The following is a 140,099-nucleotide window of genomic DNA, read 5'->3' as shown; positions in this document are numbered from 1 at the left end:
TTTTATTGTTGGTTGATGCAATCTGTGAACAAAATCGAAACCGATCCGTGAGATTTTTGGTTTGGACACGGATTTTATTTTCAAAATACTGTGACTCGCGGATTAGGATTGAATTCATAGGAATCCGATCCAATCCGGACCGTGGACAGCCCTAGTGTTTAGGGGTTCGTCTAGATTTTTTTTTGAAAGGCAATTTTTTATTATTAATTTTTGACTTTGTTACAAAGACTAACAAGAACAAGAAGAACGGCATCATATTTCTAAACTAAGTGACAACAATTTTCTTGCCCAGTCTGAAACCCAAACCCTTGATTGGCAAAAAACCAACCAAGAAAACCCAATGGGGTTCGTCTTGATTAATTCCTGATTCATCGTGCACTTAAACTATTTGAGCCATCAAGCTTGGTCGAAATGGTGATTGAACTAGAACCACTTTCCAATGATTTTTTTAATTTTTTTTTGAGAACAGTAAAAAGAATTTTATTAATCTTTGAAAACAAATTACAAAGATTAAAATGATCCAAGATACGAAGCATGAAAGCAGAGTAGGAGCGAACCTACAAAAGAAGGAACCCCCATACTCCGCCAATCAAACACCGCTAGGAACCTGAAGGGAAAATAACCCCCCTTGGATGGTGAGAAGCCAACCAAGGCCTAAAAGCCCTATTAGACATGGAGTGCCCACATGTATTTGGTTACACAATACGACTTCCTGCGACCGCTCTAAAAACAGAATTACGGGTGCGATGTCGAATGTCATAAAAAACTTAATTAAAGCCATCCCTAACACCAATTGTTTTTATCAGAGATGGTGGAAAAACGGTCCGACAAGCTAAGCTAGGAAGTTATGGGTTTGAGTCGTGGGAGTGTTATCGTGAGGGAGGAATTGTTGGGCCCAGAGTGCCTCTATGGATTTGGTTACACAATGTCACACTCTGCGACTGCTCTAAAAACTGTTTTGCGGGTGCAAGATCGAATGCCATAAAAGACTTAATTGAAGCTCACTCTAATGCTAATTGAGTTTTGGAGAGATGGTGAAAAAACGATCCCACAAACCCAAAAAAGATGATGCTGGATAGATGGTTCTAGTTTCCTCAAGTCCTGCCACTGTGTGAATGGGGTCTACTGCTGTCTGCTGATAATGCTCTGCTTAGGTTCACTGCTTTTGGATTAGGCTGCCTTTTGGGCCTTTTACCAGTAAGATTTTTCGTTGGATGCCTTTCTTTTCTTTTCTTGGTCTCATATTATGCTTCAACCTCACCTTCAAGTCTAGACAGCGAGGTACAAGCTGTATCATCAACTTGGCAAAAAGTTGCTTAATCAACGAGAGTGTTCTGTGCTAAAACTTTGAGTCACGTTTTACACATTAAACGAAGTTGATGATACGATAGGCCGGGCCGTGACACTACACTTGGACAAACATGAATCACGACAGTCCAAAAATCTTACAGGGAGTAGATTCGGTTGAAAAGATTTTACGGTAATGATTCCGAAGCTCAAATACATATTGTAAAACCCAATAATTGTAAACATCAAGTCTCCAACGTCGCAACAAAAATACTTACCCAAATGCATTCACGTATTGATAGATCCAAACAAAGTAGAGATCGAGACAATTGATGAATTGATAGGACAATTATATATCTGAAGAGAACATGCCTGGACTAGCCCTAGCCCTAGCCCTAGCCCTTGCTCCTTGAGATTGACCTTCTTAAACCAAAATGCTGAGCCCTTTGGGTATCTTTTGAGGTCTTCGCGGTAATTAACATAGCCCAATCCATACCTTATGGTATAAGTTTAACCAGATCCCCATTCAAAGTTATCTACAAACGCTCATGCAAAGAACCCTTTTGCCTTCACACTAGCTTTGCCAATTACATTCCAAGTAGGTATAATTAGATGCTGAAGAATCATTGTCACTAAATCAGTCGAAACAAAATATCGGGCATTCTCGTATTTTTAGCTGCAAAATTAGAGCCAATTAAGGTTGCATAGTCAAACTTGTCAGCGAAATTATTAACTAGCCTTTAACAACTTTGGTATCGTACGTTTAGAATTTCAGATCCAACACAAAAGTTTAGACTATCAGGTGAAGAGTCCTCACCATTACATTAAGCGATAATTCATTCCATATTCGACTGATGTGAGACTTATTTAATTAAAACTGATAGTGTAAACAAACTTGATGGCATTTTGAACAGCCCCAAGGTGGCGACAGTATAAATAAATTCTCAAATAGTCTTTGACTCTTTTAGTAGTCACGTTATTGGCATCACCCATGTCTGACAGCATAAATAAAGTTTCAGAAATCAATTACTAATGGAGTATATATCACATAAACAAATGAATAAACGGTGGAAAAAATATGACAATGTTGGCTTGATTACCATTCTCTGTAATGTAAATTAGAGGATCGTTGTACTTCTCCCTTGCGTGGATTAGAAGATCCTGAAGTCCTTTTGGGAAGATGTAAAAGGTACTTACCCCTGTCTGTAAATTCATTTGTTTACAGTTAATTTTGTGCGTGTCCATTCATGGATTGTATAGGAAAATGAGTGAAGCACATATATCTGGACAAATTTTCAGGGATAGATATATTAGGAGCTATCTACGTACATGGATTCCATAGGATACTTGTGGGTTTCGATATCTTGTGTAATCTATGCATATTGCACTGTTCTTAACACATCTGTAATGACTACAACATTACTCATATATGTATTTAGTATTTACGATGCGTTCATGTTGGCTTTTGCATCACTATTCGTACGGTTTATTGTCATTTTTTTTATTCGAAAAGCTTATATGCACAGATGGAGTTGGAACAAATTATAGAAAAAAAATTTGCGGGGCTTACCTCAGGTCTCACAAAGATGATATGAAATGTTCATTTTTATTAAAACATTTTTGATGGATTCCTGTAAAAAATCATCTCTCTCAGATATTGGTAAAGGCTTTTTTTAAATTCGTAGCCCGAAATAGACGAATTTTTGAATGCCTTACCAATATCTGTTAGAGATGATTTTTAACAGGACTCCATAAAAAAATGCTTCAAGAAAAATTAGCAGTTTGGATCATCTTTGTGGGATGGGGAGAGTATTTGGTTGATAATCTTACCGGATTTCCAATGAGTTTCACGTTGCACTCGCCCGCAATAATGAAAAAACATTATAAAAGACAAAAGTTGTAAAAATAAAAAAGAATGAAGTCCTGAAAATTTGAAAGAATAAAGTGCTCAATGGAAACGATTTTTTCATAGAGCTGGAATAGTGAAAGTGTCCAACTTTTTAGAACAGAGGGAGTAGAGTATATTTTTGTGCGGCGAACTTACTTGTAAGAATGGTGAGCATATCATTTCCATAGCTAATGTTGATTGTGTTAGCAACAGGAACATTGATTGCATAAAATCCGGTGTAGTAATTTAATCTAATGAAATCGCAAGAACCCTTCACCAACATAACTTGCTTAGGAGTGAATTCTGACAACCTTTTTCCCACGATCAAGCGCATGGTTTTTTGGTAGTCACCGTAGATTAATGGGTTCATAAACCTGCCCAAAAAACTTCCACATAAGTAATGTTCATATAACAATGCTCAATTATTTCAATTTTTTGCTTGCTAGTATCATTTTTTTTATAATACTTTTTTCTCGTTCTCTCTTCTATATTCTTTCGAGTCAAAACAGCGATAGAATGTGAAAAACCCTTTGCTTTCATACATTTGCCTGTCCCGGCCTTTTTCATTTTTGTTTTGGCGACGATGTTAATTTTCTGAACTTTCAAATAAACTAAGGTACGTTGGGTCTCTTGTATTGTCTCAATGGACTAAACGGACTAAAACTATAAAAACATTTCGAAACATTTTATTCTCCTCACATTCGTCAACTATATATAAGTCCATTTAAAGAAAACGATTACTCGTCTAAAGTTCTTAAGCTATGACCAATGTAATTTTTAGAGGAAACCCATGCACCCTATGTTTTTAGTGTGCAAGCCCTAGAGAGTCTTAAGTCCAGGTAACAATTCGAGTTTCCAACAAAATGATAAAGGGAAAATAAAATCCCTGGCATCGCACCTCATCAGAATCTTGTGTTTGTAATCGTTTAACGAGCATTAATGGTCGTCTGAAAATAAAAAAAGGGGCAAGTCTAGAGTCACTGCACCAAAGGCCACCGCACGTCATGTGATACGCATTCCGATCCCCGCAAAAATGATCTGAGCCGCCCAATAATTTTTAAAAAAAACTAGTCGGCCTGTGAAAAATTAGCTCAATCCGATGTATAGGTGTTCGATCCAATCTTTCTATTTTTGAAAATTTGAAAAATTCAATCTTTCCATTTTATTCAGATTTTTGAAACATAAGAATATTGGATCAAGTACCTACACATATCGGATTGAGCTATTTTCTCATAGGCCCACTAATTTATTTTCTTACAATTATTATTATTTTTTTTTACATTTGTCAGTTTTAAATCAAACTTTTGTTAATTATTGGTTCTTCTTGATGAGAAGATTTGGCAAAATAAAAATTTATAACTTTTTACCATTTTTTTTTTGAAAATATCCATAATTTTGCACTTTTAGCTTAGTTAAAAAGTGTTAAATTCTGGATATTTCTAAAATTTTTTTTGGATAAAAGTTATAATTTCTTAGTTTTCCGATTCGTTTCATCGAGGCAAACTAAAAATCAACAAAAATTTGACACAAAACTAGCAAATGCAAATTCTTTTTTTGAATAAGGAGGACAAAAAAACCCAAATTTTTTTTTTTTGGGAAACTATGCCTAATTCTTGATAATCTTTTTTCTCCAGATAGAAGATATTATTGCCCTTTGTTTTGTGCTTAAAACGTGTGTTTAGTAGGGCTGCACAAAAAATTCGGTGAACCGTGAAACCGATTCGGACCAAACCGATCCGTGTTTTTTGGATCTTGTCCATGGATTAATGGTTCGGACACGGATTCGAAAATTAAAAAACCGTTAGATATGTATTAGGATTGAATTTTTATTTGAAAACCGCGGATTATCCGAGCCGGACTGTGAGATATTTAAAAAATTAAAAAATATAATATATATGTACGGAGCGGTTCCAGGGATCTTTAAAAAAACCTCTAAACAACCCCCCCCCCCCCGTTTCCGGATTGAATTTTGATGATCCGACCCGCTTAATGTAATCAGAACGTGATTTTAAGGGTACCTGCTAGAAATTAGCAAAACAAATGACTGGGAAGGGCTTCATCCAAACAGTTTTTTATTGAACTTTATTGAATGATTCAATAAAAAACTGCTCAAATCAAGCCCTTCCCGGTTATTTAATTTTTTTGCCAATTTTTCGCGGACACTCTTAAAATCATGTTCTGAACACATTGAGCGGCTCGAATCATCAAAATTTGATCGGGAACTATAAGATTAAGATTTGGGGTTTTTTTTAAGAGGTTTTTTTAAGAGTTCCCGGAACCGCCCCGATGTAGGTAACATATAAGTAAATAATTATAGTTGTACACCTATTTTTATAAATATATATGGAACTTTTTATTTTATTTTATTGAAGTGCTTTGCTTTGCTGTCTTTTGTTTTATTGAACTTGTTTGTTGGAACTGTTTGGGTATTCAAATACTTTGCTAGTTTGCTCGAACCTGGAATCATGTACTTTGGCGACTTTGCCGGAACCTGGAATGGTGTCTTAGTTGACTGGAACTGTTTTTTTTATTTTATTGAACTATTTTTTATTGTTAATTGATGCAATCCGTGGACAAAATCGGGACCGAATTACCGTGACTCACGGTTTGGATTGCAACCGAACCGTAAGACTTTTGGTCTAGACAGGAATTTTATTTTCAAAAAACTGTAACTCGTAGGATTCATAGGAATCCAATCTAATCCGAACCGTGCGCAGCCCTAGTGTTTAGGGGTTTGTCCAGATTTGTTTGAAACGCAATTTTTTTTATTAATCTTTGACATTGTTACAAAGACTAATAGAAACAAGAAGAACAACATCATATTTCTAAACTAAGTAAAAACAATCTTTTGCCCAGTCTGAAACTCAAACCCTTGATTGGCAAAAAAACCAACCAAGAAAACCCAATGGGGTTCGTCTTGATTAATTCCTGATTTATTTATTCCTGATTCATCGTGCACTTAAACTATTTGAGCCATCAAGCTTGGTCGAAATGGTGATTGAACTAGAACCACTTTCCAATGATTTTTTTAATTTTTTTTAGAATAACAAAAAGAATTTTATTAATCTTTGAAAACAAATTACAAAGATTAAAATGATCCAAAATACGAAACATGAAAGCAGAATAGGAGTGAACCTACAAAAGAAGGCACCCCCTGCTTCGCCAATCAAACATCGCTAGGAACCAGAAGAGAAAATAACCCCCCTTGGAAGGTGAGAAGCCAACCAAGGCTTAAAAACCCTTTAAGGCATGGAGTGCCTCCATAGATTTGGTTACACAATGTCACTTCCTGCGATCGCTCTAAAAATAAACTTGCGCTTGTGATGTCGAATGTCATAAAAGACTTAATTGAAGCCTTCCCTAACACCAATTGATTTTATCAGAGATGTTGAAAAAACAGTCCGACAAGTGATATCAGAGCCATGAAGTCATGGGTTTGAGTTGTGGGATCGTCAATTGTTTGGCCCAGAATGTCTCCATGGATTTTGTTACACAATGTCACTCTCTGCGACCGCTCTAAAAACTGTCTTGCGGGTTTAATGTCGAATGCCATAAAAGACTTAATTGAAGCTCTCTCTAACATCAATTGAGTTTAAGAGAGATGATGAAAATGCGGTCCGACAAACCCAAAAAAGATGATGCTGGATAGATGGTTCTAGTTTCCTCAAGTCTTGCCACCGTGTGAATGGGGTCTACTGCTGATAATGCTCTGCTTAATTAGGTTCACTGCTTTTGGATTAGGCTGCCTTTTTGGCCTTTTACCAGCAAGATTTTTCGTTGGATCTTTTCTTTTCTTGGTCTCATATTATGCTTCAACATCACCTTCAAGTCTAGACAGCTAGGTACAAGCTGTATCATCAACTTAGCAAAAAGCTACTTAATCAACGAGAGTGTTCTGTGCTAAAACTTTGAGTCACGTTTTACATATTAAACGAAGTTGATGATACGATAGGCCGGGCCGTGACACGACGCTGGGGACAAACATGAATCACGACAGAAAAAAAATCTTACAGGGAGTAGATTCGATTGAAAAGATTTTACGGTAATGATTCCGAAGCTCAAATACATATTGTAAAACCCAATAATTGTAAGCATCAAGTCTCCAACGTCGCAAGAAAAATACATACCCAAATGCATTCACGTACTGATAGATCCAAACAAAGAACATGCATGGACTAGACCTAGCCCTGCCCTACCCTAGCCCTTGCTACTTGAGATTGAACTTCTTAAACCAAAATGCTGAGCGCTTTGGGTATCTTTTGAGGCCATCGCGGTAATCAACATAGCCCAGTCCATACCTTATGGTATAACCAGATCCCCATTCAAAGTTGTCTATAAATGCCCATGCGAAGAACCCTTTCGCCTTCACTCCAGCTCTGCCAATTACATTCCAAAGTAGGTATAATTAGGTGCAGAAGAATCATTGTCGCTAAATCAGTTGAAAAAAAATATCGGGCATTCTCGTATTTTTAGCGGCAAAATTAGAGCCAATTAAGGTTGCATAGTCAAACTTGTCAGCGAAATTATTAACTAGCCTTTAAAAACTTTGGTATCGTACGTTTAGAATTTCAGATCCAACACAAAAGTTTAGACTATCAGGTGGAGAGTCCTCAACATTACATTAAGCGATAATTCATTTCATATTCGACTGATGTGAGACTTATTTAATTAAAACTGATAGTGTAAACTAACTTGATGGCATTTTGAACAGCCCCAAGGTGGCGACGGTAGAAATAAATTCTCAGATAGTCCTTGACTCCTTCTTTAGTTGTCACGTTATTGGCATCACCCATGCCTGAAAACATAATTCAAGTTCCAGAAATCAATTACTAATGGAGTGTATATCACATAAACAAATGAATAAACGATGGAAAAAATATGACAATGTTGGCTTGATTACCATTCTCTGTAATGTAAATTAGTGGATCGTTGTACTTCTCCTTTGTATAGATTAGAAGATCCTGAAGTCCTTTTGGGAAGATATAAAAGGTACTTACCCCTGTCTGCAAATTCATTTGTTTACAGTTAATTTTGTGTGTGACCATTCATGGATTGTGTAGGAAAATGAGTTAAACACATGTATCCGGACAAATTTTTAGGGACAGATATGTTAGGAGCCATCTACATGATTCCACAGTATGCTTGTGGGTTTCTATATCTTGTGGAATCTTTGTGTACTGCAAAGGTTCTGAACACATCTGTAACTGCAGCATTACTTATATATGTATATACGATGCCTTCATGTTGGCTTATGTACGTATCACTATTCCTACGGTCTATTGTCATTTTTTTATTCGAAAAGTCCATATGCACAAATTGAGTAGGAACAGATTCTACACAATTTTTTTGCGGGGTCCACCTCGGGTCCCTAAAAAATAATTTGAACTGCTCATTTTTATTAAAACATTTTTCATGGATTCCTGTAAAAAATTATCTCTTGCAGATACCGGTAAGGGCTTCTTTAAAATTTGTTGGCCAAAATAGACAAATTTTGGAAATGCCCTTACAGATATCCGATAGAGATGATTTTTTAACAAAAATTCATAAAAAAATGCTTCAAGAAAAATGACCAGTTCAGATCATCTTTGCAAGATTGAGGGAGTATTTGGTTGATAATCTTACCGGATTTCCAATAAGTTTTCCGTTGCGCTCGCCTGTAATAATGAAAAAACATTAAAAGAAAGAAAAGTTGAAAGAGTGAAAAAGAGTTAAGTCCTGATTTCTTTTGAAATTTTGAATGGTGGATTTCAAAGCCAAAAGATATGGATGGAAAAAAGAAGAAGAAAGGAAGTGAATCTAAATTGAATCTCTTTTCTAATTTCGCTTGACACGGTATGCATCATACTAGACTTTATCTCATGTCACTCACCTTAGTTATCCAATCTTAATTGATCAATTTTTGTCTTGATGTTATGAATGATTTCTCAAATGCTAATTTTTTTAAACAAATCTTATGAACATATGACGATTCGGAAAGATGCATTCTGTATCAAAACCAAAAAAGAGTGTGTTGGATCTTCATTTGTTCGGTTTTGAAGTGGAAATGGATGCGTTGCAGGCCATACCTCTATTGCACTCTCACCAGTTTGATCACCATCCTCTTAGCTCTATTATTCACCTTTTGGAGATGTGCGGGCCGGGTCCGTGAGGTTTGCCATGTTAGGCGTGAAGCTAACCAATGCGCAGATGGGCTAGCAAAGAAATCTTTTGATTTATGTAATCAAGTTTACGTTTCTTTAGTCGAACCTCCCATGTTTGTTTTGCAACAATATTTAGCTGATTCTGTAGAGGTTACATACCCCAAAACGGTTTATGTTTGAGTTTTTAGAATTTCGTCTGTTTCAAAAAAAAGAAAAGAAAAAGAAGTACTTCCATGCCTTTATATAATCCAACCAAACCGACTTTCACTTGTATTTAATACTTGTATTTTTGTGGGGCGAACTTACTTGTAAGAATAGCGAGCATATCATTTCCGTAGCTAACATTGACTGTATTAGCAACAGGAACATTAATTGCATAAAATCCGGTGTAGTAATTTAATCCGATGAAATCGCAGGAACCCTTCACCAGTGTAACTTGCTCAGGAGTAAATTCTGGTAACCTTTTTCCGACAATCGAACGCATAGTTTCTGGGTATTCACCGTAGGTTAATGGGGTCATAAACCTGCCCAAAAAAACACCCACATAAGTAATGTTCATATACACAATGCTCAATTATTTCAATTTTTTTTTTGCTTATTACATCATTTAATGTTCATATAAGTAAAGTTCTCCCTTCCACATTCTTTCGAGTCAAAACAGCGATAGAATGTGAAAAACCTTTGCCCTGCTTGCTTTCATATACTAATCGCCTGTCTTTTTTCATTTTTGTTTTGGCGACAACGCTAATTTCTTGAAATTTCGAACAAACTAAGACTGGGTCGTATTGTCTCAACGGACTAAACGGGCTAAAACTCAAGAAATATTTAGAGACATGTTATTCTCCTTGCATTCATCAACTAAAAGTCTATTTAAAGGAAACAATTACTTGTCTACAGTTCTTAAGAATGGGGGGCGATCACTGTCTGTCTCAACAATGGTCCAGATTTGAAATTTTTTTTTTACAAGGAAGAGTTAAACTCTTCTCTCCCCCGGATTTTTTTTTAAACCCCCCCCCCCCCCCCCCCCCCCCCCCCCCCGAAGTTTTTAGTGTGCCCTAGAGTCTTAACTCCAGGTAACAGCTCTATCCGTTTTGGAATTTGAGGGGAATTTTTTTTAGAACAATGAGCGGAGAGAGACAAATTTTGAGACCTAAGTTTTTAGTGTGCCCTAGAGTTATTAGAGACTTGCCCAGAGATTTTGAGACCCCAAACGAACAAGGCCGATTCCAACAAAATGATAAAGAGAAAATAAAATCCATGGCATCGCACCTCATCAGAATCTTGTGGTTGTAATCGTTTCACAAAAGTAACACTTAAATTTTTGAAAGTATTTACCCACCATCCATATGTGAAATCGAGGGCCCGCTGAGCTGCTTTGTCATTAAGTTTTGAATTGGAGTATGGAAGAACCCATTGACATATAAGTGTAATCCCAATCTGGCCCTTTTGAGATACCTGTGCAGTGTCTCACATATCATATGAGATAGTACCTTGTACACCAAATTTTTATACAAGGATATAAAATCATGGCAGTGCTTTTTTTATGGAAAAGTCTTTCTTTTTCCATTGGTAAATATGAGTATAGGTGATTCCAAATTTTAATACACCATTTTTTTTATTACTGCGGCCTCACCTGAAATTTCTCTTTGTAAACTTTAGCTGCAGCTCCGTGAGAGAGAAGCATGTGGTGGCCCACTATATAAGGTTCAGTGGCCGAATCTCCGGCGGGGCAATCATTGTTCATCCAGGCCGAGCAACGACCCGGTGCGAGGGACCCAAGGTCATAGCCTAGATAAACGAATGTCCATGGCTCATTCAACGTGATCCAATGCTTTACCCTATCCCCAAATTCTTTGTAGCAAAGCTCTGCAAAATCCGCAAAATCGGCCCTGCCAACAAAATCAATCACTAGGATTGTCGTTTAAGTACTTTATATAAGAAAATTTACATTAATCGATTTATCACCAATTTAATTACCCTAAATTTATAATTCTTAAATTGTAAAATGAAATACATGCAAACTACTAGTATTTAGAAAAAGAAGGATATTTGAATATTTTTTATCTCTAGTGATTATTTTCAACAATATTGCATGACCGCGAATGGGTGCTAGCTATTGGAAATAAATGTCTTCTCAAATTAAGGATTAATATCATCATGGTGAAAGTGAAAGTGAAAGTGAAAGTGAAAGTGAAAGTGAAGAGGTGGTTTGTCCGTAGCTTACACAATGCGAGGGCTCAAGAAGCCACCATACTCATCTTCAAGGGCTTGGGGAAGATCCCAATGAAACAATGTGATGAAGGGTTTCAAACCTGTGTATTTAATTACATAGACAGAATTAAAAAAGTTGGTGAGATCAAGAGGCTTTCTGATCATATTAGTTGAGTAAAAAACGAAAGAGAGATAGGGAGGTTGAACGCATAGAATAGAACCATTTGATATGAGTTCATTGATGAGATTGTTGTAGAAGGCAACCCCTTCCTTGTTCACTCTTCCGCTTAACTTCCCACCTGAGCAGTATCAAATTAAAAATAAATTAACTAGCTAGTATAAAATTCGATGGGCTAAAGAGGGACTTCGGTAAACATTATTCAAGGGTGCTCAGGGTAATTATCTTCTCTTCTGAAGGAATTTATTTATTTATTCTCATATCCAGTACTAAAGATTTTAATAAGAGCATCCATAATGGTAACAACCAAAATTAATAACCAAAATGTGTTACGTCAGCATTTGATTATCCATTTAGTCCATAATCAAACTTAACAATCTCTACTTTCACATTGATTATTTTTGCATTCCTAACCAAAAAAATTCCACAATACACAATGCACATTTGTCTAATCGTAAACAAGTTCTAATTACGCACCCGACCACACCAAATTATTCGTTTCGATGAAACGATTCCAATGTGAGGTGTTTTTGAGTTATTGAGTTTGGTTGTTGAGTTTGAATATTGAATTTGCTTATCCAAATATATTTGCTTATTACAATGGGATGCTCTAAGAAACGTCTCTAGATAATTATCTGCTTTGAGTCTCTCTTTCCGGAGGTTTTTGTAACCATTTTTGGGTTCCCTATGTTTGGCAGTGGTGATTTAGCGATCTCGACAGATCCGCCATAGGTGGAAATCAGTTTGCTTTTGAATTTTGAGGATTTTAAACCGTGCATGTGGAACTCGGACAACGCGTGAGCTGTTGATCGGAACCCATAGTAGAGTAGAGCTTTCGGGGTCTATCCTTATGCGGGATCATGTTTGTCCGTAGGAAAAGGCATGCAAGTAATATAACTATCTTTGCGAGATTATGTTAGGGAACATGCATGGTATGTATGCAAGACCATTCGTTGTTTGGTCTCGATCTTGTTTCTTGGGGGTTTTATGGCTTGATTGTACGTGCCCTTGTATCAATGAAAATTATGGCAAGAAAGAAGAAATGTGTGGTCGGAGTGGGCTGTGCTACTTGCACCGACAAAACCCCTACCGATGAGATATCAACGAGCACGCGGGGCCCAATTCTGAAATTTGAATGAAAAAATGAAAGATTAGATCGAACACTTACACATATCAGATTGAGCTAATTTTTCTTGGGCCCACTCGATTTTTTCAAAATTATTGAACGGGTCGGATCATCTGTGCAGGACCCAGAGTGGGTCCCGCGTGCCCGTTAGTACCCGATCGGTAAGGGTTTGGTCGGTCCAAGTACCTTTTTCGATAAAAAAAAATAGGGGGGCGGGGGTTGAAACCCACCCCTGTGCTAAAAGGTTGAAAATTTCTTACGAGGTAGAATTCTTGCCCATGAGATTGAGAATCTGAAAGCATCCATTCCCATAAACTTCATTAGCTGTACATCTTCCTGTTTCATTAGTTTCACACATTTCGATCAGTACCGTAAACTGGCTAAAAAGGAGTGCAAAAAATATAGTGATGCTAAAATTCATATTCAATTATTACCTAAAATTCAATCCCTTACCTTATAACGGTGATAAAAATCGACGGCTACGTCTCCGTTGCTTCGATTGGCAATTTTATCTGATCACACAATCACATAGTTCATTAGCTTTCGGTTAGAGAAAATGCAAAGCTTCCTAAGTTCAATCCTAACACATGAGAGAGAAAATTAACCTGGATACTTGTGGGTGAAAATGTCATATATACTTGGACCTTTGCCACCTTCTTTCCAAGCACCTTCAAACTAAAACACACATATTGCACACTAAATCAACATAAAAGTCATATATCCACTTAGAAATTACAAATACTCCACAAGATATCGGGTTAAAAAAAAACCTGGTAGGCAGACGAGCCAGTTCCAAACACAAAATCAGCTGGAAAGCTAGTACGGTTATAAGAAGAGGAGACCTCAGTCGCTACTGAGTCATGAGCCCATGAGTACTTGATCATCAGGACTAAGAGTACTCCCCAGAAATGATAGCCTTGAAGTGCCATGCCCAATGTTTGTTTCGAAAATTATGTTTGTCACACCCTTTCAAAAATTATATATATAGACGCGCGAGCCTCGCCACATATCTTAATGCAAGAGTGAAAATTAAGGCCTTGAAAAATATTGAAGACTCTTACAGCAAATATCCACCTACCCTCTTTTGTGGACTCACTAGCTTAGCCTGATCATCAAGACCTAAGGCCGTGTTTTGATGACAGACATCTTAAGGGGAAATGAGCGCGTGATTTTTGAACTCTAATTAAGATTCTTCTGTTCGGGTAGAACTCGAATAGGAATATTATTGAGGAGGAATGAGAATGTGATGTCATACTTAATTACGTACATGATTCCGAAATTTGGGAGGGACAGCAATAGGACTGTGATGCCATACTTTCAGAATTCTCACCTGCAAACATCCCTTTCTATTTCGTCAACTAATTTAAAAATTTCTTAACATAGGGTATTAGACTTTATTTCAGATCGTTGATCTAAGCTACTCAAGTTTAGTTAATATAAAATATAGAGACTACTCCACTTATTGCCAATTGATTTTAGGTTGGAACCCTCCAAGAAATCTAACATATATGGAATTAGAGCTAGGTCTTGGTGGCCTCACCTCACGTGGTCGAGTCTCTGGCACCCGAGCAAATCTCCTGGTCTCCTCAATTTATAACTCCACGTGCATCCGAGCTGCACGTGAAGAGAAGTATTAGACTTTATTCCACATCATTGATCTAAGCCACTCAAGCTTGGTTAATAAAATCTAGAGGCTACCCCACCTATTGCCAATTGATTTTAGATTGGAATCCTAAAAAAAATATAACATTGGCAAAGAAATCAAACAAAGGTGGAAATATTTTCGTGGTTAGCGATTCAAGATGGGGTCCCAACGAGATCAGTGCTTTTCAACCGGAATATCATTCAAGAGGGCCAACTTGTTTCCTGCCCTTTGTGTTCCTTGCATCTCGAAACTCCGGATCATCTTTTCTTGCACTGTATATTCTCTTGGAATATTTGGTCTCATATTTTGGATTGGTGGCATGTTTCGTGGGTTTGTCCTAATTCGTTGGCAGAATTGGCTACATGGTGGTTTGACAACGGGTTTAGGAATTTGGAGAAAAATATATGGGAAGCTTCTTTCTATGCCACTTTGTGGTCTTTGTGGCTAGGTCGGAATGATCTCGTCTTCAACAATGCAACATCGAGTGTGGAGGTGGTAGGAGAATTGGTGAAAGCTAGAGTTGCTATGTGGATGAAAACCAAGTTTGGTATCAAGGTTTATTCGGTGGAGGAGTTTAAGTTGTTTCTTGACGGTATTCGTAAGCTCAAATTGTAGTTTTGATTGAGGTGTAGTGGCTGTCCAACTTTCTGTTGGATGGGCTACTCACTTTCTTCTTTTGTCTTGTTTCCCCTCGATGTACCCTTTCGAGTTATTTTAAAAAGTTTCGTTTGCCGAGAAAAGAAAAAAAAAAGAAATCAAACAAAGATTCCACGGATTTGTTTTTCCCTTCAAATCTTGAACGAAAAAGATGCATATCCTACTAGCCTTAATTAATGATAGTCTGAACCTTATCTGGGTGCAAAATTAGGAAACTACAGTATTATTCAATAATATTATTGGCGTAATGATAGATGCCATTTATATTTTTATTACCACGGCGTACGCATTTCTTTCACTCTATTAAATAATTTAACACATGGTCAGAAAGATGTGCCCAAAATGTGAAGAAAACTGATCGAGGGAATAACAAGTAGGAGTATAAAATTATGAATTAGACAATATTTCAACATCTCCGTTCATGTGGTAGTAGAAATAATGGTTAATTAGCCAAAGGACAATGCGTTGTAGGTACAACTTACGAGTCTGGTCTACGAAATCAAGTAGTATTTTGTATTGGAAAGACGAATTTATTTCTCTAATTAAAGTAAACATGTTGATTTGTAAAGGAGTATCAAGAAGTTGTAGACCAGAATATGCTCTCTCATTTTTTCTTTTCTTTTTTCTTGGACAGTTGAAAATTATCATGTCCATGTGGTTTGGGTTACTATAAGTTAGCAGGCCATCTGATCAGAATTTGGGACTTCATTTTATGGGGGCTTTATGAGTTTGGGGGCTTTTGTTGGACTAGGCAGCCTGTAGGTTTCTAGCAAATTGGGGGATACTGCTGACCTTCATCCGAATCATCCAAATGTGTTTTGGACGGTCAGAATTTAAAAAAACTCTTCTGGAAAAAGTTAGACTCTTTTCTGAAATAATTTTCTTGAAATTTGGACCATTAATTATCGAGATGGACGGCCTGAATGAGGGACAACACCTATGCTGACCTTTGAGGTCAGTAGGATCCCTGGATTTAGGTTTCTAGCTCGTTCATTGAATCTTTCGGTTTTATTCCTCGCTCCCACTTCATTAATCCTAGCTTTACGCTCGGTCTCTTGAACTTTATTACTAGTTTCGGATATTTCAGAAGTCGCTTTCGTGCTTACGCTTTTGCTCATGCACTTGCATTATGAGACTTGGGTTTCTAGTGAATATGGTTCAAAACACAACCTTAAGGAATTGTTTCAACCCATTTTGTTCCTTGGGATTGGGAGTCTTGGGACAATAATGCCAATAGGTGTTTATCAGGATCCAAACAAGGGAAGAGTTAAAAAATAAGTCCGACTCGTACAATAGAAGAATATGAGCTTTTTGGATTAATCCGCAAATATTTTCAAAAAAATAAATAAAGATTAATCTGAAAATTTAATAGATGCCTCTGTTTCTATTATACCCAGAAGCCAATTATATGCATTATCCTTCCCTTGTAGAAGCTTGTTGAACCAAATAGCAGAGCATTTGAGGTGTCTTCTCGACCTATTGTTGTAGTCCACATAAGTGATCCTGTTTATACCCAAATTTGGCATCAAACTGAGGGCTAGCACTGATGAGCCATTTAATTGGGATTAAATTAAATTAAATTTAGATCAATAAATGTGGGCTTTTGGATATAAATTAATAGGCCACATTAATCTAGTTTTGTCAATATTAGGCCCAATTAATTTGAATCCAAATGGAGCATGGGACTTGGCTAGCTTTTTGAGCTTTGTTAATGGGAGTTTTAGTTGGGCAATCTAGAAGGATACCATACCATGGGATCGAAGGGGAATCCGGGAGGAGAAACTTTTATGTATACGGGGGATAGGAGGGGTGGTGGGGTTCTCCTTCAGTCTATTTTTAATTTTCGGCCATTTTCGAAATATATTTTGATGATCGGGTCAGTTCACTTTGTAGATCTCGGCGAGAACATTAATAATACCAAAAATTGTGTTTATCAAATTTTAGTAAATACATAATCGGCACACATGAAAATTGCAAAAAAAATAAAAATTGGGCTGCAATTCAGTGTGTTTTTTAATCTAATTTTTGTTTTCTTCAATACTCATATTCTCATGTGCCGATCGTGTATTTATTGAAATCCGATGAACACAATTTTTGAATGATTAATTTTTTCGTCGAGATCTACAAAATGAGCGAAGCCAATCATCAAAGTGTGCTCGGAAAATGACCGAAAAATTGAAAACGGACCGGAGGGAATATCACCACCCCTCCTATCCTCGGTATACATAAAAGTTTCTCATCAGGGAGTACATGAATGAAACCGATTTTCAAATGCATTTCACTTAGGTCAAATGGCCCATTATCTTCTAAGACTCACGAAGAGATCGAGGAAGCGGGTGATGGAGTTACCAATTCGTGGCTCCATGACTTGTGATAAACTTCCAGTACTGCCCATAACCGTCAGCCATGTGACACATGTGTCGAAATTGAATAAACAAATAGGAAAGAAATGAGTACGAACTTACCCAAAAAAAAGAAAAAAAAAAAGAAAAAGAAAAGTGCACGTAATTAAGATCATTAAAGATGGACCAACTGTAACTTATTAATTTCATATAGATCCGAACAAAGTGGAGGCAACTGAGTTGATAGGACAATTAACAGAGGCACATGGACTAGAACTAATTAAACCTTGCTACTTGAGATTGAACTTCTTAAACCAAAATGCTGAGCGCTTTGGGTATCTTTTGAGGCCATCGTGGTAATCAACATAACCCAACCCATACCTTATGGTATAACCAGATCCCCATTCAAAGTTGTCTATAAATGCCCATGCGAAGAACCCTTTCACCTTTACATCAGCCCTGCCAATTTACATTCCAAGTAGATATAGTAATTCAATACAGAAGAATCATTGTCACTAAAGCAGTTGTGACAAATTAAATATCATGTGCATTCTCGTATTTTTAGCTGCAAAACTAGAACCAAGGTTGTCAGTGAAATTATTAACTAGCCTTGACAACTTTGGTATCGTTCAGAATTTCAGATCCAACACAAAAGTTTAGACACGGAATACGGTGGAGAGTCCTGATCAACATTACACATTAAGCGATAATTCCTTCCATACTCGATTGATGTGAGACTTATGTAATTAAAACTGATAGTGTAAACTAACTTGATGGCATTTTGAACGGCCCCAAGGTGGCGACGGTAGAAATAAATTCTCAGATAGTCCTTGACTCCTTCTTTAGTTGTCACGTTATTGGCATCACCCATGCCTGAAAACATAATTCAAGTTCCAGAAATCAACCAAGGGTAAATTAAGGGTAATGGGATTTGTGTGAAGATTTATAGTATATATGACAGAAACAAATGAATAACGGTGGAAAAAATATGACAATGTTGGCTTGAATATTACCATTCTCAGTAATGTAAATGATCGGATTGTTGTACTTCTCCTTGTGTAGATTAAAAGATCTTGAAGTCCTTTTGGGAAGATATAATTCGTACTTACCCCTGTCTGCAAATTCATTTGTTTACATTTAATTTTGTGTGTAATCATTCATGGATTGTAGTAGCAAAATGAGTGACACACATATATCTGGAAAAAATTTCAGGGACAGATATGTTTGGAGCCATCAACATGGATTTCACAGGATGCTTGTGGGTTTCTGTATCTTGTGGAATCGATGCGTATTGCACGGTTCTGAACACATCTGTATTTGCAGCATTACTTATTTGTATCACTATTTGTACGGTTTATTATCATTTTTTATTTGAAAAGTCCATATGCACAGATAAAGTAGGAGCAGATTCTACACAGGTCTTTTGAGGGGCTCACCTCGGGTTCTGCAAAGATGATCCGAACCGCTTATTTTTTTTTTCAAAACATTTTTCTACGAATTCCTTTAAAAAATCATCTCTCTCACGTAACGGCAAGGGCTTTTTCAAAATTCGTAGGCCGAAACAGACGAATTTCGGAAATGCGCTTACCAATATCCAATAGCGACGATTTTTAACAGGAATCCATAAAATAAAATAAAATAAATTTGAGAAAAATGAGTGATTCGGATCATCTTTGCGGGACGGAGGGAGTATTTGGTTGATAATCTTACCGGGTTTCCAATAAGTTTTCCGTTGCGCTCGCCTGTAATAATGAAAAAACATTATAAAAAAAAAGGACAAAAGTTGTGAACATTGAACAACTGAAAATCAAAAAGAATGAAGTCCTGATTTCTTTTGAAATTTTGAATGAAGGATTTCAAAACTAAAAGGTATGTATGCAAAAAAAAGAATGAAATTGATTTTAGATTGAAATTCTCCAAGAAATCTAACTCTTTTTTTTTGCAAGTGGAGTAGAGTGCAGTTAGTGTCTCCTTTATACTTTCATGCACATGGACAAAGTTCGATTCACATAAGCACACATCCTTCTCCCCAAGTCCCCTTAGGATAGAAAAGATTAGGTTTAACGAATGACAAAACAAAAAAACAAAATAAAAAGGTTATAATTTTTTGATCAATTTTTGTCTTGAAGTTACAAATGATTTCACAAATGCTAATTTTTTTGTTTTTTTGTTTTTTTTTACAAATCTTATGAATATATGGCGATTCAAAGAGATGCATTCTGTATCCACCCAGCGTGTGTTGTAGCACTTCCTTGCCCGTATATAATCCAACCAAACCGACTTTCACTTGTTTAATAGTACTCCTTCCGTCCCAAAATATTTGTCCGGTCTGCAAAACGGGGTGTTAAAAATAATACAATTTTTGCAAGAAAAAATCAAAAGTTTTTTAACAACTTACTAGATATCAATGAGTATTTTTAATTTGTGAAAAAGTTTGAATTTTTTCTTGAAAAAATTGCATTATTTTTATCACTCCGTTTTGCGGACCGGACAATCATTTTGGGACGGAGAGAGTATGTTTTTGTGGGGCGAACTTGTAAGAATAGCAAGAATATCATACTCGTAGCTAACATTGACTGTATTAGCAACAGGAACATCAATTGCATAAAATCCGGTGTAGTAATTTAATCCGATGAAGTCGCAGGAACCCTTCACCAACGTAACTTGCTCAGGAGTGAATTCTGGTAACCTTTTTCCAACGATTGAGCGCATGGTTTCTGGGTATTCACCGTAGGTTAACGGGTTAATAAACCTGCCCAAAAAACACCCACATAAGTAATGCTCAATGATTTCAATCTTTTGCATTTTTTTTTGCAAATCTTTTGCGCACCAATTTAAAGATCATAATTATTTCGTTAGTTCGAGAAAAAAAAAATAGCACTTGATTTTTGGAAGTATTTACCCACCATCCATACGTGAAATCGAGGGCTCGTTGAGCTGCTTCTTCATTAAGTTTTGAATTGGAATATGGTAGAACCCATTGAGATGCAAGTGAAATCCCAATCTGGCCCTTTTGAGATGCCTGTACAAATGATAAACATTATATCCAGTGATTATCCCTTAATCTATACCCATCAGATTTAAAATTTCTGGAGAAATCAGTTAGAGTCGTATATAAGTACTTTTAGTGGTAATAACTGATCAAAATTATTTTTTTGTTGTAATAAGAAAATAATGTGCAATATATGTCTCCCATTTTCTCTAACGGCACTCCCTTTCTCTCACAAAATAAATCACCTAATAGAGACACAAAGAAGAGTGTCGTTAGAGAAAAAGGAAGTGACAAAAAATCTCTCCCCTTTTTTTTCCATTGGTAAATATGAGTACAGGTGTTTCCAAATTTTAATATTTTTATTACTGCAGCCTCACCAGATATTTCTCTTTGTAAACTTTAGCTACAGCTCCGTGACAGAGAAGCATGTGGTGGCCCACTATGTAGGGTTCAGTGGCCGAATCTCCGGCGGGGCAATCATTGTTCCTCCAGGCCGAGCACCGGCCCGGTGCGAGGGACCCAAGGTCATAGCCTAGAAAAGCGAATGTCCATGGCTCATTTAACGTGATCCAATACTTTACTCTATCCCCAAACTCTTTGTAGCAAAGCTCTGCAAAATCCACAAAGTCGGCCCTGCAAACAAAATCAATCACAAGGATTGTCATTTAACTACTTTATATTAGAAAATTCACATTAATCGAATTATCACCTGTTTACCCTGAATTTATAATTCATAAATTGTAAAATGAAATACGTCCTAATTACTAGTATTATTTAGAAAAAGAAGGATATGTGAATATTTTTGAGCTCCATCAGTCTATATTGCCAGTTAAAATTAAGTTTTTTTGAGTTTATATTGTTCAAATTAAGTCAACATCTTAAGTACAATGGAGCTGGGTGTTGAAATTAGAGAATGATTGTGCTGGGTATTCGACTTTGGAAATGGATCCTCTCTAGTCCCACGGACAGGAGGAAACAATGGGACCGTTCATTTACTGCAATCGATCTACGGTTGAGATGTATTTTTACACTATTAGAAAATCAGAACCATTAAATCTATCAATGGACGGTTCCGATCTAGACTTTTTCGGCCAACCCAAACCATTGAACTGGAGAGGAGCCGGAACCTTCGACCTTAGATTGAAAGTGGTCCAAATCACGTACTGAGATTAACAAATTTAGTAGTAGTACAAACTTGTGAAAACATTAGTAGAAGGTATTCGATCATACTAGTATAAGACTACCCAAGTCAAAGGCAGAGCTGCTGGAGGGTATCCTTTTCGATCTGTCAAAAGTTACATATGAAAAGGGGGGAGATTGAAAATGATTATCTATTTGATATATACCAGCGATGGCTGTCGATACCTAAACTAGGACATTGTTCGGTTCCTAGCGTCTTGGTCGCAAACAGGGGTGGAGGGAGTTAAAGCCCGGGCCACGTGCTCCTTTGGAATTTTTTCACCAATTATTTTTTGCGTTAAAAAGTAATTATTTCTCAAAATATTTAGATAAAAGTGCAAAAATTTTACTTTTTCGATTTCTCTCGTCGATACGAATCAATATCCCAAAAAAATTTGGCGCAAAACTAACAAATGCGAAAAAAAATTCCAATAAGAAAAAAAATTTCAGATTTAGGTTAAGTCTAAAAGAACGGAGCCTAAGGATTATAATTTGGTGAAAGTGAAGAGGTGGGTTGTACGCAGCTTACACAATGCGAGGGCTCAAGAAGCCACCATACTCATCTTCAAGGGCTTGGGGAAGATCCCAATGAAACAATGTGATAAAGGGTTTCAAACCTGTGTATTTAATTACATAGACAGAGAATTAAAAAAGTTGGTGAGATCAAGAGGCTTTCTGATCATATTAGTTGAGTAAAAAACGAAAGAGAGATGGGGAGGTTGAACGCATAGAATAGAACCATTTGATATGAGTTCATTGATGAGATTGTTGTAGAAGGCAACCCCTTCCTTGTTCACTCCTCCACTTAACTGCCCACCTGAGCATCAAATTAAAAATAAATTAACTACTCCGCATAAAATAAATTTCGATGGGCTAAAGAGGGACTTCGGTAAACATTCAAGGGTGCTCAGGGTAATTATCTTGTTCTCTGCTGAAGGAATTTTTTTTCCATATCCACTACTGAAGATTTTAATAAGGGCGTCTCTAGATTATCTGTTTTGTTGGCTATGGTGATTAAGCAAATCCTCGACGGATCCACCATAGGCGCGCGGAGATCAGTTTGCTTTTGCATTTTGAGGATTTTAAACCGTGCATGGGCCCGGAACTCGAACCATTCGTGAGCTGTTGATCGGAACCAATGGTAGAGCTTTCGGGGTCCATCCTTTTTAATTAAATGTATTAAAACAACAAAATATATATTATTATTGATAAACTCGGCAAATTAAGGGTGCATCAAGGTAGGAAGAAGAAGGGGAGAAGGAGAAGAGTGAAACAATGCTCTAGATGTACGGGAATAATTTCTCTCCTATTTTTTATTCATTGATCTTCTTAGGAAGTATGAGTAATTAATTAATTCAATCATGCACCGTAACAATTCATCTGTTAGAAAATGTCTTACGAGGTAGAATTCTTGCCCACGAGATTGAGAATCTGAAAGCATCCATTCCCATAAACTTCATTAGTTGTACATCATCCTGTTTCACCATCAGTTTCACACATTTCAGTACCATAAAGTAAACTAGCTAAAAAGGAGTGCAAAAAATATAGTGATGAGCTGCATGCTAAAATTCATATTTAAATTTTTTTTTTTTGGTAATGCAGGGTATCCCTGTCCAAACTTGCATGCATCTCGATTTAATTTCTACAACCCCTCACATAGGTGTTTATCACGCTTACGCGGTCATATTTAATTATTACTTAAAATTCAATCACTTACCTTATGACGGTGATAAAAATCGACAGCTACGTCTCCGTTGCTTTGATTGGCAATTTTTTCTGATCACACAATCACATAGTTCATTAGCATTCGGTTTGAGAAAATGCCAGGCTTCCTAAGTTCAATTCTAACACATGAGAGAGAAAATTAACCTGGATACTTGTGGGTGAAAATGTCATATATATTTAGACCTTTGCCACCTTCTTTCCAGGCACCTTCAAACTAAAACACACATATTGCACACTTAAATCCACATAAAGGTTATCCACTTGGAAATTACTAAAATACTCCACAAGATATCAAAATTAAGATTTAAAAAAAAAAAAAACAACCTGGTAAGCAGATGAGGCAGTTCCAAACAGAAAATCAGCTGGAAAGCTAGTACGGTTATAAGAAGAGGAAACCTTAGGTGCTACTGAGTCATGAGCCCATGAGTTTATCATCAGGAGTACTAAGAGTCCCCAAAAAAGATAGCCTCGGAGTGCCATGCCCAATGTTTGTTTCCAAAATTATGTTTGTCTCACCCCTTTATAATAGGAATGGTAACCCAAGAGCGCTAGTGCCTAGTTGTAAAATTTTTTGATATAAACAATTATAGACAAATCTCGCCGCATATCATTTAAAAATATTTGAGACTCTTACAGCATCCACCTACCCTCTTTTGTGGACTCGCTTGGCCTGATCATTAAGAGCTAAGGCGGTGTTTTGATGGCAGACATCTTAAGGGGAACAAAAATGTGATTTCTGAACTCTAAAATTCGTTGGCAAATCTCAAGTAGGATTTTTGGGACTGTTTATCCCTGAGTTTTGATGTGTTGATGGTAGTTTGTAGATAGGATTTGGTTGTATAGATCCTGTTTTGTAGGGGTGTTTACCCTATTGTTTTTGGAATTGGTTGGTTATAAAATGATCAATTTACAGATGAAAAAGAAGAAATATTATTCATTGTCTTTCATTTTTAGTTAGTACTTTATATCTTTTGAGATTGCAGATTATAGGTAAAAATATACAGGGTAAGAATATACAATTTGGGCAAATTACTGCCTTGTGTTTTTCTCGTTTTACAATAGTTGGATGATTAGTTTGACTTTGTCCAAGATATTTGTAATGAACTCCATTGTATAAGTGCCGATGGGCTATGATTACATAATCTAATATATCCATTTTGTCAAACCCAAAAAAAGAAGATAGATGCTTACTCCCTCCGTCCGGATTTAATAGTCATTTTTTAGAGTTTATATTATTTTTCAATTGATTATATCTTCCAATTTATAATATTTTACGTACGTGATTTTGAAAACATTATACTATAGATCCAATCGAGATCTATCAACCAAGATCCATATTCGATATAAAATTCATTACGGATTCATAGATATAACCCATTTTTTAGCCGGTTAAAATAGAACTAGGGACAATTAAATCCGGACGAAGGGAGTATTTTTTTATTACCATGACGTACGCATTTCTTTCAGTCTATTAAATAATTTCACACGTGGTCAGAAAAATGTGCCGAAAATGTGAAGAAAACTGAGGGAATAACAAGTTGTATAAAAATATGAATTAGACAAGATTTCAACATCTCCGTTCATATGGTGGAAAAAAAAAAAGGTTAATTAACCAAAGGAAAATGAGATGTAGGTACAACTTTTTTTTTCTCGGCAAACGAAACTTTTTTTTTGCTCGTAAGATGTAGGTACAACTTACGAGTCTGGTTTACGAAATCAAGTATTTTGTATTGGATAAACGAAATTATTTCTCCGATTAAAGTAAAACATTTTGATTTTTAAAGGAGTATCAAGAAGTTGTGGAACAGAATATGCTCTCTCATTTTTCTTTTCTTTTTTTTTTTGGACAGTTGAAAAATGACCATGTCCATGTGGTTTGGGGTACTAAATTGACAGGCCATCTGATCAGAGAATTTGGGACTTCATTTTATGGGCAGAAATGATATTGGTACCGACCTCCCGGTACCGAAATCGTACCGCCGGTCGCCGGTGGGCCGTCTCCGGCCACCGGACGGCCGATCCGAGCCGTCCAAAAATTTTAAAAAAAAAAAACGAGGGGGCCAGCGCGGGAATCAACGGCATCCGAGGTGTGTAAGGTGCTTGATCGGAGCACCCTTTTTTCGTGTATATATATACATATATACACGAAAAAAGGGTGCTCCGATCAAGCACCTTACACACCTCGGATGCCGTTGATTCCCGCGCTGGCCCCCTCGTTTTTTTTTTTTAAAATTTTTGGACGGCTCGGATCGGCCGTCCGGTGGCCGGAGACGGCCCACCGGCGACCGGCGGTACGATTTCGGTACCGGGGAGGTCGGTACATGTAGCACTACTCATGCTTTTATGGGGGCGTATGAGCTTGGGGGCTTTTGTTGGACTAGGCATGAGCCTGTAGGTTTCTAGCTAGTTCACAGAATCTTTCGGTTTTATTCTTCGCTCCCATTTCAATCCTAACTCTACGTCTGGTCTCTTGAACTTTAGTACTAGTACTTTCAGAAGTCGCTTCCGTGCTCCCACTCTTTTGCTCATGCACGTGCATTATGAGACTTGGTTTCTAGTGAACATGGTCCAAAACACAACGTTAAGGAATTGTTTCAACCCATTTTGTTCCTTGGGATTGGAAGTCTTGGGACAATAATGTCAATAGGTGTTTATCAAGATCCAAACAAGGGAAGAGTTAAAAAAAAATAAGTGCAAGTCATCCGATTGAAGAATATGTGCTTTTTGGATTAATCTGCAAAATAGATGCCTCTCTTCCTATTATACCCAGAAGCCAATTATATGCATTATTCCCTTGTAGAAGCTTGTTGAACCAAATAGCATAGTGTTTGGGGTGGCTTCTCGACCCATTGTTGTAATCCACATAAGTGATTTACCCAAATTTGGCACCAATTAAACTAGGGCTAGCTAGCATTGACGGGCCATTTAATTGGATTTAATTAATTAAATTTAGGTCACTACATGTGGGCGTTTGGATGTAAATTAATGTGCCACGTTAATCTTGTTTTGTCATGATTAGGCCCAATTAATTTTAATCCCAATGGAGCATGTCATCGTGGGAAATTCAATTGGATTATCTCATCGCTGTAAATCTCATAAATGAAGGAGCCCTAGCGGAGGACTCGAAGATCCTTACGGCCCACACGGGTTCTACCCTTGTTCATATCTACCGTGAGGCGAATCAAAGTGCGGATCACCTCGCGAGATTGGGAGATGAACAAGAAGAGGACCTGGTTGAAGATTCTAGTCATTATGTTGCATGCGAAGTTTAATCAAGAGGAGAGATTATTCAATGCTCCAGAAACAATGCTTTTCCCTCTCACAAAAATGTATATATGGGGCCCATACACTTGGAAGTGGTGCCCCGGTCCCCACACTTTTGTGAGATCCCTAAGTAGCATTGCTCCTGAAACGCAAAATAATTTTACATTATCTTCTAAGTATATATGAGACAAATTGCTTGTTTGCTGAACTAGAGTATGTTATCAGAGAAAATCCATGTAATTCAATTTCATGCATGCCATGCATTTAGTGAAGAAACAACACCCATTGATTTCATTTAAGATAAGATGGAACAAATGCCACTTAATTATTAATTTGAAGGATCCAAATAAAGTGGAGATAACTGAATTGACAGGACTCCTATGGTTTTTCTGCTCATCTGGCAGGACTATCATGTTTAGAACATGGACTAGTACTCGTCCTTGAGATTGAACTTCCTAAACCAAAGTGCTGAGTCCTTTGGGCATCGTTTGAGGTTATCGTGGTAATCAACGTAGCCAAGCCCAAACCTCAGGGTGTAACCAGATCCCCATTCAAAGTTGTCTAGAAATGCCCATGCGAAGAACCCTTTCACTTTCACACCAGCCCTGTCAATAACATTCCATAATTGGTATAACTAGCAACAAAAAATCACTGTAACTCTAAATCAGAAACAACAAATATTTGCAAACTAACTTGATGGCATTTTGAACGGCCCCAAGATGGCGACGATAGAAATCTATTCTCAAATAATCCTTGACTCCTTCTTTAGCTGTGACGTTATTCGCATCACCCATGCCTGAAAACATAATTAAAGTTCCACAAATCAACTAAGGGTAGAATAAGAAGAAATGCAAATTGTGTGACAAATATTAATAGTATATAGTATCACATAAACAAATGAATACAAAAGGGAAAAAAATTATGGAAAAAGACTGCGACACTTTTGGCCTACCATTCTCTGTAATGTAAATAACCGGATTGTTGTACTTCTCCTTTGTGTAGATTAGAAGTTCCTGAAGTCCTTTTGGGAATATATAAAAGATGCTTACAGCTGTCTGCAAATTCATTTGGATAAAGTTAAAATTGTGTATAATTGTTTTTTTTTTTTTTAACGAGGAAGAAAGATTTAAGAATTACAAGCGATTGAAGGGAAAAGAGCAAAATGCATCACAACGAGAAGGCAACATCCAAACGAGATTGGCACCATATCCCTCGACAATCACATGCATATAATCATTGATATACGCACATGTTTACGCAACAATATGTTTGAGGCCTTCATTTTGGCTTATTTTGTATCACTATTGGTATTTTTTTTTTTCCCTTGACAATTCTTACCGGAGTTCCAATGAGTTTTCCGTGGCGCTCAACTGAAAAATTGAAAAAAGATGACAAAATAAAAAGGTTAGTAACTATCGAAAAGGATAAAGCCCGTATTTGGTTTGAATGAAGGATTCAAAAAAAAAGAAAAAAGATATGGATGCAAACAAAGAAGATAAAAGAACTGAAGCGAAATTGGAATTTTCTTTTTCTATTTTCCTTGATGATTTTTTTTCCTCCACATTTTACAATGAACACATCTCACATTTGGCTGTGTATAGCATCGCATGTTGTAATAGATCTGGAGTCATTCGATGCCTGCGGACTCATATACATTGAACAGTTGAAGCACATTATGTCTAGAGTTGAGTTTTAAAGTTGCATTCTCTAGCACTACTAGCTCTAGAATCCCAGTAACCCAACATTTTTTTTATCTCGTAACCCAACATTTATTATATTCTCCCCATTTTCTTTTCCAAACAAGAGTACTGATATGTAATTACCCAATGGAGGCTTTGTTTTTGTTTTTGAGGGGCGTGAACTTACCTGTAAGATTAGCGAGCGAATCACTTGAGTAGCTATCATTGACACTATTAGCAGAAGGATCATTAGATGCAAAATTTCCAGAATAGTAATTCAATCCAATGAAATCGAAGGACCCTTTCACCAGCTTAACTTGCTCAGGAGTGAATTTTGGTAATCTTTTTCCGACGATCGAACGCATGGTTTCTGGGTAGTCGCCGTAGGTTAATGGGTGAATAAACCTATATCCAGTAAAACACCCACACATAAGTCAGATTAAGGGATTGGGGTATGCCTATTAATGACAGTTATTAAGAGTTTAATTAATTTTCTTGTACAGCTCTTCGAGGTATCGTTACCAAGCTTTATAAATTTTCGAGTTGACATGGAATCACTCACCATCCATACATGAAATCGAGGGCCCGCTGAGCTGCTGCAATGTTAGGTTTGGAATTTGAATAGGGGACATACCATTGACTTACGAGTGTTATCCCTATCTGCCCCTTTTGAGATGCCTGCACAATTTTCTCACCAAATCACAGACATGTTTGCAAGTGGTGCTGCTACTGCTATCTAATTCCGCATATACGTACTTATCAGGTCGATCAGACATTGATAACTATATATGTTTCGAAATGCATTTTTTACTAAAAAGAACAGTCGAAGAACCAACTGTACATGATTTTGTTGATGATACTGTAAGTTACATTATGACTAATCAAATAGTTATATATTGATGTCGTCTAATCCACCTGAATTTTTACATGGACAGCGTATTTGACGAGACAAAAAAAAAAATGAACCATTCAGATCAACTAATGGGACCCAGGGTAGGTCCCGAAACGCGTGCACATCACAAAATATACTAGCTCTGATGCGTAGGGTCTCAGAGTCACAAAATTGGACTTAAAATTCAGCCAAAATAGTGAATATTCCAGATTATATCATAATCTACGTAGAAGTAATTTTTACACTTAATTAAATCCAAAATATTACTAGATATTTATTACAGTTGGGTATACCTGATATTTCTCCTTGTATACTTTGACTGCAGCCCCATGACAGAGAAGCATGTGGTGGGCCACTATATAAGGTTCAGTGGCCGAATCTCCAGCGGGGCAATCGTTGTTCCTCCAAGCGGAGCAACGGCCAGGTGCAAGGGCCCCAATGTCATAGCCTTGACTTGCATATGTCCATGGCTCATTTATCGTGATCCAATGCTTTACCCTATCTCCAAACTCTTTGTAACAAAGCTCTGTAAAATTCGCAAAATCCTCCCTGCCAGCCAAGAATATTATACTAGCTAGTATCTATCATCCTTTTAGCTAGTCAGCGAATTGAGGTAGCAGCTAATTTGGCAAATCGATCATATTGTTTTTATCAATTAGTAATCTACAGCTAGACACAATCTTATACACTCATTATATTATCGATAAACTAATCCATGATCGGGACCAAGCTACTTAAACTACTATTAGATATAGATGTCTTCTCACGTACAGGATATTGTTTGCATAATTAAATTGTAAAATTGTGAGAGGCGGTTTGTAGCTTACACAATGCGAGGGCTCAAGAAGCCACCATACTCATCTTCTAAGGCTTGGGGAAGATCCCAATGAAACATAGTGACAAAGGGTTTCAAACCTGCATGTGAATATTTACAGAGTAAATTAAACGTGGGTGAGAGTGGCTTTATTTTACTTAATAATTCTGATTGTCAAATAACCAAGATCGAGAGAGATAGGGGATTGAGCTAGCATAGAACCATTTGATATGAGCTCATCGATCAGATGGTTGTAGAAAGCAACTCCTTCCTTGTTCACTCCTCCGCTTAACTTCCCATCTGATCCAGCATTAATTAACAAAACGTAAATATATGCCACAAATTACTAAATTGTAACCTTAGTATAAGAACATAGAATATGTGTCCATTACCTGATCTCAATGAACTATTTGGTCCAACGATTAAAACGAAAAGCTACAATACATTCCCCTTTTTGGGTATGATATATATATGCACCTTGTAATATTCATGACCACAATGTGGCATAACAGTCACCACAAATAGGTGAAACAATTTGAACCAAAAAAAGGCACAACACTTCACCATAAAGAGACGCAACATTTCATCACACAGATGCGAAACATTTAAGGGTCTAAGTGTATTAGATATTTCGGAGAAGGAGTTTTTTGTCTATATATATGAGTGAAGCTACCCAAGTACAGAAGATAATTCAGTGTTAATTCTTGGAACATGTAGAGAGTGAAGCAATGCTGCAAAACGTATGACTGAATGATCTCTCTCCCCAAGTATAGTCATGGATCATCTTGGGTTAAAATTCGACAGTTAAAAAGCGATTTTGCACAAAAATCACATCTTACTTGGTAGAAGTCTCGTCCATGATATTGAGAATCTGAAACCATCCATTCCCATAAACTTCATTAGTTGCACATCTTCCTGTTTTCATATATTTCACATGTTTCAGTATTCTAAACCAATAATGTGTGCAAAAAATATAGTGCCAACCAGGCTAAAAATGGACGTATAGTTGTATTTTGACCTAAAAAGCAGGAGGCAGAATATAATTCATGCAAAGCTATTAAGTTTTACCTGAAATTCGATTCCTTACCTTGTTACGGTGATAAAAATCATCAGCTACGTCTCCGTTGCTTCGATTTGCAAATTTCTCTGATCATACAATCACATAGTTTATTAGCTTTCGGCCTCAAAAAAATGCCACACTTCCTAAGTTTAATTCTAACACATGAGAGAGGGAGAGAGAGAGAACTTGGATATTTGTGGGTGAAAATGTCATATATGCTTGGGCCTTTACCACCTTCTTTCCAAGCACCTTCAAACTGAAAAACACGTATTGCACACAAAATCAACTTTAAAGTTATCCATTTGAAAAATACAATAAAACTGAAAAATAAAACCTGGTAGGCAGATGAGGCAGTTCCAAATACAAAACCAGGTGGAAAGCTGGAGCGATTAAACGAAGAGGCATCATAATCAGTTGCTTCTGAGTCCTGACTCATTGAGTGGATCATGATCAGGACTAAGAGTCCCCCCCAAAAATAGCCTTGATGTGCCATGCCTAAGTTTGGTTATGTTTAACACACGCCCTTTAATAGGGATATGGTACCCAAGATCACCAACTAGCTAGCTAGTTGTTTAAATTTCATATAAAATGACTGTTAGCATTTATTCGCTAATGCTAAAGCCACCGACGGTGGCCATACTGACCATGAATCGACGGGCATGCAGAGTCAATTCCGGATCCTGCACGGATGATTAGAGCCATTCAATAATTTAAATAAAAAAAAAACAAGTGAGCCAGTGTAAAATCAGTTCAATCCGATATGTATAGGTGCTCGATCTAATCTTTCATTTTTTTATTCAAACTTCAGGGTTTTTTTTAAAATTATTGAATGGCACAAATCATCCGTGCAGGATCCGTAGTGGACCCCGCGTGCCCGTCGATTCATGGTCGGTATGGCCACTGTCGGTGGGTATTAGCACATATGGAGTTAGTCCACACGTACACCGTTTTGTCCTTATCACTTTTATTTGTTCGATTGAGCTTTTGAGAGAGATTTTTTAGATAATAAGACATAGAGAAGATAGATTAAAAAATAAGAGCAATAGCTTCAGAGAAAGCTTATTGATCGTGCTAAGAGAAAGAGGATGGTTTTGGAAACCTAAACCGGACAAAATATGTGTCCTTGTTATGGTAACTGGTTCGGCATAAATTGATCAAGGTAAGCATAAGCTCGTTCGGACACTCTAATTAGCAAGGAAAAAACCCTCTACTAAACGAAATATTAATCTTTCTATTGGGCTCATTTGAAAAACTTAAGTTTAAGTTGTTAGAGTGAGTAATAACTTTAATATTTATATTACTATCAACAAGGTTCAACTTTCACTATCAAACCCATATATTTGGAATTTTTAAGCTTTATATCAGAATTTATTGAGGTTCAACATTCACTATCCCCCATAAATTTGGGAATTTTATTTGTTGAGGCCCAGTCACCTTTGACTTTAGCTTCAATACACTATGGTTAAGCACGAGAACCGTGATAATTTAATATCGCTTAAAATAAGAGAAATAGTACGTTATTCTCTAATATTACAGCTCGTTCAAAAATATTTCCGGCATCATTGCTTGTTCGAGTACATAAATATATATATATATAGTTGAGGCCCAAATTTGTCATTGACTTTAGCTTCAATAAACTACGTTCAAACACAAGAAACGGAATATTTTAATATTTTGAAACAAGATATAGTACGTTATTACAGCTTGTTCAAACACAAGAAGCGATATATATATATATATATATATATATATATATATATATATATATATATATATATATTTTTTTTTTTTTGAAATGACTAAAAGAAACTTATGGGGCGATTTACCCAGTAGATCAGATATTGGTATCCATTTGAAAAGAGAATATTTATAACAAGAGAAACCGGCCGATTAAAAAAAAAATAGACAATCAAACTAATCTCTGACAATTCATTTTTCTGCAAATAATATACAGTAATTCAACCAAATTTTTACCGATTATTTCGTTTTACATTCCATGCATGAGAGACCACGTGAGGATCGATTCGTCTGGGGTCTTAGAGATCATCAACATCATTCAATAAAATAGTAACTCACAAGTTGAAAGACTTTGATATTATAAGCGTTAATTAATAGGGTGGACCGAATGCCACTTATTAATAAAATAAGGTAATTAAAGAAAGACAACATTAATGCCACTTATTAATTTTGAGAACGTGCACTAGCTAGCCCTAGCTCCATGCTACTTGAGATTGAACTTCTTAAACCAAAGTGCTGAGCGTTTTGGGTATCTTTTGAGGCCATCGTGGAAATCAACATAGCCAAGCCCAAATCTTATGGTGTAACCAGATCCCCATTCAAAGTTGTCCAAAAATGCCCATGCGAAGAACCCTTTCACCTTCACACCAGCCCTGCCAATTATATTTCAAATTTATCAATCATGTTGGTAAAAATTCCGTGTAAATATCTTAAATTTGCAGAAACTTTAGATCCAACTCCAAAGCGTAAGTTATTACTGTGGACTCAGGGGGGCTGCTGCCCCTTCAAGGGACAGCAGCGTGCTGTCCTGGCCCAGGGGGCCCCGCTCCGGTCTTAGTCCGACGATCGGAAACGTTCACTTCGTAGAGCTCGTCGAGTTGAACAAGTATGCAAAAAATCAGTTTGATCGGATATCTTTAAGTGCCTGATCAGAACACATATAACTTGCCAATAATGGGTTCTAGTAGATTTGATCCAGTGTTTCGGATCCATTCTTTTCAAGACAAAAAGGTTCCGATCAGGCACTTAAAGATATCCGATCAAACTGATTTTTTTGAACACTTGTTCAACTCGACGAGCTCTACGAAGTGAACGTTTCTGATCGTCAAACCAAGCCCGGAGCGGGACTCCCTGGGTCGGGACAGCACGCTGCTGTCCCTTGAAGGGACAGCAGCCCCCTGAGTCCGGTGTCAAATGCCAATTTTTACAGCAGAATGTGGCAATGCATTTGGAATGAACCCGTATTTGATATCATTTAAATATTTTTTTTAATCCAACACAAAAAAAAAAAAAAAACTTAGATTATTCAATTCGGTAGAGAAGTTCCAATACTATGCTAAGTGGTAATTATCTTTTCCATACTAGACTGATGAGACAGACTTATAGAATTAAAGCCGATAGTGCAAACTAACTTGATGGCATTTTGGACGGCCCCAAGATGGCGACGGTAGAAATATATTCTCAAATAATCCTGGACTCCTTCTTTAGTAGTGACGTTATTCGCATCACCCATGCCTGAAAACATTTAGTCCCAGAAATCAACTTAGTGTAAATTAAGAAAAACTGCAAATTGTGTGATGATCACCATTTTTCAGCTTACCATTCTCTGTGATGTAAATAACCGGATTGCTGTACTTTTCCTTTGTGTAGATTAGAAGTTCCTGAAGTCCTTTTGGGAAGATATAAAAGATGCTTACCGCTGTCTGCAAATTCATTTAGCTTAATTTAAAATTGTGTGTATTCATGCATATATATATATACACGGACATAGTTTCCCCAACAATATGTATGAGAGGCCTTCAATTTGGCCTCGTGTCAATTTGTACTTTTTCCCGGTACTTTTTTTTTACTTTCTTGATAACTCTTACCGGGTTTCCGATGGGTTTCCCATTGCGCTCCGCTGTAAAGTTAAAAAAAAAAAAGAACTGATGAGAAGAAAAATGAAATAAGATCCAAAAAATTGAATTTCTTTTCTGATTTCCCTTTGATAACATTTTTCCAATGCTCTACCATATATAGACTATTTATTTTTAGGTGGGGCGTGAACTTACTTGTAAGATTAGTGAGAGAATCAGATGAGTAGCTAACATTGACACTATTAGCAGAAGGAACATCAGATGCATAATTTCCGGTATAGTAATTCAGTCCGATGAAATCGCAGGAACCCTTCACCAACTTAGCTTGTTCAGGAGTGAATTCCGGTAACCTTTTTCCAACGATTGAACGCATGGTTTCTGGGTATTCACCGTAGGTTAATGGGTTCATAAACCTATTAATTAAAAATACACCCAGATAAGTAATATTCATATATAATACATCTTCCGTTCCATAATGATAATAATCAATATATCGTGTCATTTTTTAAATTAAAAATAAATTATTTTCGTGCTTAGATGTTTAAAAAAATTTGCACTAATTTAAAGATCTCAATTGGTTCTTTAAATCAGTACAAAAATATACATCAGAAATTATACACGAAAGTGCATTGTTTTTTTGCCTCCAAATGACAGAACTTTTAATAATGAATTTATGATATGGAGGGAGTACATTTAGTAAATCTCCAATTCACTACGATTTTTCATGAATGGAAATAATAAAAAGCCCCGTAAAAGGTCATTAATTGTTTTCATGCGAGTTTCCAGTAGTTTCTTGCGAAATGGTTTCTTGAAATTGAAATCCTCAAAACTTTTGGTGTCTCCTGAAATGAGAAATTAAGGGAAAATAAAATCCATGGCACCTGTAATCATTTCTCGAGCATTAATGGCTTTAATTTTGAACTAGGGGTGTTCAAGAAAACCGTCCAAACCGTAAAACCACTCAGAAACCGTCCTATTTGGTCTAGTTCTGCGGTTCTACGATCAGGTTATGGTTCCAAAAAAATAAAAACCGTTAATTTTGGTTTAGTTACTTGTTCTCAATTAATGAACCGTGGTTAGAACCGGACCGGACCGTTTAAAACTAACATAAAAATAGATATACATATGTGTGTGTAATTAAATATGTATTTGAATTTTGATAGGCGCGTGGAATTCATGAATTTAAGCGCCTAAGTAGGGAAATTAGCGCGTTAGACGTGCATTTAATTCTCATTTTTCCATTTAATGCATGCACGAGGTTGGATTTTGTGTTTGTGCCTAATTTGCAGGAAATTGAGATGTTTTGGCGCTAATGAGAAGTACCCGGTAGGCCGTGATAGAGCTTGTGAGCGTGAAAGGCTGTGGAGACTAAGTGTTGGAGTGAAATTGACGAGGAAATCACCGTAGTCATTCGCGAGCGCTACAAGAAAGTGGTATAGCGCTCAGAAGTGGATAGCAAAGTCCACAAAGTGATCAGAGAGTTGGCTAGCGCTACACCCTTTTTGGTGTAGCGCTACCTAAAGGTTAAAAGAGAACATTGGCCAAAGCTAGGTCAACGCAGTCAACGCCTCAAACAAGTTCGCGAGCGCTATACCATTTTTTGTATAGCGCTACCGAGGGGCTTAAAAAGGGCCTAAAACGTTGACGTTTAGGGTTAAGCCGGTTCCAATTCCGATTAATTTTAGGATTTTTATTGTTTTTAACGGGGATTAATATAAATACCTCGTTTTAAGTTAGTTTTAGGGTAGATTTTTCTCATTCCAGACTTTTACGTAGCAGCTTTTTCACTAACGTTGTTTTGTTTTCTCTCAGTTCTTAAGTTTTCTGCACTATTTCTTTCAATCGCTTGGATTCTGGTAACGTTTGTCGAATTTCTTCGTTAATTAAAGTTGTTCGTTATTATCTATTCTACGTGGATCTTTCTTTTATTTGTTTTTTCCGTCTCTTCTGCAATAGATGATCATGTTTCGATCTAGGGTTTTATTTTCTGTTATTTCAAGCATGCGTGAGTAGTTCCCCAGGGTGCAGCCACGGGACGAAGGCGTCCTGTGACTAGTTTAATCAATGTTTTACCTCGGGTACGAATTAATTCGTTTTTCCAACAGTTTTGGGATATGAAAGAAAATCCCTTTCTAATAAACAAAACCCAGGCATCATCAGATTTTAAATGCGCATGAGAGCTGGTGACAAGTGGTGGGCATTTATTAGGAACCCCTTTTTTTCTTATTCTGAGATCAGTGAATTGAATAATTGTGTCCCGAGTAAATATTGGTTAGGTTAGTTGCAGACGCTGGGTTCCCACAGCTGTACTCTCCTTTAAATTTATAGTTAATTAAATCAATTCAGTGATTTAGGTAGTAAATCAATCAATCAAACAAAGGGTGGCTACCTAAGAGCCAGATTAAACTAAAGTTCATCACAATTGAGTCAACACCGTCCGTCCGTCTCTGTGGTTCGACTCCGGTACTTCCGGAATTATTGTGCTACATTGGTCGAGAGTCCTACGCTTGGGACGCGTTTTTAGTCTTTATTTATTAATACACCCGACAGCTAAAGCATGAATTTGGTAGGTTAATCTTTTCCTTGTTAAACTTAATTTATTTAGAGATGAAATTTCATTTATTAGGAAAGCTTTTATTTTTTTCCTTTATTTCCTATTCTAGCAGATTATCTTCCTATTTCTTTAATTTTATGAATAAGTGTTTGGATGCTTATTAGATAGAATCGGAACCGAACCAAAACTGGAGCGGTCTTGCAATTTGGTTCTGGTTAGGTTCTATGCATATATTGGTTAGGTTCTGGTCCTCAATTTTCTAAAACTATTTGAAATTGTCCAATTACTGATTTTTTAGAGAACCGGATCAATCCGGACCGTGTACACCCCTATTTTGAACTACCACTTGATATTTGGAAGCATTTACTCACCATCCATACATGAAGTCGAGGGCCCGCTGGGCTGCTTTGACATTATGTACTGAATTGGAATATGGAACAAACCAATGAGATACAAGTGTTATCCCAATCTGGCCATTTTGAGATGCCTGCACTATGTCTCACATATTAGATGGCATATCTCAAAATTTGAAGGAAAAAATAAATATGAAATTTGAGGGAAAAAAAATTGGAAACAATTCATGAGATTTACGCCATATTTTTGCGAGGATATAAAATTATGACATTGCCTAGCTCTACATTTTTCGTATGGAAATTTGTTTTCCTTTCGTGAATACGATAGGTATTGGTGATTTAAAATTTAATATTTTTATTCTAGTTGGCTCACCCAATATTTCTCCTTGTAGACTTTGACCGCAGCTCCATGACAAAGAAGCATGTGGTGCCCCACAATATAGGGTTCGGTAGCCGAATTCCCCGCGGGGCATCCATTGTTCATCCAGGCCGAGCACCGGCCTGGTGCAAGGGCCCCGTCGTTATAACCATTATCTATGAAGGTCCATGGCTCATTCATTGTGATCCAATGCTTTACCCTATCTCCAAATTCTTTGAAGCAAAGCTCCGCGAAATCTGCAAAATCATCTCTGCCACACAAAAAAAATAATACTACTAAGAATAGATCGATGTATCGTCTTCTGAATGAGTTTGTGGGCAAAACTGATGAGATATTTACTCACACAATGCGGGGACTTAAAAAGCCACCATACTCGTCTTCAAGGGCTTGGGGGAGATCCCAATGGAAAATTGTGACAAATGGTTTCAAACCTGTAGAGAAATACTAGTAATAATTAGTAGGAGAGAGAGAGAGAGAGAGAGTGTGTGTGCGCGCGCGCATATGGGCTTGATTTGGTTTGCTTTCTGATTAAAAACCAAGAGATCATATGGGGGATATTGATGAGCGTAGAATTAAATATGCGCTTGATTTGGTTTACTTTCTGATTAAAAACCAAGAGATCATAAGGGGGCTATTGATGAGCGTAGAATTAATTACCATTTGCTATGAGTTCATCGATGAGATTGTTGTAGAAGGCAACCCCTTCCTTGTTCACTCCTCCACTTAACTTCCCATCTGAGCATCAAAACATAAATTATGAAGCTTAAAATAGTACAAAAATGAGATTGTTGTGGAAGGCATATGATTGTCGAGGCCAACATAGTTGGAATGCAATTTCTCTCGTTCTGATGCTTTGTGCGCTTGTCCTTTTAATCGTTCACCTTTTTTTGATTAATAAAATGGGAGCTTTGGTGCTAAAAAAAAAATTCCAAACGCATCGTACAGATTAATTCAAACCGCGTGCAGTACGCATGTCGATGTATGGGTAAATAAATGATTAAAAAAGAATATCCTAGCTAACAAGAGCAGTGTACTGTGTAACTCTGTTTCATAATGCAACTCTTCTTGTTCTTAATTAGCATGTCCAATGATCTTGTCGATCCAGTACTGTATGGAATATTAATTAGCAAAATTTCTTTGCATGCACATTGTTTCTTTCGGAAAAGTTTCATAAACTAGTCAATACTCCCTCCATCCCGAAATAAATATCCGGTCTGCAAAATGAAAATTTAAAAATAATACATTTTCTACAAGAAAAAATTCAAACTTTTTTTCATAATTTAAAAGAACTCGTGGATATTTAGTAAATTGTTGGAAAAAAATTTAATTTTCTTAAAAAAAAATTGTGTTATTTTTCAGTTCTCATTTTAAGAAGCAGATATTTATTTTGAGACGGATGAGTACTAAATATATATGGAAGACCAAAAGATGTCAAACTCAGGAACCACTTCAAACTTTGTGTTAATAAAGAGAAGTTCAACTAAATTTAACACATCTGCACCTCCACCAAAATTTTACTTTGACCCCCTCAACTTTCAATTTGCAATAATCAAACCATTATACTTTAAGCCAACTTGCAAAATCACCCTTTAGTCCAAATGCAATACCTAAGACTAACAACATCTAGAGTCAATTCACGCGGGTCTTTCTTCCGGCTTTAATTGGCCTCATCATTAGCACCATTAATATGCTATCGACAGTGCACTTTCAAAAAGTCCTACTTAAATCTTCAATTCATGTGCCCTCAGATAAATGTTCTATGTGCTGCCGTGTTTGGTTAGCCTAGCTAACTTTAGGAAGATGGGGTCCAAAGTGAGATCTGGTAAACAAAAAAGGGTGCTAAGGGTAATTATTTGTTTCTGCTGGAGGGATTTTGTCATAATCGGTGAAGCCACACAAATATGGAAAACTATTAGGGCGACTATTCGCAATTTTTTATTTTCTCCATTAGCCCATTAAAATATTTCAAATAATTACAACATGAGCCCCAATGCAAAATGTCCAAGTTGCCCTTCTAACTTTTTAGACGAAAACAAATTTGGTAACTCACTGTCGAAAATATATATATACCAAGACGTGGGTCCCACACTATCATGAGAGAATGGAGTTGAGTTTGAGCTAATTTAACTACAGTAAAAGTTACTCCTTACTACTCCCTTCGTTTCTAAATAAGAGTTTCTTTTTGAAATTTCAATTTTATTAGGGAACATATAATTATTATATTTACTTTTTACCATTACCTCTATATTCTACATATTTTGCACCATTTTCAAATAAGAGGGGCACTTTTGAAATTTTATTAAATTTCCACTTCTATTTTTTGAAAGAGACAATCATTTTGGAACATCCTAAAATGAAATAAGGGACTCTCAATTTGAAACGGAGGGAGTACGTAATTAGAAAGAAACACGTCTTACGAGGTAGAACTCTTGTCCAGGAAATTGAGAATCTGAAACCATTCATTCCCATAAACTTCATTAGTTGCACATCTTCCTGTTTTCATTAATTTCACACATTTCAAAACTGTAAACCAAATAAAGGAGTTGCATTAATCTATTGACGACCATACAACAAGAAATAGATTCACTTAAAATCCAATACCGTACGTACCTTGTAACGGTGATAAAAATCAAGTGCCACATCTCCGTTGCTCCGATTCGAAAACTTATCTGATCATACCATAAGATATAGTAGTAATTAATCAATTATTCCCTTTGGCCTTTCAATCGACTCGAGCAAATGACGCTTCCTACTTCGATTCCTACATGAGAGAGAGAACCTGGATATTTGTGGGTGAAAATGTCGTATATACTTGGGCCTTTACCACCTTCTTTCCAAGCACCTTCAAACTAATAAATATATATCCCGAAAAAGCTAAATAGTATATATATCAACACAAAATCAACTTGTAAGAGATACTATATAAACAAATAATTATTTAGAAAAAATGAAACCTGGTAGGAAGATGAGGCAGTTCCAACCACGAAATCGGATGGAAAGCTAGTACGATTAAAGGAAGAGGGGAAATTAGTTGCTATTGAGTCATGACCCAATGAGTTGATCATCATCAGGACTAAGAGTCCCCAAAAAACATAGCCTTGAAGTGCCATGCCGAATTTTGGTATCGAATCGAATATGTCATACCCACTTTAAATAGGAACACATGCATGCAAGTGGTTCATTTTTGTCAGAAAATAATCCCCCCCTTTTTTTTTCTTTTCATTTTCAATAATAATATAAAATTAACAGCATGCATTTATTATTCACGAGATGGGATTGGAGACTTTGGTCCCATGCTATAATTCAAGACCCAATATTTATCACAATATTATAAAAATAAAAATCATGCCCCAATTATTTTGCATGCATGTCGGTTAGCAGTAGTGTGTTTTTCACAGGCTTATGGTAAGAAAGCGTTACTTCAACTCTGTCAATAATTATTCTACCCCTCACGTAGGGCTGCAAACGATCCGAGCCGCTCGCGAGCGGCTCGGAGCTCGGCTCGATAACGGCTCGGCTCGGCTCGGTTCAAGACAAAAACGAGCCGAGCTCGAGCTCGAGTCCTGAGCTCGTTTCATAAACGAGCCGAGCTCGAGCTAGTCGAAACTCGGCTCGAATTGGCTCGCGAGCTCGATTATATAATATATTTATATATATATTTATATATATATATTTTTACATATTTATATTTATTTATATATATATTTATATATATTTGTTTCATAAACGAGCCGAACGAGCCGAGCTCGAGCTCCGAAAATACCTATCGAGCCGAGCTCGAGCTCGAGTTCTGCAGCTCGTCACGAGCTCGAGCCGAGCTCGAGCTCATTGTTTTTGAGGCGAGCCGAGCCCGAACATGCCGAAACTCGGCTCGGCTCGGCTCGATTGCACCCCTACCCTCACGTTTCGGTAAAAGACTGCTTGGCCCGGTCTTTGGAATGGTATTCCTTTTGCAGCTAGCACTGTAATTTCCATTCCAAAAAGTCTAGGCTCACTGCATGTGTCCACTGCACATGTCCCACAAAAAACTATTTTAAAAATTTTGGGTATTTTTGTTTATTTTTGTGAGATCCGGAGTAAGCCCCACATGCGGACATGATATGCGGTGGCTATAGCACTGTTGTTTCCATTAATAGGGGCCACAAAAGCTCATCAACGTGGCAAGAGCCGGCCTCCGGTTTCTGGATTTTTTAAACTCAATGTGGATGGTGCATGAAACCGACAAGGCATTGCCACTTCAGGGGCCGGGGTTTTATCAGAGACTCAAAAGGTCCACTGGATAGAAATTTGGGCCCTTGGCCAGTCTTTCCTTCGCATGGGAGGACAGACATGCAGTTTGGGATCACAAATCTCGTAGTGGAAATGGACGCCAAATGTGCTATTGATCATTTGGTTAATTCGATCAGTAGACTACAGTAAACACCACCCTTTGAACGCTTTTATAATTAGTGATTGCAGGACATAAAGATGACCCGATGCAATGAGCGTGCGGGAGATTTGCCATGTGTGGAGTGAAGGGAAGCAAATAGGGCAGCGGACCTTCTAGCTAAATTAAGAAGCTAATTTCGATTTGATCTGTAATTTACATGCTACGTACTAATACTTTAGTTCACGGCTTCACGTACGCACCTTTGTTTATGTTGTTTGAGCTTCATGATGACTCTGTATACCTAATTGGATTAGTTTTACACTATCTTCTGATAACCCAAAAAAAAAAGGTGTTTTTTAACCGGGCAGCTCAATTCCTTTAACTAGTGTGATTTTGTAAAAGTTCGTTTAGGTTCGACTTTTAACATGAAATCCATATGGCTATTTCATGGTCCCTATTTCATCAGTGGAGGCTAGGCTAGAAGCTATGTCTACTTTGGGAAGAAACAAAAAAAATTCAATGCCGGGTGGGTACCATATGGTGTTTCCTCACCACATCCGAGCCGTCTATTGCGTTTTTTGATAGCTCGAATTTGGAGTAAGAAAGTGTTGGAATGAGAGGAATCCGAGCCATCCAAAAGTATATTGGACGGCTCGGATGTGCTGATAGCGGGTACCACATGGGATATACCCACCCGACACCAAAAAATTTCTACTCCCTCCGTCCCTTTTTAAGTGTCCTGCTTCGTAATTCCAATTTATTAAAAAGACATCATCATTATACTTTTCACATCAACTTTTTCCTCTACTTTCTCTACTTACCCGTCATCATTACACTTTTACTCACTTACTTTTCAAAAAGAAATCTACTTTTAGGGGTAAAATAGACAATGCATCAACTTTTATTCACTATTTTACAAAATGGACACTTATTAGGGGACAGCTCAAAATAGAATACTGAACTCTAAAAAAGGGACGGAGTGAGTAATATTTTGGTGGAAGGCCATAGGAACGTCTAATGTGCTAGTATAGTGTATCACATGTCGCCTAGTTAGCTACTCAATAATAGATCGAATACAAGTTGAGACAAAAGATTATCTGCATTTTGAACTGATCTCCTGCCACTTTTGCTGGTGGGTGAGATCTCTTCAAGATTCACAACCTTTTTTTTATTTCTAAAAACCTGATCCACAACATTATCCAGTCAAATAAATCAACCAAGTTTAAAGATGATCTGATAGTTTTCCCGTCAATGGTGGGACCTTATTAATTATCTGCCAAAACCATCTCACTTAAGTGAATCGTTGTACCAGCTGGTTTTGGAAGGAATGTTCTAATTAACTAAGCCCTAAAAGAAAATTTTGACTATTACGGAGTACTATAAACCAAGGGTCATTATAAACTAAACGTCTCAGTGACTTAAGTTTGACTCAAACATAAGTCAAGGATATCAGAAATGGAACGGCAACAAATTCTGCCGAGAATGGCATGCGGTGTTGTTACCAAAATTTTTGTTTTTTTCCAATCGACGGAGAATCGAAGGAAAATTGTATTCGAGGTTTGCTAGAATGTGGGTGTGAAAAGTGAAGTTTGGTTCCTTGCCGTATTTCAGAATTTCTTTGAAAACAAACAATGAAGTGGATGAAGTATGGAAGAAGATTAACAAAAATGGACTTTATTAACCTTCAAAATAGAAGAACAATCAATCGAGATGATTGAGTGAACTATTACAAGTTAACTCTACTCCTAAAAAAGAAAAGATAAAGGCCTGATTGGCGTGCAAACTCGATATCAAAATAGGGTTATTTCTCATTTCAATCATACTTACTAAAATCTGGATGAAGATGTAGATGCCAACAAGACTTTTCAAAATTTTCCAATCTCTAATAAGAAACCATGGCCTCTTTTAAAACAGTTGAAAACCATTCAACAATTATAAACTAGAAGGCCTTTTAAGATCATGAGTGGCGCCCAAAATCATAATCCCTACTTTTGTTTTCATGGCTTTGTTTGGAAAGGCAGAATACTCAAAAGAATGCCAGAAAACAAAAGTAGGGATTATGATTTTGGGCGCCACTCATGATCTTAAAAGGCCTTCTAGTTTATGATTGTTGAATGGTTTTCAACTGTTTTAAAAGAGGCCATGGTTTCTTATTAGAGATTGGAAAATTTTGAAAGGTCTTGTTGGCATCTACATTTTCATCCAGATTTTAGTAAGTATGATTGAAATGAAAAATAACCCTCTTTTGATATCGAGTTTGCATGGGGGGCAAACTCATCTTTCGAAGAGCCAATGTGGCTCGAAAGTGTGAAACTCAAAGCAAGTCAAGTTATGAGGATAATTCGACTAGAGTTTTTAATTTAGACCATAAATGGTCGATGTACAAAATGATCCACTATGGGTTCATACATGGATATTATAAAAGCAGATTCTCATCAATTGGCTTGCATATAAGCTTCGTGGAGTAAATGTATTCAATCCACGTGCTATTAAATTCTGTAATTAGACCCAGTTGCCCATGGTTTTTGTTACCGTCGATGGGAACACTCTTACGTCGATAATGGACAAGGCGAAGGAAGTTGATGCCTAATAGTATGTCTATGATACGCTTAGACCATATTTCCTGTTTTCCTTCAGTAATCAGTAGGAACTATAGGTGAAGCAAACTAATCGACAGAAGCGATATTATCCCATCATTATCGACAGAGGGAATATTGCCTCTTAAAAGCCAAACTTGGTTTTCGACGGCAGAATTCAGCCTTGAAGGCTTTGTTCTGCCAAAAAGTAAAAGGATTGGTGTAAAAGTTATCTAAAACTCTTCGAGAGTTAGGGGGCAAATGTTTACACCGTAAAGAGTTATCATCTGTTGATATCGACAGAGGGGTGATTTAAAACTAGTTTCATTATTCACTTGGGTTACGTTAGCACTTCACCCAAATGAATAAGGGGGGCATTGTTTGTACCATATTTCACCGCTTGTCGATAATCGACCGAAAGGTGGCAATTATGGGAATGCTTCCTATTTTATTATTTCGTATTAATAATATAACTAGTTTTATTTGTTTGTATTTTAATAAAGTGCAGAACACTTGTCATCGTCCTACACACTTTGAAGTTGAAAATAAGTTATTTGGACAAGTGGCGTGCTCCTACACACTTTGGAATTTGTGGGAAGTTATTTGGACACTTGAAAGATGATGAAGAGTAGTGAGAAGTTAGGAAGTTATTTCCTACACATTGTATTTTCTATAAATAGCCTCTTTTGGCTTCATTGTAAACTCCTTCAACAAATCAACTTTGTTATAAATTTTTGTCTACCAACCCATTCGGGTTATAACTAGGAGTAAGAGTAGAATTAACTTAATTTTCTTACTTTCGATGGGGATCCGTCCTTTTTGATTGTAAATCTATCTTGGAAAAATAACAAAGTCCATTTATTATTTTTCTTCCGCTCCACCCCACTTCACTAAACCATCAATCTACTCCGCCCAATCGATGGGTCGATTCCGTTCTTGAAGATTGGCGGGTGACGGTCTTCTTTTTCGAGTCAATTCATCACCATCAAAAAATAGCATTTGATTCATTCGCCATTTCTTTTCCGGTGAAGTCCTGAAATACGACAAGGAACCTCAAATCCGTTTGTGGAGATTCGCCTTTATTTTTGTTGTTGGCTTTGTTTCCCGAAATCTCCGTCTATTTCGATCGAGGGAAAAATTGGTAAACATGTGTCGATGCTCCTAGCTACTTGTTTACCACACGTGCGCCGCTACTCAATAATACAAGTCCAAGGAACGAGTCCGATTTTGTTCATCCTCATTAAATGAAGGTGCACCAGCTGTACATTACCCTCACACTCATATATTGATTGTCTCTAATTATTTGGTCCCACCAATTTAACCAATGCATGTTAAATGGAGGGCAAATCACAAAACAAACTGTGTCTTTGTTCATTAATTGTCGTAGCTAGCTAGTGAATGGGATAAAACGAAAGCTGCCTGGTTATTATGATCAGATTAAACAGAGGAAGAACAAAGAGACGCATGCATTTAAATAGACGAATTTTATTAATGGTCAGACAAATCAAACACATTATTCGATCAAGAAAGTAACAAATATTCCAAAAGAAACTTTCAGGAACACTTTGGTTGTCTATTTTATTTGTTTTTGTTCCCCTAGACACAGATATATTAAATAAAGAGAAAAAGCGAGGGAGGATTGGTTTATATATTGTGATTACTCCCTTGCGTAGCAGCGGAAAAAATCCCCCATAAGTTTCCTTTGTGGCCGATAAAAATAAAAAAATAAATAAAATAAAAAGAGAGAGAGAGAGTCTCCTTTGTGATTTGCCCTCCATTTAGCTGTGCATTTATGTTAACCAAGGTTAAATTGGTGGGACCTAGCAATTAGAGACAACCAATAAATCTACTGTTGCATAAGATTTCGATGTTGAATGCCTTGATAGGCGCGTAAATGTTCACATTAGCGCCTCCTAATTTATCTTTGTTACGTCTCATTTATGTTATTATTTAAAGTTTAATGCTTAATTTGTGTATTGTAGGTATTTGGAGGATTTAGTGCAAGAAGTGCGAAATTAAAATATTATATGGTGATTGGAGGTGGTCCGTTTGAAGGTCAATACAGAGTCAAGAATTTTGCTATGAACTTAAGTAGTCCATGGGCATGACTACATAGGATAATAATGGCTTTTGGATCAATTGGGAATTAGGTCGGTCAGTGAAGTGTGGCCCCGACTTGGAATTAGAATTAAAAAAGGAGAGAAGGGTTGTTGGCTTAATATATATATATATATATATATATACACACATGCCCACATATGAAAGGAGAAGATTTGGGGGCTGCCGAAATCAAAGAACAAGGCGGCGGAAAAGAATGAAGAAAGGGACTGCCGAGTGCCATTTTCTTTGGTTAGGATTTTATTTCGGCAGCAGCTTTAGCTTTTGGAAAAAATCGGCAGCAGCTTTTGAAAAAAAAGGGGCGGCTGTCAGCGGAAAAAAAATATAAAAGGGGGGGACAGAGAGCTGCAAAAAAAAAGAGGGAGGAGGGAGGCGACTACGGATCTTGATTCCGACGCACGCATAACAGAGGGAGCAGAACGGTGGCTGCCGAGGCTTTCGTTTGTCTTTCGAGTTCTCTTTTCTTTCTTTCATGTTTTGAAGCTTTGTTCAATTACTCACATTCCGGTAACTAGTTTCAATTTCTGTTTTTAATATAAGTTTTTCGTTGGTTCTTGTTTAACTTAGATTTTCTGTTTATTTTTCATCTCGCACAATAGCAGCATGTTTCAAATTTAGGGTTTCTTTTGTTTATTGCATAATGATTAGTGAGTAGTTATATAGGTAGGGTCGCGGGGTGATTAGCACGCCGTGATCAGTTTGGGTACGTACTGCTCTTTTTATCAAACAATGTAAAAATGATTTAAGATTGGAAAAATACTTCCCGCGGACGAATCTGGGCATTGTCGGAGCCCTTGTGAACGGGGGAATGGGGGTCCAAAACCCATTCTCCGCTGCGCATGGGTATACGGCGACCCTAAGGTTTCGCATCTTGCGGGGTATCTTTTCAATCCAAAATTGAACGTTTTTAAGAATACCAAATTGAGCAGGTTGATCTGGACTGGTTACGAGTGCTATGAACCCTACGACTGTACCTCTTTTTAATTATTTGAAAAGAAAAAGTTATTTTTCTTAAGTTTTAGTTAATCTCAAACAAAACAATAAGGGGTGGCTACCTAAGAGCTAATTTTAATTCTACAACCCGAATTTTTAGTCAGCACACATCACCGTCTTTGTGGATTCGACTCCGGTCTTACCGGATATTGTGCTACATCGGTCTCAGCCCTACGCTTGGGGCAACCCATTAATTTAGGACTAGGAATCGGTCAAGCATGCCTCGTTCAAGAGGCTCCTACTCCTTACAAACTGTCCTGTGTGATGTTTCATATGATGTAATGTGCGATCTACTACGATTCTATTTTAATGATCTGGCGCGTTTTTTATTTTGGTTAGTCTCGATGTGTTTATCAAATTCTATGCAAAGAATCAGACCGATCGGTTATCAGTCTCCATCTTAACAAAGGACATTTATATCACAAGACAATAGATATTTAAAATAGTACTCTTAACAATTCAATTTTCTGCAGAGACAAATGTAAATCAACAAAATCAAATAGTAACTCAATCAAATAGTGACTTTCAAATCATAAGCGTACGTCGACATGATGGACCAAATGCCACTTATTAGTAGAAAATAAGATGGGATAATTAAGGATAGTCCAAATGCTACTTGAGATTGAACTTCCTGAACCAAAGTGCTGAGCGCTTGGGGTATCGTTTGAGGTTATCGTGGTAATCAATGTAGCCAAGTCCAAACCTCAGGGTGTAACCAGATCCCCATTCAAAGTTGTCTAGAAATGCCCATGCGAAGAACCCTTTCACCTTCGCACCAGCCCTGCCAATTACATTTCAATTTTATCAATCATATTGGTAGAAATTCCGTACATACTTTACGTCCAAAGCGTAAGCTATTAATTGGAGAGGCCACATTAGATCGAGTAAGTGATCGCTTATCATTTCCATACCTAACCTATGTGAGACTTATATATTAGTATCTAAAAATACAGTATATCACCCTTCACGTGCAACAATTTTTGAGATCTGTCACATTTATGTACATAGCAATTTTTTTGGGATCTATCATCATGTGATTTTTCTATTGAGACTTCCTTTTTTTATTTGTTGCTTTCGGAATCCAAAAACACGGTCATCGTCAAGTGTGGAATGCCAATTTTTACAATAAAACGTGGGTTGAAATGAACCCCGTTTTGATATATCATTTAAAATTTTCAAATCCAACACAAAGGTTTAGATTATTATAAGGTAGAGAATTCCAATATGGGAAAGTGATTATTATTTTTTTGATAAGTGAGACTTGTGTAATTAAAACCGATAGTGCAAACTAACTTGATGGCAGTTTGGAGGGCTCCAAGATGGCGACGGTAGAAATATATTCTCAGATAATCCTGGACTCCTACTTTGGTTGTCTGGTTATTGTAATCTCCCATGCCTGAAAGCATAATTAAAGTTCCATAAATCAACTAAGGTCAAAATAAAAAGAAATGCAAATTATGTGACAAATAATGTATAGTATGACATATATAAACAAATGAATACAAATTTGAAAAAAAAAAAACAGCGACAACTTTGGGCTTACCACACTCTGTAATGTAAATAACCGGATCGTTATACTTCTTCTTTGTGTAGATTAGAAGATCCGTAAGTCCTTTTGGGAAGATGTAAAAGATACTTACCCCTGTCTGCAAATTCATTTTGAGTTAATTTATAATCAGGTGTATTCGTTAATATGTATGAGGACTTTAATTTGGCCTTGTATCACCATTGTACGTTTTTTTTTTTTTTGGTACTGTTTTTATTTTCTTGATAACTCTTACCGGGTTTCCAATTGGTACCCCGTTGCGCTCCGCTGCAAAATGAAAAAGAAAATCAGATCCAAAAGATATGGATATTGCAACATAAATGATAAAGGAAGTTCAGCCAAATTGAATTTATTTTCTGATTTCTCTTGATAAATTTTTTTTTTTTTCCAATGCTCTACCATATATGTGGCCGAGCAAAACAAAATGCTCTACCATAGATGTCTACAGTATGCAACCTCTCCCTTGATTATTTAAATTCATACTCCCTCTACAGTATGCTGGATGAGTGTTACTTTGTTTTTCTTTTCGCTGTGTTGAGTTGTTTGCTTCCCAGTATTTCCTCTTGATGTAACCTTTCGAGTTTAATAAATTCTCTTTTGCCGAGCAAAAAAAAAATTCATACTCCCTCCACCCCCCATTTGTTTGTCACTATTTAGACTTTTGGATGTCCCAAAATATTTATCCAGTTGACTTGCTGGATGAATAAAATTCCTTTTTTGCTTTTTCTTTTTTGAAGGTAAAGTAACTTTTCAAAAAGTTAGAAGGGTGGAAGTGTTTTCTCAAAAATTTAAATTTTTTAAATTTGACAAAAAAATTGGGATGGAGAGATTACCATTAATACATAACATCAACTTTGAACTTATAATATTTTCCTGTTATACGTTTTGTCTTATGCTAGGAAACTTTTAAGCAAACGTTACATATCATTTTAGATATGTGATGAATTAAGGTTAATTCAAAGGCGTGCAGACAGTACGTACACATTCAAATAAGAGTGTGAACTTACTTGTTTGATTAGTCATAGAATCAGATGAGTAGCTAACATTGACACTATTCGAAGAAGGTTCATTCGCTGCATAGTTTCCAGTATAGTAATTTAGGCCGATGAAATCGTAGGAACCCTTCACCAACTTAGCTTGCTCAGGAGTGAATTTCGGTAACCTTTTTCCGACGATTTGACGCATGATTTCTGGGTATTTACCATAGACTAATGGGTCAATAAACCTGTCCAAATTAAATGGAATAGGAAAAATAATATTTAAAATCCATCGCATCACAACCTCATCAGAATCACTTGATATCTGGAAGTACTATTTACTCACCATCCATACATAAAATCGAGGGCCCGCTGAGCTGCTATGACATTGGCCTTGGAATTGGAATATGGAAGAAACCAGTAAGTCACCAGTGTAATCCCAATCTGGCCCTTTTGAGATGCCTGTGCAATGTCTCACGTATCATACATGTTTGCAATGGTGGCATTATCGATCAATCAACTCCACACATATTTGTGAATACACAACCCGAGCCGATCGAGCTACGAGCCAATAGAACACCCGAGCTGACATTATATCTATTTTAATATCCTTATTATAGATGGCTCACCTGATATTTCTCCTTGTAGATTTTGACCGTAGCTCCGTGACAGAGAAGCATGTGGTGTGCAGCAATATAGGGTTCAGTAGCCGAATCTCCCCCCGTGCAATCGTTGTTCATCCAGGCCGAGCACCGGCCTGGTGCGAGGGCCCCAGTGTTATAACCATTATCGATGAAGGTCCATGGCTCGTTCATTGTGATCCAATGCTTTACCCTATCTCCAAATTCTTTGAAGCAAAGCTCAGCGAAGTCCGTAAAATCATCCCTGCCAAAAGGTAATCATAGTTGTGGTATCCTTTTAAATTCACATGTTTTAATTTTAATTATTACTAGTACAGAAAAAGTACATATTTTCTAAAGTTAATCAATCAAATAACAATAGTCAACAACGCCATGTTGTACTTCAGAATTGTTAAATAATTGTATGCAAAACTGGTGAAACAAAAGAGCTGTTTACTCACACAATGCGGGGACTTAGAAAACCAAGATACTCGTCTTCAAGGGCTTGGGGGAGATCCCAATGGAAAATTGTGACAAAGGGTTTCAAACCTGTTGACAAAAAGTAGGTCATAAGAGTGGCTTTACTTTACTTTCTTTTTCTTTTCTTTTTTTTGAACAAAAAAAATTTTATTAATCTTTCATAGGTACTTTAATTACTTTACTGATCTCTGATAGGTACTTTATTTTGTTGTGTACTAATTTGATTAAAAACCAAGATAGATAGGGAGATTGAGCAGAGAACCATTTGCTATGAGCTCATCGATGAGACTGTTGTAGAAGGCAACCCCTTCCTTGTTCACTCCTCCACTTAACTTCCCATCTGAAATTGTGTACAACTTAAAATGGGTGAGTGGCACCAAAATAATCCATAACACTAGGAATGTATAAGAGTCTATTGATTTATCATTCACATGCATGAGCACTACGAGATGATTAAGTAACTCAGGTCGATCAGACACTTAATACTTACATACAATCGTAGAATATGTGTCCAACAATTCTCAGTGAATTATGTAACAATCGGATAACTTTGGTGAATGAAAGCGAAATACCTCTTTCAACACACATATCTTAAATGACATTGCATTTTTTTTTTTAAACAACAGGAAGTAGAAGCATGTATATAAATCTAGTCATTTTTTTACCAAATCCGCATAACCTAAAATTTAAAGTTGTGAGGGGCCCGAACCGCTATACATATATGTACACAAGTCATGTCGTGTATAAGATACAAAATTCGTGATTTGAAACCCATCTGTCCAATGATTCAAAAAAATGATATAAAAAGTACGTAGAGCTGGTACTTATTTTAAATTCTACTCGTAATTAAGATGTAAGTATAGCTGCCTTCCAACAGCCTATTTAGGCAATATAAAAATATCCTAGCGAATAAACGCAGTGCGTACGTAATAGTAGCAATTAGTACAAACACGTCTTACTAGGTAGAAGTCTCGTCCATGATATTGAGAATCTGAAACCATCCATTCCCATAAACTTCATTAGTTGCACATCTTCCTGTTTTCATTAATTTCACACATTTCAGAATTGTAAACCAAATAAAGGAGTTGCAATAACCTAGTGACGACCATACTAAAAATATAGTACTTCTATCATTGTTTTGACCAAGAAAACTTGCAAAAGAAAATCGTGCAAGTCTATTTAGATTCACTTAAAATCCAATCCAATCCCGTACGTACCTTGTAACGGTGATAAAAATCAAGTGCCACATCTCCGTTGCTCCGATTCGCAAACTTATCTGATCATACAACAAGATATAGTACTAATTAGTTCCCCCTTCGCCTCGAGAAAATGACACACTTCCTGCATTCGATTCTCAAATGAACGAGATAGAGAGAACCTGGATATTTGTGGGTGAAAAAGTCATATATGCTTAGGCCTTTACCACCGTCTTTCCAAGCACCTTCAAACTATAAAATCATATATCGAAGAAAAAAATAAGCTAAACATCATATATTTGAACAAAAAATCAACTTGGTAGATATAATTAACTAGAAAAAAAAATAACAAAAACAAACCTGGTAGGCAGATGAGGCAGTTCCAAACACAAAACCAGGTGGGAAGCTAGTACGATTAAAGGAAGAGGAGATATTAGTTGCTACTGACTCAAGAGCCAATGAGTTGATGGTGAGGACTACTAAGAGTCCCCAAAAGACATGGCCTTGAAGTGCCATTGCCCAATGTTTGGTATATCGAATCCTATCCTTCACACCCCCTTTAAATAAGAATGGTACGTAGGCAAGAGCACAACAAGTTGTTCATTTTTGTCGTAATAAAATAATCAACAGCATGCATTTCTTATTCACTCGAGATACTATTGGAGACCATAGTCCTCTGTCATAATGCAAAGTGCAAATAGGGTAAGTTCCGTTAAGAATTTTCTTGGATTTTTTCTATTTTGTCTTTATTCAATTTTTTTAAGGTTTTTTTTTTTTTTGGCAGAGCAAAAACTTCAATATAAAAGGGAATTGATATTCACAAAAAATGGAGTATGAATATCAATTATCTCTATAAAACTGAATGAGTTTTTTTATATATATAAAAACTGAATAAGTAACAACAACACAAAAATTTCTCCACCATAAATGGAGAGAACTAGAGAGAGAAAAAGAGAGAGTGAGAGAGGTAGAGAAACAGCTGCTGTAAGTAACGATGGTGGATGGATTCCGGTGCTCAGGAAACACAAGAATTTCTCCACCATAAATGCGGGAACCAATGGTATTGTAACTTTGTTCGTGGATAACATTCCGGATCACAACAACCAGATTTGGCTACAACGAACTTTCAACAAGTTTGGTGTGGTTAAGGATGTATTTATTCCAAAGAAAAGGAGTAAACGGACTGGCCATAAATTCGGATTTGTTAGGTATGATTGCCCTGTATCAGCAGGGGCAGCTGTCTCTAGGATGAATGGTGTGTGGGTGGATAATGAGAGGTTGTTCGTCAAAGAGGCCTCTTTTGGGTACTGTGAGAACAGACCAAAACAGAAAGATCCAAGCTTCCAGATTGGGCAGGAGATGAGGGTTAAAGATAAGGGGATGGCCAGCCACATATCAGCAACGGGAGATTTCAGGGGGAAAGGTAGCGTACAACATATTGGAGCTCTCCGTAGCCGGGATTGTACCTTTGTTCAAGCTCTGAAAGGTGAATCCTCGAAAAGGAATACAGATCAAAGAATCAAAATCCATATTGACTCATGTGGTAATGGGTGGCTGTATAGAAGTGTGGTTGCAGTCATGAACAGAGTGGTCTCCATGTCAACTCTAAAAGTAAGCTTTAGCATGGCAACTGATACAGTGGCTCAGTTTAGGCCGTTGGGTGGTAGGGAAGTGTTGGTTACTTTTCAAAGCCAAGATAGTAGGGATAGATTCATTCGACATCCCTGGATGAAGCTTTGGTTTGAGTCTGTTAAGCCATGGAGCGGGGAACCGGCGAGCTTTGAACGATTCATTTGGTTGAGCTGTCGTGGAGTTCCATTGAATGGGTGGAATACCAAGACCTTTAAACAGATAGGGGAAATTTGGGGATACTTCATTAAGATGGATAAGGCCACCTTAAGAGATGAATCTTTTGCAAAGGGTAGAGTCCTGATTGCTTCCAAAGAAACTCAAACTGTTGATAAATGGATTCAACTCCAGATTGAAGGGGTGGTCTACGAAGTTCATGTGACAGAGGAGGCATCCTTCGTTACCCCTGATGGAGTGGAAGACTTTGATCCTTCGGTAGTTTGCTGTCAGGAGAAACGGAGGAGGGCTTCGTCCATGGAGTCTGGTTCAAACGCAGAACAGGAAGATGAAGATGACGTGGAAAGGCACAAAGGTGTAGCAACCAATAGAAAAGAGGGGGTTGGTGCAGGATGGGACAGCCTAGCTAGAGGACCGGCTGTGCATGGGAAGGATAAAGTGGGAGTGGATTGCAGGGACTATAAGCATGTAAGTGCAGAGAAACAATTAATGCTGGAGAGGACTGGCTCGTCAGCTATGCTCGGGGATTTTGAATCTCAAGTGGGTGACTCAGTGGATATTTTGAAGGGGATTGAGGAGTTGGGCCCACTAGTCCAACCGATAGCCCAAAAGGGGACTTTGGTTTTACCTGGCCAAGAGGGGCCGGTTGGGCTGTCTATTAAGCCCAGCAAGGACCGAGCTGAAGCCCAGGTGTCACATGTATCTGAGTCTCTTAATTCCCCTGAGCTTGGCCAAAACGATGATATTGAGAATTCTCATAGTGGGGACGATACCCAGATGGTAAGAGCCTCCCAGATCCCTGGTATTAACTTGATGATTGATCTTACTAACGCTAAGTGTCGGAGAAGGCGAAGAAGACAGTTATCCAACCTTCTGAGTCTCCGAGAAGCTGTCGATCGAGAACCTATGCCTGTGGAGAATGTTTCTTCCTCGTCAGATGACTCAATTCAGAGTGATTCTGCTGTCTATAGAGAGGTTAGAGCAACGATGGCAATTGGAGGTGAGTTAGGTGTTAATTTTTTACCTAAGGATGATGTGATTCTGAACTCAATGATAGAGATTGAAGCTCGGGAATACTCTCTCGCTCTAGAGAGAGAAGCCGAGGGTTAGCCCTACTACCCTCTTTGTGGAGTCTTTGCTGGGTAGGTCATTTTAAATGCAAATTCTCACTTGGAATATAAGAGGTTTGGGGAGCTTGGTAAAAAAGAGATTTTTATCTAAGTTAATCAAAAAGAGGAAACCTAGCATGGTGTTTGTTCAGGAGACAAAATTGGAGCAATTGGATAGATTTGTGGTCCAGCGACTGTGGGGCAATAATGATTTTGATTTCGTTTGCTCAAATGCTGTGGGAGCATCAGGGGGTCTACTTACGATTTGGAACAAAGAATTCTTTCGAGCGGAATCTAGCGTATCTCATAGGTCTTTTACTCTATTGCAAGGTATGATTAATGGTGTTTTCCCATGCGTTTTCGTTAATGTTTATGCCCCTAATGATGTGGTGGATAGAAGAGGATTATGGGACGAACTCTTAGTCCTAAAAAGAAATTCTCAAGTTCCTTGGTGTTTAGGGGGAGATTTTAATGAAATCAAAGTGCCTGGTGAAAGGGTGGGCTGTCTTTCGATTGAAAGGGGGATGAGGGACTTCGTCGAATTCTGTAACCATATGGAACTAGAGGATCTTCCAATGATTGGAAGAAAATATACATGGACGAATTACCAAGACCAAGCTATTCTTAGTCGCTTGGATAGATTTTTGCTTTCTCAACAGTGGCTTCAAGAATTCAAAGTGCTACAGTGGGGATTAGAGAGACTTATCTCTGATCATTGTCCGGTTGTTATTATGGATGATAGTAGGGACTGGGGTCCGAAGCCTTTCAAGTTTATGGATATCTGGTTAACGCACCCGGATTGCTTGAAGATTGCCAAAGAAACTTGGGAATCGACACAAGTGACGGGGTGGGCGGGCTTCAAGCTACTTCAGAAATTAAGGGCTGTAAAAGAGAGGCTAAAGTTATGGAATAAGGAAGGTTTTGGGGATGTAAATTCAGAGTTACTAGTAGTAGAAGCGGAACTACACCATTTTGATTTACTTGCTGAAGATCGGCAACTCACGCCGGAAGAGAAAGCTAACAAATGCAAATCCAAAACTGAGTTTTGGAGGCTATCTCGCTTAACTGAATCGATGTGGAGACAGAAATCCAGAGTAAGGTGGTTTAAGGAGGGCGATAAAAACACTAGATTTTTCCAGGCCGTGGCTAATAGTAGGTACAGAAGGAATTTTGTTGGTTCTATTATTGTTGCTGGCCGAACTGTAGAAGATCCTATAGAAATAAAGGCAGCTGCTGTTGAACATTTTAGTGCTAATTTTTTGGAAGAGAGAAGTTCAAGGCCTACTTTGGGGGGTTTGTTCCCTAGGCAATTGCAGCCGACTGTCTCTCTGTTTTTGGAAACACAGTTTGAGGAGGAGGAAATTGTTGGAGCATTGAAGGAGTGCAGCAACTTAAAGGCGCCGGGTCCAGATGGTTTCAATTTCTCCTTTGTAAAGAGGGGCTGGGATTTCATGAAGAATCTGGTTCTGCTTTTCTTTAGAGAGTTTCATTCCATTGGAAAGCTGACTACAGGTATTAACTCTACCTTTGTGTCTTTAATTCCTAAGGTAGGCAGCCCTATGTTTTTCAAAGAATTCAGACCCATTAGTATGGTGGGTTGGGTTTACAAATTACTTTCTAAAGTTCTGGCGAATAGAATCAAATCCCATTTACCTTCAATTATTGGTGAGTCTCAAGCTGCTTTTATTGGAGGGAAACAAATTTTGGATGGGGTTTTGATAGCGAATGAGGCTATCCATAGTTGGAAGAATGGAAGCCACGGTGGTCTACTTTTGAAAATCGATTTTGAAAGAGCATATGATTGTGTTAACTGGGAATTTTTGCTTGATCTGCTCTTAAAATTGGGGTTCGGGGAGAAGTGGCGTAGATGGATCAAGGAGTGTTGCTCCTCGGTGTCTATGTCCGTATTGATCAATGGCTCTGCATCTAAAGAGTTCAAAACGCAGAAAGGTCTTAGGCAAGGGGACCCATTGTCCCCTTTTCTTTTCAACATTGTGGTGGAAGCTCTTAATATTTTGCTGGTTAGAGCTAGGGAGCGAAATTTAATTAAAGGAGTCAGAATTGGGACCAATGGGGTTTTAGTTTCCCACCTCCAATTTGCTGATGATACTATTCTTTTTTGCAACAATGATAGAGAGGAAATGGCCAATATTAAAAGGATCCTTAGATGTTTTCAGCTCATGTCGGGACTGAAAATCAATTATTCCAAGAGTTCGTTGTGTGGAGTTAATATTCCACAGACGGATGTGTTATCCCTTGCTCATGTTATGGGGTGTAAGGTTGAAGTGCTTCCAATTAAGTATCTTGGGCTTCCCTTGGGAGCTAATCCGAGAAGGATCAAAACTTGGAAACCAGTTTTAGATAAAATGGAGCAGAGGTTAACTGTATGGAGAAGGAAAACCAATTCTACGGGTGGGAGACTCACTCTTATTAACTCTTCTTTCACTAACTTGCCAACCTACTTCATGTCAATGTTCAAGATACCCGTGGCTGTGGCAAAGGCTATAGAGAAGCTCCAAAAACAATTTTTTTGGGGGGATACATTGGAGAAGAGGAAGGTTCATTTGGTGAAATGGGAAACGGTAGCAAAGAAAAAGGAATTTGGTGGTTTGGGAGTTAAGAGGGTGATTCAACAAAACCTTGCCTTGTTGTCCAGATGGTGGTGGCGATTTAACGAGGACAAAGACTCTCTTTGGGTCAAAGTTATTAGGGGGAAGTATAATCTGGATAAAAGAGCGTGGCTACCTTCTTTACCGAGATCGGGCCGTATCTCCAACATTTGGAGAGATATTTGTTCTTTGGCAGACCCATCTTCTAGTATTGGCTCGATCCTTACTGAGGGATTTCGGGTTCAAGTCCATTCTGGGCAAGACACTTCCTTTTGGAACCACATTTGGCTGGGGGACAGGACACTCAAAGAAGCTTTCCCTAGACTATTCCTAATCTCTAACCAAAGAGAGGACACGGTGAGCTCAGTGAAGGAAAGGTCAGGGAATATGCAATGGAAGCTACAATTTAGAAAGAGGTGGTTGAATGTGTGGGAGACTAACCTATCTGAGGAATTACATCTAAGACTGGCTTTGGTAACACTTGATCAGACCAAGAGGGATGTGCTTCAATGGAATTGGACTACCGATAATCGCTTTTCTTCCAAGTCAGTTTACCACCAATGGGAAGAGATTGGTCATTCTCGGAACCAACTTTTGGGCTCACTGTGGAAAAATCTTTGCCCTCCTAAGGTGGAAATTTTTTCGTGGCTGGCGATTCAGGATAGGGCCCCAACACGATCAGAGCTCTTCAGTAGGAATATCATTCAAGAGGGCCAAACAGTTTCCTGCCCTTTGTGTTCCTTGCATCTCGAAACTCCTGATCATCTTTTCTTGCACTGTATATTCTCTTGGAATATTTGGTCTCTAATTTTGGATTGGTGGCATGTTTCGTGGGTTTGTCCTAATTCGTTGGCAAATTTAGCTATATGGTGGTTTGACAGCGGGTTTAGGAATCTGGAGAAAAATATATGGGAAGTGTCTTTCTATGCCACTTTGTGGTCTTTATGGCTAGCCCGGAATGACCTCGTCTTTAACAATGCAAATTTGAGTGTCGAGGTAGTAGGAGAATTGGTGAAAACTAGAGTCGCAATGTGGATGAAGACCAAGTTCGGAATCAAGATTTATTCGGTGGAGGAGTTTAAATTGTTTCTTGACGGTATTCGTAAGCTCAAATTGTAGTTTTTGTTGAGGTGTAGTGGCTGTCTAACTTTTTGTTGGATGGGCTAGTCACTGTTTTCGTTTGACTTGTTTTACCCTCGATGTACCCTTTCGAGTTTCTATAAAAAGTTTCGTTTGCCGAGCAAAAAAAAACAACAACACAAAAAGAAGAAGAAATGGATAAATTACCAAAATTACCCCAATGTTTCTAAAAATTATATTGCCTCCTCACCTTTTGAGAAATTACAAAATACCCCATATCGCATAACAAATTACCCCATTGTCCTGATTTTGCCGCTATAAATTTTGACAGAATCTGTCTGACATCATCAAATCGTAATTACAATATACCAAATTGTCTTTTGTAGCCTATGAAAGATTATTTTCATATCTCTGCAGCCTTTCACAAGTTACAAAAGGATAGTGTTCCCTAGTGTAATTAGGATTTGATAATGTCAGGGGGGAAAAGTGGTGTTGGATAACCCGGCCTGGATGAAAATAAATTTATTAGAGCATCCACACGGCTTGGGTAAAATGGCAAGAATGGTGCCACACCATTCAAATAATTCAGTAAGAAGTCGTTGGACAAAAATATGCCAAAACATGGGTGTGAAGGCTGATCTTATCTCTCTCTTTTTGGCAAAATAACACTATTCATTGTAAAAAAAAAATACCAATGACGAAATGACATTTGTGGGTGTGAATGCTCTTATTAAAGATAAAATTAAATAGACATCCTGTTTCGTAGACTTATTTAGGTGTTCATCCTACTATGTTTGAATACTTAAGCCGACATCCTGAAATTTTAATAATACGTATCTAAAACATCCTTAATCATGATAAATACATAAATCATGACAAATACATAAATCATGACAAATACAGGAATTTTGACAAAGTCATCCAGAATCATGACAAAATCATTCAGGATGTAAAACTAACATAAAAAGTTAGTTTAAGATCCTAAAATTCTTTACTATATAGGTGAAGAAATTCGGGATGTAAAACTAACCTAAAAAGTTAGTTTGAGGTTCTAAATTTTTTCACCGACATAGTAAAAAAGTTTAGGACCTTAAACTAACTTTTTATGTTAGTTTTACATCTCGGATAATTTTGTCATGATTCCGGATGATTTTGTCATGATTCATGTATTTGTCATGATTTTGTCATGATTCTGGATGATTTTAATAGAGCCGATGCGTGGACCAAATTAAATAAGGGATATTGACTTTGTCATGACACATGACAAAGTCAATATCCCTTATTTAATTTGATCCGCGCAGCGGCTCTATTAAAATGTAAAAAATTATTAAGGGCTAAATGGGTATTATTTAAATTTCAGAATGAAAACATAAGTTTTCATACCTATAAGGATTAGGACTTAAGTATCAATATAGGATATGACACATATTTAAGTTCCCCTTTATTAAACTGTTATCTATAACCTAGTGTATCGCATGTTGCTTGCAACTCAATACTATAGAAGTTCCAGCTAGCGCATGTTGCTACCTCATTTTCGGTCTGCAAGAGCTGAAAGATCCACATCCTTTTTCTTTTTCTAAACGTGATCCACAACATTATCCACTCAAATAATTTATCCAAGATGAAAGAACTTTGATATTATATGGTTACTTGTTGCCCCACGTTTAGCAAGTGATGTTCTAACTAAGCCCAAAAAAATATAAGATGTTGTGTAGACTAATTTTAGTTAGGGGGGGATTATATATGGTGTAGGTAGCAACATATGTTCAAGAGGGTCATTATAGACTAATCGATATCACCAATCACCCACATTGACTTGTATTAGAGTTACGAGGAGAAAGCTACGGTACACAGGATATACCGTATGTCTGAATTATGACAATTTGTGATTTTCATTATGTTGATTTTTGGTTTTCTAATGCATATTTATGATGCTAATTACGACTTGTACTTTAAAATTTACTTGTTGAACATGTCAATAGCAGGTTATCCATAATTAAAAAATATTGTTATATGCAACCATAATTATTTATAGAAGAATCCATAATACTTGTACCACAACCAAATATATGCATACAATATCAAAAATTAAATAATGTTACCCACAAATGTTATAACAACACCATAAATTGGCATTATCTCATCACAATGAACCGTACCAAAAATTGTTTGACTCGTATGATATTCCGTAACAAAATCTAAATATGTCGTACAAGAATTAACAATAGCTATACCCAAGCCAAAAATATTTGTAAAATACCACAAATTTTATAAAATAACCACAATTGTAATGACAACATCTAGAATTGTCATTTTCTTACCACAACGTATCGTATTAAAAGAAAACATATGTAAATACCACAAATTATATAACAAACCACAATTGTTATGACAATACCATAATTGACGTTTTCTTACCACAACGTGTCGTTCCAAAGGAAATCGATTAAAATATTCGGTAATAAAACCAAAATATGTCGTACCACAATCAATAATAATTATACCCAAGCAAAATACATGTCTAAAATTTCGCAAATTCAATAACAATACCATACATTATCATTACCTTAGCACAATGTGTTATACGAAATTTAAACTAAAATTATTTTTAATTTCTACCACATTATTTTTTTTAATTTTAAAATTTCCGTCATATTATCTTAATTTTCAATTCCATCCATATTATTTTTTAAAATTTTTAATTTTTTCCTATACAATATCTCAAAACTTTAAACTAAAAAGGAAATTCTCGTTCAAAATTTTCATCCAAAAAATTCACCAAAAAGTAAGTACCATACCCAAATTTTTTAATACAACTGCAATTTTCTCTCAAAATATTTCTCCAAATCAAATTATCTCTCTAAAAAATTTAATTCAAAAAATCGAAATCCCTCCAATTTTTCGTGGATAAATGAGAGTTCACTAAAAAATTAATTATTCAACTGTCTCAAGACAAATATTTGGGTTTGACCTTTCAAGTGAAATGGGTTGAGTATGACTATCAAAAGTATAACCAATTTTAACTTAAGTTTTATTTTTTAATTTTTTGTTAGGATGATCAATATAAACCGTTAGGATATCAAGTCTTACGATATTCAACATTGTTACTAAAATCAAATATTATTGGATATTGACAAGTACATATCAAAAGACATTAAAATTTAATGTCATGTTGATCAAATTGGACTAAAAAATTGATCATATCGAATAGTCTAACTTTATTGGTTTATTAAATTAGTTTTAAATTATTTTACTATTTTCATAATTTTAAATTTAATAGTTTAGAAAGTAAAAAAAAAATCCTAAAAACCCCAATTTCTATTCCACCCAAATTGATGTTGGACCGCATTTGAAAGCCCATTAAAAATAGAAGAGAGAAACTCAACAATAGAGTAAGTAATGACCTATTAGACATGTTGCCCTTTTTTTAATTAAAAAATTGAAAGGTTAAGATTAGATTATCTCAAATCTATAGGAATATATAGAGGGTACATACGGTACACACTTATTAAGCAGAAATCCTAGTGGTACCGACGGTACCCATAGGGAAAATGCACCGACGGCCACCGGACGGCCGTCTCCGGTCACCGGACGGCCGATCCGAGCCGTCCAAAAATTTTAAAAAATAAAACCGAGTGGCCTTACGCGAGAATCAATGGCATCCGAGGTGTGTAGGGTACTTGATCCGAGTACCCCTTTTTCGTGTATATACACGTATATACAAATATACACGAAAAATGGGTGCTCGGATCAAGTACCCTACACACCTCGGATGCCATTGATTCTCGCGTAAGGCCACTCGGTTTTATTTTTTAAAATTTTTGGACGGCTCGGATCGGCCGTCCGGTGGCCGTCGGTGCATTTTCCCTATGGGTACCGTCGGTACCCATAGCAGTACTCCTTATTAAGGTGTGTGTACCATATGTCTTTTTTTTCGGTCAAGCGGAAAATTGTGTGTACCATATGTCTATCCGAAATAATTTAGTTAAAGAAAATTCATTTGGTGGATCCTTTGAACTTTATCCTTTGAATTTTATATACTGAAACACATCTCACGCGGATAAATAAATAAAAAACTATAACACGAGTACTCTTCACGAGAGGTGTTAATCTAAAATAATGGTTGATGGGAAGGAAAGGGCTGGTGAATGAAAGTTGACAGATTGCGCGCGGCAAACGTGGCTAGGAAAAAAAAAGTGCCCAAAATAGAGAAGAAAACTGATGGATAGGTACGCATGACTGCGACTCATGTACTCACCAAAGATTGTACTATTTGTAAAACGAATTTGTCTGCCGACAAAAACAAACTTGTTGATTCATTTGACGTTTATATAGTTAATTTGACGTTTATATATAGTTAAACAAACTTCTTGCTTCAATCTCAGTCCTACGCTTCCGGTGTGAAGAATTTCAATATTTTGTTAGAGCGTTTTCGTGGTCTTGCTTTCACTCACGCATTAACATTATGAGACTTAGTTTTCTCGTGAAGATGATCCAAAAAACACAGCCTTAAGGGATCCCTTTACAGTACGAAACGGACAAACAAACTAAAATAAAGAATCCCGGCTAGGCACATTCGCAATTACTACCACAAAAGAAAGTAGCCATTTTTGTAAGTTGGGAGTCTTGGCGGACGATATTTTTTTAATTGGCAAAAAAAAAATAATTAATAACTTGATAGGGTACATCAGGCGGACGATATTCTTAATTGGTGTTTATTAGGATCCAAATTACAAGGGCAGAGTTCAAAAAATAAGTACAAGTCATACAACGGAAGAATCTGTGCTCTTTGGGTTTATGATCTGCAAAACAGATGCCTCTCTTTCTGCTGTTATACCCAGAAGCCAATTAGTAGTAGATGCATTCTTCTCTTGTAGAAACTTGTTGAACCATTTAGCAGAGTTTTTGGGGTATCTTCTCAACCCATTCTTGTAGTCCACATATGTGATCCCAAATCGAGCAGTATAACCAAACCTCCACTCGAAATCGTCGAGGAATGACCAGATAAAGTACCCTTTCACGTCCGCCCCTTCTCTGCACATGAACAAATTGCACAATTTGCATTTCCTAAAGTTATAAACATAAGTCCGGATTATTTGACGAGATTAGTAGTGAATTGATTATGTAATTCCGTAGATATGTATAACATGAGAGCCCGAATAAAAAGCGGGGTCCCTGCAGTGATCAGACTAACGGTGATGGAATAAATACTCTACACACACTCCCGAATTCCTTAATCATATATGTAGATTGCTTGGTTCTATTAATTGAGACAAGTGTAATGTATTGATGACTCAAAGAAACAAGCGTCGAGGGGACTGTATAATTGAAACTTTTTACGCTATTTCCGATGCTCATAGATCCGTCAAGAAATCAAAGATCCGAAGGACTATTTAGTGATGTATACTTACTTGATAGCTTTCAAGAGGTAAGTTAGATGTTCATAATGGTAGGCTATTCTCTGATCATCCTCCAAGGATTGTTCGACATTGCCATCATTTGCTGTTGCCATACCTGCGCGAGACAGAACATAGTTTCGATTTCGCGACAAATTTGTTTTCTCCCAGGTGCGTAACGCTTTCTTTTTAACAGCGAAAAGAAATGAAAGCTGTTAGGAAGAAAGCGTTATTACCCGGAAATTAAACACAAACTAAAACACCAGCAAGGTACTAGTAGTAGCATTCAAGGAAAATAGTACCATTCTCAGTGATGAAAATCGGTGGATTTCCGTAGTTGTCTTTTATGTATAACACGAGAGACCGAATTCCTTCTGGACACCCATAAAGCCAGCTCAAAGCAGTCTACAAAAGCATTTAATTTCACCATTAACTACTCTAAATACGGGATTTAATAGTTTAGTACTTAATTTGCTTCAATGAATTATTCTTAAATTATATAATGAAATCTATAGCATGTTTGTAATTCCTTTGTGGGATATATATTTCGAGGGGAAACTAAAGGTAATTACCGGTTGACCAATGGGAACCCCGTTTTTCTCCTCTGTGATGACAAAAGGAAAAATATAATAGTTCATTAGTTAGTTATAGAAAAATCAGAAAATATATATAGAGGAGAAAAATGAACTTCCAAAGCAATATTTTCTAACCTACCAGAACTCAACACACGACTATCTGTCGTGATACTTAAGTTTAAGCTGCTGTTAAAGGAAAGGGCACTAGTAGCTGCGTACAATGATGTGTAGTAATTGATCCCTAGATAATCGTAAGACATTTTGAGCATTTGAGATTCTGACTCTGTGAATTTTGGCAGTCGATCCCCAACCAAAACCTTCATGATTTGCGGATAGTCACCGTACGTCAGCGGATGTAAAAACCTACACATTTGAATATTTGAACCCATTAAATCAAGAAAATCTTATTAGTAGCAGATGAACTGATGCACAAAACGGGTTGTGATGAATTAAGTGCAAGTTTTGTTAAACCCTAGCTAACTTCAAAACACATTTCTACAATTTTTTTTTCTTTTTTTTTTGGGTCAAACGGAAATTATTCTACAATTGTTATTTAAACCTATAACAAGTGCTCACTTTTCAAGATAGATGTTACCATACAATAAAGCCCTACTATGAGGCGCCGGGGATCAGCTCTAGAATCATAGAAAAAGACTCTCGTCACTCAAAATCTTTTATGCAATCCTCTGGCTAAAGTTGCATGGTTTAATTAGGGTGCAGAAACATTTTAGGTACGAGTGATTTGAGCTCCCTCATTAAGGACCTGGCTAATTTTGACAACTTAAAAGCAACACTTACCATCCTAACATGAAATCAATGAACCTTTGGGCAGCCTTTTGGCCGGCCGTATTTTTTGAAAATGGCACAGACCACTTGCATGATAATGAAACCCCAATTTGGCCCTTTTGAGAAGCCTGCACATTGGGTTTTGCTTTTTTATCAAACACAATATTCATTATCTCAAAAAATATATATAAATAAATAAAGGCATAGTAATCTATGTCTCAAATTACTCGATCAACATGAATTCTTCTTGTTCTATTCAAGGACACGAGAATAAATACGCACCTTGTATTTCTCCCTGTACAGTTTTACAGCAGCTGCATGGGAAAGGAGTAGGTGGTGGCCAACTATGTATGGTTCGGTTGCAGAGTTTCCGGACGTGCAATTTCCGATATAGCTAGAGCATCGACCGGGTGCATATCCACCAACTCCATAGCCGTAATAAGTAAACTCATACGGCTCATTCAACGTGAGCCAGTGCTTCACTCGGTCGCCAAATGTAGCGAAGCAAAAATCAACATAGTCCCGATAATCACCACTGCTAATTTTATTTTTTTTTTAAAAAGTGTGATTTTATAATGTAACCACGAGGTTGCATAGTTTCTAACCATTTTTAATAATTGCGAGACAAACTCACATGATTTCTGGGCTCAGGAATCCGCCATAATCATGATCCAAGGCTTGCGGGAGATCCCAATGAAATAGGGTCACATACGGTTGTAAACCTTCGAGTAATAGTAGCCAAAATAGCAAAAATTCAAAGTCCATTGCACCAAACTGTGTGAATATATATAGAGGAGGCCTGTCAATGGACCGGATTTGATCCATATCCGATCCGAAAATTTGATCTGAATCCGATAACGTCGATCCGATAATCCGAATCCGGTAATCCAAATACGGATCGGATCAGATCGAATTAAATCCGTTATCAATCCGATCCGAAATTTCATTTTTTTTAATTTTTTAAAAAAAACTGTAAATTTTTTATTTTGAAAAAAAAAATGTTTAAGTTGTATTTTTATTCTTTTTTTTTTTTTTTGGGAAAATAATTTTTTTTGCTTAAATTTTTGAAGTAAAACAGATTTCGGTTCGGATTCGGATTACTACTATCGGATTCGAGTCTTATCAAATTCGAATTTGTCAGATCCGGCCCATTGACAGGCTGAATATAGAGAAACAAGATAGGATAATCTACCAATTGCTAGGGTCTCGTTGATGATATTATTGTAAAACTGAACGCCCGCAGGGTTTACTCCCCCACTTATTTTCCCCTCTACCAAAGAACAAATGATAAGAAAAATTTTGAATCGCCTTCACGAATAGTAATCGCAACTAGATTCAGGGGATCGATGAGCCTTACTAGGTAATATTCGGGGCCATGAGATGGAAAATCGAAAAGCGTCGAACCCAATATTTTTCAACAGAGATATGTCATCCTGTCAGAACAATTTCGTTGGCATAAAATCAATTTTCAAAATTAAATAAAGACAGGGTAGTGACCCATTTTGTTATACTTATACAATCGGAATGTGTGTAACCATACCTTGTAGTGATGGTAAAATTCATCTGCTACATCCCCTGTACTGTGGTCCGCTATTTTCTCTGCCATAAGACCAGAGAAAATACTTGTCACAAACTACAGCATTTTCCAAATAATTAAGTGACCCTTCTGGCCGGAATCAAAATCGCTAATTTCTAAGTTCGACCAAAAAAATTAGTACAATCCAACCTCGCCCTCTCCTGAGGAAACAATTAACTTTTATTCTGCATTGGTTTTTAAATTAAATGGTTAGGAAGTGACCCATTCGGGGGGACTGTATGTACGTAGGAGTTCCTTCCTAACAGATGCGGCATGTTTGGCTGGGAGGTGCTCTTTCTTTTTTCTATTCTCAACCGCGAAAAGGATCATTATCACAGCCCCATTTAGGTGTGAGTTGAACAAGGGTGCCTCACCAGCGGGAAACGGTCATCTGATTCACGAGAACTACCACCGCAAGCTGATTTAAACTCGCAGGCCACCATGTGGGGAGGGAGAGAGTTTAATTCAACTAGCACCTTTGTCGACTCGACTACCACCTCAGAGGTACTTCTTTTCAGCGTTTGTCAGAGAACAAAAGTCATGACATTTGCCATAATTTGAACAGCTATTAATTTCACTCAGAGAGAGAGAGAGAGACCTGGATCAATGTGAGTGAATATGTCCCAAATGCTGGGTGCCCTGCCGTCTTCACATACTGCTCCTTCAACCTAAGGAGAAAAAACAACTACAAACATGTTTACATTTTCACTATATATTATCTTGAAATTTGTCCAAACTCACAATTAAGCTTTTGGTGGCTTACCTGGTACGAAGCCGATCCGGCTCCAAACACGAAACCAGCCGGAAAACTGCTCCTGGTCAGATTAGAAGCAGACGAGTGATAACTCCTTTTTTCAGCATTTGAACCACTACCCAAAAAATGGCAACCCAGTATTATCAGGAAGCAGAAATGGTTAGGCCCCCTCTTTGCCATAGCCAAAACTTTTTACCAAATTGGGCAGTACACCCACCCTACCTGTAGCAAACTAGAAGGAACAATTATGAGGAGGAAATCAATTGAATAATTAGTTGGAACAATATAAATACTACGCACGGTACACTTAGATTTTTGACACAAATTCACCTCGAATACACTTAGAATTACTTACCCAATAAAAAATAAAAAATTCACCTAGAATTATTGCATGCATCTACCACGTACAGCAGAGATATGGCTGCATTATTTGTGGAGCCGGGCAGTGGGATGGACCACCACGTGCTGCAGGTTCAATTTCGTGCAACTGTTTCCGGGACAAATTAACGGATGAGAAGTGTTAGGTACCTAGAAATATTACTCGGAAATGACTCTGAATTTGAAAAATTAATAGTCTACATTCACTTAAAGTTAATCTGGACCATCGATTTTTAAATTCGGAATAATCTTTCATGGTACATAGAATTTCCCTTACAGATGCCGAATGGTTCGAATTGTTGGGTGATGTACATTGAAGTCTGAGCAGTGATGAATAGTTCGAATTGCATCGTGTAGCACAGGAGGTGAGTTATGCAGATTCCCAAAGCAGGGTGCTGCTGTACCAACTACCAACCCCCACTCGGGCAGACCATATCCATATGGTTGGTAGGCACGTGCATTGCCATATAGGGAAATTAATTAAGTTTGTCAGGATTTAATTAAGTGAGAGAGAGAGAGAGAGAGAGAGAGAGAGAGAATCAACCTCAATTATCAACTCTCAGTTTTCATGTGCTTGTTGGAATGGAAGGTAGGAAAATTTGATTTTCTTTTCTTTTTTTTTAAATAAATCAAAATGTCTAGGTTAACTTACGTGCTGACTAATTAATTTCCAAAACACCAATCTTCCCGCCAACTAGTGGAGCATCAATCAAAATCATAGCAAAGTCCCGTATGTATGAACTGTTTCCACCAGAGCCGATAACATTTTAAGATTTGAACACTACCACCGGGCAATTTCTTTTACAGGTCTAATCCAAAAGCTTCAAACTTGAGATTCCATTTCTTTCTTCCTTTTTTCTAGAAAATGAGAGAAATAACTAAAATGTGGGTTGTAGGCGCCCAAGCATTAATACCCACGAAGTTTTATGTTGGGGCCAAGGAAATTGGTGACTTTTATTGTTGCCCCCTCTCATGATTGTCACTCTTACAAACCGAAAAATTCGGCAGCCTCTGCGGGGGTCCAATATATCTCCTTTGTTTTGAAAATCCATGTGTGTCTATGTCGAGGGATTTTTCAGCCGTTGAATCGTGTGATTCTTTTTTATGCTTTAAATCCAACGGCTGAAATATCTCTCGGCACAGAGGATTCTGCCTTGCCTCTGAGTACCAATGACATTGTAATCACATGGTACTAAGTAGAAAAATCTCGCAACGCAGAGGATTCTGTCTCGCCTCTAAGTACCAATGACATTGTAATCACATGGTACTGAGTAGTAATGACGAATGAAAAAACACCCTTCCAGCTGATGCAACTGGAGTAGAGTGCAGTTGGAGCCTCCCTTATACTCCTATGCACATATGCAGAATTTGATTCCCGTAAGCACCTATCTCCCTCCTCAAGTTCCTTAGGATAGAGTAGATTAGGTTTAACGAATTCCAAAAAAAAAAAAACAGCTGATGTGGAACCACTTGAGCAACAAAAGCTGAGCTAGAATCAGCTGTATCCGTGTCCTTTAGAGAAATTATAGAAACATACTGTATTGATTTTATGTTTATAGTACTTTTAAAAATATAATACATGTACATGCAAGTTATAAAAAATTTCATTATGCACATATAAAAATTTCTGCGTATTCAAGGTTATATCTGAAACTCTTATGATATATATATATATATATACACACCAAGTTCGCAAGCTTAATCGAGTCAAATACTGTTAAGGTTCAACTCATTTATTAAACAAGTCAAAAATTGAGGTTCAAATTCGGTTCGTTTAGTACCTGAATCAAACACAAAACGAGTCTTTATCGAGTCGAGTCTCAAACAATTCGGTTCATTTGCAGTCTTTCTGATTTCAATGTTGTTTTCGTTAGGACAACTTGGCTATATCCAATACAATATTAATACCATGTCAAGGATGGAACTATCATACTTGTGACCAAACAAAAGCTATTTCCACCTCTCTCCGCCGATTATAGATAAAATGAACAATTGCATCCGTGTTTTAAATCCGAACATTTGAAACTCTTGGTCGATTTGGATGTGCCCTGTAGGCCTTGTAGTGCATCTAGGGGTGGCAAATTAAACTCAAATTCATCCTTTGAAAAATAGATCCAACCCAACACATTTATTAGTTGGGTTAGAATGGGTTGGGTTCCAACCCATCTAACCCATTTACAATTGGGTCTCAATTAGGTCAACTGAAATAACCCAATAAAACATGAACATAACTCACCCAAAAAAATCTAGTCACCTCTCACAAACCAGGACTAAAGTCCACGATTCAACAATCTTCCCTTAACTTGTGAGTCATGTGATGATATAACCTTCAAAATTTTTATCGTTGTAGTCTTACATTCTAAGTTACAGTTATACCCTCCAGAATTTGATTAAAATTCGTCACAATTTTACCCTCTCCCAACTTAAAATATTTTGATCGTCTTTCTTAACCCAATTTCTGAGAATCTCATGAGGTCGTTTTTTTTTTTTAAACCCAATTTCTTTACAGTTAGATTGCATGACATCTTGATTGTCTATTTTTGTACTTTTTAAAAAAATTATGAGTTTCGATCAAATTTTTTTTACTTTTTTGGTTCATCTCGTCGAGACGAAACCATAATTCACAAAAGTTTGACGCAAAACTATAAAATGTAAAATTTTTTAATAAAGACGAAAAAAATCACTTTCACTTTTTAATCCAAATCCACCCGGATTATCTGAACCTTTCTAACGACATTTGCTATAGCGTGCTCTCTCTCTCTCTCTCTTAGTTTTCTTTTACCACAAAATGCCAATTTAGATAGGTATTTTAGTCATTTAGATGTATAATTGTACATGGGTATTTTAGTTATTTAGATGTATATGGGTAATATGGTCATTTCAGTGTACATGGATATTTTAGTTATTCTAAAATTTTAATATATATGTAATTGGGTTAATGCCGTTCAAAAGGGGAAAAAAATGTAATTGGGTTAATGGTCGGGCTGGGCCGGGTTTTAAATAAATGGGTTGGGTTAGGTATGGGTAATTAGGCTCATAACTAATAGGTTCTAAATGGGTCAATGACCCATTAAAGACCAAACCCACTTATAACGTACCCAATTTGGCTCAAACCCGCCCATTTGCCACCCCTCCATAGGGTTTCCGATCCATGCATCCATGTAGAAAGAATTTACATAGCATGTCTTTCAAACTTCAAACATTGACACTATGAGATTCTCAAATGATTCCTCTCATGCGGCCTAACCCCAGGACGTTACCGATTTTCGAACTCAGAATGTGTGGATTTACAGCTTATTCTTGTTGTCACTTGATCTACCATTTTGGATTATTTACTCTGTTGAAAATTCAAGAAGGGCACATGGAGTCAGAATATACAGATACTGAAGTCAAATATCTCAAATTCCACACATTTTATTGCAAGAGTCCTGCTACCGGTACAGATTTTTGTGCACAGATTGTGCACAGATTTCGTTGTGGGGCCCACCACGGGTCCCACACAAATCATCCAAGCCGTTCATTAAATGTAAAACATTTTTTCAAGGGTCCCCGTAAAAAATAAACTCAATCCAATACCTATAGGTGCTTCATCTAACCATCTAACTTTTCATTCAGATTTTCGGATAATGAAAAGTTATACGATTGGATCGAGTATCTATAGGTATCGGATTGAGATTATTTTTTACGGGAACCCTTGAAAAAATATTTTACATTTAATGAACGGCTCGAATGATTTGTGTGGGACCCGTGGTGGGCCCCACAACAAAATCTGTGCACAATCTGTGCACAGATTGTATGTGTGTGTAGCATTTCTGTTATTGCAATTAGGTCCTGTTTAACGACAGAAGGATAAATATTTTTTTGATAGGCAACAAAATTTTATTAAAACTCAACAAATGGTACATCGAAGGGAGACCAATTACGGACCACAGAGAGTGAGGTGTCATAATAGGCCTCCAGAAGAAAGAAAAGAAAAAAGATTCCATTCAACATTAATTGAATGAGCCTAGGAGCACGGAGGCCCACAATCAGCTCTTTAAGCCTTGAAGGAAGGCGAAGATCAGCAACAGAACTCTAGCTTAGGGGTAATATCAATGGTTTAAGACATCCTGCTTCACCATATCTTTAATACACGACAATTGAAACCAGTGGCTTGAGCAGTAGTAAATGGAGGAATTTAAATCCAATAGCAGCCAGAACAGTGTCCATTGGAGTCGAGATAACCAGCACAGCTATTCCGTAATATCAAACCATCACAGCAGATTATAACTCAAACCTCAGCAATATCAGCAGAAAATCCCCTTGGTTCATGAGAATCCCATCAGATATCAGTATGAAGAGTAGTCTATCAACTCAAACGTGGAGAAGTTAGTCAAGATAATTCATCAGCGCTCAATAGAAAAACTCTTAGCCCTCCCAGGAATTGGGAGTTGAGAAGAGAGAGTGGTAGACGCCAACAGTCATCAAGCACAAGAGAATTGAGACCATCCAAAACTGAAGTAGTCATCTACCATTATCCACAGCAGAAATTAACTGCTATTCCTCCAACTTTTCTTAGCCCTCCCCAGAATTGGGAGTTGAAAAGAGACACACTCAAAACTCCAAAAGTTGAAGCAATCAATCATCACTCCAGCAGCAGGGATTGTTTGCTGCCTCTCCAAGATCTCTTAGCCCTCCCCAGATTTGGGAGTTGAAAAGAGACACAACTCATCTGTACCGATAGCCATCTGACAGCACATCTTCATATCTCATACCTCTCCATGCCAAGAGAGGGACTCAGAAGAACAAGCAATCCAACCAGACACTGACAGACGCAAAAAGGAAAAAAGAAAAAACAAAGACCTACCTCCATACTCAGACACAAAAAGGAAAAAGCAAAGATAGACCACATCAAACGACACAAAGACGCATAAACCCCAAAACCTCAAGATAACCCACACACACAAAAAAAAAAAGAAAAAAAGAAAAGAGACTCAAGACCCCACAACAACCCAAAACAAAAGAAGCAAACAACCTCCCAAAACCTCAAAGAACCCAGATAGACAAAGGAAAACGAAGAAGAGACAAAGGAGACAGAAGAACCCCCTGACTCTAGACCCCACAGCATTTCAATACAAAAGCCCCAGATCCATAGACGAGGCTGTCGGCAGCCCAACACAGCTCACACCTTCACTTTTCTGATCCCCTCTAGGTTCCACTTGAAATCTTCCACAGAGTAGTAATGTAAATTAAACTTGCCCTTTATCCATAGTGCCACTCTGGTTTTTACCAAGTCCAGAATATCATCCACCTCCCACACCTTATTATTAAAAACTGTATCATTTCTACACAACCATAAGGTTGCATAGAAAGAGGCTTGCCAGCATACGTTTTCCAGATTTTTAAAATTGAATCCATCCCAGAATAGGAATAGATTTTTCACATTTGCAGGGCTTACCCTGAGTAACTTCCACCCTACCAACACTCCAATCCATACACTCTTAGCAACACTACATAGAAGTAGAAGGTGACTCGGTGTTTCCTCCTCTAAGTTACAGAAGGGACAAGAACCATGCTCAAAATTCAGTATCCCTCTTCTTACCAAGGCTGATCTGGTTGAGACACATTCCTGCAAAGCCATCCAAGCAAACAGTTCTACTTTTGGCAGACAAATGTTTTTCCAGACAGGAAACAGCTCTTTATCCTCTCTGAACTTCTGTTCTTCCCATTTTAAGTAAGCAGATTTCACTGAAAAGGAAAGGCTTTTACTCCATTTCCATTGAATATTGTCCTCTTGCGATTCTTGAAGTTGCACTACACTCACCAACTGGACAAGGATCCCAAGTTGATTCTTTTCCCAATCCCGTAGATCTCTTGTAAAGTGGAAATCCCAGTTATCTTGATTCTGTTTATCTACAATGTCAGCAATGACAGCTTCTTTCTGAGCTGAGATCATGTACAGTCTTGGAAATACGGCCTTTAGAGGCTCCTCCCCCAACCACTTATCTTCCCAAAATCTGATCCTATTTCCTGAGTTTACCTTGAAAGTGAAGCCCTGGACTACACACTCACCCATATCAGCACACAAACTTCCAACTGAACATATATCCTTCCAGATAATAGAAGCCTTTCCTCTGGTAGGAAGTTGGGGTAGCCAAGTTTGATCGTTCAGTTTGTACTTGCTTAGAATGATTTTAACCCAAAGAGCATCCTTTTCTTTATTAAACCTCCACCACCACTTGGATAGCAATGCCACATTATGTTCTAGAAGCCTTTTGATCCCCAAACCTCCAAACTTCTTGTTTCTTGATAGGTTTCTTGATAGAAGGATAAATATTACTCCATAATCTTAGTGACATCTTTGAAACAATTTACTAATATTAGTCTCTTTGCGAGCTCCTTTTGGTATTTAGATCACCATATCAACATGTTGAGTTGGTACTAGCAGACTACTCGATAATTTTCTTGTGCTTGATTCTACGGTAAGAGAGAATGAACATCAACCTATTTAGATTTCTAACATGTTCGCTACTTCTAACTAATTCAGAGAACTGCATTTGACTACCAAATTAACAATGAACTTTGTTGGAAAGCCATAGGATAGCCTATATTTGTAACCCGTTCGTGACTTCTAACTAATCCAGATAACTGCATTTGACTAACAAATTAACGATGAACTTTGTTGGAAAGCCCTAGGATAGTTTATCTATATTTGTAACCCGCTCGCCACGTCTAACTGATTTAGATAAAAATCTTTGGATAGATAGACTATCTAGATTTCTAACATGTTCGCTACATCTACTTGATTTAGATAACTACACTTGATTACTAAATTGACCATGAACTAATCCAAATAACTGCATTTGACTACCAAATTAATGATGGACTTTGTTGGAAAGCCCTAGGATAGCCTATCTATATTTCTAACCCGTTCGCCACGTCTAACTGATTTAGATAAAAATCCTAGGATATATAGACTATCTAGATTTCTAACATGTTCGCTATGTCTACTTGATTTAGATAACTGCACTTGTTACTAAATTAACCATGAACTAATCCAGATAACTGCATTTGACAAACAAATTAACGATGAACTTTGTTGGAAAGCCTAGGATAGCCTATTTGTGTTTCTAACCCGTTCACTATGTCTAACTGATTTAGATAAAAACCCTAGGATATATAGTCTGTCTGTCTATCTAGATTTCTAACCCATTCGTTACGTCTACTTGATTTAGATAACTGCATTTGATTACCAAATTAACATTGACTTTCTTGGAAGGGTGCCAATCTAAAGATCAAAGTCAATTGTAACTTTTGCCAACCTTTTATGACCTCCGGACCTTGTGGTAGGTAACGTAGGTTTGTCTGCGGTAAATTTCTTCATGAAGAAACATGATGGGGTGACTTAGGCTGTGTTCCAGAGACCAAAAAAGAACTTATTTTTTGTTGAATAAGAAGGGTTGTTCCGAAAAATAAGAATTTTTTTTTATTTACATTATTTTTGAGTTTGAAAATGTAAAAGGAACTTTTTATTTGTGTTTTGTGGAATGACCCTTCTTATTTTTGAATGAGAAGTGACAAAATAAGTACTTATTTTTTAAGAAGATTTCCGGAACGGGGCTTTAGCCATCAACAGCCAGCATTCCACTCCAATATTACTTTATTCCTAGGAAGAAGAAAAAAGGGGAAAAGATATAAACTTATAGGGGATTCCCTTAGCACTTGGGGTGCTGGATTTTCGGTTTATAACGTGGACTATGGGATCCGCAGTCGCTATTTATCGCACAAAGTATGCTGCTACTAGAAGAGCAGTCCTACTAGCAAAACATGTACAAGATAATGAAAAGGACACAAAAATAAATGAAATTTAATGCATACTAGAGAGAATCATCCAATTCAAACACGAAGTTAGGGTTTTGAAATTCCTCCCTGCTTTTGGTGAACTCATCTGCACCTTCAAATAGAATCATCCAATTCATACACAATAGAATTCTCCAATTCAAAACATCGGAAGGTCGCTTGTTGAAGGGAGCCCATGTCCAATACTTTCTGAAAGGGAAAAACTACAACTTGCACCAAAATGCTTACCAATAAGTCAGATTTGTCGCGCACAGATGGTGATGTGGGGTCCATTATGGCTCTCATACAAATTATCCGAGTTTTTTATTAAATTTAAAACATTTTTTCAAGGGTTCACTAAAATAACCAGTTCATTCTGATACCTATAGGTGTTTATTTGTTTTGTGTTGCGCTTTCGTTGCTGGTGAGATTGTTTAGGGGAACTAATCCCAACACAGTCAAGTCATTCCATTCAATTTTCTGTACTTCTATGAAGACAGAAACCTAATAATGAAACTTCTAGGTAAGTTGCATACACTGACTGACACGTTTACTTTTCTTTTCCTTTCTGCTAGGAGCAATCAAAGCAGTGCAAAATTTGTCCAAGTTTCAACGTGGACGCCGAGTCCCTACAGTGAGGGTTACTCCAGTTCGTTCAGATTTGGAAAAATATTTAGGGTTGCCGGCGGAGGTGGGAAAGTCTAAATCAACCCTGTTCGATTATATTAAGGACAGGGTTCTTCAGAAATTAGCCGGGTGGAAAGAGAAAATTCTCAACCAAGCTGGGAAAGAGGTGTTGCTTAAATCTGTAGCTTTGGCCCTTCCGGTATATGCTATGTCCTGTTTTAAGTTACCGGAAGGGTTGTGTCACCAAATCGAAGCGGCTATGGCTAGATTTTGGTGGGGTCAAAAATGTGATGAACGAAAAATTCACTGGATGAAATGGAGTCGGCTATGCAATCCTAAATTCAAGGGAGGACTAGGGTTTCGAGATCTTACATCTTATAATTTGGCTCTCTTAGCAAAACAAGGATGGAGGATTATAATGTCTCCAGGATGCTTATTGGCCCAGATTCTTAAAAGTAGATATTTTAAGGATAGTTTGTTTATGGAAGCTGAGTTGGGTTCTAATCCGTCATGGGTTTGGCGAAGCATTTGAGAAAGCAAGAAGGTTTTAGCCACTGGAGTTCGGTGGTCAATTGGGAATGGTGAGCAAGTGCGCATTGATACGGATCCTTGGGTGCCAATGGATATGGGGCTTTCCATCCGCAAAGGTTGATGAATGATGGGGGATTTGTGCGAGTTAACCAACTTATTAATCCTTCCTCAGCTACATGGAAGGAAGATATTATTTTTCGGCTTTTCGTTCCGGATCATGCACGGTGCATTCTTAGCATTCCTTTATCATGGACGAACAGGGTTGATAAGTTGGTTTGGCATCAATTACATGCGGGTACTTATAATGTCAGCTCTGGCTATTTGTCAGCACTAGAATTGAAGAATCAAAGGTCTATGGGAAATGGAGAGGACGGGGGGACCGTTTTGATGGCTGGGAATGAGGCGCTTTGGAAATCTATTTGGGGGCTCAATATCCCCCATAAAATTAAACATTTTTTTGTGGAGATGTTGTCATGAAATTCTCCCAACTAGGAAAGCTCTACAGCGGATGAGGGTTATCGACGATCCTAGCTGTCCGGTTTGTGGTTCTAACCAAGAATCTGTTGTCCATATTCTTTGTAATTGCCCTTTAGCTGTTCAAGCGTGGCGTTTGTCGCCTTTGCATGTAAGTTTGGGGGCAGTACAAATTGCTTCTTTTTCTTCTTTTTGGGGCTCTATGGAACTGTGGTGGCAGGATCAAAGCAATAAGGAATGGCGTATGTCGGTTGCTGCGGTCCTTATGTGGTATATCTGGAAGTGTCGAAATAGGGCTCTGTTTGACCATAAGCTAGCTCTTCCTGGGGTGGTGTGCAAGTGGGCAATGGAATATTTGCAAGAGTTCTTGTCTGCAAAATCTTTAAACCCTCTAAATATTGTTTCATCCGGGAAGGGTGCTGCAAATTCATGGATTAAGCCTCCAGATGGGATCTTTAAGATTAACGTGGACGGTTCATGGAAGAAAGACATGGGGAAAGGAGGCTATGGTATTGTGGTTAGAGATTATAGAGGTCTTTTTGTTGTTGCTTCTGTGGGTTTTTCAAAGTGGTGTGCAAGTTCATTAGTTGTTGAAGCTTTGGCAATTCGACAAAGTGTTCATCTTGGCTTCCAACTTGGTTTGGGGTCTATTTTCGTGGAAAGTGATGCTCAATTGCTGGTGAAGATGCTCAATGGCCAGGTTACAACCAATCAAGAGGTGGAAATAATCATTCATGATATTCAAGCCTTAAGCAAAAATTTCCAGTGCTACGGCTTTTCTTTTGTTCGTAGGACTGGTAATTCGGTTGCTTATGTGTTGGCAAGTAAAGGTTTGAGTGGTTCGGGGTATAGTCTTTGGACTGAATCCCCACCGTTGTGGTTACTTGGTCCCCTTTCGAGGGACGGGTCTTTCGTCTGATGTATCGTTCCTGACGTATAAATAACAACAGTTATCATTGTGACCAAAAAAAAAAAAAACTCACTTTGTAATCCAAGACTCCATGGCTATATGTGATTGTATGGGGCCCATTTAGAGGTCCCGCACAAAACCGTTCAACAATTTTAAAATAATTATTCGACTCATCTTGAAAAAATTTAGCCCAATTGGATGTTTGTAAATAATTGATCTAATTTGTCAATTTTTCATTCAGAATTCAAAACTTTAAACTCCAAAAGAATCTTGAAAAAAAAGTAAGACAAATGTATGTTCAGCATCCTCTTGATCTGAACCGTAGAAATCGTAGAGCTTGTTGAGAAGAGCATTCAGTAAAAAAATTATCTTGATCAGATATCGATAGGTATCAAAATACAAAGATTATACCCAAAACATGAACTGTTTTGATACCTATCGATATCTGATGAAGATAATTTTTTTAATAAATTCTCTTCTCAACAAGCCCCACGATTTCTACGGTTCAAGCCCCACGATTTCTACGGTTCAAATCAAGGGGACATTGATGAAACAGTTGTCTAAAATTTTTTCAAGATTCTTTTAGAGTTTAAGGTCCTGAATTCTGAATGAAAAATTAAAAAATTAAATCAATTATTTACAAACATCCAATTGGGCTAAATTTTTTCAAAATGAGTACAATAATTATGTTAAAATTATTGAATGGTTCAAATTGTTTGTGCGGGACCCTTAAGTGGGTCCCGTGCAACAACGTATAGCTTGAGTCTTGGATTACAAAAGTGAGTTTTGACTTGCCAAAGTCGTTTTTTTTTTTGGGGCTGCTGATTGCAGTGAGTGTTACTCAAGGCAGGGACTCGGCGTCTTTCAAGGGCAAAGTAAAGAAATAGACTTGGAACCAACAAGTCAAGATAATGAGAGAGAGAGAGAGAGCAAACCGAAGTGAAATACATATACATATACATATTGGGCTTCCTCCCTAGTCTTTATACCAAATTTCCACATCCAAATCACCTCTCATTTTTAAACTGCTGCCTCTAATTCTTGTGCGGTACCCCAAAACAATACCGATGGCCATTTGTAATCTTCAATATCTCTGCCTCTTTCTTATTTCCATTTCACCAATTTTAGCAAATGCCCAAACTGAGAATAGAATTGCTTTAGGATCATCCCTCCTCGCTTCTGATAACTCTTCCTCGTGGAAATCACCATCAGGTGACTTTGCCTTCGGATTCCGCCTACTTGACAATCAGAATCTCTTCTTGCTTGCCATTTGGTTCGACAAAATACCCGAAAAAACCATAGTTTGGTTTGCGAATGGAGATAATCCTTCACCGGAAGGATCAAAACTTGAGCTCACCGATGATGGCCAGTTCACATTGAACAACCCGCAAGGCCAGCTCATCTGGAAACCCGAGTCTGTTGGAAATGGAGTCGCGTATGCTTCCTTGCTCGACACAGGCAACTTCATTCTTGCAAATGGGGAGTCTCTTTATCTATGGGAGAGCTTCAAACATCCGTCTGACACCATCTTGCCGAGTCAAGTATTGGAAACAGGCAAGGACAACAAATCTCACAGACTCATAAGCTGATATCAACCGTCCAAAAACACTTTAGACGTGTGCGATTGGCCTCTGTAAAATCTTTTTACAAAACGATCTGCAAATAAGATTTTCTGTTAAAGGATAGAGAAGAAGACTTCGGGTGGGTTTGGCTTGTGATTTTTCTTTTGTTTTTATTCAAATTTTTTTCGTATTTTTTAATTTTTCTTCAAATTTTTGTAATTTATTGATTCGTCTCGTCGAGAGAAATCGGAAAAGTAAAATTTTTTGATCGAAACTCAGAATTCTTTTAAGAAAAGATTATTATTTTTACTTATTTTGTCTTTATTCAAAAAAATCATGAGTTTCGATCATAATATTTTACTTTTTCGATTCCTTTCGTTAAGACGAATTAATAAACTACAAAAATTTGACGCAAAATAAACAAATGCAAAAAAAAATTAAATAAAGAAAAAAAGTTGCTCAATTTTTAATCCAAACACACCCAAAGCCAGCATTGGTATACCAGATATTTTAGCTTAGGTATATACCTACATTTTGATTCCCTTCAACACATATATATACAAAGATCTCCCCTATTTTCCAAGAAGGGAGAAAAGGAAGTAAAACGGGTCAAGTGTGTTTGGACCATTTTTTAAAATTTATGATTTCTCTTTTTGAATAGAATCAATAATCCAAAAAAAATTGACGCAGAACGTACAAATAAAAAAAAATCAGAAATGCTAAAGGTACAGCAACAGCTGCATATCAGTCTCGCACAGACCAGTTTCGCGCCCGTCTCGGATCCCGCAAAGATGATCGGAGCCGCTCATTTTGTTCAAAATGCTTCGTTTAGGCTAAATTTTGAAGAAAAGTTGGATGATTCGTAAACACCCTTCCCGATATCGGATTGAAATGATTTTTTGCAGAGACCCTAAACGAAGCATTTTGAACAAAATGAGCGGCTCCGATTATCTTTACGGGACCCGAGACAGGCGCGAAACTGATCTGTGCGCGGCTGCACAGCAGCCACTGCTGTACCTGTAGCAGCGTTGAAAAAAAATTGGCTTATATAGCCGAAAGACCCCACAGAGTTTTACCCATTTGTGAACGTGTTTCAATCCATATCGGGGGAAGACAGTAGAGAAGGAAAAGAAGGAAGGGGGAAAAGGGATGAGGGAGGGCGGGGGGAGGGCGAGTTCGGGTTTGACTTGACCTATATTCGACCCGATTCGTTTCAACCCGTTTACTATTTGACCGGCGTCCCGTTTCAACCCGCCCAAACCTGTTCAGACCCGCTCATTTGTCACCTCTAATTTATACTATACTTAGAGAACCAGTCTCCAAAAACTTATATAAATTCTGTGGTCTCTTTGAAACTCAAGTAATTGTACCCATCTTGTTAACCCAACAAAATATAAGTGCATGGGTCTAAAAGATCGAATAAAGTACCCTTTTCACACAATGTTTTATACTAGTGAGTGAAAATTTATTTCTCTTAGTTCGTCACCCCTTCAATAAAGATCCCAGTTTCATCCCTCATTCCCTGAACATGCTACTTTCATAAGTCTAACTGATTTCCCTGTCATATATGACTGGATTGATTCATATTATCACTTGCTTTTATGATGGTACTAATATTATTCTGTGATAAATCCTCCAATAGGTGCAAAGCTATACTCGCGACAAACAGACAACAACTACTCAAAAGGAAGGTTCCAGCTTAGGTTCCTACCAGAGGGTGATCTTGTGCTTAACACCATTGCCCTCCCAACAGATTTTGCATACGGTAATTACTATCACAGCAACACTTCAGATGGTCTAAATGGCATGAATTCCGGGTACAAGGTAGTTTTTAATGAGTCAGGCTATCTTTATGTCATGAGAAGGAATGGGAATGTAGTGAACCTCACATTGGGAAATATAGCTTCAACCAGAGATTTCTACCACCGGGCAACACTGGATTTTGATGGGATCTTGACCCAATACGCCCACCCCAAGGCTCCGAGGAATGGAACTTGGGTCCAGTCATGGTTCAGCATTTGGTATGAGCCCAAAGACATCTGTTTTGATATGACAGGAGATTATGGAGCGGGGGCTTGTGGGTTCAACAGCTTTTGTACACTGGACTTGTTCGGAAGGCCTACTTGTGAATGCCTCCCTGGATTCTCCCTTGAGGACCCTAACAACAAGTACAGTGGCTGCAAACAAGACAAGGTCAGAAAATGCGAGCCAGGTGATTCAAATCCAGAGGAACTGTTTGAAATTCATGTGGTATCTAATACGTTTTGGCCTTCTTCTTCAAACTATGAGATATTCCCATTATCAAGTGAAGATGACTGCAGTAGATCTTGCTTCAGTGATTGCAATTGTGTGGTGGCTGTAATCAAAAAGGGAACTTGTTCGAAGAAGAAATTGCCATTGTCAAACGGAAGGCTGGAGCGGAGCACCTATGGTAAGGCTCTCGTCAAAGTACCAAAGTCTGATGATTCTTCCGAATTCCCGCTTTCTCCAAATAAAGATGAAGGGAAGAAAGATCAAACTCCGATACTGGTAGTTTCAATTCTCTTAGGTGGTTCCATGATAATTAACTTGATATTTGTGGCAGCGATTGCTGTAATAATGTTCTGTTCATACCAGAAAAAACAGAAACCGACTCGAGAATCAAGTATATTGGAAACCAATATCAGGTCTTTCACGTATAAGGACCTCAGAGATGCCACAGATGATTTTCGTGAAGAGCTGGGAAGAGGTGCTTTCGGCACTGTATACAAAGGGGTCATTTCTTCTTCAAGTTCAAGAAAAGAAGTAGCAGTCAAGAAGCTAGACAAGTTGATACAAGAAGGGGAAAAAGAATTCACAACGGAGGCAATTGCAATAGCCAAGACCCATCACAAAAACCTAGTCCGACTGCTTGGATTCTGTGATGAAGGGCCACACAGGCTATTGGTTTACGAGTACATGAGTAATGGCACGTTGGCAGGCTTTGTTTTCAGAATTTCAAAGCCTGACTGGAACAAACGGATCCAAATGGCAGTTGGGATTGCAAGAGGACTCATGTACTTACACGAGGAGTGCAGCACACAAATCATCCACTGTGACATCAAGCCTCAAAACATTCTGCTTGATGACTCATTCACGACAAGGATTTCCGACTTTGGATTAGCAAAGCTTCTGATGGGAGATGAAACCCGGACTCAAACAGCAATTAGAGGGACCAAAGGATACGTTGCACCTGAATGGTTCAGAAGTAAACCTATTACAGCAAAAGTGGACGTTTATAGTTACGGGGTCATGTTACTCGAGATCATTTGTTGTAGGAAGAATGTTGAACAGGAAAGGGAGAATGAAGAGGACATAATACTGACTGATTTTGTATACGATTACTACAAATGTAGAAGGTTGGCGATACTTGTGGAGAACGATGAAGAGGCGAGAAATGACATGAAAAGGGTGGAGAGGCTAGTGATGGTGGCGATTTGGTGCATTCACGAGGATCCATCTTTACGGCCCTCCATGAAGACCGTTCTACAAATGCTTGAAGGAGTCGTTGAAGTTTCAGTTCCCCCATCTCCTTATCCCTTCAGCTCAATTTTATTGAATCTACCATCTAGTATGTGAGAATACAGTGGTCTGTAGCTATGTTAGCCAGAATGCGGGTTATGAGGATCAAGAAGCGGAACAGGGACGTGCCTCGTGTCCTGAATAAATTTTGCGGGTTACAAAATTTGTATGCAATTGTTTTAAGCTATAAAACATCCTTTAATACCCGAATGTTGTTTTCCAGATTAGTGGCACCATGATGGTAATTCATATTGAATTACAGCATGAACTTTTATTCAGTATGGCATTGCCATTTTTACCCTGAAAAGGATGAAAATGCTACATACCAGTATCAAAAAGCATATAACCCAAAAGAGAAGTGCTACAATACACACCCTTTATTTGGGTGTGTATCATATGCACCTTTTTTTATTACCATTAGATATTTGAGAAATGATCTGGACCCTTTAAAATGTTACGATAGGTTAATAACAAAAAACTTGTTACCAGTGCAACAGGTAAACCTTGTAAATTAACCAAAAATGGAAAGAAAATCCCGTCTCTCGCTTTGTTCCCAACCAGTGTAACTCTTTCTTTTCCTTCGACGAAACCAGACCTATTAGTCCGCCGTTCGCCCTCCCTCATCCCAGTTCGTCAGTCGTGGTCACTCCTCCTTGTCCATCACTCGCCGCTTCTCTCAGGTATGAATATAGTCTCTCTCTCTCTCTCTCTCTCTCTCTCTCTCTCTCTCTCTCTCTCTCTCTCTCTCTCTCTCTCTACACATACATATACATGTGTGTGTATACGCGTGTATCTGTGCATGTATTCAGAGATTTGAACGTATATTTGTTTGTGACGGAAGCCTAAACAGATTATGGGCTACTGAATGTGTGTGTATACGTGTATATCTGTACATGGATTCAGTGATTTGGGTATAAATTTGTTTATGAAAGAAGGTTAAATAGATTTTGGAAGGTTCTAGTTGTCGGGTTACTGAATGCATAGAAGTTACATGTAATGCTCACAAACTATTCGATAAAATGCCAATTAGATTGACTGAGTATTGTGAAATAATAATTGTAGAGTTCAAAATGAACAAAATAATAGTAGTAAATTAAAAGTGAGGATTATTTGCATATAATTGTCTTCATTCAGTGTTTGCATTAATTCCTGAAAAAAAGAAGGTTTGGTTAGTTGTAAAATTGCTGGAGTTACAATTGACTGACTTTTTTGTGTTTGACATAATGCTTCTTTCAATTTTGATATTCATTCAAGCACCAAACGCACACGTGAAAACCAAATACATGTAATACATGATGGTGGTATTACTTTGGTCTATTTGGTGTCTAACCTTTTATTGGTATGTTTAAGAGGAACCAATCAAGTTGCTGCTCTATAATAGAAAACCCAAAGGGCAATAGAGTTACTGAAGTCAAATTCAATTTGTTTCAATTGGTATAGATCATGGTTAGGATAAAATTATTTGAACTGCAATAGATGAGAAACTCTCCCCCACCCGAATCATCAAAAAAGTAACCATTCTAAACATTGTCACTTGTGGGTTTTTTTTGTTTAGGTTTGATGGATCAATCCTCAAGTCGTACGAGCAAAGCTGTCAATGTGCAAAATGATATGAATAAATTTCCTGAAGAAGAAGATGATCTAGGAGACTCAATTGAAGATGGTTGTGTTTAGATTCCCAAATAGGATTAGAAGGTTTGAATATGCTCACTGCAAGGGATGTTTTCAAAATGAAGTTTGATTCTGAGGAAAATGCGCATGCTTTTTACAATGCCTATGCTAAGGTAATGGGGTTTAGCATCCGAAAGGATAGAAAAAAGGTATGTAGGGAGAATGTGGTGGTGAGTAGAAAATGGGTATGCTCTAGGCAAGGAGTACGTGCAAAGAAATACTTGGAGCATGTTGATAGATTGAGAGCACCAAGGGCAGAAACTAGGGTTGGATGTAAACCTGTCTTTCGTGTGCGCTATGATGTGAAAATGAGAGAATATATAGTGACTCACTTTGTAAGCAAACACAACCATCCCTTGGTCGCACCCCACTGTGTCCCTTTTCTTTGGTCACATAGGTCTGTAACAAGTGCTGACAAAGCCCAAACAAAAGCTATGCGTAATGTCGGCATTAGCACTGGCCAGATAATGGACCTTATGACCATTCAGTCTGGTGGTTTCGATAAGGTGGGTTTTGTTCGAAAAGATTTGCATAATACTGTTCAAGCTGACCGAAAAGTAGAACTGAAAATAAGTGGAGAGTTGAGTTTCATCCATTCGATGGCAGCATAAAATGCCCTTGCATGAAACTTGAGTCATTTGGGATACCTTGTTGCCACATAATTACTGTCATGAAATTTCAACAACTTGTATCTATCCCTATGAGTTGTGTGGTTCAGAGGTGGACTAGGAGTGCTAGGTCAAGCAATCCACAACCTAGTCTCACCAAAATTCCTAACCTACTGACACAAACCACACGATATGGCATATTGAGCTCATCATTCAATTTATTGTCCTATTATGCGTCGCACACAGACAAAGATTTTATGGAGGCGAGGGAAGCAGGTTTCCAAATGATGTCTGAGATGAAGAAGCGCTGGGAAATGAGAAATGCGGATAAGGGTGAGGAAAAAAATAGTGCCACCAAACTATTTGGGATTCGGGACCCCAAGGTAGTCAACACAAAAGGCAATCCTGGGGGACCATCTTCTGCCAGTAAACTCCCCACAGCAAGAAAATGTGGGAACTGCAGGTGTGGTGTTTTAGTAGCAAAGATTATGATGCTTTATGTCACTACTTGAGCAGGTTTTTTATTTTATTTTATAGCTTCACTACTTCTAAGTGCAAAGCTCTTTGTTTGGTAACGCAGGAGCATTGGCCACACGAAGCGAACTTGTAAAAAAGTAAAAGCAAAGGAGAGAGAGGGTTGCGAAGAGCACTTTTCTGCATTCACAAATCCAGAGTTCTTCCCCCATCAGGATGAAGACGGACGTTGACAAAACAGGGCAGGGAACTAGCAATGCATAAGTCCAGTAGTCGTTGATCTAAGTTGGTTTGAATTGGAGGAACTTTAGGCAAAATTTTAGGGAACTAAGCCTGGGGGATTTGATTGCACAATGAGCAGCTCTTCCTGTCATGAACAAGATCTAAAGCAAATTTAGAGTCTTCTTTCTGTCATGTTTTTTTTTTTGTTTTCTGGGTTCTGATTCCCGAAAACGTTGTATATTTTTGCTTGACAGAATCGTATGTGAAAAATGATGGAAAATCTTGGAGTGCTTTCAAACATTTCAATTTATCTAATTTCAGAAACGAAAAATTATTGCTTTGCACTTGGACCAATCCCGGCAATAATCACCAGTTCATGACACATCCAATATAGTTGGGCTAACTACAGACATAAACGTTTTGGCCTGTAAACAAATCACAATGAACTTGGAGCACCACGTGCCAATGCCATCCAGCAATTAACTACCAAAAAACATAACTGACCATTTACAATTTAAGTTTTTGCTACATAACATTCTGACATTGTGCATAACGAATGGTCCCTCGTAGATGTCTTCGCCAAACAACCTCGTAGATGTCTTTGCCAAACAAACATTGAACTTCACTCCAGAATTAAATTGTCCCTGCCCAAAATTATATATTGTTAGTGTGCTTACATTATCGGGACTAAGGAATATAATGTGGAGGATACCCACCTTAGCTTATAATGTGGAATATAATGTGAAAAATTAGGCCCTATTTTATTTTTGAGAATTAATTTATGTTAAAAATAATTATTTTATTTTTTTAAAAATTTGAAGCTAAAATTATTTCAAGTGAAAATAATTTACTTCTTTAAAATAGGTTCTCGATAATTACTAAAGGAAAAAAATATTATCATTATCATAATCTAATAAAAAGTCAAGGCATTTTTTACACAATTTTTAAAGTGTTTCATATTTGTAGCCATTTTTTTTGAATTTTTTTGAAATATTATGATGTTTAATATTTTTCACAATATTTTTAATTGCATAGTAAACTTTCACATAAATAGTCTAACTAAAAGGAATAGCGAAGTCGATCATCTGTATTAATAAGTAGGAAACACTAACAAAAAAGTTAATATGGGTGATCAAAAGAGTGATGGTGACGAGATAAATTTACCAATACATTTTAGGTTATGTGTAAAAGACAATAATATTTAGGCCGTGCTATTTATTTTTTGGTCAATAGACGTACTACTAGTGTAGGAAACACTAACAAAAAAGTTAATATGGGTGATCAAAAGAGTGATGGTGACGAGATAAATTTACCAATACATTTTAGGTTATGTGTAAAAGACAATAATATTTAGGCCGTGCTATTTATTTTTTGGTCAATAGACGTACTACTAGTGTTTTGTGAATTAGTGCAAGCATCCGAATTACAAATAACTAATACTCGTATTTGATAATGTAATCGATTACAAGAGTTATCAATACCAATCAATTACGTAATTGAAACCGCAGAGAAATATAATCTATCATGTAATCAGTTATTTGTGTTATTCAAAACAATTGATTTTTCAATCTATTGCAATGTCGTTTTTAACTTATTTCGCAATTGATTAGAGAACTTATTGAGGCCCATCAATTAGCAAATTGATTGAGTAATAGACTTCACATTGTTATCCAATCGTACTCAATTCAATTACAAAATTGATTAGATTGTCTAATCGATTACATAATTGAACATAATAGAATTGATTACATATTCGATTATGATGTCCAATCGAATATGTAATCAATTACTATATATTTGATTATAATGTCTAATCAATTGAAAAATCAATTATAAAGTCTAATCGATTATGGAATTGAACATTCACATAATAGATTACATATTTGATTAACTACCGTTAAAAAAAAAATTTGATTGAGTAATTGATTGCACAATTGATTTTAGAAAAGTTATGAAATAGACTAAAATGTTACGATTCCGTAGTGAAAATGTTACGAACTGAAAATGTTACGATTCTAAAAATGTTACGAATCTGTTGCTAAAAAGTTACGATTCATTCGTAAAAGTTACGATATACACTAAAAGGTTATGAATCAAAAGTTAAAAATTTTTGGTATAAAAGTTACGATAGGCCTAAAATGTTATGAATGACCGGTTCAGCAGGTAATTTTTAATGAGGTGGCACAATATGGACCACACAATAGGTGCATATGATATGCACCTTAAAGAGGTGTGTATTGAAGATTTCTCCAACCCAAAATTAATTAACAATGAGAGGAGAGGCCAGGCTCACGAAAATCCCATAAAACGTTAGAGGGCATTGGTATCCCAAACACGTTATTTTTTTATCGGCATTATCCCAAACACGTTAGAGAGTATTTGTTTTGTTTGGGTGGTTGGAGAGGGTGGTGGTAAGTGGTGGAGAACTGGAGATGTGTTCAAAGGCATTGTGAGTTGGGAACTGGAGAAAGTTTTGATTAAAACAAAAAACAAGGTTCAAGTTTGTGATCATTAGCGTTGCAAACGAACCGAGCTGCTCACTCGTTGGTTGACTCATTAAGGCTCGACTTGACTCAATTCGACTTGTTTATTAAACGAGCCGAGTTCAATACTCAAAAGCTCGGCTTGTTTCTATAGATTTGGCTCATTCAAAGAGGCACGTTAGGTAAATTAGCCAAGCTCGGCTCGTTAAGGGCTCTGCTCATTTAAAAACAAGTCGATCTCAAGTTTTAGGCTCCTTTATTAAACGAGCCAAGCTTGAACACGACAACGTTCAGCTCGACTTGGCTTGTTTGCACCCCTACGGCCACCAAAATAAAGTTTGCAGCCTCATGGATCGAGGTTGCGGCCAGAGGGATAAGTTTGCAGCGGCAACGAAAATCATTTTTCTTCTAAATTAGAGTAGCATCATTCTTTTTCCTTTTGTAAAACCAAACAAGGATACAATTTTGGTCGAAAATTCTCTCTCTTTCCCTTTCCCTTCCCCTTTCCCTACACGGGTGCCATCAAAATGCTACGAAATTGTATGACTCGCTCATAAAGTGCAACATGTGTGGTGCTTTCAGTTGAGCATGCGTACCATGTTAACAGGACCAGGATCAGAAATTCAGTTGTCACCGTTTTTTCCCCGGCAAATTAGTGTTTTTTGAAATCCTCCCCTGCTTTTGGTGAACTCATCTGTCTCTTCACCTTGATATAGAATTCTCCAATTCAAAACATTGGGAAGGTCGCTCGTGGAAGCTGCATCGGATGGAAGAGAACGCCAATGTCGAAATTGAGCAGGCGAACATATCCATATAATCCCTTTTTTTTTTTGGAAAGGGAGGGGAAAATTATAACTTGCACCGTACCACCAGTAATACCAATGAATGAAACAAAACTTCATTCTCCGACCATTGGATTTTTGAAACTTCGGATCAATCTTTTTAGGTTAACATTTAGTCACATAATCCTTCAAAATAGTCTACGATAGTGCTCTCAATCCTGACACGGTAGCACCATGCTCGTGCCCTCAATTTTCGCTCTCGTCAATTTTATTATGGATAGTTTAAGGTGTGTTTCAAAGATGCTTTCACGCTCACGCAAACGAATTAGGTGACTTCCAGTTGACATGTATCACTCCAGACAAGCTGATCGTACAAATTATGCATCGATAGCTCGTTTGAGAATAGATTTTTGTTGATTTTTTTTTTTTTTTTGAAAATTTTGATTTTCACACTTCCTTTTTTATTAACACTAAAAAACAAAAAAGCAAGTGTGGATATCAAAAAAGAAAATATGAAAATCAATTCCCTATTCTCTTGAACTTTCAATATCGAGTATATTTGGAAAGTTGGATTTTTTTTTTTTTTTTTTTGAAAGGCTTGGAAAGTTGGTTTGCACTGCCAGGTTTAGCATAGATCAATTGTATATGACCAAAAAAGTGAAAAACAGTTTTTTCCATCTCTTTCTATTGGAGCACAAATCACAACCTGTAAAGTGGAGGCTAGTAAGGAAAATCAAACCAATCAATTGGTGGAAAATCTGGGTAATCAATCTTCACTTATCTATGGAAGGTCAGAATCTCCACCTATGGATGGGACATGATTCATGGTGTAGGATTAAAGGAAATCAATCCCTGTAATTGTGTATTTTTGTCACCAAATAATACTGAAAACGAACAAAAAAAGGACAGAGAAACAAATGCAGGTGTAAAGAATTTTTCCCCTGCTGACCAAGAAGGTTAAAAAGTTAAAAAAAATACCGATATCATTTCTTTAAGGAAAATTCTAAAATTAACTCAATGGACTCACAATAGTAAGTGTGTAAATGTGTATTAAAGGGTGTATAAAGTACACGAAAATATGTATTTTCCTTGTCTTCTAATGTGTTTATCATCAGCTCAATGAACTGATAATAGCAAAACCGTTTCTTCAAATGCTTGGGAGAAAAAGGGCTCCTTGAAGGGAAATATATCTATTTCCATGAGACTTTTCTTAGACTATTTTCCTCTGTATCTGGAAGTGTCTTGGACTATGGAGGGGGAGGAAACGATTATTGGAAGCAAGGATGGAACCAGGGGGGTCTAGTGGCGACGGCCGCCACGACAAGAATTTTAGAAAACGCAATTATTATATGTGAAATAAAAAATTTATCCCCAACTTATATAGTCTCACCATTGCTAGATTTTTTTCCTTATTTTTTATTATATACTAGTTATAAATCTTCTATTTTCTTTTTCAAGAAAGAAGACCCAAAAAAGTATTCTAAAACTAAATTCAATGGGCCAAAGTGAAATAATATAAATGATAATGTGTAATTAAGAAAAAAAAACTCCATATTAATTCTAACTCTAAAATGACTTAACCTAAAAAATTAAGGGAATTTAATTATAATGCAACTCCCCAAATTTATAATGCCATTCCCAAAAGGGAGTGCGGTTATCATTTTGGAAAATCCATATAGGGATATGGGGAGTGACATAAAATTGAGGAGTGAAATTATCTTTGTGCATACCGATAGTCTGGACTATCAATAAAGGAAGCATGGTAATGTGCACATAAATTAAATTGGGTCTTTACGCCTCCCCTCTTTGATATCATTTGACTTTGATTTGGGGGGTATGGTTCCGCAGCAAAACATGTATATGGGAGCTACTGTTTAAGTAGTATTTTGAGATCAGCTACTTTGTACATATTACCAAAAGTTAAGTCTATCTCCAATCCTCCACCGCTCATACCCCCAATGATTGAGGACTACATGGGTTCTGTTGTTATTGTTATCGATGCCCAAATTAAAATTAGACTTTTTTCATACTCTGTGCAAATAAAAAACATCATTTACTATAGTTTTTATTATGTTATTTTAATTTTTTTTTGGAGCCGATGACTATTAATATTGCAATGCATCTTTTTATTTTTTTAGTATACATTTCGCCACTGCTAGGGTAAAATCATGTTCCGTCCCTAATTGGAAGCCAAGTTGAAGATGACCATAGACCAAAGAATGGCGTCCATTGCTTGCAACTCTGAATCACCCCATCCTACACGTAAGCATGTGAAACGGCTGTAGGAACGACTATGAACACGAGCAAGCTAAGCCCGGACATTCTGCATTACCGGTGAGTAGCTAGCTATGTGACTGTTGAGAAGTCAAAAGGACCTAAGCACCAACTCGTCACGCTATTCCTTACCTAATTGACTAGTCGTAACAGAAAGAAGCCAACTTGATCTACCTTGATTTAAAGTTAGTGGAGACAAAGTCAGTCAAAAGACTCGAAACCATCCCTTTGTTATGGCTCTTATTTGTTAAGATCACCGTATCAAAGTGCTGATCTATTCTGAGACTACTAGTATTAGTTCTATAGAAGGAAAATGAGCTTTTGTGTAGTATGTCTAAGAATAATCTGTCTGCCTACGGAGAGGGGGGGTTTCTGGCACTCGAACCCGGAAAATGCCACAGGCACATCATTTAGGCACACCTCAGCCACATCAGCTGAGGTGGCAGCTGAGCCCATTTAAAAAAAAAAAAAAAAACTCAACTCAAAATTAAAATCGGCTCCTCCCTCACGTCAAATAACAACTTAGAAAGATAAAGAGGACGGCAACCACCACCAAACCCCAACCGGCCAACACCACCATAACCGGCGACCTCTGCCACCATCAGCGCCGCCCCTTCACGACGGCGAGAAACCTCTGCTAGTGCCCGTTTGAAATTGAATTCGGTGCTTAAACGAATTAGGGCTCGGAACAACAAAGTCAATGGCGTTCTCCGCCTCCTCCTGTTCTTCTTCTACACCTTTGCTCCATTGGCCTTCTACGTCAAAATCAATGGCTTAAACGAATTAGGGCTCGGTCTGAGCCCGACGGCAAAATCACTAGCATTCTCTTTGGTGATTTCAACCCCTGTTTCATTGGCCTTCTACATCACGGATATATAGATATAGTTGGAAAAATTAGTCTTTGGGTTTTAATTTGCCAATATTTCCATGTTTCTCTAAATCTCTCCGATTGTTAAGGAAAAGCTGAGTATAAGTGTGTCTTTGTTGTTCATTTGGGTAGATGTTCAGTGTTGGAGTGGGAAAGCAAGTGTCTTTTGCTCGATGTCGGTGGTGGTGATGGCAGTGGAGGTCGCCGGTGGTTATGGTGTTGGCCGGTTGGGGTTTGGTGGTGGTCGCCGTCCTCCTTCTCTTTCTACGTTGTGTTTAGGCGTGGGGGAGAAGAGCGGATTTCAATTTTGAGTTGGGTTTTTTTTTTTTTTTTAGTAGGCTCAGCTACCACCTCAGCTGATGTGGTTGGGGTGTGGTAAAAAATGATGTGCCTGTAGCACTTCCGTTCCAGAAACACAATAAGAACTTATTTTTTGTGTAATAAGAAGGCTTGTTCCGAAAAATAAAAAGGCTGATACTTATTTTGGAAGAATTTATATAGATACCGACCGGCCGGGGAGAGAAATCATACCGGCGGCCGCGCCGGACCGTCTCCGGCCACTAGACGGCCGATCCGAGCCGTCCAAAAATTCTAAAAAAAAAAAACGAGGGGCCTTTCGTGAGTATCAACAGCATCCGAGGTGTGTAGGGTGCTTGATCTGAGCACCCCTTTTCCGTGTAGGGTGCTTGATCATATATACAAGGAAAATGAGTGCTCGGATCGAGTACCCTACACATCTCGGATGCCATTGATTCCCAAATGCGCCCCTTCGTTTTTTTTTTTAGAATTTTTGGACGGCTCGGATCTGCCGTCCGGTGGCCGCCGGTACAATTTCCCTCCGCCGGCGCCCATTATCATAGCAACAGTCTTATTTTTTGTATAAGGCAACTTCAAACTCAAAAATTACGTGTTTACGCAAATAATTTTCCTACCACTATAGATCTTGTTTGATAGATCTCATTGAGATCTTTAATATGGTGCAAAAAAATTGAACTTTTTTTTTTCATTTGCATTATTTTTGAGTTTGAAAATGTGAAAGGAACTTTTTATTTTAATTTTGTGGAATGACCCTTCTTATTTTTGAATGAGAAGTGGCAAAATAAGTACTTATTTTTTAAGAAGGTTTCCAAAACGGAGCCTCAAACAACTAACTGCATTTGGTTTCCAACTTCACCATGTTTCAAATGCTGGCAATGTAAAGTTCAAATCAATTGTGACTTTTGCCAACATTTTATGACTTTTCTTCAACAATCAGAAGTCAAACACGTGATGAGGCGATTCAACAATCATCAGTCAAGCTACAGTCCTTTCTAATTTACAGTCTTCCTCCGGAGATGGAAACCTAATAATATATGAAACTTCAGTACTGAGTAATACACTGCCCCGTTTAGTTTTCTTTTCCTTTCTCCTGTGGGCAATGAAAGCAGTGCAAAAAATTTCCAAGTTTTTCAAAGGCCAAGTAGAGAGCAATAGACTTGGAACCAACACGCAAAGTATAGAGAAATAGACTTAATTGGAACCTACACCAAGATAATGTGTGTGTGTGTGTGTGTGTGTGAGAGAGAGAGAGAGAGAGAGAGCTATGATTCTTGCTAACAACTCCTTGGCAATGGACACAACGGGTGTAATATTTGGAAAAACACAAACAAAACTGTTAAAACATCCAACTCAAAATCAATTGACAATAAGAGAAGAGGCTGCCCAGGTTCATATATTATTTTGGCAGGAAATAATTAACCGATGTGAGCTAAACTTCAACACTCTCCCGCACGTGCAACCCCTGACTCACACGTGGAGAGGTAAACACATATATTATTTTTGGAGGAAATAATTAACCAATATGAGCTAAACTTCAACACTCCCCTGCACGTGCAACCTCCGACTCGCACGTGGAGAGGTAAACAAACAATCCATAACACTTGAATCACAACAAACAACACTTATGGCACAAACAAAGGTGAACAAGTTCTCCGAAATCCTAGTTCTGGTACCATGTTAAAGCATCCAATTAAAAAAATCAATTAGCAATGAGAGAAGAGGCCGCCCAAGTTCATATACTAGTTTTGGAGGAGATAATTAACCGATGTGGGATAAACTTCAACAAAAACCGAGAACAAGAGAGAGAAATGAATGAATTAAGAAGAAAGAGAAGCTTCAATTCTCATTTCATCTGAATCTTGATTACAACTGAATGTCCCCCTTCTCTCTATATACAGACTTAGCTCAGTAACCGTCTCCAAATTACAAGGAAAATGAAACTCAAATGAATCCCCATTATTACCAAATTACGCCAACTAGAACTCTGACTGATTCTAACTAAACCAACCAACTCACCAGTTAACTGCTACTTACTGAGTCTAATGAGTCTTTCTTACATACTACAAATTGGGCTTCCTCCCTTGTCTTTATGTCCAATTTCCACATTCAAACGCACGCTACTTTTGCCCAAATTATAAACAACTCCAAAAACAAATTCCATCTTTCATATTTAAACTGCTGATTCTAATTCTTGTGCAAGCACCCCAATCTATACCAATGGCCTTTTGCAAAGCAAATCTTCTATATCTCTGCCTCTTTCTTATTTCCATTTCACCAAACTTGGTAAATGCCCGAGCAGATAATAGGGTCGCTCTAGGATCATCCCTCCTTGCTTCTGATAACTCTTCTTCGTGGCAATCGCCATCAGGTGACTTTGCCTTTGGATTTCGCCTACTTGACAATCAAAATCTCTTCTTGCTTGCCATTTGGTTTGACAAAATACCCGACAAAACCATAGTTTGGTATGCAAATGGAGATAATCCTGCACCAAAAGGATCAAAACTTGAGCTCACCAATGATGGCCAGTTCACATTAAACAACCCACAAGGCCAAGTCATCTGGAAAGCCGACTCTGTCGGAAATGGAGTCGCGTATGCTTCTATGCTCGACACAGGCAACTTCATTCTTGCAAATGGGGAGTCTCTTTATCTATGGGAGAGCTTCAAACATCCGTCCGACACCATCTTGCCTAGTCAAGTATTGGAAGCAGGCAAGCACAACGAATCTCACAGACTCGTAAGCTGCACCAAAAAATTTGTAGCCTATTTTTAGCTATAGATTTCAGAATTTTTGTCTCATGAAAGCTTCAAGATGACTGCATATCAGATTCAAATCTCATTGAGAACTATAGTAAGTTAGCGTCGCTATAAATTCATTTTTTTTGAATTAAAAGCCTCTCCATGACCTCTTCTAAAACCGATACGCTAACTCTTGCTTTCTTTGGTCCTACTTGTGATGCAACGCCCCTTTTTTTATTTCATTAGTCTTCCGCGAGTATGTCATGCTTCTCTAAAGCAATTCAGGATGTTTACATCTATTAGCACAAATAATTAGCTGCGCTTTATCTGATGTTATTTATCATAGGTAATGATTGCGCACACAGGACCGATCATTTTTCTCTCTCATGTTTTCCGTTGGTCAACAACCAACAAAAGTTCTCTATATATATTTTTACTATACTTAGTGAGTCTCTAAAAAGTTAAATATATTCGATTCTAGTCTCTTTAAAATTCAAGTAATTGTACCTTAATCCGTGAATTTTTCCTCATTTCTTGTTAACACAGCCAAATATAAGTGCTTGAGACCAAAAGAACAAACCGAATACCCTTTTTCACACAATGATTTATTCAGCAAAGCAAAAAACACATGGTGAGAGAAAAATTACTTCTCTAGTTTGTCTCCCCTTCAATAAAGATCCCGGCTTCGTCCATGCACATGCTACCTTCATAACTCTAACTGATTTCACTAATATAGGACTGGATTGAATGTTACTTCTTGCTTTTATGATTGTGTTTATTCTGTGAAAATTCCTCTAACAGGTGCAAAGCTGTACTCGAGACAAACAGATTACAACTACTCAAAAGGAAGGTTCCAGCTTCGGTTCCTTCCCACGGGTGATCTCGTGCTTAACACCATTGCTCTCCCAACAGATTTTGCATACGGTAATTACTATCACAGCAACACTTCCGATGGTCTAAACGGCATGAATTCCGGGTACAAGGTAGTCTTTAACGAGTCGGGCTATCTTTATGTCATTAGAAGGAATGGGAATGAAGTGAACCTCACATTCGGAAATATTGCTTCAACCGGAGATTTCTACCACCGAGCAACACTTGATTTTGATGGGATCTTCACCCTATACGCCCACCCCAAGGCTCCAAGGAATGGGACTTGGGTCCAGCCGTGGTTTAGCGTTTGGTATGAGCCCAAAGACATCTGTGCTGATATGACAGGAGATGAAGGAGAGGGGGCTTGTGGGTACAATAGTATTTGCATACTTGACTCCTTCGGAAGGCCCACTTGTGAATGCCTCCCTGGATTCTCCCTTGAGGACCCTAACAACAAGTTAAGTGGCTGCAAACAAGATAAGGTTAGAAAATGCGAGCCAGGTGGTTCAAATCCAAAGCAATTGTTTGAGATTCATGAGCTACCTAATACATTTTGGCCTTTTTCTTCAAACTATGAGAGGTTCCCATTATCAAGTGAAGATGAATGCAGCAGATCTTGCTTCACTGATTGTAACTGTGTGGTGGCTACAATCAGAGATGGAACTTGTTGGAAGAAGAAATTGCCATTGTCCAAAGGAAGGTTGGAGCGGAACACCTACGGAAAGGCTCTAGTCAAAGTTCCAAAGTCTGATGATTCTTCCGAATTCCCACTTTCTCCGAATAAAGATGAAGGGAAGAAAGATCAAACTCCGATACTGGTAGTATCGATTCTCTTAGGTGGTTCCATGATGATAAACTTGATATTTGTGGCAGCGATTTCTGTAATAATGTTCTGTTCATACCAGAAAAAACAGAAACCAACTCGAGAATCAAGTTTATTGGAAACCAATATTAGGTCTTTCACGTATAAGGACCTCAGAGATGCCACAGATGATTTTCGTGAAGAGCTGGGAAGAGGTGCTTTCGGCACTGTATACAAAGGGGTCATTTCTTCTTCAAGTTCAAGAAGAGAAGTAGCAGTCAAGAAGCTAGACAAGTTGATACAAGAAGGGGAAAAAGAATTCACAACGGAGGCAATTGCAATAGCCAAGACCCATCACAAAAACCTAGTCCGACTGCTTGGATTTTGCGATGAAGGGCCACACAGGCTATTGGTTTACGAATACATGAGTAATGGCACGTTGGCAAGCTTTGTTTTCAGAATTTCGAAGCCTGACTGGAACATACGGATCCAAATGGCAGTTGGGATTGCAAGGGGACTCATGTACTTACACGAGGAGTGCAGCACACAAATCATCCACTGTGATATAAAGCCTCAAAACATTCTGCTTGATGATTCATTCACGACAAGAATTTCAGACTTTGGATTAGCAAAGCTTCTGATGGGAGATGAAACTCGGACTCAAACGGCCATTAGAGGGACCAAAGGATACGTTGCCCCAGAATGGTTCAGAAGTAAACATATTACGGCAAAAGTGGACGTTTATAGCTATGGGGTCATGTTACTCGAGATCATTTGTTGTAGGAAGAATGTTGAATTGGAAAGGGAGAATGAAGAGGACATAATTCTGACTGATGTGGTATACGATTACTACAAACATAGAAGGTTGGCAATTCTGGTGGAGAATGATGAAGAGGCGAGAAACGACATGAAAAGGGTGGAGAGGATAGTGATGGTGGCGATTTGGTGCATCCAAGAGGATCCGTCTTTACGGCCCACCATGAAGACGGTTCTACAAATGCTCGAAGGAGTTGTTGAAGTTTCAGTGCCCCCATCTCCTTATCCCTTCAGCTCAATTTGTTGAATCTACCATTTATGTGAGAATACAATCGACTGTAGCTATGTTACCCAGAAAGCGGATTATGAGGATCGAAGAATGGAACAGGAACGTGCCTCATGTCCTGAATTAAGCATGATAAGGCTTTTGTAGAGCAGAAAATTTGAATGTCATTCTTGTAATCTGTAAAACACACTTTTAATACCAGAATATAGTTTTTCATGTTAGTGGCACCAAGACAATGCACATCATCAACCAGTACTTTCAAAAGCGAGGCATGTCAGAAACAAATCATATATAACAAGTGGCACAATGATGGTAATTCATTTTGAATTTCAATATGGACCATTATACAGTATGGCATTGCCATTTTTACAAAAGGGTGAAAAATGCTATACACCCCAAAAATATTTGACTACAAGTGTGGAGGCTCACGAAAATTCCATAATGCATTTGACTTTCTGGTTTGGGTGGTTGCGGAGGGTGGTGGTAAGTGGTGGACTATGAAGCACCGACACCTCTAGAGGTCGAAGTGTCGGACACGGGGACACGGTGGGGACACCTCGGGGACACGTATGGGACACGCCACATGGCGTGTCCCTAGGGCTGCAAACGATCCGAGCCGCTCGCGAGCGGCTCGGAGCTCGGCTCGATAACGGCTCGGCTCGGCTCGGTTCAAGACAAAAACGAGCCGAGCTCGAGCTCGAGTCCTGGGCTCGTTTCATAAACGAGCCGAGCTCGAGCTAGTCGAAACTCGGCTCGAATTGGCTCGCGAGCTCGATTATATAATATATTTATATATATATTTATATATTTTTTTTTTTACATATTTATATTTATTTATATATATATTTATATATATTTGTTTCATAAACGAGCCGAACGAGCCGAGCTCGAGCTCCGTAAATACCTATCGAGCCGAGCTCGAGCTCGAGTTCTGCAGCTCGTCACGAGCTCGAGCCAACTAAATTTTTGCCGAGCCGAGCTCGAACACTCTAAAACTCGGCTCGGCTCGGCTCGATTGCAGCCCTACGTGTCCCATAATTTAATGTAAATTTTTTAGGGCGACACGGTTGGGGGCACTGCAGGGGCCAAATTGTAATTTTGAAGGGCCAAACTGTATTTTTTAAAAAAATTGGGGGTCAAACTGTAATTTTAAAAAATTTGAGGCCAAATTGTAAATTTTAAAATTTCTGGGTGTCAGACTATAATTATTTATTTATTTATTTAAATAAATATATATACACGTGCCGTGTCCGTATCCCTATTTTTTTAGAATTCTCGTGTCCCCGTATCGGTATCCGTGTCAGTGTCGGTGTCGGTAGCCATGTTCATGCATCATAGGTGGTGGAGAACCGGAGATGTGTTTAAGGATGCGAACTAAAACAATTTCTCCCCAAGAGTTGAGTTAAAAAGCTTGGTTAAGTCTAATCATGACCAAGTACCACTCAGGCGATTCCAGTACCACTCAGGCGATCTGCAATAATAGACTAACACTAAAAATCATTCCCTGTCAAACACTCAATGATTCATCTTTTTGCCTAGAAAGAACGAATAAGGAATATGCAGGCAACCGTAAGAAGGAAAGACAAGACGTAAAGAAGTAGTCGATGTGATATCATCCATTCACTTCCTCATAACTAACAGTTCAATCATCACAAGAAAGAAGACCAAAGTAGACGATTTTATTCATCCACATTCCACACAAAGAATGTTCAATCTTCTAACATGGTACAATCTCCTGCAATCTTTCTTGAGTCAATGAATCATGTGGAAATTGGAATGTTCTTGGACAACACAGGAAAACAAAATGGTACTTTTACCGGTTAGGAAGATACTAATTAAGCCAAGGAGAGCACTGGCGATTCCACTAAAGAAACAATCAGCAAATACAACTCTGTGAACAGCCACCACTTGATCATCTGAAAATGGATTCATCTAATCAGAAAAAAGATATGTTATATCAAAAACATCAAAAAAAAGATCCTCTAAAGAACTTGAAGTGGGTATTTCAAATCTGTATCAAAAACAACAAAAGAACAAATGAAGCCTCTAGAACAAATTGAGTGCATGAAATGGGTATTATCCTCTAAAGAATTATCGCGAGAAAAATATCAATAATAAGGAAATCGAAACTTAAGGAGTTACCTATTCAAAGATAACTACAGCAATTTGTAATAACAGTTGTTTCCATAGAGGAGAATTTTGAAGCCTTTGCCACAGGGACACTTGATGTGTATGATTAACACCTTCCCACTTGTCTCCACACTCACAGCTTCTTCACTTTCATTCTCGGGCTCCTGATCCTGCACCAAGAAAATTACTCAAATTAAACTAACCAATAAAGAAACCAAATACCCAATACTTGGATAGAATAATCTCAACAAATAGACCTTGAAGATTCGCATTCCACATATTGCAAATGTGTAATGGTATCGGGAAACGTAACGGTATTTGTGATACGCCGTCTATCATGTATTCATGTATCAGTCGATGCATAAACAAATAGCCGATACGATGGAGTAACCCTGATGTCTATAATAAATGAGTGTTGCTATATGTACCGACCACGGGGAGAGAAAACGTACCGACGGCCGCCGGCGGGCCGTCTCCGGCCACCGGACGGCCGATCCGAGCCGTTCAAAAATTCTAAAAAATAAAACCGAGGGGGTCAACGCGGGAATCAAGGGCATCCGAGGTGTTTAGGGTGCTTGATCAAAGCACCCTTTTTTCGTGTATATATGTACACATACATATATACACGAAAAAAGGGTGCTTTGATCAAGCACCCTAAACACCTCGGATGCCCTTGATTCCCGCGTTGACCCCCTCGGTTTTATTTTTTAGAATTTTTGAACGGCTCGGATCGGCCGTCCGGTGGCCGGAGACGGCCCGCCGGCGGCCGTCGGTACGTTTTCCCTCCCCCAATGGTCGGTACTCATAGATTTTTCGATAATAAATACATCACTCATCAACCAAGTCTATAACCCTATATACCCAACAAATGTAGAGGCTGGTTTCAATCTTAATTGGTGCGGTGCATACACCTGAGTTTCTGAATTGGTTTTTGTTATTTTTTTGTGTTCTAATTCAAGAAATGTATCAGATCAAATTGAATCTTAGTACTATTTGAGAAGGGAAAGCAAAATACTGTCAAGAAAATAAGACCTTGGGAGCGCCATTCTTGTCATCAAATTCAGAGCCACCGCCTTCTTCTTCTTCTTCCCCTTCACGCATGACTTCATCCAACCACTGCCTCATCTCTCTCATCCCATCCTTCATTCTCTTCATCCTCTGCAAATCCCTTCAAATTTAAAAAAAAATTCTTAAAATTAATCTCACATCAAGCCCAAAGTCCAAGATCCGACCTTTGATTTGGGTCTCCGTCGATTAACCGAGTCAGGCGGCGTCTGATAGGCCTTAGGACTCGGGTCAGAGAACGATCGGCGAAAAACAGCTGGGACAACTGGCAGAGTGACCGAAGCAGAGGAGCCGGCCTTGGCCGGCGACGGCGTTCCGGGAGAACTGACTGGGTCCGAGACGCAGCGGCGGAGAGTGGGGGCGGGCTGCAGGGTCGGGTTGGAATCGGGGGTTGCCCAAGTGAAGGGAGATGTGATTGGGAGAGGGATTTTGGTGAATCCATCGAGGGTTTTGTTGGCGGAGAGGTATTGCTTCTGCGTGTTAAGTCCCCAACAGGAGGAGGGGTTGGGTTCTTGGAGAGAGGGTGTTGAAGAGGGGGAGCGTCTCTTCATGGAGCAGCCACACGCGGTGCAGTTGTTGAGGCCGCGGGTAGCGGTGGCGGAGTCGAAGGCTTCGGCGGATTTGGGTTCTTGGAAGTGTGTTTTTTCCATCTCTGAATTTCTCTCCTGTGAAAGTTTCTCTGTTCTTGAATGTGAAAAAGGGGAAAGTGAGGGCTAATTGGCATTGGCGGGGGTTTTCAGTATGCAACTGCCGTAACGGTATCGGTGTCACGTGAAAATGCTACTATACTTTGAAAATGGGAGAATCTGGTCGTCACCCAAGCTATGACTGGAATGCTGCCAATCCGGCTTATTCATCTAGGCACAAATGGGTCGGATTGAATCTTAGCGCATATAAATCTGAGCCGTCAATTGCTTGACAAAGATTCAAGTTGTCAATTACCAAGATGAACGACCAATTTGCACCCGCTTTGCAGGGTGCTTGGTAGCATCCTCATTCCTAGCTATGTATTTTTCATAATCAGACTTGTTTATGTTTTAAATTTTGATTTTTCAATTTAACCTCAATTGATACGAAACATTGAAAGTATATGACCAAATAATACTTGTCTCCCCTGAGAATTTTAGTTCAAGAGATGAGTGTTTTGATCTCTTGGGATCTTCACCCACTTTGTTAGATGTTTTTCTCTCTCCTCCTCTTTTCTCTCGTAATAATTGGCTTAGCAAAAAAAGTAAAGTTAATTGTTTTTGGCAAACATACTTTAAAAACTATGTTTTAAAAAAACGACTCACATGATTAAAGTGACATAGGATGTGAGGCTCACGTAAGGTGTTCATGTTCACCAACCTTTCAGGTATGAAAACATAATCACACTCCAATGAGCTTATGGCTCGTAATTAACAATTTCCTCTAACTTTCATAAAACAACCAACCTATTGAGTTTGAGTTTATGTAGTAATTTTTTGGATCGGCGAGTTTATGTATAATTTGAAATGTTTAACCTTTCTGTGTTTAGGTTTTAAAACTGAATTTGAATGAATTGTAAGCCATTGGGAATTTTACAATACCATGTTATTTTCCTTCTTTCTTTTTTCTCCCAAGGAAATCAAACAGCTATGGAAGGAAGAAATTAACAAGAATAAGAACAACCAAACAAAGTATGGAAGGGGTTGGGAAGTTCGACTTCCAAATAGCAGCTTGGTGAAAATTCTTTCATGTTAATCTACTATCTCCTCATCAAGAAAGAAATATCAATCCCAGAAAAGGAAAATCCTCATGATGCAACACCATGTTATTAGTACCAGATCTTCTCCACCAAATTGAGTTAAAAAGTTCGGTCAGGTTTAATCATGACCAGGTAGAATCAGAGGTGACTCAAGCATATTAGGCCACTCAGGCGATCGGCAATAATACACCACAAAAATTCTTCCGCGTTGACACTCAATGATTCATCTTTTTGCCTAGAAAGAACAAATTATGCAGGTCACCGTGACAAGGAAAAACAAGACGTAAAGAAGTACCCGATATGGTATCATCCATTCACTTCCTCATAACTAACAGTTCAATCGTCACAAGAAGGAAGACCAAAGTAGACGATTTTATTCATCCTTATTCCACACAAAGAATATTACAATCTTCTAACATGATACAATCTCCCTGCAATCTTTCCGAGTTGATGAATCACATGTAGAATGCTCTTGGACAATACAGGAAAACAAAATGGTACTTTTACCAGTTGGGAAAATACTAAACCAATGAGGGCACCGGCAGTTCCGCTAAAGGGACAATCAGCAAATATGACTCTGTAAAGAGCCACTCCTTCATCTGAAAAAGGATTCATCAAATTAGAAAAGAGGATATATCAGAGGACTAGAAGTGGGTATTTCAAATCTAGCATCAAAAAGAACAAATGAAGCCCAAGAACAAATTGAGTGTACGAAATGGGTATTATCCTATTCAAGCTAAGAACTACAGCAGTTTGTTGAAACAGTTGTTTCCATAGAGAAGAATTCGGAAGCCTTTGCCACAGGGACACTTGATGTGTATGATCAACACCTTCCCACTAGTCTCCACACTCACAGCTTCTTCACTTTCAGTCTCGGGCTCGTGATCCTGCACCAAGAAAACTACTCAAATTAAACTAACCAATAAAGAAACCAAATACCCAATACTTCGACGAAGTAATCTCAACAAATAGGCCTAGAACATTCCCATTCCACATGTTGCAAATACGTATGTCTATTAGGGTATTAAATCGCTATATCGAAAACGTAACGGTATCGGTGATATGACCATATATCAATAAATACATCAATCTTAACAACCAAGTCTATATAGCCAACAAATGTAGAGGCTAGTTTCAATCTTTGATACGACTTGGGTCCTACTCAAACTCAATTGGTGTATACACCTGAGTTTCTGAATTGATTTTCTTTCTCTCTCTTTTTGGTGTTTAACTCAAGAAATGTATTAAAACAAATTGAGTACTACTAGTCTTAGTACTATTCGAGAGAAGGGAAAGCAAATACTGCCAAGAAAATAAGACCTTAGGAGCGCCATTCTTGTCATCTAGTAATTCAGAGACACCGTCTTCTTGTACTTCTTCTTCCTCCCCTTCGCGCATGACTTCATCCAGCCACTGCCTCATCTCTCTCATCCCATCCTTCATTCTCTGCAAATCCCCTCAAATGAAAAAACAAAAACAAATTATAAAATTGAGAGAGAGAGAGAGAGAGGGGGAAAAATAATTGATCTCACATCAAACTCAAAGTCCAAAGAACCGACCTTTAATTCGGGCTGCGTCATTGCCGCCTGAGAGGCCTTGGGACTTGGGTCGGAGAACGACAGGCGTAGAATAGCCGGGACAACCGGCTGAGACACCGAAGCAGAGGATCCGGCCTTGGCTGGCGACGGCGTCGATGGAGAAGCAGCAACGATCTTGGCATCTTCAGGCGACAGAGGGTGGTTTGTCAGTACACCCGAAGTATCTCCACCTCTGTTGTTGATTCCGGGGGAACTCACGGGGTCCGAGACGCAGCGGCGGAGAGTGGGGGCTGACTGGCTGGAATCAGGGGATGCCCAAGAGAACGGAGACGTGATTGGGAGGGGTATCTTGGTGAATCCATCGAGGGTTTTCCCGGAGGAGAGGCGTTGGCATTGTGTGTTGAGTCCATAACAGGAGGAGGGACGGAGGGAGATTTTCTTGGAGTTGGGTTCTTGGAGAGAGGGCGTTGAGGAGGAGGGGGAGCGTTTCTTCATGGAGCGGTGCGGTTGTCGGGGCGGGTATCGGCGGCGGCCGCGGTGTCGGATGGGGCACCGCATTCGGGGTTCTTGGAAGTGCGTCTTTTTCCGTTTCTCTGATTCTCTCTGTGAAAGTTTCTCTGTTCTTGAATGTGAAGGAAAAGTATAAGCAAGAAGTATGGGGAAGTTGAGGTGAGTGCTATGGCGGGGTTTTTATTGGTTCAAGAATGCAACTGCCATAACGGTATCGGTGTCATGTGGAAATGCTATTGTACTTTGAGAATTGGTGAATCTGGTGGTCACCCAAGCAAGTACTTCTATACTGGAATAATAGTGGATATCACTTTTCATAATCAAATTAATACTAGTATTTATTTTTTGAATTAAATGTGATGTACTGTGAGAGAATGATCTATCTAATAAAGCAGGAAATAACTACTTGAAAAATAAGAACGTTATTGGAACGGAAACTAAGTTTTGTACGTATAGGATCAAATGATGTATACTTGTCTTTCATTGAGAATTTATGTTTGTGAGATGAATGTTTTGATCTCTTCGGATCTTCCCCCTTTCTTTGATGGTTTCCTTTCTCCAATTCTCCTTTCTCTTGTAGAAGAAAAAAGTTAGTTTGTTTTGACAAACACTATAATGACTAAAGTTAGATATGACGTGGGCTTCACATAAAGTGATCATGTTCATCTACTTTTTTATATGAAAGTTTATAGATTGTTATCAACCATTCTCTAATTTTCATAAATCAACCAAGCTATTTAAGTAGTTTAAGTGTAATTTGAGATGTTTAACAATATCTAAGTTTTAAAACCGAATTTTAACAAATTTTTATTCAACTCTAGAAGTTTATGTTGTTTAAAAAGCAGCTACTAAACTTATTTGAAATCGACGCGTAATAGATGTGTTTCACTAATTGAAATAAAGGTGATGTATTATGAGAGAATGATTTATCATGTAAAGAAAAAAATAAGTACGTAAAAAATAAAAAACTTGGCGAAACGGAGCCTTAATTACTGGAGTAGAATCTTTTTATAATTTTTAATCTCTCCTTTGTGAATAATAAACGGCAACCAAACGGACCTTTGACAGTAGGCACGTGCGTCTCTTTTGTTCTACCACGGGCCGAAAAGGAGCAGAGATATGTGGCGGAACTCAAACCCAACAATTAACCTAAAATCAAAATACCCCCTATAATAAAATTTCAAGTCCGCGCATCTCAACTCCGCCTCCTCTGTACTTCAACTCCCCCTCCGCTCCGCTCCGGAGCCCGTCGATTGGTCGATTTCTGTTCCAAACGCGACGCGACAAACTCAAGAATCGTATTCGCAGCTGATTTCGAAGCTTCTGATCAAATTGTTCCCCCCGTTTTGGAGCTGTCTCTGCAGATCTAGGAAGTGTTGCTGGGTGTTACAAATCTGGCGATGGACTACGGGTCCTACGACAGCAGCGGTGAGTTCATTCACCCAATCTGAAAAAAAATTGTGCCTTCACTGTCAATTTCGATGAATTTTTTTTAGGGTTTTGTAGTGATTGCATTCCTGATTTAGGGTTACGCTGGTTATGGAATTCTTTTCAGTATTCACAATTTTTGCATTTTGTTTACCTCTCAGACTGTTTCAATTGGGGCCAAGCTGATAAAGTTTGTACTTTTTCTTCCAATTTTGATGATTTTAGGGTTTTGTAGTGATTTCATTCTTGATTTTGGGGTTAGGTTAGTTATAATGTTATTTGAATAATTCACAATTCTTGTGATTTCTTTACGTCTCAGAGTGTATCAATTGCGGTCCAAGCTGAGAAAGTTTCTACTTTTTCTTCCAATTTAGAAGAATTTAGGGTTTTGTAGTGATTTTATTCCTGATTTTGGGTTAGTTTAGTTATAAAGTTATTTGAAGAATTCACAATCTTGTGATTTCTTTACGTCTCAGAGTGTACCAATTAGGGTCCAACCTGAAAAAGTTTATACTTTTTCTTCCAATTTCGATGATTTTAGGGTTTTGGGGTGATTTCATTCATGATTTAAGGTTAGGTTGGTTATAAATTTAGTTTCAGAATTCAAAAGTCTTGTGATTTCTTTATGCATCAGGTGTATGGATTTGGGTCCAATTCTGAATTTCCAACGTAACCCATAAAGAGTAGGGTCCAATCAGGAAATTTTTGTAGTTTTTCTTCCAATTTTGATGCATTTAGGGTTTTGTACTGATTTCATTCGTGATTTGGGGTTAGTTTGTTTTAAATTATCTTCAGAATTCATTGTCTTGTGATTTATTTACGTCTCAGAGCGATTTAGGGTTAGGTTGGTTATAAAATTTGCTTAGCTTTCTTGTTCCCCATCACAAACTGGGATTTCTCACTAGCTAGTTCATTTTGTCCGAAATATTTTCAATTTTCATTGGAATCCTCCTGTTATTTTTCGTCCTGAAATAATTGCAGGAACTGATGATGATCTTCCTCCATCACATCAAAATAGACTTCCCAGAGGGGGCCGTGTTGCAGGGAATGGAAGATCTGCTATCCCTGGTTCTATCCCATACCCCAGGATGTATGGTGAAACGGATATGGAGACCCAAATTCACCACCTTGAGCAAGAAGCATACAGTTCAGTTCTAAGAGCCTTTAAAGCTCAAGCTGATGCCATTACATGGGTACTTTTTGTCATTTTGGTTGTGTGGCCTTAAATATTCTCATAAATTCAATAGGTCAGGTTTAAATCACTGCTCGATGAAATGTATTTTCTTCAGGAGAAGGAAAGTTTAATAACTGAACTGAGAAAAGAGTTGAGATTATCCAATGAAGAACATAGAGAGCTTCTAGGCAGGGTTAATGCTGATGATGTTATCCGGAGGATAAGGTCTGATAGTGTTTAAACAAGCTTTGTTGTTCTTATGGAGTGACCTCCATTTGTTTGATTTTCAGCAAGATATGGTCGTATCTGTCATTTAATGGGTAATATTTGGACAATGCCATTAGGGAATGGAGGCAGGCTGGTGGGCTTCAGGCTGGCATGCTCAGTACTGGTCAAGCTGTTCATGATCCAGTGCCCAGTCCTTCTGTCTCAGCATCACGCAAAAAACAAAAGATAAACCAGTCCATACCTTCTCAATCCTTTGGTGCGCCCACTCCTTTCCACCTACAACCAGTGGCTGCTTCCGCCCAACCATCTTCATCAGCTGCAAAGCGAGGACCGATTGTGGGAGCCAAGGGCAAGAAGCAGAAACCTGTAAGTTAGAAGTTCTTAACTGAAGATTATAGCCATTAAGCTTCTGTTCTATCTACTTCTGGTATTCTTGTTTTTGCCTCTATTCATATTTACTTAACAGGGTCCGATGTTGCCTGGTGGATCTGCGACAAAGATGCAGTACCCTTCCTCAGGTCCAACTGGAAGGGGTCAACTTGGTAATCGGGTTTCATCTGGTGCCCTCATGAGTGAGCGTGCTGAAGGAGCATCTTTAAATCCTTTGGTTGGGAGGAAAGTGAGGACTAGGTGGCCAGATGACAACAATTTTTATGAAGCTGTTATTACCGACTACAATACCGTTGAGGTATATTTGATTGTTATTACTTGTGGGTTTCAGTTTCTGAATTTTATTCTGATGGTATAGATCTGAACCATTTTTCAGGGTCGACATGCTCTAGTTTACGATATTGGTACTGCAAATGAGACATGGGAGTGGGTCAATCTGGCAGAGGTAGATTTCACGCTGCTTAAATATGATATGGCATTGTTTATGGCTGTGTAATTTGCATACAACTTTTTGTTGACATTTGTCAGTTGAAATGAATGTCGGAAATGATAGTCCAGTGGAGGGGACCTCAATAAACTCCCGTAGAGAGCATCCATTTTGACTGGTCAAGGATCATGTCATGAACTCAAAGTCTTTCATCTATCTGATTAGTTTATGGCAACCCTCTTCGGTCCCAAAGTCATGTGTTCCAAGTTTTTAGAGCTTCTGAAGCTGGCTCTGTGTTTGGGTAAGTACCAAGTAGTTGGGCAGCGTACTTGCATTGGACTCAGCTAGGATCACGGCACCCTATTAAGTTCCACCAGAGCTTATTCCTCTCTGAATGTGATGAGCACTTCACTTACTGGCAAGCTTTTTTGGTGGATTCATTGTGGAGAAAGTTATAGATACAACTCCACATTACTTGTGCAAAGTCAACTGTTTCTCGGTTGCTTTTCCAGTCACTTGCTGGTTGCGTGGTTCTAAGTGGAGGAGTGGGGAAGAAGAAATCTTCCTGCTAAGACAAGGATTGAGAAGGCATCCTATCATCTCCCTCGTAATTTATGAAGCAATGAGAAGGCTGCTCATCTTCACCCTCAACAGATGGGTCGTGGTCCTGGACAGATCGTTCCTCATCATGAATTACAACCTGAGCCATTTTAACGACTTCATTCTAAGATAGAAGGAAAAGAGTATTTTGCAAAAACTGCGTGGAATAGATGCAAGAGCTATCGTGAGAGAGGGGCATGCAGAAATATCTGCTCACCAGATTTGTAGGAAGGGAGGGGAATAAACTTAGACAAGGGGAATCATGGATTCGTTCCTTTTAGCACTATTTAGAAAATAGTATTAGCCTTTAGTCTTTACATATTGGTGTTTTCATCGTTAATGTGTTTTTTCATTGACCATTGATGATGACATACAGTTTGTATGTTAGTCCTTCCAGTGGGTGAATCAGAGAGTAGAAGGAAGGAAGAGTAGGTTTATGAAGGTTAAGTTTGTGATTGGGTGTCAGCCAGAGGGATGTGAAACAGCCCCATCACAGTAGTACATGTTTTTCTCGCACTCTCCCATTTACTACACCCTGCTCTTTCACTTGATTCTGGACAACCCAGGAAGAAAATGACGTAATTGGTTTGTTAGAAGAGGGAGATCAAACGCATTCTCTCGTAGTTTTGGGGGTATCATCATAGGTCCTGTTTTCCTAGATTAATAGGGTTGATGCTTCTCCACGGTTTCACCCATATACGCAAAGTATGCATGTTGTACTTTATTGTTTGATGAAGGATTGAATGGAGAGCAGATTTGAGAGGGTAGATTTTGGGAGAAAATTACTGGAGTCAACCCGAAATTAGTTTGGAAAAAGCTGTTGTACAGACTCTGATTCCTTCTTGCTTATAAACTGTGGCCATGAGGCATACACATGTTTCTGATGTATGTATTTCATCATTTCATGGCATGTGTATCATATTTTTAGTGCTCAGAAAACAGTGCCAATTGAATCTCGTAGGAATACTTGCTACCAGGTTAACCTTGAGATATTGAAATGGATTGGGGTTTTGCTTGCAGCCTTTAAGGGTTAAACAGAAGCATTTTACTTTGGTCCACATACTGTTAACTTATTCTTTGTTAATTAATTGAACTATTGTATTTTATAAACTGTGTATGATTTGGAAGGCGCTCGAGTTTCAAAGCAGTAAGATTTTTTTGTTTCTTATGGCAGATTTCACCGGAGGATATTCAATGGGATGGTGAAGACCCTGGAATTTCTCGTCAGGGGGGTTATGGTGGATCAGGACATGTCGTAGGTAGATCCGTTGGGCGTGATGGTCCTCCAGCGGGAGGAAGAGGTAGGGGATCGACAAAGGGTCAACCAAAGAAGGATTTTGCCCCATCACAAAATGGCATAGGGAAGAAGGGATTGGATGAAATTCAGATTCTTCACACGGACACTTTAATTAAGGAGGTCAGTTGCAAAGCAACTTGCTTCACTTCAGTCTTGTATGTGTTCATATCTAATTGTTCCCCCCCCTGCTGTCTGTCTGGTAGGTGGAAAGAGTCTTTGATGCTAGTCATCCGGATCCACTCGAAATTGAGAAAGCAAAGAAGGTGCTGAAGGTAAGTGAAGTAACCATCCACTTTGGAGAATTGATTATTTACTGCTTGTGATTTGCGTCATAAGGTTTAGCTATCTTGCTATGCAGGAGCATGAACAAGCACTTACGGAGGCACTTGCCCGGCTTGCTGATATTTCTGATGGCGAAAGTGGTATTGAAATGCTGCCAACGGTTCTACACTTTTTTCTTCGAATTTTAATTAGTACTTCCCAGATATATAGTCCTACCGTGCTGGTAAATATTACTACAAATTTATTGATGTAACTTGGGGCATCTTGTTGTAAAGTTTGGTAACCCATGCCCTAGCATTTTTTGAAACTTTCCGTTGTCTTGATTAGAGGTGTAGCCACTTGAGCAACTAAGATTAGTACGTTTCACGAGATCCAAAATATGATCATTTCATTTCATTTCATTTTCAATTTCTTCTTTCTTAGTTGCTTATTTGATTCAGCTGTTTTGAAACAGATGAAGGTGGTCGTTTCGTGCCCATGGACCGACAATAATTAGCTGTTCTGCTGGAAAATAGGAAAGCAGATGCATTGGTTATGCAATTGCCGTAGAGGGGGTTGCTCAATTGATACTTAAATGGATCACAGGGGAAGTATTTTAAATCTTAGGATCACTGAAATGTAGAAGGTCGCTTTTCGTTCTAGGTCTTTGTTGTAGTATAATGTTATCCCCGTATTGTACTTTCCTAACATTGGATAACTCTGATTAGGGTTTTAGAGTAGGTACATTTTTAGCTGGGGTGATAGTCTTCTTTGCCTAGAGGCCATGTTTGTACAAAATTATTTCAAGTGCTTATTTAGAGATCATGTACAAAGTTTGTATTTCCCCACCTTTCACATGACTTCTCATTGACATCTCGTGTTCGCTCTTGTTTCCTTTATCTATATTTTTGTTGTGGAAGTTGATTTTCGTACTCTCTTTTTACCACTCTCTTTTTCTTTTCTTTTTTAAATTCACATGAATAAAGAGGGGAACAAGAGTGAGTGAATATTATTGGCTCCTCCCCTTCCAAACTGCTGCTTTTTTGCTCATGAGTTCGACATTTTAGACATTGCTGTGGGAGTGGCACTTCTAATTAGTTTTCACAATTTTGAAACACGATGAATATAACTATCACCTGCTTTTCCCTTGCACCAAAAAAGAAAGAAAGAATGTCGCTATCACGTATAGTTTGGTGACTTTGGTCAAAATAATGAATTTCACTGCTTTGAGCAGAATCCTAATCGCATTAATTAAAGGTGAGGTCCACCTTTGGATTTTGAGTGGCATTTTTCAGGAATTCACCAAACATTGGTGTTTTTTGTTAACTCAAGTACGAACCTTCGATTAATCTTGGAGCTTAATTTCACAGTCCACTTGCGGTAAGTCTTTTTGAAGTGCAAAGTTCCGTATGGACATCGAATTTTAAAAGAGTTGATAGCGTCCAAAAAATTTCAAAATGGAGCAATCTCTTGAGCCTCAAGCCTTAACTACTAGGGCAACATCTTGAGTTACTTCTCCTAATAGAGCTAAGTATTGTGTGTTAACTTATGGGCATCATGTGTGGCTGTCTTACCCTCTCCTTAACTAAATATTCACACTGAACCTCTTCACATAATTGTGAAACCTACGTGAATCAGCAAGACTACTCCCACTGCTCCCTCAACCTTTTCGCTCAATCTCATTTTCCGTCTCGACAATTAATAGTCTGATTTTAAGAGTACTTAACTTTTTTCCGAAATAGTATTTTAAAATTCGGACTATCTAAAATATTTTTAGATGATAAAATTGAGAGCAGTAGGAGAGCGGCAAAACAGAGGGATAGAAATAGACTTTTTGTCCGTGAATAGGCATCATGGGACAGTGTTACTGTGCCACAAAAAAATGTTCCCAAGTGCCAGAGACTCGCATAATTGACGTTGACACACATCGAACTTCTACTGTGTTGCAACGTGCACCCCCGAGTCAAGTCAATTTCATTCATGAGCGGAGTACTTTTTATGTCTTAGGTGTATGGCCAAGATCAAAAGTGCGGCTGCTCTAAAATGCACATTGCTGAAACACCTCGGTACCATCCCCCCCAACCTGAGAAGGTCGGTGACTTCTCTTTCTTTTGTCTTGAAGCTGTTCCTGTTGTTGATGGCTACAGAGAAAATAGGAGAGCTGTCTCTCCCTTTTACCATCTTAGCATTTTTGTTATTTGGCATCGACATCTAACCTCCAAACCTGTACTCTTTGTGGGTTTCCACCATACACACCTGGTTACATCTGTTGAAGAAAACACATGGGTTCGTGTTCTTAATTTAAGTCAATGCCCCTCCACTGTTCTAATTCCAAGACGTGTTCTTTCCTTTTCTTCTTTCCCCATCCCTTTCTGCCTGTCTGTTCGTGGCGTCCAGAGGTCGGTCAAAATTCCTTCTTTTTTTTTTAATCTGTGATGGTGAAAGTCCTTGACCAGAGCTTCTGCACTTTCTCTTCGTGCCTGTACAAATCACAAGTAATTCTTTTAGTTTTTCTACTTCAACTCTTTCCTCTAGCTGTTTCAATCCCAAGAGTTTTTCGCCAATTCTTTGGACTTTTCTTCCTTCTATCTATATTGCTTCTATATATAATATATATGCAGGCGTACATATACATATATATAGTATGTGTGTGAGTGTATGTGAGTGTGTGTGTGTGTGTGTGTGTGTATCACAAAAAATTAGAATCCCGATAAGCACAAGTTGGTGTTTATTTAAGTGAAAGTCTATGCCGGAATGCACCGCCCTCACGCACCGCCTTCAAGCAAAAATACAAAAAGTGTACTCTTTTTTTGTTGGTAATTGCACTGACATTGTAGGAAACCCCAAATGAGCACATCCTCTAAACTAGTACTATTGCGTATCCGTACATTTGCAGAATTGTGTAAAAAACCCATTGACCATTGAGCATCAACAACGAATGGCATTTTTTCAGGGTCTTAGTTTTAGCAACTCTACTAGATTTTCTGGGTTTACAGCAAAGACGGTCAGTTTAGGAAGCTACAGAATAAGGTGTGAAGAAAGAGGTTATTTGGGTGCAGATGAAGAGAAAAAGGATGGAAAAAAGAGGGTGAGAATATTGATAGCCGGTGGGGGTGTTGGGGGTTTAGTCTTGGCTTTGGCAGCCAAGAAGAGAGGGTATGAAGTGAAGGTGTTTGAGAAAGATTTGAGTGCAGTGAGGGGTGAGGGCCAGCACCGCGGCCCGATTCAACTCCTGAGTAGTGCTCTGGCAGTCTTGGAAGCTATTGATGAGGATGTGGCGAGGCGAATCATGGAAGCAGGTTGTGTTACCGGTGACCGGATCAATGGCCTTGCCGATGGAATTTCAGGTGAATGGTATGCTTATCTCCTTCAACTTTTAATGAGTTCATAAATGTCAGTGTAAATATTTTATGTCATGTCTTCTATATTCTTGATTGTCTAACAGTTCCTTCTTCGACCAACTAGGTTACTTGGAGGCCAGTCCATTTGTAATGCTATATATATGCCTTCTCTCTTCTACAATGTTTGCAATTCAATCCAATAATACCATATTCTCTTCCCAAATATTCTAACAGTAATTGTTGAGATGTTGTGCGTTCTTGTCTGCTGTGTAGTTTAGTTGTCTATGATTGTGGAAACTGAAAACAGATCTATTTCTGCTTAATTCTTCAAACGGAGGGTAATGGAAGAAAAATAGTACTAGCTGATTGAGAAAGGGAACTATGTCTGAGTATTTTGCTTGCTCATCATTCAGCCCTTGGGAAATGAAAGTCCATACTTTCGGATTTATATGATCTATCTTGCTGCAGCAGTAATTTTACTTCAGTTTTCATTTTCAGAAGCTATAGGTATCAGTCGATGTAAAACCTGTAATAAAACAGGCTTAACAAGACCTTTTAGTCTGTGGATGGTGAATTGAGGTGGAAACCGAGTCAGAAGGATCTCAATTTGTCGTTTGTATCACTTCTACGCACAAGTCGATAGTCTCAATCAAGGCAGTTAGAAATTAGAATTGCACTCGATGACTGAACTGATCACGGATATACTACTAGTGTCCTGTAGTTATGGGGTTCAAAACTCGAACTCCCATTTGATTAGTGGAGATTGCTTATGCCACTTTTTTTTTTTTTTTGGAGAGTTGTGTGCAACTCTAATTTTCGGGAATTGGTTCTCAAAGCCAAGTATGTGATCAAGTACAAGAACAAAATGCTTTTCTGTTTCTACATTGAGAGTCAGCATCAATATGTAGTTTTCCAAGGCACATCATGAATATAGTTCCAGATAGGAGAAATTTAAGCTTATTGCAACTGAGGTGCGCATTTTTTGGAAATGATTGAAGGCGATTTTTTCCGTTGCCCTCTTTTTCAGGTTTACAAAGTTTGATCTTTTGACGCCTGCCGTAACAAGGGGGCTTCCTGTTACCCAAGTGATATGTAGAATAGCTTTGCAAGACATCTTAGTGAGTGCAGTAGGGCAAGAAATACTTAGTAACAACTCTAAAGTTGTTGATTTTGTGGAAGATTCTGGCAAGGTCTGAAGTTTCGTAATATGTCATCAAAACCTTTGATTTGATTGGATTCTATACCCCATCTGATGCACTTTTTGTATCGTAGGTCAAAGTAATTCTTGAAGATGGAAGGCAGTTTGAAGGTGATGTTTTGGTTGGGGCAGATGGAATATGGTCAAAAGTACGACCTTCTCCCTCCCTCCCTCTCTTTCTCGTTGAATTACAGAACTTGTTGAGCTAATTCTTTCTCCTTTCTTTATATACTTTTTAACTTTGAATTAGTTAATTTTTATAGGTGCGTTCAAAACTATTTGGTTCGCAACCGGCCAAATATTCAAATTATACGTGCTATAGCGGACTAACAAGCTTCAGGCCACCGTACATTGATACTGTTGGGTATGTATTTGGTGTCATTTTGGGGCTTCAAATTGATGCATTATGCAACTATTGTAGTTTACTCATAGTAATGTGTATAAGGAAGAGGTATTGAGAAGCATGTATTCTCATCATTTTTGTTTGAGAGGGACATTCACATCTTGATTAATTCTTACATGTATATTATGTGAGTTGTCCTTAAGTTGTTTTACAGTGAAAAGTGTGTATTCTTTTTGAATCTCAAATTGGCTTGCGAGATCGTTGGTAAAGTTCATAGCGTCATTTGAGGGACACAAAATGCTTGATTTGCTTATATTGCAGTCTTTAACTGTAGGTATCGTGTATTCTTGGGAGCGAACCAGTACTTTGTTGCTTCAGATGTAGGGAGTGGGAAGATGCAATGGTATGCCTTCCATAAGGAAGCCCCCATGAATCATGATCCTCCCGGAGGCAAATCTCTCTCTAACACCCTCCCTCTGAAATCATATTCATCATAACATGATGTAATCATATTTATGTACTGGGTGCATAAGTTTCACCTTAAATCTTGTCTTTTGATGTTTCAGATAAGAAGGAAAGGCTTCTGAAACTGTTTGGCCGCTGGTGTACTGAAGTGGTTATGCTAATCTCAGAAACACCAGAGGTTTTGATTCTGCAAAGAGATATCTATGATAGAGATATGATCTACTCCTGGGGTGTTGGATGCGTGACTCTTTTAGGCGATGCTGCTCATCCTATGCAGCCAAATCTCGGTCAAGGGGGTTGCATGGCAATTGAGGTAATCAAAGTTGATCCCGGTGACATTAACACTAAAAGGATAACATCGCACTCCTGAAGTAGGAGGGAAAATGAAAGAGAATATTTCATAAACAATTTTTTGAGAGCTGAAAGATACTCTTGCAGGCGACCCTTTGTAGAGTAGGAATTTCACAAACAAATGTAATACTGTGCTTAATTTTGGAACATGGGTCTAATTAACATTTTGCATTGCCATTGCCTTGTTGGACTCTGGCGATTTCTTTTGTAGGATTGTTACCAACTTATACTTGAGCTCGATAACATAACTGAAAATGGCACTGATGTTTGCTTGCCAAATGAGATTGCCTCCGCTCTGAAAAGGTATGTAATGTGAAAGTTAAAGTTATAAATGCTGCTCAGGAAAATAACATATCCTAATTTTCTGGTCGCTGAGTCTAAATTTACCTTGTCCTACATGGAAACCTTGAGAATGAAGAGAAATATATGGTCAACATTTACTGATCTTATGAAGTCTGGAGTCTGATCTTTATGTTATGGAATTATATGGTTGCCTGAAAAGAAAATGAAATGTCTGCTTATTTCCACTCTTGTGTTGTCGTTCCTTTTTTATTGTTTCGCCTGTGGCTCACTTACCAGGCGATACTGTCCAACTGCAACTGTGGTTCCCAATTTCTGTTTACTTTCATGGATAGATATGAGGAGAAAAGAATGTTCCGCATCAGTGTAGTTCACACAATGAGCCGAATGGCATCAAGGATGCTTGCCGAATACCGACCTTACGTGGATTTTGGATCTGGTCCACTGTCTGTAAGTTTTGCGTTTCCTGCAGTTTCATGCTTCAATCTATACAGCTTCCTTTTCTTTCAATCTTCATTTGTTAATGGGTTTTTATCTTTTCGTTGTTGTTCACATTGTCACAGCATTTGTCGGATTGGCAGATAAAGCATCCTGCTATTCCCATTGCGCGTGTATTTATGCAAGCATTTTTGCCGCAAGTCATGAGTTGGATGATAGCAGGCCATGGGTAAGAAAAACAAAAGATCTAATTTACTTTTGGTGCTAATATCAACATTTAGAGTGGCATTGTCCTAGGACACATTCTAAAAACTTCGACCTTTCGTTCAGTAAGGAAAGGCACTATAAGAAGTAAGAACAACATCAGGTGTCACCCTATATAACTTCTTGTCTCCCAAATTCCCACTCTCCTTTGAACTATACTAAGTACTAACTAAAGGGTGGTTTTGCATAGAACTAGAAATAGACTTAAGTCCACCTATAGTCCTTTCTGCATCTTAGTTCCTCAAATTTCTGTTTCAAAGGCTTCATATTAGACATAATGGGACTGCCCTCCTGGCTTTCTTTGCCGCCTTCTCGTGATACCCACAACCAGATGTTCATTAAGTTGAAGAAATAAGGCTGGCATCACCCTACTTAGACCATAACCACATTCCATCAGAGGACCTGCAAATCTAATTCAAATATGTTTTTGCTGACCTGAATTCCTCGCCTTATCTAGAAGACATTTGTTTGAAACAATCTTTTGGCAACAGAAGCGGGGACTTTCAATAATATCACCCCCACCAAATTCAATAAACAAGGTGTTGGTCAGTTTGGGGAATGATTGTGCATCAGCAATCAGCACTTGGGATGCGAACGTTTGTATATACATGTGCTACGTTTAGGAAAGATTAGCTGAAATTATTGAATCATGTCAAATTGTCGCCTAAGTATTGTTGCAATCATCTGGGCTTGCTTTCAGAGTCATAAGAGGTTTTAGTCATGACTGTGCCAGTAGGAGGGTACCCAGGCACAAATCGATATGTGCAGTTAAGGTACCTCATGATCATAAGGACTGTACCTATCAAGTAAATAATGTAGGGGAGCAATTTAAGTGCTCAGAGGTTCTGTGGTTGTGCTTATGGAGGAGCATCTGCACTCCTTGTAGTTATCTAACTCAGTACCGCTATCTATGGCAAAAGCAAAGAAGGGACCTATCCTTTCCGACTCACATCATTTCATGCTACCAGTAAAATGATCGATTTCAGCTTCGCACTTTGTAAACTACAAGTATCGTATTGTATTCTCTTGTATTGTTGTTCTCGTTAATTTTTATTCAAAAGTGAGAATTCTTGGATTGGTCATGTTGCTCTCCATGCAGATTGTGGTGAAAGGAAGCAACATTGGCAATGGTTCCGCTAATGAACATTGGCCCGTTGGGATTGATCTCCGAATTAGTCGCTCCGAGTTATAAACTCATTGGCTGGTTTCGTGGTGTTGGAGCTTGGATAAACTTAAGGGTAAACACAAGGCCAAAGGAGAGTAAAAGCTTAGTACTTGATGATGAGTGTTCGAAACCACTTGATTAATATTCATGTAAATTCACTACCATGTGATCGCAAAATAGTTATAGCTGTTAAAGCTGGGGACCTGGGTGCTTAGAAAATTTATACAGCAACTCGTGATTTTTTTGGAATATATACAATCAACACCTCTCAAGTTTTTCTTCACACTCTGCCCTGCCCTGTTCTGAGAAGTATGTTGTGTTTGAGAAGTATGTTGGGTATTCCTTATATTGTGTGAGCATGAATGCATTAGTTTGGGCCCGGAGCGATGGATTTGGTTACATAATACCACTCTCTGCAGCTGCTCAAGGCCATAAAAGACTTAAGTGAAATCCTTCGTAACACCAATTGATTTTAGGACAGATCGTGAAAATGTGGTCGAACAATTACCTTCATGAAGAGTGTTTGCATCAATTTGAGAAGTGTAGAAATCAATTTCTAATGATAAATGTTCTAGTAAATCATAAAGAAAATGATAATGAAAAAACTGTTTTGTTAATGTTGACACTATAGTGTATAAGAGTCTTGTACTATGCACTTGGTACAAGTTTTTAATACACTCGAATTTTGGAATTAACAAAATTAATTTTGATATTATCACTATACAATCATTATTAACAAACTTGTAATTATGAGAGATTCGCCGTCAATAAAGGGAGGAGCCTTGACTTTTCACTTCAGGCTAGGCCGGTCTTATCATTCACGCAATTCTCCCGTCCATCGATTGAATCACACGAGTACACATCCAGACAGCACATAGCAAACGAAAAAACGTTCATCATGGATTCTATTCCTCAATCAAAATTTATATCAATTGATTCCTATTCATTCAGTCAAAATCTCCACAGTAAGTGCACACAAATAAATAAAAATACATTGAATTGTGTACGACATATAATATTATAGTACGTTATTTATGAAAAAAATTACTATATATTTGGTTGCAATATTAGCAGTTTAATCATGTTTTCGGTAAGATAAGATTATTAGCAAAAATAGTACCTTTAAATTTTCATAAGGCTTTAGTGAAGGGCACGCGGCAACAGATTAGCCGGGAGTAGCCGACCATCCACTGGATCACTGCGTGACACCGGAGCACAATCAGCTGCTTGATGACGACGACGTCGTTTTCAAATTCAAAGTGATAAAACGACCACGTGGAGCACGTCAACTACTAGTTGAGAAATCGGCGCGGGCTCGAACTCCATAGTTAACGAAATTTGAACATCGAATTTCAGTTCCGCGAAACCGCCTGGACCTCTGCAGCAAAAGCAAAACCTAGATGCTAGATAGGGTTTTTGGCGTCGGCTTTCAAGTTTTGCTCCAATCAAGATTCGTTTCTTGAATTATTATATACACACACACACGCAACACATGGGAGATACACTGGTTGTTATATAGAGGGCTTTGGGAGATTTGTATCCGCTAGATTCGTTTCTGTTTGGTGTTGGATTGATTTGGTTTTGGTTTTGGTTTTGATCTGAATCTGATGGATTACGGGCGCAAGAGAGGCAATCCAGACGGTTCCTTCACCAGTAACGGAGGGATAAAGAGATCCAAGCAAGGTTTGTTCCCTTTTAATCTCTCTTAGCTTTTCGATTGCTTCACTTCTGTTAGCAGTTACTCTATTTGTTGATTCACTAAAATCTCTCTCTCTCTCTCTCTCTCTCTCTCTCTCTCTCGAAAAGATAGGGTTTGTAATGTGTAGCAAACGTGCTCTGTGTGTGTGTGTGTGTGTGAATTTTGTGGAAGACAGATGGAAACTTTATTTGTTTCTTCACTTATATGAATCGTTTCACAGCTTATAATTTCGGTTCTTGGTCCTTTTTGGTGTCTTTTTTTTTTTTACTCTCTCCTGGATGTCATATCCAATTTGTCCTAGGTTTCCACTAGTTTTTACTATGTTGTGTTTTTGTTCATTTTTCTCTGTTTCTTTGTGTTCTCTTGGTTATTTCCACTTCTCCATACTTTGCATAGAAGTCGACTGTTATAGATTAGAGTGCCACCAGTGTAAAGTGTTTTCATGAAGTGGATTTTTAAATGTAGGCTTTAGGTCTTTTGTAAAATTGACGTTAAGGATGTTTGAATAGAGGTAATATGGGTATAAGAGCTATACGAGCTCTCGAGTTTACTTCAGATCTAGAGTATCACCATTTTGTACACAAGACCTTCCAGAACTCCGCTCCAACATTCTGCCGCAACTCATTCCAAAAAATGTCACTGCTAAAACTTATGCCAAAATGGCATAAAGTTTGCCCAATGTGCCACAACATCATCTCTACTCTCAATTTCTCATAATAGGACTGACAAATAGAATTTGGCAATTTTGAGGAAAATAGATGAAATTGAATTTGCATGATTGGAGTAACATTGCCAAATTATGCCCTTTTGACAACGTTGCATACCGATACTGCTATTTGGCAACAACTACTGGAGGTGTTTCAAGGTAGATTTACCATAATCAAACATTGGGGTGGGTTCCACAATGGCGATACTGCTATTTGGCACCAACTACGGGAGGTGTTTCAAGGTAGATTACCATAATCAAACATTGGGGTGGGTTCCACAATGGTTTGGCTTATAATATTCTTCATTATGGAATTCAATGTTTATGATCTGAGAAGACAGCTGTTTGACACGTTTCACTCTTATTTATAAAATCATGGAGTCACAAAGGTAATATTCCCTTGTATTTAATATGATTTTTTTGTAAATTTCATTAAAGAAATGAGAGCAGTTATTCTTGAACAGAAATTTTTGCTCTTAAAATTCGTCAAATCTTGTAAAGAATTTACCAGTGATTAATAAATGCTAGTTTTATGTGTTGTGGATGTTCTGGGAAGTTTCTGTCAAGAACTCATAGAATTGTTAATTGAAAGAAAGCAATTAATTTTCTGTAACAGAAAGGGACTCGTTTGCAACTGGTATAGGAAGCAAATCAAAGCCATGCACGAAGTTTTTCAGGTTCAATCTTAACCCATGCAACGTTAGTACTATAAGTTAAATTATCGCCTTCAATTGTTGAACAATAATTTGATGGTAATCTGTGAGCAAGAACACTTATCCAGTTGATTAATTTGGATCAAAAGAGGCGGTTGATCTCTTTCAGCTGGTGAAAAAGCTATAATGAATTTCTAAGGAGATGCTATTGGATTATGAAGCAAATTATAAGTAATTGAAAGTAACCTTTTGTTTCTTCTACCCAATTAGCTCTTGTATTGACGTTCTGTTAATATGTGGATTGCTCGAAACTGGAAGCTATCAGAGGTACATAAAGTAATTTTTTCTCAATTTATGCTTTCTTCTCTTTTATGTTGTGGTCAAATTTTCTAGTAGTTCTGCACAATTGATGTTTTGTATTTGGTGTTTAGGGATTCATTCTCTTCAATGTTTTAAACGAAATTATTTTGAAGTTAGGGAGTCAAGTCCTCAAAAGATAAAGATTTTAGCGTTCTCAAGAAATGCATTGGTCTTTATTGAGTTGTACAATAGGCAGCAAACAGATTGCATATGTAGCCTTTCTTTACTCTACGGCTTTGTACTTTGCCACATTTCTTTGGGAGGTTCGCAGGTACACTTGGTCCCACAACCCCGTCAGGTGGGACTCAATACCAAAAGAAGTAGGAGGAAACTTCTTCCCTGTTTCAGTTTCTGTTTTGAATTTGCTGTTTTCTGAGGGCCTCCTATGACTTCCGTGTTTTCCACTTGGTTTGTTTCGGAATTTACAAACCCTAGCTGTGCTGGGGATGGCCAATCTTGCCCTCCTTTGTATTTTGCCAATTGAATTTAAAGCAGATTTATGGTGATGAATCTTCCAGTTTTGTGTCTATTAATTTCCCTCATGGACCTCTCTTCTGATCCATGGTGCAGCACTTCTGGATGCTCATTTGGAGAGGAATGCCATTTCCTGCATTATGTTCCCGGTGGCTACAGTGCGGTTTCTCAGATGACAAACATGGGTGGTAATCATCACATTCCTTCTGGAAGAAATCCTATGGCCCCACCACCATTTGCAGATGGTCCTGCTCCGACCGTCAAGAGCAAGCTCTGCAATAAGTTCAACACCGCAGAAGGATGCAAGTTTGGCAACAAGTGCCGTTTTGCACATGGGGAGATGGAGCTGGGCCGGCCCAGTTACCCACCCCACGAAGATCCCCGAGGCATGGGACCCATGATGAATCGTTTTCCAGGTCGGTCCGACCCACCCCAACACGGGCTAGCTGCTGCTGCCAACTTTGGTGCATCTGCTACGGCCAAGATCAGCATAGATGCATCACTGGCAGGTGCAGTCATTGGAAAGGGTGGTGTAAACTCGAAGCAGATTTGTCGTGCAACTGGGGTAAAGCTTGCGATAAAGGAGCATGACACAGACCCAAATCAGAGGAATATTGAGCTGGAAGGGACTTTTGATCAGATCAAACAGGCGAGTGCCATGGTAGGGGAGCTCATCATGAATGTTGGGGCTGCCCACCACCACCCACCTCCTGCCAAGCCGAGTCTGGCTGCTGCTCCGGCAAACAATTTCAAGACAAAGGTGTGTGAGCATTTTACCAAGGGTTCGTGTACCTTTGGAGAAAGGTGCCATTTTGCTCATGGAGATGGTGAGTTGCGCAAGTCAGGGGTTTGAGTGTTTTATTTGTGCTAGAGTTTTCGGATTTGTATTGGTAAAATTTTCTGGGGGATTGCACAATCCATGATTTTAACATTTTGGAAGGAAACATTTGGATTTTGTAGCGGAGTTAATGATTTGTTTGTGTTCTTTTTGGGCTCTTATTTTTTGGCATTGTGATTGTGCTTCGTCTTTTTACCTGCTCTCAAACGCGCCTGTGCTGTGTATCTATCCGTTTTATTCAATAATCGTTACATCTAAGCTCTCAAATCTCCTATAAAACTCAAATGCTCAAAAATATTGATTTGATAAATTAGGGGACCGATTTGACGCAGTTGCAGGAGGCCAGTCAAGCAATATTCGCTTCGGGGCACGGTTGAACTCCACGGCACTGGGCTACTTGCTTGTTGAACTCCGCGGCACAGGCTTTATATGTATCGAGCAAGTCTGAATAAGCTTTCCGCTGAATGTAATCAAATCATGTACACAGCTTATATCATCCACAATTGCATCACTAATGGTTTAAAACAACAAAAGTTGACATGAACTGTTCTGGCATGAATTCGCTAACAGTGCAAAGAAACGAGGAAACATAAAAGTGCCTTTAGAGCATCTCCAACTCATCATCTATTCCTCCATTTCGTCCTCTATTTCTCTATTTTGGAGGAAATCTCCACTCCAACCCATCTTTTATTTTGGATGATAAAATTTGATACTCCAACATCTCCAATCCACCTCTATTACTCCAAAATAGAGGATGGATGTGACACATGGAGGGGAGATTTTGTAATTTATTCTTTTTTTTCTTCACTTTTTGTACTTTTTGGAAGAATATTAGAAAGACGCACTGTCCAATTTAGAGTTTGGTCCTTTAAAAATAGAAGACCAAAAGTAAATTTGGAGTACAAAATCTCTCCAAACTCTAAAAAGGCGATGGGTCCCTAAAAGATTCTCCCAAAAAGTACAAAAAAGTAAAGAAAAAAGAAAATAAATTACAAAATCTCTCTCAATGTGATTGAAGTTTGTATGAATAGTGAACTTTATAACCACTTTTTGATTGAAAAATATTAATTTCATCCTCTCAAATGGAGCAATAAAGGATGTTGGGTTGGAGATGCTCTTAGCCCCAGTATTGGCATCATATGGGGAAAAGTCACTAGTCAAATGGGATAAATACATCAGAAAATAAAGTTCAATCTGGAGACAATTTCACCCCTTGCCTTCTCCAAGTTCCATTGGCAGTCCTCTCAAAAATACGAGGTTGATTCATGGGAAATGTCTCCCTCCAGTCTGGGTGTCGAATCAAGTAATCACACAGCCTGAATAAGGAAACAGTTAGTGATCCTCTTATTGTTCCTGCAACAACATGAAGGGTTTTTTTTTTGCAATAAAAAGAACAACGAATTAAGCCGGACTCAATTAAACAGGTGTTGGAAGCTAAGACAGAATAGGTGTTAGCCCCAAGATACCCTAGCTACCAGATAAACTAGCTACCGGCTCAGTGCCATAACTAATGGCTAACGTCTGACTTCTATGAGTAGAAAGGCTTAGCCCTGCAGCCACTATAGAATACTTGAAAATTTGGGATTATCATCAAACTAGTATTGTCATGAAGTATGCCTTGAAAGTCTTAAGCAGAATAAGTATTCGGTAGAGGTTTCATAGTACAACGCTCAAAGGTCAAAGCTACATATTCTGACAAAAGAGTGGTAGTACCGCGTCAACAGAAACGATCGTCCAATCAGAGAAGCATCTAGCATACTCTGAAAACTAAAAAAAAAAGAAGAAGATCAAATGGCATGTTTTGCTCAAGACTTGTGCGAGGTTTTAAATCTTCCAAAAACGAAAACAGAATCTTGCAAAGTATCACTAGTAGGCCTTATAACTTCAAAAAATTATTTCCCCTCCCTAAAAAGTTTAAGGCAATTTCAATGCGAAAACTATGACAGAAAACAAATACTCTTAATGAGCATCAGAACTTTCCTAATAAAGAACAAATTTAAACCTAGTATAGAAAAGCTATTAGACTCTTCCCTGCACTGATGAGTCAAGTCCAAACAAACCAGCAAAAAACTTGAGTAACACAATTCACTAGCTTTTGAAGATTTGAATGTGCATAGAATTGAAAGTTCCTCATTATATGATGGCATTAACTGGAAACAGTGTTATGCAAGACAACAAGATCTTAAAGTTGTTTACCCGGTTAAATGTGCATACCTTCTTTCGTTATCCACAAAATCTGGGACCTCAGAAAAAGGTGAGGTAGAACATGAACTGAGAATTTCTGAATCAGACAGTTGTCGCACCATCGACGCAAAATATAGTAGGTGTTTGGTCCTGTTTGTCATAAAAAAAATACAAGTGCCTTAATTAACAAGGTATCTAAAACCAAGCAGAGATTGTTCTCTATTGTTTCACTGTGGAAGCATTTTAATAAAATGCATAGACTCAAAGGAAAAAGAACTTTGTGGGCAAAGTTTTTACCAAGAGAATGGAGCAATAATGAATCGGTCAGTCTGAGTATCATATGTCTCCATTAACTTGCCATTCCATCTGTGGTTCTCAGAACACGCAGTTAATCGGACTCTCCTCACAATTTCATCTGGGCATCTTGAAGTTCTATCAAAGGCGGTGGGAACTAGTGATCCAGTAGAAGTTTCTACCTGAAATAGTTATAAATAAGCAAAGATGAATACTAAAAGTCAAGTCCACAAACCAGCAACACTCATTGCCATGTTTAACATCATGGTTTGACCTCATTAGTTGAAACTTGGCTATTGAGCACAGTAGATCAATTAACGTACTAAAGTTTTGATACAGCCACCACTGCAATACATCTAAATGTACTGTGCTATTGTTGTTGTACGTTGTAAGTTGTAACAAAAGTTCCATGTATCCATATGCTAACATCTCCAGATTTATTAAACCAGTCAGGGTCCTCAGTCTCATGATCAAGGTTTTTTTTTTGGTAGGTTAAATTTTATTGAACAAAACAAGGACATAACCACTGGAGCATATCTCTCGATACAAAGCAAACAAGGACAAACCCCAGCGGGGCTACCAGCAACATCAAAGGAAAGGCATAAACACTGCACCTAACAACAACTCAGCAAACACCTAGTCCCCCAGGCCTCTGCTACTCCAGAAAACAGAAAACAGCAGCAGACACCACAACAGCCAACCTAAGACATACAAGACTAATTTGTAAAACGGCAAATTTTTATAGGAAATGCCCCAGACCAAACACAAATGCTGATTAGAAGAGAGGACCACTTGACATTCCTCCAAGAGATTATGTAATATCTCTATCAGTGATTATCTGATTGAAAACACCATCCACTCCTTCCAACTCTTGCAACAGATTAACAAGGGATTTAGAGATGTTTTTTGCTTAACAATTTCCCCCACACTTGGGAAGAAAAAGGACACGCCAAAAATAAGTGATCCTCAAAACCCCCTTACATTGCACACAGCTGCCATCAACAATAACCCCCCAAGATTGCAATCTATCTATGGTAGATAGCCTTCCAAGAATAGCCAACCACTGAATTACAGACCGCCTTGGCACAGACTGCTGAAACCAGACATGTTTATGCCAAAACACCTCTGCAGAGTGATTTCTAATAGCCATGATCACAATAGTTTGTTGGAATATGTTGAGCGTGATCACTCTATGAATCCCATTTACATTTGATAACTAGCTACAGACTGTTCCCATATTTCTGTGATGGTCTCGTTTCAGTCATCAGATTGCACGCTCACAACACAAATGAAGCTATTTTTTCTGCGATGGTCTAGCAATTAGTAGGCTTTTAACTAGATGAGACATCACAGTAAGAAGGTATGACCATGACAAACTGGAACACTGATGTGTGCATGCTCTGGATGGTGACTGATGTGAAGCACGCACAATGTCACCTCCTTTTCCATTATGTGCAACTTTGAGAAAAAATTTAACATGTAAGAACTCGACTAGGAGGATGAAAAGTCAGAGAAAAAATACCTCTACCAAATAGTTGGCAGCACAAGACGATCCCACTACTCTACTCAACAGACCCTATTGCTTGAGGTCAGCCACATGGATCCAAATTTTCCAGCTAATACTATTTGAAATCATATCCACTGCTAAGTTTGACGTAATCTTGTCATTTCTTATCAACCACTCCATGTTTTCTTAGCACGTCCAATTCTTTTACCACCCTCCATGAGGAACAGATTACTCCTTTCTAAATGCCCATTAACTCGTCTACAATGCACATGGGCAACCAAAATAAAAGGTTTCCCCTAATTGAATCGTCAATCGGTTCACTTCTAACTTTTTCCATATGGATTCATTTCTCAATTTATTTTTTCTTCTTATACCACCTGTCCATGTAAACATTTTCATTTGAGCTACATACATTATCTCAACATCGCTTCCTTTTTTATCATACATCAAACTACTACTTGTGTCAATCCCATAAAGTTATCCATTCAATCCAACGATCACACAAATGCACTCCTCCATTTCCACCATCTCGCTCGAGTTCTCTGTGCCACATCCCCCTCTAAGATGTCAACAAACAGTCACTCTTACGTAGTTGTTGCCACCAAGTACTGCTCTAAGCTGAACACATATCTTTACCCTGTTTATTCTTCCTGGAAAAACTTAAAAATAGTTCAAAGGCCATGACATGGAAAAAGGCAAGTGTTAGCCACCCTACCGCTATAGTAGGTTTGAATAGCTTGAATCAGCCTCTTCACAGAAAAGCGGGGTAATGTTGCTTACCTACTTAGTACTAGCTCTCATAGATAACTGTACGTGTGCAGCATGACATGGGGTACAAATACAACTATCGCTATTGAGATTGAAAGCAAGACAGGTAACTGAAAAGGGAATCCATAAAGTTGAAGCTAACCAGGAACCCATGGAATACAGGGCATGCATTTCCTTGAGAATCCCATCTGGTATTGTGCCAAAGAACATGGAACGTGTTTAGGTGAAACCTTTCCCTGCTCCTTTGCAAAGCTTCAACTATCTTCGCACATAAGGGAAAGGAATAGCCTTCCATTTTTTCCTTGCTTTCTGGTCTAGTACCAATGCTGGCATGCTGCACACAAAAATCAGTATACTCAACCTCAATGATCCTGCATCTGATTGGATAACAGTATCTGAATCAAAACAAAATAGAGGATCTCAGCCAGACTTGAGGTGTGACATCATCAAAACCGCCAATTAGATGCACCTGCATTGGTTACCCGTGGAGAGGTTACAAACCATGCTAAAGTACCAAGTCAATAAACACAACTACGTAATAATACAATAAAACTAGAGAAAATGAATACATCCAACTCGGCAGTAGAATTTCGATCGGCAACTAAGGTTAGCATTTGGGTGAGACCAATATCAACAATATTTGGCGAATCCATGTGGCCAACAGAGATCCTGCCATCAAAGTATTAGATAACAGAGTTAGGTTTTCAGAACAGAATGTATCAATTTGCAAAAGTGAACAAACTTCAAAAAGTTCTTAGCTACAATGTAATAATCCCCATACATTCCACTTGTGCGGTTCCGAATGGCAAGGCCAATACAGGTTGTTGCTTCATCAGTGCCGACTAACTTTTCAGAAGGAGATGGAAAAAAACACATGAAAATTCAGTACAACCACATTGAAATTATCTGTACAGCTAGATGGAGAATTGGTACAGCACTACCAGTCCACATGATACATTTAATAAGACATAAAAATTACATTTAAGAAGACATAAAAATTGCAATCTGTAATTGTAATTGTAGACTTCAGGGAAGAATTGTAAACTGGAAAAAAAAAATCCCATTTGGCAACAAGAAAGAAGAATGAGTCGGGTAGCCACCACACCTAGAATAAATACTAAAGGCAGTAGGTCATGACCATCTATCTGGGTAGGCCCAGAAGAATGCATCAATCACACGTTAAATATTAACATCTTCAAATAGAACACTTCCCATCTAATAAATTGGCCAAACCCCTCCAATAAACCAATGAAAATAGGTCACTAACATCCATCCAAATAATTTTCTTTCTAGATCACTATGATGTTTAAGAATCCAGGACAGCGGTCGCAGTTCTACATGGTAGCCTTGCTCTATTGTAGCACACAAGAATGCAAGCCTGAAAAAGTTATGGGCAGAGAATTGCAAAAGTGGGCCTATCTTGTGACTGGAGCAAAAATTCCATGTGTTATGCATTTGCAGTTCCATTTAAATTCTCCCTCACGGGTCCGACCTAGTCAACCCAACATATGGGAGTTCTAGGAGGAAAATATGGTTATGCATATGACGTTGTTCAGCTCAGACAGGGAACTAATTCACAATAAAAATCACAATTTAGATAGCACTAGGGACGTCAGCTAAAGAAAGGAAAAACAGTCATTAAATATTGACCCATGACAGTGCATTAAGCTAGATTTGCCTGAAGAAACAATGAATGAACATACATCCACAAGCGCGGGGTCAACAGTCGCATATTCTCTTTGGGAAACATAAACACATTTACTTCTTCTTGATCTCCCAGAACCAGATTCTTCGGAAATTGTTAAATTTCTCTCTGGGATATCATTGAATGAACTTGAGGCAGACCTCAGAATTGGATGCTCCATCAAAGCAAACAGCATGTCACTTCCCTGCTCCAAGATCAAGTTTTATGTCAAAGAATTATTTGGCATGATAAACCATAAAGACAAAGAGTTCTTGAGACTTGAGAGTCAGTAATCTGCCAAGAGAAACCATAATTCATGTCCACTAAGAAAGATTTTCTGCCTCAGTTACAATTGATATAATACATGGTTACTCCAATATTCACACACTTTATTGCTTGTAGCAGGAAAATGATTCAGTTAGTAAGCACCATGAGGTTAGCTAGCCTTAATAAAATGATACTAAGCTAAACGTCATATATTAGATCCGTAAATAGTCGTTACTTGGTGGATGGTTGATACATGTTCCATGTTCATACCAAAGTGTTCGAGTGTCCAACACAAATACTACATATATCTTTATAAGTCCAAGTTAACTATGTTCAAGCCAACAAAAGCACATTTGATCAAAGCCGGGGATTTCTTCTCACCTGTTTAAACAAATGAATCAAAGATCAGATCATGTAATGGTAACGGGAAGCTTGTGACTTGGAATAAGCTGGCTAAAATGAACACCATGGTGGGTTCAGGGCATGGACATATTATGGTTTAGGCCCCTTAGGCTATTAAGAGTAGAAGAAAGGCTTAGTGGGATTATTCCCCCAAAGATTAGTCAAGGTGCGTGGAAGCTACCCCAGCCACTCTGAGTAATCCATAAGACATAGTAGCATTTGGATTGATAACCGGTGGCAAAACATTCATAAATCAGTAGCTGAGGTTTTTGGAATGTAGTAGCCAAAGGGTTCTGCGTTTAATAGGGTATGCTAAAAGGTTAGGGGCTTTGATGGGGTAGGTGTGGGGATAGAGCATCTATAGGCCTATTGTTGCTCTTTTGGATACAGACGATCAGGATGACATTAATGTATGTTATGTTGGCCTTTTTTTCTTGCATTCATGTGGGAATCCCTTTAATGCACTACGTGAATTACTATGATTGACTGGAAACAACCACAGGTAAGATCTAAAAATACAACTTCCCTATTATAAACTATCGAAATACCCTGAACTTATGAACTTACTAAGCAAAATGAGATCTTGGGAATCATGTTCCATATTCAACTTGATCACAAACCATAACATCAACTAAACCACAAGTTAAATCAACCCTTTGCTAATTTCGGTCTCCCTCATTCCCTTCATTGATTCCACTCAAGTACTTGTCCGAGTGGTGTCAAATTGTTGACTATAATGATTTCTTTATTTTTGATAAGTAAATAATTGTATTAGAAACAAAGGCATTAAGGGGATGCCACCCATGTACAAAAGAAGGCCACAAGACAAAAAAGGCCCTATGCACTCCCTATAGAATGTAAAAGCTCTATCCAATCTAAGAATTGAGCAAGAGAAGGATTCCATTTTCTCTTGTCCCAACTATACAAGCTATTCACCAAAAAAAACTTTTAATTCTAAACATGGGCTTTTCAACCCCTTCAAAACATCTCAAATTTCTTTCTCGCAAATTAACCACATCAACCAATGGGAATCGTTGCCCAAACTCGTTGACTATAATGATTTCTATCACATCTAGACAACACTAACAAGTCTCACTATAATTGAAGCTGTATTCCTTTGCATAGCCCTTGACCATTGAGCGAGCTTTGTACCTCTAGACAGTATGCTTTCGCCTTGATATTATACACCGATTCACTAACAACCGCCTGCTTCCCTATAATTCGCAATTGCCGATATTTAAAGTACACGTCTTCGTACAACACAACAGATGCAAAAAAGAAAACTGGCAGAAAATTAGCATGAATCATGATACCAATAAACTCGATGCCATTTTAGTTCAAATGTCTCCTGCGGGTTCGAACTGTCTCGTAAGGTAAATCTTCCAAATATTCAGCGGCTCTTACCCACGTTTGTCATTTAAAACCAGACATCACACAAAAATAATAGAAGCTATAATCCTCGTTCTGAATACAACTATATAGCAGAATCTCTAACAACTAATCCTTTTGTCCCACCGTAAACCGCCATATCAATCCAAGTATGATCAACCAATTTATCTAAAAAAGTCAATAACTTTTAATTGCGTAGGCCAAGAAAGAGTATTTTTTTTAACAATTCAAGTGTCCGGGCAAGCTCACGCTCCCCCTCGACTAATTTAGGGACCAATCCCACCGTCCACCAGCACCCAAAGTATGATCAACCAATTTATCTAAAAATAGTCATTAACTCTTAATTGCGTAGGCCATGAAAGAGTATTATTTTACAACTCAGATGTCCGGGTCAACTCACGCTCCCTTTGACTAGTTCAAGAACCAATCCTACGTCCACCACCAATCAAAGTATGATCAACCAATTTATCTAAAAAAAGTCAATAACCTTGAATTGCGTAGGCCATGAAAGAGTATTATTTTACAATTTAGATGTCCGCGCCAGCTCAGGCTCCCCCTCGACAAGTCCAGGGACAATCCCACAGTCCACCAGCAGGGGCCAAGAAACTGAAGAACGAGGGCAAAAAGGTATTGGATTTTATAGCTATTGCGGAGTAAGCGAAAAGGGGAAGTACCTGAGGCGGCGATTTTGAGTCGGTGGAAAATGGAACCCCGCCGACGTATATCATGATTCTTCCGATTCACAGAACTTGAGAATGATCGACCTTGGAGAGAGAGAATTGCAGAGGGAAAAGAGAAGGGTCAACAGTTGGCAGTGCCCTTTTGATTGGAGGGATTATTCAGTGCCCCGGCCACAGCCATGTGGTGTCGTCCCTCGCCAAACCGCGTCTTTTTTATGTCCGGAACCGTTCGATCGACGTTGAGTGTGGACACTTATGCCTTGTTTGGATGTGATTTTGAAAAAAGAAATTCAACTCAAAAAACGCTCATTACTTTTATTTTTAATTATTACTTTTATTTCTCTCTCCTCTCTCTAATCATCACTTATTTTTAATTATTATCCTAATTTCTCTTTTCATTTATTACCCAAAAACGAAAGTCAAAAAATTTTAAAACGACATCCAAACAAGACATAGTGTATGGTGTGACGTGTAAGACCCTCGGGCTGGAAGCGGGTTCAAACACATCTATGTTGGATATATTTCTATTTTGTAGCATTACTCCATACGAATGTATTATTAGACCCATATCACTATGTGTGGTGTGGATGGAGAAATTATGGTAGTGGAGGAGATCATAAAAAACAATAAGAGAAAATAAAAGAAAATATAATTTTAATTTATTTTTTTGTACTTCCTATCAAATTTAATTGTTTTGAGAACTCACAATCATTTATTTCCATCATTCACACACAAACGAAAGGGTCAAAAAAAACAAACTTACCAGGTGAAAGAATGGAAAGGGCAACCAGTGTAGCTTCCTTCCAAAGCATATGTTAATTAAGGCACATGATTAGAGTACATTAATTTTGTTCATATTGCTCCACTCTATAGGGAATGTAACAGTCAAGGTGAGCAATAAATTGGGTTCTCAAAAAGATTATACTTTTTACTTTTAGACAAATATGCCCCTAACTTTGAGGTTTGTGTACAGACAATATTTAAGTTTAAGAAGTAGCCAATGATGAACAATCCAAGTCATAAAATGCAGAAGTATTGACTAAGCGTGTAACTTTCGAGTAATTAATTGTTTGCTCAGAACAATCTTGCAAATTAATCGTTGTTCAGAGGAGGACAGTCCGTCACCATAACCCAACCAATATGAAAGTGGAAACAATGCCACAAGGGCCCTCCACAGACCACATAGCAGCATCTGGTTCAGGAGTCCTACTACTCGCATGCGGATTCGAATCCAACACTGTGTGGGAGGGAGGAAATTTCACCCCATCTCCTTGGCCATCAATCTCTCGGCTGCGTACCACACCTTGGTGGTGAAAGGGCCAGATAATAATCCAGGAGCTTCATTGGAGTTTCATGAGGAATTTAAAAAAGTACTCTCCAATCTTGAGAATGGCAGAAAACAAAGCAAAGGTCTAGGAACGCCCCCTCTGAACACAAAGGTATTCAAAACCGTTCAATGTGTATGAACCCACATGCACCAAACGGCTCTGGACGCAATTGTATCAAAAGTTGTGTTTGTTTGAAGGCCAACCTTAGAACAGTACAAATTACATTTCAACAAACTTGACGGTTTCCACAGTTGAACAAGTCCAGTGCATGACGAAGGCGGTTGTTAATTACTTGTTAGTATTATGAGAAAGACAACAGTCCATTAACCATTCTCATGTTCATGGCATCATGCATGTTGACTCCTGATGCAACTTTCATTTTCTCCCCTCCGAAAGAACAAATGAAAATTCAGTCGCCAAGGTGGAAAAAAAAAACCCTCTCCCGTGCGGAAAATAGTAGTACTCCCTCCGTCTCTTTTTAGATGTCCTACTTCGTAACTCCAACTTATTAAAAAAACATCATCATTATACCTTTCACATCAATTTTTTCCTCCACTTTCCCTACTTACCCATCATCATTACACTTTTTACTCAATAACTTTTCAAAATGGAATCTACTTTTAGGGATAAAATAGATAATATACCAACTTTTACTCACTAACTTTACCAAACGAACACTTATTAAAGGACAGCCCAAAATGAAATACTGGACTATAATAAGGGAACGGAGGGAGTATGATGAACTTTCCTTTTGACTTCTTTTCTTCCTGATTTTGAGAAAACCCAATTCCCCTTCAGGGGCTTTGTTTCCCATTGACCCATTAGCCTCCATTCCCACACTCATTTTCCCCCTAATTTTTCTCTCAGTCACGAAACTAAGAAAACTCCATTCCAAGGCATGAAAAAAAGGAAGGATAGATATCTTTTTATAATTGAAACTTGCAGTAGTCGCGTAATCTTACACAAAATGTCATGCGCTCCTGCTCACTATCTTCACACTGCGCTCCCACTACCAATTATATAATTCTTGCAGATTTTACCCATTGCACAACACTTTTTTTAAAAATACGGTAAGTATTTATTTCACATTTTCAAACTCAAAAATAATGCAAATGAAAAAGAATTTTTGGATTTTTTTTTTGCACAGTTCATAAGATTTCAATGAGATTTATCAAACAAGATCCATACTGCTAGAAAAATTTATTTGCCTAATACTTTATTTTTTAGCTTGAAATTACCTTCTTAAAAAATAAGTACTTAAACAGAGTTCTGAAACACATTATAATTTAGGATGTATTTTAAAGACGCTTTCACACTCGCGCTCCCTCACCGCACGCTAATTACATGACCGTGGTCTCTTTTTAACACTGTAGTCAATTTTTTTGACATTTTGGATTCACAGTGTCAGCATCAGTAACGAACAGGCAAACTCTCGAATTGGTGAAGAGAAAGAGCAGTATTAATTTCAACGTCAGACTTGGTACAAAATACTTCTAGTACTGATCGATCATCCCACATGGGCATTTCAAATTAGGTGGTCCGGTTGGAATTGGTCAGGCAGGGGGAATTACATGTAAATGTAAATGGAATTTACTTTAATATGAATTTCGCAAATTCTTTATTACAGTCTCGATTCCGACTACACAAATCATTAATAAATTTTTTCTCGGATTCATTCAAAGGATAAGAATGACATTTGAAAAGCTTTTTCTCTCGTGGTCAAAAGGGCTTTCGTTGTTCTCTTTTTTGGAATTTCAACTCTTTATCAAATGTTGCCCCTTTCAAATTCCAAATCATTACAGATTGCGTATAGAAGTTGGCCAATAATATTTGTGGGACCTTTGGAGACACGAGTCTTTTTTCCTTTCGGGAGTAATTTTCTCCGCTTTTCGTACGTGACTGCGTTTCTTCCCCCAACTGCACCTCTCTCTTTTTTCCGACTGTACGTCATGGGTGTCCGAGACAGTTTACGCACCTCGACTATTTCCTCCTTCGGTCCGATGAAAGGCAGACTAGACATGCCAGGAACAAAGGGATCCACAAGAGATTTTTCTCTCGCGGCTTGACTGCCAACTTTCGATCTCAAAATATCTGGATTTAGAAAGGATCGATCATCCCTCTCTCTGCAAGGATATATAGCTTGAACCAGCCAAAATTCAAGCTCACACATGATTGGTGATGTTTGGGGTCAATTATATGCACTTGCTATACAGTTTGAGATGAGACAATAAAGTACGTAACGAAGTTTCGGTCTCATATATATAGAAAAGGAAAATAACAAAAATAGATAAACTAGAAGCGAAATAGTTTACAAGGATTTCCTTCTTTGCTCGGTATCTCTCTTTTGTGACCCAACTATGGGTTAATTTTGGGCACCAAAGTGTGGCTCGATTCGTTCAGTTCGTTGAGTTTATCGCGTACACACACAAAAGTTGATCGGGCACTGGATGCATGAGACATAAACAAATCAAGTTTTTCTTGAGAAAAAATTTAACTGTTAGCATGCGTTCCAAACAAAATGTCTAAAAGAACGTCTGTCTCTCTCTCTTGGCAAGGATAGCATGAAGTCATGAACCAGCCAAAATTAAAACTCACACATGATTGGTGATGTCTGGGCAGTAAAATATGTAACGAAGTTTCGGACTAGCTCATGGAAAAAAAATATTAGAAAAAAAAAAAAAGATAAACCAGAACTTGGGGGCCTGCTTTCTTGGTATCCCTAATGTGACCCAAATATGATCCATTTTGGGCACAAAAGTGTGACTCTATTTGTTACTCCATTGGTTCGTCGAGTTTTTCCTGTACACAGACATAAACAAATTTGATCGGGCACCGAATGCGATAAGGATAAAACAAGTTTGTCTTGAGAAAAATTAACGGTTAGTGTACATTTCAGAATAAAAATCTGGACAAGCGTGTCTCAATTATATTGTTACTGGTGTCCAGATAAGTGTGATTTTTTAGCGCTTTGAAACAACTTGATGAGGCAAGCAAAATAAACAGATTGGATCACTCTTTTGAACCCAGACCCTAAATTAAGAGCTCAGTGGGGAGTACACAGTAGAACCCCATGTAGATTAGAAGAGAAAATTTTGTTTATAGAGCAGCTGTAAACAAATCTTTACGGAGCTCAATGTTGGAAGTCCAAAAGAATTTTGGATGGTCCGGATTTTTAAAAAATTATTCGCGCGAATAGTTTTTTTAAAATTAATCCGGACAATTGATTACCGAAACAGATAGCTGAAATTGCACGGCTTTGTAAATAAGATGTTTGCAGCTGCTCCGGAAATAAGTTTCACTTATATTAGAAAGTAATTATATGACTTGCGTAAAATTGATGATTGGCCAAATATTCTTTGAATTTGGTGTAAAAGAATCATGTGAATGCATGATTGTAGGTCCATCAGGTTTTGGTGGATATTTAACTCATTAAAATAGTTAAACAAGATTTGTCACCATTCAAATCAACAACAAAATGGTTGAGTGGTTTTTACCTGGGATTTAGGTGTTTAGGTGTTTGCTCCATCATAAGGTCTCATGTTTGATTCTTCTCACCAACAACTCTTAAGACCACCTCACCCTCACTCGTAAACGTGTGAAACGAATGTGGGAGGGACCGTACGGATTAGTTTGAAGTGCGCAAACTGACCCGAGACACCTTGCATTACCAAAAATATAATCAAACTCAACAACAAAATTATACCGGTATGCAAAACCTTAAACCTATCCTCAGTTCATTAAAAAATAATAATAATAAAGGTTTTACCAAACTTTTCGGGCTCTTCTCAAATTGGCGGTGATTAGATAAGATAATTGGTCATCACAATTAGGGGAAAACTTAAATTAGTATAAATTAACATCTTCGGCTAGCCGGTTATGAAAATTGTTCTTCATTAATTATAAATAATTCACATGATCGATCATAATTAATATATATGCAAATTAAAGAAGCTGACTCACACATTTATCAAACCACAAGCAAAGTGTGACTATCACATGATAAACTATGCCGACTCCACGAGGTCAATCCTGGACTACATGCCTCCCTTTCACCATCACACAATCGTAGCTGAGTACGTACGTTTAGAATTTGATTTGATTTGCATAATAAAATCTAATCTTTGAAATTAGTTGAAAAGGTTCAAAGCCCAATTACATTTTTTTCTTGCACATGGAAATCTCTCGCGCATCTGATGTTGTTACATAGACTCGGATATCAGGCATCTAGAAAGTGCGCGGACCCAAGAGAAGCATCCCAAACTATAAAAAACGCACGAACAGATCGTCTGCAGTAAATAACAAAGATATTTCACGTAGGTAACAATCAGCGTGTATCCCTTCGCATGCGTCCGATGATCTTGTTAGGATTTTACTATCTTTGTAGGAATAAAAAGTCAAAAGGATCTTATTCTAGAGAGACAGATCGAACCCAACATCGATCGCGCAAATAATTATTCTCAATCCATGTCATGTTTCCACAAAACTAAAAGTCCGCATAGCATGGCATACCATGCGGAAATAATTTTATTCAAGTCTTACAGCAATCTTTGTATGTGGTCTATTCGTGTGTACGCATCCGTGTAGATGTAGACATTGTGATGTGTGTGCATGCGTTTGGTGTATGACTCGATTACAAATCTTTCAAAATGATTTTAGCTAGAAAGCGATCACACCATGCAAAGTCATTTTTAGTTCCACACACACACACAGA

At 38.1% G+C, this 140,099-nt stretch overlaps 15 protein-coding genes, 1 long non-coding RNA gene, 1 other non-coding gene and 1 pseudogene across 29 annotated transcripts; 10 read left to right on the top strand and 8 right to left on the bottom strand.

Annotated features, from left to right (window-relative positions):
* Nucleotides 1-2,257: 2,257 nt before the first annotated feature.
* On the bottom strand, nt 2,258-3,149 carry LOC131334272 (uncharacterized). Its single transcript, XR_009202100.1, has 3 exons — nt 3,118-3,149; nt 2,388-2,490; nt 2,258-2,282 (listed from the first exon to the last, which is right to left on the bottom strand). It is a non-coding gene; the product is annotated as an uncharacterized LOC131334272 (long non-coding RNA).
* A 4,047-nt stretch (nt 3,150-7,196) lies between these two features.
* On the bottom strand, nt 7,197-14,026 carry LOC131334269 (beta-glucosidase 12-like). Of its 2 annotated transcripts, none has more exons than XM_058369211.1 (13): nt 13,601-14,026; nt 13,436-13,505; nt 13,284-13,342; nt 13,091-13,166; nt 11,748-11,825; nt 11,540-11,627; nt 10,949-11,204; nt 10,655-10,770; nt 9,622-9,839; nt 8,798-8,829; nt 8,076-8,178; nt 7,868-7,970; nt 7,197-7,551 (listed from the first exon to the last, which is right to left on the bottom strand). In XM_058369211.1, the coding sequence occupies exons 1-13, from the start codon at nt 13,757-13,759 to the stop codon at nt 7,383-7,385; spliced, it is 1,527 nt and encodes a 508-aa protein (XP_058225194.1). In that variant the 5' UTR covers nt 13,760-14,026; the 3' UTR covers nt 7,197-7,382. The 2 variants fall into 2 exon arrangements, with proteins under 2 accessions (XP_058225194.1, XP_058225195.1); XM_058369212.1 differs by having other exon boundaries at nt 13,436-13,526; nt 13,601-13,703.
* Nucleotides 14,027-17,643: 3,617 nt separating this feature from the next.
* Nucleotides 17,644-24,406, bottom strand: LOC131334271 (beta-glucosidase 12-like; annotated as a pseudogene).
* Nucleotides 24,407-26,897: 2,491 nt separating this feature from the next.
* Nucleotides 26,898-53,441, bottom strand: LOC131334267 (beta-glucosidase 12-like). Of its 5 annotated transcripts, none has more exons than XM_058369208.1 (13): nt 53,194-53,405; nt 31,266-31,335; nt 31,107-31,165; nt 30,859-30,934; nt 30,242-30,319; nt 30,033-30,120; nt 29,499-29,754; nt 28,876-28,991; nt 28,501-28,718; nt 27,973-28,004; nt 27,587-27,689; nt 27,328-27,430; nt 26,898-27,239 (listed from the first exon to the last, which is right to left on the bottom strand). In XM_058369208.1, exons 1-13 carry the CDS (start codon nt 53,347-53,349, stop codon nt 27,062-27,064), a joined length of 1,533 nt encoding a protein of 510 aa, XP_058225191.1. In that variant the 5' UTR covers nt 53,350-53,405; the 3' UTR covers nt 26,898-27,061. The 5 variants fall into 5 exon arrangements, 4 of the variants coding, with proteins under 4 accessions (XP_058225191.1, XP_058225190.1, XP_058225193.1 ...); XM_058369207.1 differs by lacking the exon at nt 53,194-53,405 and adding an exon at nt 31,414-31,575; XM_058369209.1 differs by lacking the exons at nt 26,898-27,239; nt 27,328-27,430; nt 27,587-27,689; ... (7 more) ...; nt 31,107-31,165; nt 31,266-31,335 and adding exons at nt 48,449-48,795; nt 49,308-49,410; nt 49,558-49,660; ... (7 more) ...; nt 52,855-52,913; nt 53,016-53,085 and having other exon boundaries at nt 53,194-53,441.
* Nucleotides 33,156-41,097, bottom strand: LOC131334270 (beta-glucosidase 12-like). The gene is made up of 13 exons (XM_058369213.1): nt 40,913-41,097; nt 40,738-40,807; nt 40,569-40,627; nt 40,376-40,451; nt 38,616-38,693; nt 38,302-38,389; nt 37,953-38,208; nt 37,598-37,713; nt 34,868-35,085; nt 34,685-34,716; nt 34,417-34,519; nt 34,229-34,331; nt 33,156-33,469 (listed from the first exon to the last, which is right to left on the bottom strand). Exons 1-13 carry the CDS (start codon nt 41,066-41,068, stop codon nt 33,301-33,303), a joined length of 1,524 nt encoding a protein of 507 aa, XP_058225196.1. The 5' UTR covers nt 41,069-41,097; the 3' UTR covers nt 33,156-33,300.
* A 10,697-nt stretch (nt 53,442-64,138) lies between the features above and the next one.
* LOC131334266 (beta-glucosidase 17-like) lies at nt 64,139-68,842 on the bottom strand. The gene is made up of 13 exons (XM_058369206.1): nt 68,534-68,842; nt 68,369-68,438; nt 67,735-67,793; nt 67,552-67,627; nt 67,387-67,464; nt 66,829-66,916; nt 66,477-66,729; nt 66,207-66,322; nt 65,548-65,771; nt 65,406-65,437; nt 65,136-65,238; nt 64,849-64,951; nt 64,139-64,471 (listed from the first exon to the last, which is right to left on the bottom strand). Exons 1-13 carry the CDS (start codon nt 68,702-68,704, stop codon nt 64,201-64,203), a joined length of 1,644 nt encoding a protein of 547 aa, XP_058225189.1. The 5' UTR covers nt 68,705-68,842; the 3' UTR covers nt 64,139-64,200.
* An 8,388-nt stretch (nt 68,843-77,230) lies between these two features.
* Nucleotides 77,231-77,879, top strand: LOC131332578 (uncharacterized mitochondrial protein AtMg00310-like). The gene is made up of 2 exons (XM_058366881.1): nt 77,231-77,243; nt 77,296-77,879. Exons 1-2 carry the CDS (start codon nt 77,231-77,233, stop codon nt 77,877-77,879), a joined length of 597 nt encoding a protein of 198 aa, XP_058222864.1.
* A 119-nt stretch (nt 77,880-77,998) lies between these two features.
* On the top strand, nt 77,999-79,271 carry LOC131332577 (uncharacterized). Its single transcript, XM_058366880.1, has 3 exons — nt 77,999-78,228; nt 78,371-78,503; nt 78,573-79,271. The coding sequence occupies exons 1-3, from the start codon at nt 77,999-78,001 to the stop codon at nt 79,269-79,271; spliced, it is 1,062 nt and encodes a 353-aa protein (XP_058222863.1).
* Nucleotides 79,272-80,202: 931 nt separating this feature from the next.
* LOC131334264 (G-type lectin S-receptor-like serine/threonine-protein kinase LECRK4) lies at nt 80,203-84,711 on the top strand. Its single transcript, XM_058369204.1, has 2 exons — nt 80,203-80,816; nt 82,467-84,711. Exons 1-2 carry the CDS (start codon nt 80,330-80,332, stop codon nt 84,419-84,421), a joined length of 2,442 nt encoding a protein of 813 aa, XP_058225187.1. The 5' UTR covers nt 80,203-80,329; the 3' UTR covers nt 84,422-84,711.
* A 1,990-nt stretch (nt 84,712-86,701) lies between these two features.
* LOC131334265 (uncharacterized) lies at nt 86,702-87,455 on the top strand. The gene is made up of 2 exons (XM_058369205.1): nt 86,702-87,106; nt 87,224-87,455. The coding sequence occupies exons 1-2, from the start codon at nt 86,706-86,708 to the stop codon at nt 87,348-87,350; spliced, it is 528 nt and encodes a 175-aa protein (XP_058225188.1). The 5' UTR covers nt 86,702-86,705; the 3' UTR covers nt 87,351-87,455.
* Nucleotides 87,456-92,350: 4,895 nt separating this feature from the next.
* Nucleotides 92,351-92,459, top strand: LOC131334946 (small nucleolar RNA snoR100). The gene has a single exon (XR_009202347.1). It is a non-coding gene; the product is annotated as a small nucleolar RNA snoR100 (small nucleolar RNA).
* A 3,703-nt stretch (nt 92,460-96,162) lies between these two features.
* LOC131332576 (G-type lectin S-receptor-like serine/threonine-protein kinase LECRK1) lies at nt 96,163-96,836 on the top strand. The gene has a single exon (XM_058366879.1). The coding sequence runs from the start codon at nt 96,282-96,284 to the stop codon at nt 96,834-96,836; it is 555 nt and encodes a 184-aa protein (XP_058222862.1). The 5' UTR covers nt 96,163-96,281.
* Nucleotides 96,837-97,402: 566 nt separating this feature from the next.
* LOC131332575 (G-type lectin S-receptor-like serine/threonine-protein kinase LECRK3) lies at nt 97,403-99,779 on the top strand. Its single transcript, XM_058366878.1, has 3 exons — nt 97,403-97,433; nt 97,604-98,490; nt 98,578-99,779. Exons 1-3 carry the CDS (start codon nt 97,403-97,405, stop codon nt 99,535-99,537), a joined length of 1,878 nt encoding a protein of 625 aa, XP_058222861.1. The 3' UTR covers nt 99,538-99,779.
* Nucleotides 99,780-101,171: 1,392 nt separating this feature from the next.
* LOC131334263 (uncharacterized) lies at nt 101,172-103,413 on the bottom strand. Its single transcript, XM_058369203.1, has 4 exons — nt 102,879-103,413; nt 102,679-102,804; nt 101,659-101,816; nt 101,172-101,432 (listed from the first exon to the last, which is right to left on the bottom strand). Exons 1-3 carry the CDS (start codon nt 103,359-103,361, stop codon nt 101,673-101,675), a joined length of 753 nt encoding a protein of 250 aa, XP_058225186.1. The 5' UTR covers nt 103,362-103,413; the 3' UTR covers nt 101,172-101,432; nt 101,659-101,672.
* Nucleotides 103,414-107,616: 4,203 nt separating this feature from the next.
* LOC131334262 (protein EMSY-LIKE 3) lies at nt 107,617-113,163 on the top strand. 3 transcript variants are annotated; one of them, XM_058369202.1, is made up of 10 exons: nt 107,617-107,913; nt 108,895-109,106; nt 109,203-109,312; nt 109,432-109,681; nt 109,782-110,003; nt 110,082-110,150; nt 111,907-112,149; nt 112,233-112,301; nt 112,388-112,451; nt 112,766-113,163. In XM_058369202.1, exons 1-10 carry the CDS (start codon nt 107,886-107,888, stop codon nt 112,801-112,803), a joined length of 1,305 nt encoding a protein of 434 aa, XP_058225185.1. In that variant the 5' UTR covers nt 107,617-107,885; the 3' UTR covers nt 112,804-113,163. The 3 variants fall into 3 exon arrangements, with proteins under 3 accessions (XP_058225185.1, XP_058225183.1, XP_058225184.1); XM_058369201.1 differs by having other exon boundaries at nt 107,627-107,913; nt 112,388-112,471; XM_058369200.1 differs by having other exon boundaries at nt 107,626-107,913; nt 112,388-113,163.
* A 1,155-nt stretch (nt 113,164-114,318) lies between these two features.
* Nucleotides 114,319-120,442, top strand: LOC131334258 (zeaxanthin epoxidase, chloroplastic-like). 6 transcript variants are annotated; one of them, XM_058369197.1, is made up of 11 exons: nt 114,319-114,381; nt 115,244-115,644; nt 116,659-116,821; nt 116,904-116,978; nt 117,093-117,193; nt 117,507-117,622; nt 117,739-117,950; nt 118,200-118,291; nt 118,624-118,738; nt 118,852-118,955; nt 120,090-120,442. In XM_058369197.1, exons 1-11 carry the CDS (start codon nt 114,334-114,336, stop codon nt 120,097-120,099), a joined length of 1,437 nt encoding a protein of 478 aa, XP_058225180.1. In that variant the 5' UTR covers nt 114,319-114,333; the 3' UTR covers nt 120,100-120,442. The 6 variants fall into 6 exon arrangements, 5 of the variants coding, with proteins under 5 accessions (XP_058225180.1, XP_058225178.1, XP_058225176.1 ...); XM_058369195.1 differs by having other exon boundaries at nt 115,187-115,644; XM_058369193.1 differs by lacking the exon at nt 114,319-114,381 and adding an exon at nt 114,485-114,689 and having other exon boundaries at nt 115,187-115,644.
* Nucleotides 120,443-121,172: 730 nt separating this feature from the next.
* On the top strand, nt 121,173-125,032 carry LOC131334261 (zinc finger CCCH domain-containing protein 14-like). The gene is made up of 3 exons (XM_058369199.1): nt 121,173-121,838; nt 123,177-123,237; nt 124,144-125,032. The coding sequence occupies exons 1-3, from the start codon at nt 121,763-121,765 to the stop codon at nt 124,898-124,900; spliced, it is 894 nt and encodes a 297-aa protein (XP_058225182.1). The 5' UTR covers nt 121,173-121,762; the 3' UTR covers nt 124,901-125,032.
* Nucleotides 125,033-125,330: 298 nt separating this feature from the next.
* On the bottom strand, nt 125,331-134,277 carry LOC131334259 (protein N-terminal asparagine amidohydrolase). The gene is made up of 9 exons (XM_058369198.1): nt 134,055-134,277; nt 131,342-131,527; nt 130,420-130,484; nt 130,208-130,307; nt 130,069-130,107; nt 129,781-129,972; nt 127,367-127,545; nt 127,100-127,219; nt 125,331-126,201 (listed from the first exon to the last, which is right to left on the bottom strand). Exons 1-9 carry the CDS (start codon nt 134,106-134,108, stop codon nt 126,075-126,077), a joined length of 1,062 nt encoding a protein of 353 aa, XP_058225181.1. The 5' UTR covers nt 134,109-134,277; the 3' UTR covers nt 125,331-126,074.
* Nucleotides 134,278-140,099: the final 5,822 nt, after the last annotated feature.

The sequence above is a fragment of the Rhododendron vialii genome, chromosome 7a, assembly GCF_030253575.1.
Source record: "Rhododendron vialii isolate Sample 1 chromosome 7a, ASM3025357v1".
NCBI lineage: Eukaryota > Viridiplantae > Streptophyta > Magnoliopsida > Ericales > Ericaceae > Rhododendron > Rhododendron vialii.
This window is presented reverse-complemented; position numbering and strand designations above follow the sequence as displayed.

Coding starts and splice junctions, on each gene's coding strand:
- LOC131332577 (XM_058366880.1), top strand. CDS start 77,999: ATGAATGATGGGGGATTTGTGCGAGTTAACCAACTTATTAATCCTTCC. Junction 78,229..78,370: donor CTAGAATTGAAGAATCAAAG/GTCTATGGGAAA, acceptor TCTCCCAACTAG/GAAAGCTCTACAGCGGATGA. Junction 78,504..78,572: donor GGCGTTTGTCGCCTTTGCAT/GTAAGTTTGGGG, acceptor CTGTGGTGGCAG/GATCAAAGCAATAAGGAATG.
- LOC131332575 (XM_058366878.1), top strand. CDS start 97,403: ATGATTTATTCAGCAAAGCAAAAAACACATG. Junction 97,434..97,603: donor AGCAAAGCAAAAAACACATG/GTGAGAGAAAAA, acceptor TTCCTCTAACAG/GTGCAAAGCTGTACTCGAGA. Junction 98,491..98,577: donor AAGATCAAACTCCGATACTG/GTAGTATCGATT, acceptor TGTTCATACCAG/AAAAAACAGAAACCAACTCG.
- LOC131334264 (XM_058369204.1), top strand. CDS start 80,330: ATGGCCATTTGTAATCTTCAATATCTCTGCCTCTTTCTTATTTCCATT. Junction 80,817..82,466: donor GAGTCAAGTATTGGAAACAG/GCAAGGACAACA, acceptor ATCCTCCAATAG/GTGCAAAGCTATACTCGCGA.
- LOC131332576 (XM_058366879.1), top strand. CDS start 96,282: ATGGCCTTTTGCAAAGCAAATCTTCTATATCTCTGCCTCTTTCTTATT.
- LOC131334269 (XM_058369211.1), bottom strand. CDS start 13,759: ATGGCACTTCAAGGCTATCATTTCTGGGGAGTACTCTTAGTCCTGATG. Junction 8,830..9,621: donor TATGCTCGCTATTCTTACAA/GTAAGTTCGCCC, acceptor TCATTATTACAG/GCGAGCGCAACGGAAAACTT. Junction 8,179..8,797: donor GAAAACTTATTGGAAATCCG/GTAAGATTATCA, acceptor ATGAATTTGCAG/ACAGGGGTAAGTACCTTTTA.
- LOC131334263 (XM_058369203.1), bottom strand. CDS start 103,361: ATGGAAAAAACACACTTCCAAGAACCCAAATCCGCCGAAGCCTTCGAC. Junction 102,805..102,878: donor GACGGAGACCCAAATCAAAG/GTCGGATCTTGG, acceptor AGGGATTTGCAG/AGGATGAAGAGAATGAAGGA. Junction 101,817..102,678: donor ACAAGAATGGCGCTCCCAAG/GTCTTATTTTCT, acceptor TTCTTGGTGCAG/GATCAGGAGCCCGAGAATGA.
- LOC131334265 (XM_058369205.1), top strand. CDS start 86,706: ATGAAATTTCAACAACTTGTATCTATCCCTATGAGTTGTGTGGTTCAG. Junction 87,107..87,223: donor AGAAAATGTGGGAACTGCAG/GTGTGGTGTTTT, acceptor TTGGTAACGCAG/GAGCATTGGCCACACGAAGC.
- LOC131334262 (XM_058369200.1), top strand. CDS start 107,886: ATGGACTACGGGTCCTACGACAGCAGCG. Junction 110,151..111,906: donor AGTGGGTCAATCTGGCAGAG/GTAGATTTCACG, acceptor TTCTTATGGCAG/ATTTCACCGGAGGATATTCA. Junction 112,150..112,232: donor CGGACACTTTAATTAAGGAG/GTCAGTTGCAAA, acceptor TCTGTCTGGTAG/GTGGAAAGAGTCTTTGATGC.
- LOC131334270 (XM_058369213.1), bottom strand. CDS start 41,068: ATGGCACTTCAAGGCTATGTTTTTTGGGGACTCTTAGTCCTGATGATG. Junction 38,390..38,615: donor CGATGAACTCATAGCAAATG/GTAATTAATTCT, acceptor ATTTCTCTACAG/GTTTGAAACCATTTGTCACA. Junction 38,209..38,301: donor TTTTTAAGTCCCCGCATTGT/GTGAGTAAATAT, acceptor TTTGTGTGGCAG/AGATGATTTTGCAGATTTCG.
- LOC131334267 (XM_058369207.1), bottom strand. CDS start 31,572: ATGGCACATCAAGGCTATTTTTGGGGGGGACTCTTAGTCCTGATCATG. Junction 31,336..31,413: donor CTGCCTCATCTGCCTACCAG/GTTTTATTTTTC, acceptor CGTGTTTTTCAG/TTTGAAGGTGCTTGGAAAGA. Junction 28,005..28,500: donor TTCGCTCGCTAATCTTACAG/GTAAGTTCACGC, acceptor TCAATTTTTCAG/TTGAGCGCCACGGAAAACTC.
- LOC131334266 (XM_058369206.1), bottom strand. CDS start 68,704: ATGGCAAAGAGGGGGCCTAACCATTTCTGCTTCCTGATAATACTGGGT. Junction 65,239..65,405: donor GGGTTCCCATTGGTCAACCG/GTAATTACCTTT, acceptor ATGCTTTTGTAG/ACTGCTTTGAGCTGGCTTTA. Junction 64,472..64,848: donor TACCTCTTGAAAGCTATCAA/GTAAGTATACAT, acceptor GTTCATGTGCAG/AGAAGGGGCGGACGTGAAAG.
- LOC131334258 (XM_058369193.1), top strand. CDS start 114,600: ATGCCCCTCCACTGTTCTAATTCCAAGACGTGTTCTTTCCTTTTCTTC. Junction 117,194..117,506: donor CCGTACATTGATACTGTTGG/GTATGTATTTGG, acceptor CTTTAACTGTAG/GTATCGTGTATTCTTGGGAG. Junction 118,739..118,851: donor TTGGATCTGGTCCACTGTCT/GTAAGTTTTGCG, acceptor ACATTGTCACAG/CATTTGTCGGATTGGCAGAT.
- LOC131334261 (XM_058369199.1), top strand. CDS start 121,763: ATGGATTACGGGCGCAAGAGAGGCAATCCAGACGGTTCCTTCACCAGT. Junction 121,839..123,176: donor GATAAAGAGATCCAAGCAAG/GTTTGTTCCCTT, acceptor TTTCTGTAACAG/AAAGGGACTCGTTTGCAACT. Junction 123,238..124,143: donor CCATGCACGAAGTTTTTCAG/GTTCAATCTTAA, acceptor TCCATGGTGCAG/CACTTCTGGATGCTCATTTG.
- LOC131334259 (XM_058369198.1), bottom strand. CDS start 134,108: ATGATATACGTCGGCGGGGTTCCATTTTCCACCGACTCAAAATCGCCG. Junction 130,308..130,419: donor CGGAACCGCACAAGTGGAAT/GTATGGGGATTA, acceptor CTTTGATGGCAG/GATCTCTGTTGGCCACATGG. Junction 129,973..130,068: donor TTGATGATGTCACACCTCAA/GTCTGGCTGAGA, acceptor TTTTGTGTGCAG/CATGCCAGCATTGGTACTAG.